The sequence below is a fragment of the Anarhichas minor genome, unplaced genomic scaffold, assembly GCF_050575085.1.
Source record: "Anarhichas minor isolate MPS153535 unplaced genomic scaffold, ASM5057508v1 ptg000003l, whole genome shotgun sequence".
Classification (NCBI taxonomy): domain Eukaryota; kingdom Metazoa; phylum Chordata; class Actinopteri; order Perciformes; family Anarhichadidae; genus Anarhichas; species Anarhichas minor.
Genome location: NW_027466449.1, coordinates 7,523,325 through 7,644,723, shown reverse-complemented (window position 1 = coordinate 7,644,723; position 121,399 = coordinate 7,523,325). Strand labels below are relative to the sequence as shown.

At 41.5% G+C, this 121,399-nt stretch overlaps 8 protein-coding genes across 9 annotated transcripts; 3 read left to right on the top strand and 5 right to left on the bottom strand.

Annotated features, from left to right (window-relative positions):
* Nucleotides 1-2,545: 2,545 nt before the first annotated feature.
* acvrl1 (activin A receptor like type 1) lies at nt 2,546-8,390 on the bottom strand. Its single transcript, XM_076095798.1, has 9 exons — nt 8,297-8,390; nt 7,200-7,436; nt 6,619-6,824; nt 6,418-6,517; nt 6,184-6,330; nt 5,780-6,055; nt 5,409-5,606; nt 3,936-4,066; nt 2,546-3,628 (listed from the first exon to the last, which is right to left on the bottom strand). The coding sequence occupies exons 1-9, from the start codon at nt 8,364-8,366 to the stop codon at nt 3,482-3,484; spliced, it is 1,512 nt and encodes a 503-aa protein (XP_075951913.1). The 5' UTR covers nt 8,367-8,390; the 3' UTR covers nt 2,546-3,481.
* Nucleotides 8,391-18,391: 10,001 nt separating this feature from the next.
* On the bottom strand, nt 18,392-20,707 carry ankrd33aa (ankyrin repeat domain 33Aa). Its single transcript, XM_076090999.1, has 4 exons — nt 20,450-20,707; nt 20,206-20,335; nt 19,973-20,113; nt 18,392-19,215 (listed from the first exon to the last, which is right to left on the bottom strand). The coding sequence occupies exons 1-4, from the start codon at nt 20,705-20,707 to the stop codon at nt 18,392-18,394; spliced, it is 1,353 nt and encodes a 450-aa protein (XP_075947114.1).
* Nucleotides 20,708-28,161: 7,454 nt separating this feature from the next.
* arhgef25a (Rho guanine nucleotide exchange factor (GEF) 25a) lies at nt 28,162-69,127 on the top strand. Its single transcript, XM_076090974.1, has 17 exons — nt 28,162-28,257; nt 29,367-29,505; nt 56,407-56,714; nt 57,260-57,370; nt 60,679-60,803; nt 61,263-61,329; nt 62,049-62,152; nt 62,356-62,425; nt 65,171-65,260; nt 65,857-65,949; nt 66,328-66,378; nt 66,490-66,567; nt 66,693-66,884; nt 67,111-67,291; nt 67,594-67,823; nt 68,052-68,186; nt 68,936-69,127. The coding sequence occupies exons 1-17, from the start codon at nt 28,162-28,164 to the stop codon at nt 69,059-69,061; spliced, it is 2,196 nt and encodes a 731-aa protein (XP_075947089.1). The 3' UTR covers nt 69,062-69,127.
* Nucleotides 69,128-72,660: 3,533 nt separating this feature from the next.
* On the bottom strand, nt 72,661-74,089 carry sp5l (Sp5 transcription factor-like). Its single transcript, XM_076090988.1, has 2 exons — nt 74,036-74,089; nt 72,661-73,698 (listed from the first exon to the last, which is right to left on the bottom strand). The coding sequence occupies exons 1-2, from the start codon at nt 74,087-74,089 to the stop codon at nt 72,661-72,663; spliced, it is 1,092 nt and encodes a 363-aa protein (XP_075947103.1).
* Nucleotides 74,090-93,954: 19,865 nt separating this feature from the next.
* Nucleotides 93,955-99,543, top strand: slc26a10 (solute carrier family 26 member 10). The gene is made up of 18 exons (XM_076090964.1): nt 93,955-94,219; nt 94,905-95,015; nt 95,156-95,313; nt 95,459-95,623; nt 95,726-95,878; nt 95,974-96,056; nt 96,146-96,293; nt 96,387-96,500; nt 97,000-97,077; nt 97,171-97,266; nt 97,922-98,028; nt 98,170-98,239; nt 98,425-98,607; nt 98,718-98,772; nt 98,943-99,031; nt 99,140-99,194; nt 99,298-99,404; nt 99,505-99,543. Exons 1-18 carry the CDS (start codon nt 93,955-93,957, stop codon nt 99,541-99,543), a joined length of 2,076 nt encoding a protein of 691 aa, XP_075947079.1.
* Nucleotides 99,544-101,332: 1,789 nt separating this feature from the next.
* Nucleotides 101,333-110,836, bottom strand: b4galnt1a (beta-1,4-N-acetyl-galactosaminyl transferase 1a). Of its 2 annotated transcripts, XM_076095752.1 has the most exons (11): nt 110,568-110,836; nt 106,894-107,096; nt 106,626-106,805; nt 105,498-105,604; nt 105,329-105,366; nt 105,033-105,213; nt 104,596-104,688; nt 104,310-104,497; nt 104,072-104,212; nt 103,258-103,495; nt 101,333-103,065 (listed from the first exon to the last, which is right to left on the bottom strand). In XM_076095752.1, exons 2-11 carry the CDS (start codon nt 107,094-107,096, stop codon nt 102,854-102,856), a joined length of 1,581 nt encoding a protein of 526 aa, XP_075951867.1. In that variant the 5' UTR covers nt 110,568-110,836; the 3' UTR covers nt 101,333-102,853. The 2 variants fall into 2 exon arrangements, with proteins under 2 accessions (XP_075951867.1, XP_075951874.1); XM_076095759.1 differs by lacking the exons at nt 106,894-107,096; nt 110,568-110,836 and having other exon boundaries at nt 105,498-106,434; nt 106,626-106,748.
* A 3,264-nt stretch (nt 110,837-114,100) lies between these two features.
* On the top strand, nt 114,101-117,838 carry c1galt1la (core 1 synthase, glycoprotein-N-acetylgalactosamine 3-beta-galactosyltransferase 1, like a). Its single transcript, XM_076095783.1, has 3 exons — nt 114,101-114,350; nt 114,585-115,249; nt 116,486-117,838. The coding sequence occupies exons 1-3, from the start codon at nt 114,140-114,142 to the stop codon at nt 116,825-116,827; spliced, it is 1,218 nt and encodes a 405-aa protein (XP_075951898.1). The 5' UTR covers nt 114,101-114,139; the 3' UTR covers nt 116,828-117,838.
* On the bottom strand, nt 117,515-119,182 carry tac3a (tachykinin precursor 3a). Its single transcript, XM_076095770.1, has 6 exons — nt 119,077-119,182; nt 118,890-118,989; nt 118,653-118,682; nt 118,509-118,562; nt 118,309-118,375; nt 117,515-118,063 (listed from the first exon to the last, which is right to left on the bottom strand). The coding sequence occupies exons 1-6, from the start codon at nt 119,176-119,178 to the stop codon at nt 118,048-118,050; spliced, it is 369 nt and encodes a 122-aa protein (XP_075951885.1). The 5' UTR covers nt 119,179-119,182; the 3' UTR covers nt 117,515-118,047.
* Nucleotides 119,183-121,399: the final 2,217 nt, after the last annotated feature.

The window sequence follows — 121,399 nt, the reverse complement described above, 5'->3', positions numbered from 1 at the left end:
CTTAAAGATTATACCAAACATGTTGCATGAATTCATTTTTTCTCCCCAATCTGTTCACTGGTTTGATGGCTTGAAATGAACAGCAACATTTAACTTGGTTATGCTTAGTTTATGTATTCCTGATTGAGGTTATTACTCAAGACAGGACTCTGGGTGACTGGTCCATTTGAAACTAATTCACTCAAAGCACCATCTGGATCTAACTGGCCTACTTGGCCACTTGGTATTATTACTGAAAAAGTAAAATAATGAAATTACTCTTCCCATGACATAAAAACATGGTCTTAAAAAAGACATTAAAACAAAAAGCCAGAAGTAGTTAACATATCGGATGACTGATAACATCTTGTTCCTTCAAAATGTGTGCACATGGTCAGTCACTGAACTTATGATTCATTTAAACTAGGCTACTCCCCCATTTTAATTTAGAAATTTAAAGCCACGCACGACATAGTCATCTAAAGGCAAATAAAAGAGGAAATCAATGTAACTGTGGATGACTACGACAAGGCAGCATGCAGGAGAGAGCTGATAGGCCTTATATGCACAGCAGGGGACTATGGGACTTCCTGTATTTTTCCTGGCAGCACCAGTATTAGGTTTTTCAGACCATGACACGTGTGTCTATCCATCCATACGTAAAGACAAATCAATTATCTAACAAATCCTTTATTGCTATTATAGCTTTGGAGCACTGCAGCTGTCTAATCTATACTTCAATCAGCTGTTTCCTGATCAAAAGCTGGAAGACCAATTTGGTTTGCAGAAAAAAAAAAAAAAGCCTGCCACATTTCATTCCTTACTGTTCCAGTTTATCTCAGATCACATATCAGCTGCTAAAAAAAGATTTTTGCAAAAGTTACAGCCGCTTGCAGTTTGTAGTGAGAGAGTGTAAAGTAATCCTGGACATAAAGATCACGAAAGTTCCTCTTGTCCAGTTTAGAGACCCGACATGTCTACTACGCCCCAATAACACACCCGGCTGCCACTGCTTGAGAATCTAGCTCAAGAAGAGGGGAATCAGGCTGGAACCAGGTACATCTGGGACTTTATCTGTGCCTGATTTTATCACCTGTCCTCTTGCTAGCACATTCCTCAAGCCTAATTGTGTCTGCTGCATAGTGTCCTCTGTGACTTTATATCAGCCCCGTCCAATTTATCTCAGCATTTCTTCAGTGTTCGTTGTCTGCCGGACAAATCCCTCTGTCTCTTTCCGAGCCAGTTGGAGTGACCCCACCGTGGAAAAGAATACACAGAAGTGAGATGGGCTCCTACACTCACAGAGGGGGAGTTTGGCCTCTCTGATACTTGAACAACCCCCCCTGCAGTGTTAAAAATAACCAGCTCTTCATCTGACTGACCAGACAGACTGGGGCTTTGAGGGAGTATTATCCCTCTGCAGTTTGTTCAACAACCAGGCAGACAGAAAACACACACGCACACGCACACACACACACGCACACACACACACACACACACACACACACACACACACACACACACACACACACACACACACACACACACACACACACACACACACACACACACACACACACACCAACAGATAAGGGGAAAGCAAGCACAACAGATAGAAAAAGAAAACGGCGCATACAATTGTTTCCACTGCGCTGTTTAGACTCTTGTTGGACATTTTGTATTCTTTTTGACAGTGTGGCATTTTGCACATCAAACTTGTTGCTTTTATGCTTCACTTTGACCGCATTCTCCCACCAGATAGTTTGTAAAGCAAAAAATACTTTTGTTATCGACGTGTTTATGAAACGAGATGAATCGGACAGCTGATTGTACACTACGGCTGCTAGGGCTGAAGCTAAAACCAAATGGCGGTGGCTAGATTTGTGACCCATCTGAAGAGTAAACAAAAATGTTTACAAGTAGTTTTGATTTTGAGAACAGATATTTCTGTTTTATAAATATGTCACATTTATATTTTCCTTTTTAAACAGGATCTATAAATGAGTTTGAAATGAAACTCCTCAGATTGGATGGGTGTTGCATTCTTCCTTTCAGTATTTCCAATGCATACAGAATACCACATCAATAAGAATAGTGCAGACAAATAAATATATAATAAAAATAAATGCTTATTCATGAAGTCCCAATTCAGTCAGGCTTGTCTTACATTAATCTGTTTAGATTTTCTGGTTCGGCATCTCAGTATATGAGGCTAGAGAGACGAAGAGAAATGATGAGCACTTCATCTCATCTTAACGACATTTCATGCACGTGACACGTACGCTGTTATGTCTGATCGAATATGATGATAAGCCGTATAAAATAACCCCCTGACATTGATAACTGTTAATTATACTGAAGTGTTGTGATTAAATAGTGCTCTCAACTTTTTGTTTAAAAAGATTTACAAAAATAAAAACATGATCGCAAAACAGATACAGTAAATCTCCCAAAGTAAGCGCACTACTGTCAGCAACATAGATACACGTTTGTCTGTTATCTGAGGACCTCTACTGGTCAATGAGAGAATTAACATCAGTGGTACAAAAGAGTATCTACAGCGCAATCTGTTGAAAAATACAATCCTTTATTCAACATACACAAAGTTACATGTCTGTTTGTGAGTTCCTTTACTGAGCATAGTAATAGGGATGGTACATTATTGGCCTACAGAAATGTAAAAAAAAAAATACTTTGAAAATGTTGTGTAGAAAAGTTGTATATAAAATGTGTCTCATCGTTGAATAATAGACAATAATAGCCCTTTCAAAATATATTTACAATAAACTAAATGGTGAAACAAGTCAACAGCTTCAATGCTGTTAGAATATGTACAACTAAATAGCTCAATGGGCCCGTGTGCAGATAATAAATGCTCATTTTATATAAGTTAAATATACTTACGCAAAAAAGTAATTTGGTATGAGCATGTTATCCCTTACATATTTCCTCTTTTCATAGCAAACCCTCCCCCATCAAGTTATCTGTAACTTTGGTCATTTTTGGGAAAACCCATTGTGCAATTTAACTGTATTTCAGAGAAAGTCCAAAATGACGTGCTCTTCCTCTTCTCGATTAAAATGATGAGTAATTGGGCCATGCCAGATTTTCCTCTCTGTCATGACGATGGGGGAATTTATAATAAAACTAAAAAAATGTGTGTTGAACAGCCTATGAATTGTTCGGTGTTAATTATTGTGCTTTGGACATGTCCTTTAGCTGAACATTAAAAAAATAAATATACATCATTTTATTTGGTCTTAATAGTTTTCTTTTGGAGCCTTTTGGTCTGAGGCCCCAGAAAAATGGCAGATAAAAATAAGGCTACGCCTTGGGAGCCAGTCTAGACACTACTGCTATAGTCATGTGGTTTTAATATAATGCAGTGACTGTGAGAGTCATTAGCCTTAAACATGCTAATGATATGCACTTTGTGCTTTTGGTGCATAATCCCTCTTGGCGTTTTCAGTCTTTTGTCCCTGTTTCATCCCGGTGCTGTGGTCTAGATGTCCCGCTTGAGTTTTTCAATGTTGAAGTCACTGTCATGGTCCAGTTTGGAGAGTGTCTTCCTCACCCGCAGGGCAGTGAGGCGCGCTGGTGGGCTCTGGTACCAACACTCCTTCATGATCTTCACAATGGCCGACAGAATCTGGACACACAGAGACACATGTAATATAACATCTGGCCATCCCGGTAGAATGAAACACGTGTGGCACCGTTATTGTGTACCCTGCAGAGTATGTGCTCTACACTCCATCATCAGGTGTCTATGTTGACGTGTTTTCTTGCATGCCTGTTTATCTAGCGGAACTGTAAATTCAAAAATATGTTTGTGCTAAAGGTTGGAAGTGGTGATAACCTGTACCGAGATTATGCCTGGAAATTATGCCCTGGAAAATATAATTGCACTTGTCTGAGTGTGTGTGTGTGTGTGTGTGTGTCATCCGATGGCCTACAGGGTGGGAATGGAGCCTGTTGTGCAGACTGGGCCTCTGCTGGTCCACACACACCACCTTCTTCATCTCCTCAAAGCTGGGATCTACGGGCACCAGGTCAAAGAAGGGAGGGCGGTACTCTTCCACGATCGCTAAAATAATCCAAAAGAGAAAAAAAAGATTCAGTGTGCCGTTTCTTCTCCAGTTGAGCATAAGTATAACGACCAACTACCTTGGTTGTGGGACTCAGTGGGCGGCTGTAATAATATTGAAACCCATTATCAACCTCATGAGTAGATAACTACCTCAAATTTAACTCCTCAAACATTATCAGAACATACATTCCTCTTCTTGCAAGGCTTGAAATAGAACATGATAGTCCGTTGTGGGAGTTTTGTAAAGTATGTTTGACTAAACAAGACAGCAGGGAAAGATATCATTCCCTGGCGAATACACTGGGATGGAAATCTGCAAGGCCTGCTGAGTGAGTGTGTGTGTGTGTGTGTGTGTGTGTGTGTCAAAGTTATGAATGTCTATCCATCTGGACTAAGTACGTCTGTGCCTGTGTGTGTGCGTGGTCGTTTGAACATGGGTGTGTGCTTGCATCTGGACTATGTACAAGACCGTGCTGACACCAGATAAGACTGTTTATAATTACTGCAGTGCTAATCATGAGAGAGGATAGTAGAGACAGACACAGACTAGGAAAACACTGGAGTGCTGAGAGACATGGGACTGACTGCCTCTTATGTAAACAGAGCCAGACAGAAATGACAGCGCAAACACATTTCATTATGATGTGCAGTACATCAGCTTTTTTTTTTTTTTTAAAGCATTTAAGCATTTAAGCATTTAGTGATCGTGGAGGGAGACAGAAAATGACTGGAAACAATGATGGGGGCTCGCCGCTCAGGGCATTTGTACCCATGTGGTATGCGCCTCAACCACCCAGCTATTGCATTTGCCCAATACATCAACTTTTAAAAGATAGATTGATATATAAATTAAGGTGACCAGAGGTTTTGACTTGGCTGGGTGTCCCAAGTCTCAACAAAGATGTGTAAATTACTAAAATGTCCACATTTTCAACAAAAAAATACCAAATTGTCCCGGTTTTCACCACAATTAAAATAATAATTACAATATTGTTTTCAGCGCTTGCATAGACGTTTATCATGCTCTGTCCCATTCATTATCACTGAACCCAATATAAAGACAAACAATGGTCCTTCCACAATAAAAGATCATGTTGAGACGGCCAGATAGCAATATACAGCCAGGCTATGGTGCGTGCATTAGCGCATACATGTGCACATGCATAAATGTGCGGTACACTTAAGGGTTCTGGTTTGGGTATTATTATAGTCGCCTTAATAAAAATACACAAAGTACCATTTTCTTCCTGTAATTTCAACAAGTAAAAGCTCAAATCTCCAAATCTCTCTGCAAATGATTGTAAAGGCAAAATATTCTCATTGGCTGTTGTCCCCTTACCATTGACTATGGTCCTGCGGCTAATTTCCCAGAAGACTAGGCCCAAGGCCCAGATGTCAGTTTGCTTGTAGGACTCAAAGACGTCCATACGAATAGTCTCATCCAGCACTTCAGGAGCCATGTAGCGCTTGGTCCCCACGCGAGGATTGTTGCCCACATCCAGGTAGTCGTGAGACTGAGAGTGTATCACAGCCAAACCTGACGAGAGTAGGCACAGCGAACAGATGCAACCTTTTAATTTGTCGTGAATTACAAAACTATCAAAGTCAGCATGAATCAGCTGTTTTGTCTCAATACAATCAATTATAACTAATTAATCAACTACAAGTCGAATAGATTAATTGTGTCCTTTGCTCCTGCACAACCCTCACCTAGGTCAGCGATGCAGCACTGCCCGTTCCGCTTTACCAGGATGTTTCGGCTTTTCAGATCTCGGTGGGCGATAGCTGGCTTTTCCTGGGAGCTGACAATCTCAGTGTGAAGGTGGACCAGGCCACAGGCCACAGACAGGCACATCTTCAGGCAGCTCTCCGGCTCCAAGCTGCTGTACTGCAGGAAGTCGTAGAGGGAACCCAGCTCATGAAAGTGTGTGACGAGCCACAGCTGGGTGCTGGAATTCTTGGATGTCATGTCAGAGGCTATGAAACCTAAAGCCAGAATAGGAGATTGCTATTTCAACGTCTGTCTTTTGATTGATGCTTTTAAAAATGACATTGCAACTTTCTTTGCACAGAAAACGTATCACAAGAAAAAAATCTTTTATCTGCTGCCTTACCCAGTATGTTATCGTGTCGCAGCTGTACAGTATTGTAGATCTCGGTCTCTCTGAACCAGGACTGCTCGTCCCTTGAGGAAAATATCTTGACAGCCACACTCTCCCCCATCCAAGTTCCCCTCCACACCTCCCCATACCTGCCTTTACCTGGAAACCGAGTGACAATTACTTTACTGCAAAGTAATAAACAAAACAGGACAAAGAAGAGCAGCAGCGGTGAGGAAGAAAACTGACCGACACACTGGACAAGTGAGATTTGTCTGGCCATCGTCCTTTGGACCAGATAGGGCAGCCCTGTCCCACTCCCTGATGTGCAAAACTCATCAAAGATATCCTGAGACAGAGACACAGAAATAATCCAAATGTGCAAACTCAAAAAACGTGAACATATTTTGATGGTGTTGTGTCTCATGTCAAACATGAAATGCCTCTTACGCCGTAGGTGGGGTCATCTCCATTGGGGACCTTGAGCACGGTGGCATCATGCTCTTCGACGTTTGTCAGCCTGCTATGTGCACGACGGAAGCGCAGGAAAAGCACCAGGCCAAACACGCTGGCAGTAATGATGAACAGCAGCAAAGACAACGTGATCCACAGCTGTGGACGACTGTGCTCTGGGGGCGTTGTGGTCGGCTCTTCATCAGGATACACATACCAATTCAGGCACACACACACACACACACACACACACACACACGCACACGTTTAAGTTTGAGGAACCAGTTGAGAACATTTCAGTACATTGAGTAGGAAAAGTTTGGAATTCATATTTTGATTAAAGGAAACACTAAACTGGTAACATGACATTGCATCGTCATCCAAAAAAAGCCACACAGTTTCAATTTGCTCTAACTGACCACAAGGGGGAACCAGTTACTATCTAGAGCGAAGCTTTGAATCCCTTCAGTACAACGTACTGCAGGATGTGCTCTGAACTGTGTGACTGAGAGGGTCAGTTCCACAGATTCATAAATGTGTTGTTAAAATATAGTAGAGCAAAGGCGGCGAATACTGACTTATGTTTGGAGGTGTTGTGGTGAAGGCGTTGCACAGATTCTCTCTGCAGCAGTGGACAAAGAAGCCCTCGAAGGAGGTGGAGCACTGCTCCAAGCGGTTAGCTGATGAAAAACAGCCCTTCTCCTCTTTGCCGCGCATCCACATGTAGAAGCAGATGTCTCCTTTGCAAGTTCCGTTCCTGCATGTGCCTTTTTCATTCTCGCATGTGCAATTCAGCTTCCCATCGTCTTCAGAATCTTAAGCACAAGGAAGTACACACAGCCAGTGTTGATAGAAAGGCAGGTCTTACATCACACACATCACTATTCACGGATTACTAGCAACACTCTACTGCTGAAGAGATGTGGCTTCCTCAAGGGGGAACCCTATTGGTAATAGAAATAAATATGTTTATGACATTTCCTGGCAGCCACAAGACATCACACAGATCACAAAGGCTGTGTAGTTAACCAGGAGGGGTATTTGGATAAGATAGAACAATAGAAAGTTAAAATTCTGAATGGCGAATGAAGAGGTGTGATTTTCATGGTGATTATGGTACTTTTTATACCCTTTTCATGCACACAGTAGCATACAAGTTCAAATGACTGTGTGTGCATGGAAAGGCACAAAGACATGCAGCAAAGGCATTCTCATAACTAAATGTCTGCCTTAAATAAAGAAGACAACCCACAAAATTAGTGAAAAAGCCAGGACCCCCTCATAACCAATTCTTAAAACAGACTATTTGGTTTGGGCCACCATTACCTAAGTTGATATTTGATATTTGTCTTCACCAGCCACTTATTTACTTTGACTCTGCATTTCATGCAGGGAAGGTAGTGTGCACTCTGCCTGCCCGAGCTTGTCTGCCTTTTGTTTTACAGTGGAGGATTGGTGAGAATCGTGGGACTAAACACGACTGTCCATGTTTTGATTCTCCAGCTCGCACAAAGAACTAAAAGCTGCATACTCCGTGCGTTCTGTCGCGCTAGTGACCCCGTCATGTAATAGTAATGTCATTCATTGTCAGAAATCTTTAATGGAGCTTTCAATGAATGTAGCAAAGTGGATGCTCTTAACCACACTGCTTTTCTACATCTAACCATTAACCTACCTGCATGGACAGCAGAGATCCACAGACACGCCACGACGAGCACCACTGTGAGCAGAGCAGAGCTTCCCATCTCTGTGAAACAGGAACAAAATAATTAATAACACTTAATATGATCAAATCACGATAATAGAATTAGTGTTGTCTCTTTATTAGGAACTGTCATAATGAGAAACCAGAAATTTGATTTGGGGTATTATGGAAAAAAACACGGCCCAGACATTTCAACTGCTATGTGATTGGAATTTACCGACTGCGAGTTAATAGCGTCTATGAGGAGTCGATGGTTAAAGACCGGACTCTTTGGCAGAGGAAGCTATGAGGTCAGCAACAGTCCGAGGGCCCAGCCTGTCTGCCTGTGTTGTAATTGCATTGGGTGGGAAAAGGAGGCTTAGGGAAAAGAGGCTGTAACAGCACTCCAAAATGTTTGTGTATGTGTGCCGAGACTGCGTGTGGCACTGTGCTGCCCAGGCTCCAGGCCTCTCGACTCCTCGACTACCCTGCTCGCAAAGTAAATATTGATGGCTACGCTTCCTGCCATTGAGTGGCCCCACCCGGCTGGCCCGGCGAGACTCGGGTCTGCTCATTGTTTTGGACTGCACTGCTGAGGGTCACGCAAGCAGGAGGGCCGTCATACAAGACTCAGCCTCTGACTGCTGAAGCACACTCTAGTCTGTAACCTGACTCCCAGGTAGCTTATGCTACATTTAAATACAATTATTAGTAAATAAAATGTAGTTTAAAACACTATAAATATCTACTCTAACAGATCTTATGCACGTTTCCTAAAAGCTTCATGGTTTTTTATGTTCTGTGCACAATTTAGATTATTTATTCCTTGTCATCAAGGAATAATAAAAAACATAGAAATGGTGATTAATTCACCATACTGTCCGTCTAAAAAAACACACAAAAAAGCACCCAAACCCTGAGGTCTTTTAAGGTCTTTCTTTGCCATTATTTAGCAACAGTATTCCTATCACCTAAAAAGCACGTCATTTGGAAATGCCGTTGTTTGAAAGGCAGTGAGTTCGGAGCAGTTTAGCTGGCTAATGTGGTTCGGCACTATTTGCTCAGACTCTGGATCTACTAGGGCCTGCTGGCAGCTTCTTTAATCATCAGAGTAAGAGGAGAAAATGATGCTCGCAATCTGTATTATATGCAACACCTGAGGTCTGTCTGGTAACCTCAGGTGTGCAATGGCCAATTGGGCTGTGTGCATTCAGATACACGAGAGCGATGCCAAAAAGGATACAAGGTGTTTCCCGATGGCGAACATCTATAACTGGCACTTTTGAGTCTTTTCCCTGTGTCACTAGCCAAAGAACAATACAGGATAACATGTGGCGACAAAGTTTTACAGGTCTAGTTTTCTCTTAAACTCTCAATCGAAATACATTTTGGATGGACTTTGAGCATCTTCTAAGATCACTCTTGCAAACCATGTTTCAAAGAAAACCACAGGTCTTTGATTACCTAAACATGTTTCCTGCTCTGAAGGCAGACATTCATGTTGTGAAAAATAAGATGCCTAACACCTGCTTGAGAAAAGTCATACATTACAAAACGAACCGGATGTTGGCAATTAAGAGCAGGGACTGTTCAGAAAACCGTTGAGGTTGAGGAAAGGTCGGCGAAAATGATTCATCCCTCTCGGGTAGTAATGTGTCATTCATTGGATCAGTTATAAGTAGTGCCAATGTAACTACATCAGTCTAGTAAAAAATCAATCAATTGAAATCATTGTTATATATGCCACTTTAACTGTTGTGTTGCTTAAAGCTAATGCAGCTATTGGTTAATGATTCAAAACCAAATTTACAAATCTGACAAGAACTGAGTTGTGAACTGAATTGAATCCCTGTTAGGCCTAAAGGCTACATCTCTAGTATGTAAAACGTCACCAGTTAGACAGTCTGTTCCCACAACTTACAGGCTTAAAAATAATGTAGAACACTGAATCAGAATGAACTTAGAAAATGAAGGCACAGACAAAACAGCTTTACCTCTTTAACCTGTTTGGCCATACTGCATACATTATTATTAGACAGACTGATCACTGAACCGTTTGAAAACTACACGTTTATTTAAATAGATTCCTGCTCTAGTCTGTAATTTAAAATGGAAGTCTGCTTTCTAAAATAGGCACATTTTCTGGATTAGCCATTGCTAACTGTGAGTGAACAGCACTGTATGTTTATTTGTCAAATACTCCTATAGAAATCCTACTTCACACACAGCTAATAACCCTTGACCTGCACACATCTGGCAGAGGAACTTGCACATGTCAGCAGCACAATACTACGGATATCCTCCTTTAGTTTTGATGCAGCTAGATATATTTAATAAACTACAGGAAGCCATCACATTACCTTCGTCATTTCATTAGTGTCAAGTGTCACTGAGAAGAAACCAGAGGAGTGAAAGTGTTTAGCATGAATATCTGTGTTTTTACTTTTTACTGATCTCTCACTCTCTGTGCCTGCTTATTTTTATTTGTTTATTTCAATAATGTTGACCTTTTGTCTTTAAAATGCACCTATTGTATACTCATAGCTGGCTGTTTTGAAAATGAGAACATGTTTGAATGGAGTTTCCCATCAAAGTGTCAAATCAAGTGTCAAATCTCTGCTAGATAGAAATGATCAAAAATGCTATCTTTAGACTTTCCTCCTATGTGGGTTAGCTGTGAGGCTCCAGCTCAGCAAACGAGAACTCAATGCACGGTGCTCTGACTCGCTAAAACCACAAGCCATATTTCAAAAAAAAAAAAAAGAAGCACTTCCTGTATCATGCAAACTCCATGTCAGTGGTCGTTAAGCTGTGGGTCCAGTGGAGGAATAGTGTAAACACTATACTTCACCCGCACAATGAATTTATTCCCAGAGGAGGAGCAGCATGACTGTGTCTTATTTCCTCCAGCTATCACTTTTATCATCCTAACATAGGAGAGAGCAGTAATCCTGTCCTCCATCGTAGGAAGCCTGACTTTAGATTCCAGCACACTTCCTCTCTGAGCTCTCCCCTGTCCAACGTTACACCCTCCTGACCCAAGGGAAAAAGATCCATTGTCATCTCTTCCCCTCATCTACATTGCGTTAACTCTGGGAGGCAGATCTCTCATTCCATCTGGATGACTCTGTGTGGTTATAGTGGTGGATGGTGGGGGCATGGCACAGCGCAGCAGCATCCAACAGCCCCTCAACTGGGCCTCATCATACCAAAAGAGTCCTATAACTCTGGAAAGTTACTCTAAGCACTGTTACCGTAAAAGCTTATATTATGTGTTTTATATGGCGAGACAACATCAAATTATGTTCTTTTAAATAACATAGCCACACATGTAACACACTTGTGTTCTATCTGTGTGTTAAAAACCTTTTGTGACTGTCTGCTAGTCCCAGCGACAGACTGATTGTATCTCCATTTCACAGACAAAGCTAGGCTTGGCAGGCTTTATGGCTCAGTCACCATCTGGATGCTCTCACATGCATACCTACGATGAATGCAGGTCTGTGGAAGAAAGGGACGTTTATTCCCTGTGTGTGTGGGTGTGTGTGTGTGTGTGTGTGTGATGGGTGAAGCAGAGTGACGAGAAAACAATATGCAGGAAGGAGAAATGCAGCTTTGAATCATGGCCTAGGCTATAGTCCAACACCTCCAGCAAATATGTCAATTCTGCACATGAGAGGAAAGAGGTATGAACTTTTGCTACTAAGCAATAGGCCATTTGTGTAGGAAGTATTTAACTGATTTACTTAAGCAGAAGTAGCCATGAAACCATGTAATCTTACTTTAAAGAGTACCTGCACACTTAAATGTGTCTTTTAAGATATGAACTAAATGGGATGACTATTGTGATGAAACACATCAAGCCTGGTTTTAATATTGAAATTTCTTTCCAAATTTCTAAAAATCTGCATTTTATGATTGAAAATGGCTCAAAACGACCATTTGGGACTAATCACCAATCATCATAAGTCATGACATAAAATCAGCAACCCCAACCCCACGGCTTCCCACTGTGCATTACAATCACAGCACAGCGGATTTAGCATCTGGCTGGTTAGCTAGCTAACGTTATCTTGCTAATTCCTCCATGTTGTCACGCTAATGTTACACTGGTTACAGAAAATGAGCAGAACAGCAGGCTGGTGGCCAGCTGGGTCCCTGCTCACTGCCGCTAGGAGCCGTTACAGCCAGGAGGAAAGGCGGCCTCTCCGGAGACGGAGACGCTTGGGTCCATGTTCAAAGCTGGCGTTCGCTCTCCTCCCGGCAAAGCAGCCTCCCAGTGGTGGGGAGTAAGGCCAAGGGACTGCGTTTACTTCTTGTCACATTTGTGGTCTGATGTAAATCCATCAAATTCAGCATGCATTATTGCTATTTTCCAAGCTACTGTAGCTAGCTGTCATCAGCTCTGGCTTTCGTATTTGTCGATGCTGCGTCACGGCTTATTTCATCAAAACGAAGTGGGCGTGGTTTCATCGCTCAGCCCCCTGCAAACTTTTTACATTTTTCTAAATGATGCAGTGGGTGGACTTAGGCCCATACTTAAAGTAAAAAAAAACTATTATGCAGCAGAATGATCCCGGAGCATTACATTATCATGTATTATATAATGTGATCATTATTACTTCTGCATTCTTATTCAAGCAGCAGTTTAATTATGTAACCGGTTGAGGGGGAGGTACTTTTACCTGTTTCAAATTTGTTTGGGTTGTTTAATAACAAGTCATATTTATCAGATGGTAATACATTTTAATCTGTGAAAGTATCTTGTAATTATAGCCTGACCGATACAGGACACGTTTTGATGTCGATACCAATGTATGATAGTTTAAGAAATATGCTAGGATTATGTGAGCCAATAGCCTTTTCTTTTTACACCAACACATAAATAAAAATAAAAGAGACAGATATGTGACATATGACATTTTATGGGTAATCAATAAACTTGTCAGTGCTCTCTGGTGGACAAACTACTGTATGTGATGGCAACACTGCTACCTCAAACGAATATTTTGCATTTCTGTACGCTATGTCTCTATATTTCGGCTGCAATAAGCTAATATTGCCATTCTATCGACTTCATTGATTTATCGGTCTAGTAGTTGTACGTGTAACTATAGGTAGCTTGAAGATACATTTTGTGGAGTCGAAATTAAGCAAACCACTTCATTAATTGAGTGGGAAATGTAGTGGAGCCGGTGTTAGCAGAATCCAAGTGAAGTAAAACTACCTCCACATTGTGCTTGAGAAGGCCTATAGGCTACAGTTCAAGGAGATGGTTTCAAGAACATCCTTCACTGCTGTTATTTTATCTTTAGGTCAAGGAGGCCACTTTTTGACACCTGTTGGTGCACATCTGTAAACACGTGGAGTGAAGTCAAAGGTGACTTAAGTGTAAGCTGTATTTACATCTTAAGCACAGCATCAAACACACGCACACACACACACACACACACACACACACACACACACAGAAAGAGAAAACCATTGTGTTCCCCATCAGCCTAACTTACCTGTTTTATACTCGCCTTTTAACCTGACAGACTCAAACGTCGCACCTCTCCCATATCACAGCCAGCTCGAAGTATCCCTCCCTCCGGGGCCAAAGCGTTTCAAATCAAAAGTAGGAGATGCGTTTAAAACGCAACTGGCTCCATTCCGCGAGTGGAGTAAATCGTTGTACTTTTCGGCTCAATTGCAGATGTTCACATCCTTTCCTGCTTCGCTGACGGCCGACCGCCGTCTCTGGGAAAAGTTCGTCCGCAGTTTTCCCTTATTGCTCCAAAAAATTAAAACTGCCCACTTTGTTTTAACAAAAAAAAAAAAAGCGATGCCTCTACTTGTGGAAGAAGTGGAAAATGAGAAGAACTTGTCAGCTGTTTGCTGGCAGGACGACAAAACAGCGCGCTGAAGGCAGCTATCTCATCTGAGTCCAAATCTGCGCTGATAAACCGACAACACCGTCGTCGGTTTGGAACCAGACTCCTTCCGCGTTGAGAACCTCACAATTGAAGGCGCTCTGCAAGTCCTAAGTATGAACGTTTTTGTTGTTGTCTACAGTCCCGATCTAAAGGCGAGATTACAGCTTTTAAAATAGTATACAGCTTTGTCCCACCCTTTATTGTCCCGCACAGTCTGCTCTGCCTGGAATGTGTTCTCACAGCGGTTTTCCTGTTGCTTGCCTAAACCTCTCATTTTCCTCTTTCCCCTGTGGACTGCTGTCTTCACTGCACTGAAAGGAATGTGCTTCAAAGACCCCACCATATAATAACATCCATGTGTTCAAAAACAAGAAGTACTCAGTACCTTTCCCAGTTTGCATCCTCCATTTTTAACCATAATCCTTTTAAAGATATATATATAAATTCAGGAGCCAGTGGAGCCTTTATTATGTAGCCTTTTTTTTTTAACAACAATGACCCCCTCCAGACATTTTCTAACTTTCATATGACATTTTTTTTGCATCTGATACGTTTATGTAGCCTATACTCTTCTCATTGAAAAATCCAGAATGATTATGCAAAACTGCAATAACGGAAACAATTGACAGTTGACATAGTGGGTTCATAGCAAACAGTTGCTTATTTACACATCCAACTTCTGGAGTCGTGTTGCTCTCCACCGAAAGAATGTTAGTCAAATATTCAGTGTCTATTAGCGCTGCTTCTTGTTTCAACCAACTCCTGATGGGAATAAGGCTCTTTAGATGCTAAATGCTCCACCATGTTCACCAGCTTGTACAGTGGGGTTTTCGGAGCTATTTCACTGAAAACAGCTGCCTGCTGTGGCCAAAAACGCTGCTGTGAGAGCAGTGAAGTGGGCCATACAACTTAGCACTGAAACGTGCTATAAAGCTGCGTAAAGCTGAAGGGAGATCCTCTCCATCTCCTCCTTTAATTGATGGTTATAAAAGGGCACACAAGTCCTGAGCTGTCTTCCAGGCTCATGACCCCACAAGCGAACGGTGCCGCAGATTCAGGTGATATTTCTCTGCAGGTTAGTCTCTACAAACATTTGCCAGTGTTTTCACGTTGTCATGGGGTACATTGTTATTCTAAACTTTCCACCTTAAATCAGTTAAATGTGAAAACGGCCTTCATGTCAAACTCTGCACATGCATAATTCTGCACAGTAAAGGTAAAACATCCATTTGCAGTAATAATAAGCAAGTGTGACGTGGGACTTTAAGATGATTTTTGTTTTTGTCTAAATAAACTTCACTTTGCTAAACAAATTGAGGATAACACAATGATGCTCAAGTGCCTTTCTGTTATTGCAGTTGTGGCCGTCAAAGTGTCTCTTGGATGCCAGACAGACCCGGCTGTGTGAAAACACTTCACTCAGCAGAGCCTGAGAAAGATGTCTTCATGTCTGTAATATAAATCCCCCCCCCTTGTTCTCAGGCGCTGTAATCTTTCACTCTTTGGCTTACGACTGAAGAAACAGCTGGAAGCTCTCACATCAGCTGTCACGTAGAAAAAAAGAGCAAATTGTTGTTCTTTTTTTAATCAGCACTTACTTTTCTTTTCTACCAATCTCTGTGATTCAAACAGCCACACTGTCTCATTCCCTTAACATTTTTTCTGATCGCTTATATTTGTTGCATAATCTGCTAGAGTCGAGGAAATGGGATTTTGCTTTAGCAGACAAGTTTTCATACTGTGAGTTTTTCATGAGCAAATTCCTGATAAAGGGAAGACATGTTTTGCTCCCAGTTGGTTAAAAGTAAATTGTCAATATTTTAGCTGACACACAGCTCGTATTTGTGCTTCACAGTGTGGTGCCTCATTTTCAGAGGGCACAATCTGGTCCAGCCTATGTGTTCTAACTGTATGATGTTATATGTTTACAGACGTAGACGGGTTTTAAGTCTAATGCGTTCCTTCATAGAAGTCTAGAGAGGGTTTTATTTTAGAGTTGACCTCAAGTCACCAAGTTCCCCCCCCGAGAAGAGGAAGTGAGCCAGAATACTAAAAATATAATAAGAAAATGTTGAAGTTGCTATGTTGATGTAAAGAATTTAAAATCAAAACGTGAAATTTAACTGTTTTCAAAGAAATAATTCCATCAAATATTTTTGAGCACATCAAAGCAGCCATATAGATTTTATGTTACTGCCAATAAAAGCTAATTGTTATGTAATGATACCGCACATTGGATTAAAAGATTACTGATCAGAGTTCAAAAGCCACCTCGTGCCACTGCAGAGAGCGCATTATAGGCTTCCTTTCCTGCATTATAGGCTTCCTTAAGAAGCTCAAAGTAACTTTGGGAGAGAATTACCAAGACAAGAGGCTCATCCGTCACGCGCATGCCTGTTAAGTTAATGTTGAATTTCTAGCGTGTAAATACAATATATTCATGTCATAAAATAGGAAAATGTTTCGTGGAGTTGTGTGAGAGCCGTATCTTTAAAATTGTAAAAGTTTGTTTTTCAGTCACTGTACAACAAATGTGTATTACGTCCTGTGACCACACTAATATACAATATCGTGGTTCTTTTAGATCACCGACTCACTCCGAGGTGGAGTGCAGAAAAACAAATTCACTTAAAAAGGTCAGTAAATTTATTCCAAGCTTGCATACAAACACACGTTTTCATCTGTCTCACACTTTCTCTCACTGAGTTTATTGTGTCTCCTGTTTCCACTTTAAAATCAATAACCCCAGAAATTATGCTCTATTTGTTCGTAAGAACAGTATCTAAATACATTATTTTAATAAAAAATATTTAAATATATTTAGCTGTAATCAGAACAGGTATTGCAATTAAAGCTTCATAAGTTAGTTATGATTTGGTCAATTACCAAGTTGATCTATACACAGACTATTTTTAAATGCACCAATGAAAGCTGGACCCCAAAAGAGATTCTCTTGCCTTGACAGATTTTTTAAGGTATAATGCCCGACGTATCACAAAAGATTTCCTGAGTAACATTATGTGCAAATAGTACATACATGCATACATATACATACATATGCAAAGGTAACTCTCCACGTGTGAGGTCTGCTGTTGGTGCCAAAACATTTTTGCAATCAGCATTAATGTTGTCCAGTTAAAAGCCAATCAAACATGGTACATTAAGCTCATAATCATGATCCGACAAAATTTTAAAATATTTTTTTTCTGCATCTTCACTGCTAACATCATTCACATGCCACAGCCTAACAGTTTGAAGTATTACAATTCATAATAAAAGGCATCCGGTATATGCTACATATTGCATACAGTGAAGATTGAATAACCCTTGAAAAATAAGAGTGTTGACTAGATCTCATAATGGGGACCGATTTCATTTATATAATGCTGTAAAATGGACTTTAACTTGCCCTGGTGGTCGCATTTGAGGGATTGCAGGAAACACTCAAGTATATTGAAATTGTGTCAGCTGACTGAGCAGTTCTGATGTCAATCGGACAATGTATGATAGCTACAGTTCACTTCCTGTTTCTGAAACATTTCCAACAGCATTACTTAGAACCATAGTTTATACATCTTATAGTAGTTGTGTGCTGACAGATCTTCATTTCTTGGTCGTAAAAAGCAACCACTGTCACTTAGAGCGTGTGGAGTAGAGGAGCAAAGCACATAGTTTCAAGATTTGTTGTCTCTTTTCCCTCCGTTTCACATCGCAATCGTTCATTTGCTGAAGGCCATTGCTCACATGTACTGTGTAAACAGTATTTGCTATTGCTTTGGTTGTCTTGCAGTTAAATTCCATCATTGAAAATACACAGACTTGTAAAATCCTCACAAATGTACAGTGTTCTCCAAATGAAATAATGTCATTGCAGGTGTTTGTGGTCAGTGAGAGTTAATCTACCAATCCTCGAAGGAAGAAGTCAGTCATACTAAGACATGTCAGCGTACGTCTTCAAAACCAAATCATATTTGGTTCACAATTTTCAGTTTTCCAAAGTTCAAATCCATCAATCGTTAATTGCTCACTTCCAAAATTGTTTTGCAATTTCTTAGTTTTCTGTTGAAACAGGCCTCACTGTAATCACATATGCTCATTCCTCACGCATGACTTCATCACAGTGACATTTTCTGAGGAAAAGAGAAAAACGATTTTCAATCAATAATCCTCATTTTTGGCTTGATGAATGTTTGGACCCCTTCTGTTTTTTCTCTTGTTCTTTTTCCTTTTCCTGCTGCTCCTTCTCTCTCTTTTTCTCCTCCTTGGCCTCCTTGTACTTCCAGACAGGAGGCTCCAGGTAGCCCTTCTGCCTTTTCTTCTTTTTCTCTTTCTTTGGAGTGGGCTCCCCAGATTTTGTTACTTCAATCTTGGGAATATATCCTGAGGGGAAGATGCTGTTCTGGTATGCCATGCTGCGGGGAATGAAGCTTTTCATGACACCTGACCTGCTATCCCTGCGCTCTGTGTCCTGGCAGCAGGAGGTCAGAGATACAGAGGTGGCTGACACAGCATCCAGAGAAGCTGAGGTGGTGATGGAGCCTTTACTGTGGGACACTGTGCTCTCCTCTAACTCCTTGCTGCTGTGCTTTTCAAGCAGCTCAGGGACGGCAAACCGTCGCCTGCCAATCGCTGGGGGGCTGGAGGGACAGAGTGGACGGCAACCAGTGGCTATCAGGGGGCTGTGGATGCCTGTAGTCATCCGCACCATATGGTCCATGACCCCATTGTCTTGGGGGTCATGAGGGAAGGTGAAAGAAAGACTGTCTTTTAAGCACTGCTGCAGCTTTTGACTGTTTGTTTTGATGGCTGTGGCCTTTGCTACCAGTTGCTTCAGCTCAGGCCACTCAGGAATGTAGCTGTCACAGAACTGCTCAGCGACAGAATGAGCCTGCAGGCGGTGGATTCTGTTAAGAGTCTCAAACCCTCCAGTCCTAAGGACCCAATCCTTTAGACCTCTATCTTGGACCAGATCCAGTGCATTCATATCTGCACCTGCACATGAAAAGGGGAGAAAAATAGCAAAAAAACCCCAGTAAAAACAAGGAAACAAGTTAAAAATCATTGGATGCTGAGAGATGTGAGGAAATCAGTAAAATGACCCCACCATGTGGTCACTTTTGGAGCACAGTTTATTGAGTAGATGTGCACACTTCCAGAAGGGAATCAGGCCATTTCACAGCATGGTGAAATAGGATATAGATTGATATTCGGTGAAAACAATGTACTAAAATTAGGCCAGAATTCTGCGGATTTTCTCTAAAGCTATCTGGTTCTAATAATTCAGTTTCTCATTATTGGAGGAATATGATAACACGCTTAATGAATAATCAAGGCGTTAAAACAAAACCAAGAGTACCAGACATATATTTCTATTTTAAACATGACTCTGTTTGCCTGTAAAATGATCTGTCTCTGACATAATTGAAACTTTGAGTAGAACGTGGTTGGAGAGAAAAAAAGACCAGATTAGTTTACTGATCACATATCCTGGTTTACCCTCTAAATCACATGCGTATAACATCTATAGTTTTTGGTATACATTTCCCTGGGCTGCACACATTAGTTGTCATACTTTCATCCTTACTGTAAATTGAGTTTTCCCCTAAGCCATTAAATATATGGTGATGGTCTGCACCAATGTAGGAACCTGGGCTTATTGCCTCTGAATAAATCTATTTCCCATGTGTGCACACACACCAGATGTTCCTCCTGCAACGTTTACAGGAGGTCTTATGTACCATGAACGTACCATGCATTAACAGGGCAGACACACACTCTTCTCGGCCCTGTAGGCCTGCCTTTATGAGAGCTGTGAAGCCACGGGGATCCCTGACTTCGGTGTCCACGCCAGAGTAGAAGTTAAGGATATAGTTTAAAATAGTCACAAAACCTGGGGAAAAAACAAACATAATGTCAATATGGTAGGTTGATGAATTGAGACTAGATGTTGAGGTTATGTGGTGTATATGTCATGAGACATACCTGCCTGAGCAGCAATCATGAGGGCGGTGTTGCCATCATTGTCTTGGTGGTTGATGTCTATTATTGGACATGTGTGCAGCATGGTGACTATGTCTATGAATCCCTTGCCCACAGCCAACATCAGTCCATTCTGAGGGGGAACAATGTAGAGATAAATGCACCTTCATGACTATCAAACCCTTTTTGTTGTAGAAATATAGATTTATAAATATAGTTATAAAAAGAGAAATGAAATCCAACTCACCCTGCCATTGATGTCCAGGTCATTGGCCTCGTCTTTAGTGACTCCTCTCTCCAGGATCCTGCGCATGGACGTGGGATCATTCCGAGCGCAGGCCTCATACAACGTTTTAGCCGGCTCTCTGTGTTTTTCCTCACTTTCATAGTCGGGAAGCACCGAGTCGTCAGAGAGCACACTCCCTGAGTCAGAATCATCCAGGAGGTTCTCCGAGTCCTCAGATGGACCTGCGCCCAGGTGGGGGTCATACTTTGAGGTGGCCATTGGTCCCCCTTCTGCCTGGGATCACACCTGGGTGTCAGGTCTGCTGCTCACCATCTCCATCTTGAATAGGAAAACATGAATAGTTGTCATTGTGGACACAAACACATGCTGTGCTCGGTGGCCACATGCTGCTGATATAAACATCTAAAAGACAGTAACAACTTGAACCGATGCATCTCATGTTCCAATTCAGGTACTGTCAAAACTGTGTGCTTATCCTAATGAGAAAGGCGTTGGTGACTGCAAAATATTTGTGTGCAAAAGGCATATCGGTTCTGCAATTTTTATTAGTGCCATCTAGGATTGTGTATGATTTCTTCCCCTCAAAATAAGCATCTAATGCAAGTCTGAACGCACGAATGACATCAATACATTGGCAGCTTTTGAAGTTAGCGTGTGTATAAGGCACGGTGCCTAGAAGAGGATGATGAGCTTCACCTCACCTCCGCCCTCCTGTTAGAGCGGCTGATCTGTTTGCAAGATGTGTAAGCTGACTGTGCAACATGCTTCACTCGCTTAGCCCATTATAGAATAGAAGAATAGAGTGAGTACTTATAACTCAGAGTAATATTTTCCCTATTATATACTTCAAGATAATGAATACTCAAATGTATAAAAATGTGCAATACGTGCACATATATACATATCTACAAATAAATAACAGGTATACGGTTAATGGTCAAGAAACATTGTACAACTGCAGAAGCTTGGTCTGTGAAAAGTCATGTGAATGAAGGCATAGTAGGAGGAATGTACTGGGTTGAGAAAGGCCATATGGCGCCGGAAGCAATGGGAGGCCAGGCGAGTGACAGCATCTGTCATGGTGTCTTACCCGTGCCACACTGCTGAGCATTAGAACTGCACTTTGCTATCCAGTGTTTTCTTTTTTTTGGTATAAATCTATAAAATATAAATGTTATGTTTGTATGAAGGATATTTTGAATCCAGGGATGACATTGTTTCTCAAGGCTCAGGCTTAGGTTGGGATAGACGTAGTCGTTCTTAATGTTTTGAGCATGAGAAAGAGCTCGATTGCTCTCCAGTGAGGGATTGAGGGTTTCAGTCTTCAAGCTGCCCTGCACACATCGCTACATCATATCCAAATTAGGCACAAATTAACACAGATTGCACTGAAGCAGTTTTGCACCTGCTGACAATGTTCTAGAGTAATGGCATATTTTGGATAAGCTCTCACTTAATGCCAGATAGAACTGCACACCTTCTTTTAATACCACAAACACATGGTCCTATTTCCACATTGTGCCATGCAGAAGAATGAAGATTACAATCACATCAACCTTTCTCTCTCTTCCTCCTTCTGCACAAATATAGAACGCTCCTATTTTAACTCTGCCATTGTGCCTTACACTTCCTGCTGAGCAGCACCTTGTTATCTGATCAAGCTTCTTCCTCTGGATCCTAAATATGAGCTGTGGAGTGTAAAAATATGTGCAACAAATTGAGCCAAAGCAAAGTGAAAGATTTCTTGGAGCAAATAGTAAATGCAAATTCTCACCCTAACGGATCCACGGATAAGTCCTCTTCTCTTTCTTCTTTGAAAAAAAAAATAGCTCTCAGTGGTTAAACCATACTCATTAATTGGACTTCCCTTCTTCCTGTTGACTCTTGGTAGAAACTGGTTAAGTTCACATTCCCAAACTGTCTCTAGCTGAATGCCAGATGGAATCCCTCCATCTTTGCTACTGGTCAGTTAGGATGCCTCTCCAGCCTGCAATCCGTCCAGGTACCAACATAGACTCTGCTGTCCTAGGTCAGGCAACATGCTCTCTCCCTCTCATCCTGATTACAGAAGATTTAAGGATTAAGAGAAAGAAACAGACAACAGCCAACCTTGCTCCCCTTACAGTCTGTTGAGCTATAGTCGGCTCACTTTTTCGCCTCTCTCTCTCTCTCACTTGTCTCCTCAGCTCTCTCTGAATCTGTCCATCCACAGCTCTCGGCTGCCCGTCTGTTGTGTCAGAGAAAACCTCTCTTAACTGTCCAAATAAGTGCTGTGACTGAATCATGGAGGCTATGGCTCCTAAATCTGCTGTGCGGCTGAGGACCCCTGTCTGTGTGAGTGGAGACAGCCTTTTGGGCCTGTTTTCTCATGTAAATCCATTTGCAGGGACAACAAACTAGCCCTGCTGTTACTTTGAGCCAGGGGGCCTAGCCGGTAATTATTCCCATGACAGGGATGACACACACAGACATGCATGGGAACACATGGACATTCTGTGATGCGTGCAAACAAATGCTCAAATACAAGAGGCCTACACACAAACACAGCTCATTGAACACAAACTCATGCCGCCAAAGTTTGAAGCAACTGATTTGCAAAATCTGCGTGCTTAAGGCATTTAAAAAACACAGCAAAACATATGTTTATTATCTGCTGCTTCAGAACCCACATTTTCATCTAATTGTCTTCTTAACTTTGTTACTCAGGTATCTTTGTGTCAACAAAAATATCACAAGTTTGAATATCCCAATATTCCAGTTATAAAAAGATAAATTAAGACGCTTTAATTAACTTTTTTACCAGTTCCACATTCCTTCTGTTTGAACTGTAACCACAACCCTTTTGTTTTGATGGTCGAACCCCATATGTGGACGGGAATATCGCGTCAACAGGTTTATTCACAGCATCGCAGACTTAATCACGTGGCATTAAAGGGTTCATGCAAATAGATTTAACCCGATAGGGAATTGGAGTAAGACCAATCTGTGACTTTGTGCATGTGAATGTAGCCTGCCTTATGCAACTACTCCTCTCTGTTAGCAGGGTGCACTGGCCTCTTCTGATCAAACTGGGTAATGCAGTGTTGCCCTGAGACATGAGCCCTGTTTATGTAGTTCATCAAGATGTTTAGATAGCTCAAGTTTATAAAATGAATCCTCACTGAAGGTTCCAGCTGTCTATATCACCTCCAAATATATCCACCAACTTACAACAAGGCACATCTTGTTTGCTCTGAACTTACATGTTGCCCATTGCACTTTGTGAAGGAACATACCATTAAGAAGTCAAATGACTCATGCCAGCACTGTTACGAGCAACACTATTTCAATATCAGTTGTCGATCATCGTAGAGCCCTGTGTTGGCCGAGGAAAGCCACTGTGACAAATTGTGAGTCATTCAAAAGCATTTTGATCCTGAGAATTATAGTCGCTGATCTGCTCTGAGGAGTTAACTAATAAAGACATGTTGTTAATACCAGCCATCTGAAGCGGACACACCTCCAACAACATAATCTCACTAAATCCCATCAAATGCCCCAACCAATTACTTTTTAGAAGCTGCCTTTTCGGCTGTGAACCACCAAATCAGACCTATAGCATCACACTAACCTGATCCATTACTCAAACGTTGCTATGTTTAGACACAGGAGCCTGAGGTGGGTCTTGACTTCTTACTGATATGAAACTCAGGAAGAGGAAGAAAGGGCATGCTCGGGGGTGAGGATTTATAGCTTGTGAAAGGCCAAAACAGAAATTAAGTTGATAAATGCAGAGGAAAGGGATGTTAGTTTGGCACAACAGGGTGGGGTAGCTGTGTGTGTGTGTGTGTGTGTGTGTGTGTGTGTGTGTGTTTTCCTTTATCCTGTTTGATACACAAGAATGATCCAGCAGCTTTACCAGACGAGGGCAGCACAGCACACGTAGCACACAGCAGCAGTTTGTGTTTATCTCAAAAGAAAATCCAACAGATTTTTACAAACTATTACTAATCCGATGAGTATGAGTTAAGTTAAAGAACATTTTGTTCTGACTCCCACCTCCTGATATACTAACACTTTCCTTTTAGGGTCAGAGTTATTTTACTCCTATTCTGCAAATTCCAAGCAGAGTCATTCACTCATCACTGCAAAAGGCTGTCCAACTTTTCCCCAGACACCAAAGTACCCAGGAGAGGTCAGTGGTAGAGCAATAGAACTTGGAAAGAGGCTTGGGAAGCAATTAACTAAGTTTAGCCAGCTTAGTGACTGATTCTAAAGACAGCCATGTGCTCAGCTAATATTAGACGTTTGGCAGTCTCTTCAAGACCAGTCTTACTAGCACTTTGCTCAGACTTTGTGAGCATCTGCTATATTATTTCCAGCTATGTGGTTAAAAGACAGAACCCCCCTAAGCTATACTTGTTCTAAAGAGTCTAAACGCCTGCAGGGATCATATAAATGGAAGGAAGCAGGGTGGAACAGAGCTAAACGTGTTCATGTACGACAAGAAGGAGATTCTGGGTCATTTGGCAGAAATTATTTCAATGAGAAGTGGAAGTGTGGCGTGTTCGTGCTTTGACTCAAGGGTGGGTGAATAAGGTATGAGCAACAACTACTAGCCAGAATTACACCTGCTATACCGTTACGTGACTATAAAAAAAATATGCAAATCACCATAAAATCTCACAGATTGTTTTAAAATTGGAAAGAAAGATGTGTTTGGTATTTGAATGGCTTCATACAGAAGTTCTGGCTTGTTGTTTCATTCTGTCCCCAACATGGTAAGCTTGCTTTTCAGAAGTTCCTCACCCTTGTGTAAGATCACATGCGATTTAGTGACCTTTCAGTCCTTCGACCATGTCTAGTGCACCTTCATGCCCTGGTTCTCCTCAGGTGCTTCCCCAGTATACGTACACCTGCATATTCCAGGCATAGCTGGACTTTGCATCACATGCTGCCTTTATTTCGATACCCTATTTGTACGGGTTTGTTTGCTATATATTGTCTGAAGGGATAGTGCCCACGGAATGCAACCAGATATTTATCCACAGTTACGTGGGGGCCTGGATTGTAAAGAAAGGAAATTGCTGGACCTAATGGTCCCATGAATCCTGTTTGTTGTTTGTCACAATGCATATGACACAGAAGAAAACATGGAATTTCTGGAAGGTAAATGCCAAGAGAGACAGACAACAGAATCTGCTGGCGTGACTGACGTGCCTATTTTTATGTAGAACCCAAAGTTAAATTGATTTCAGGCTTCTAACCAAAAATCCATTCAAAAAAACCCATTGACTTTGAAATGAGGGAACCAGAAGTGAAAAACTATGAACTCAATTGCCTGTTGTTGTTTTTTGCAGCAGCTCAAAATACCATTCTGCCAAAGCTCTGCCTCATCAAGCCGCCAACTCTCTTGACTCCTTTCTTGGTTATATTGTTCATAACTGTGCAGTCACAGTGTGCATATCAATAATACAATCTGCCAAGTGACATATTCCAATTTGTCTCATGTTTGTGAATTTATTCACTCAATTATATAAAATTATTTTTCAAGTATAGCCACAAACAAACACTACTGGTTTGCAGTAGCTGGTGGAACATTTTCTAGGTAGGGCTGTGCCACATCCAATCAATTTCAGCAAACATCCCAGTATGATTTCATGCAAAACAATTAAGGTATCAAACACACATTACTACTTTGCAGTTCAATATTTAACATTTATTCCAACAGGAAAAAAAGCAGTAAATAACACTTTGATAAACACGTCAGGACATCTTATTTGTATCACCCTCACAGTATAATATAATAATATATATATCATATAATAATATTCAGTATAATATAAAACACACATATAGAATATAATAGAACATGTTTATTTATTGAGATGCCCCTATGAACCTTGTTATAGGAGGTAAAGATCAGGAGAAGTAAACATGAAGTGTAATTATGAATACTGATGTTAAATTAAGCTATGATGAGTTTTCACTGTTAATCTACCATCTCAATTAAATGTTGATGCCTCCATGACCAAGTTAAGCGGATGAGACTGAGGACAACTATGTAGAAGAACAGATGTTCACGTTGCCTAATATGTAGCTTGACAGCGTTCTCCATGTGTGCCCTGGTGTTCTCATGTTTCCTTACTTCCTCATCCCTCACTCCCTAACTGTCCGTGCTGGATCTGTCCCCGTTGTTTTAAAAAGCGAAATAAGTTATTAGCATGACTGTATCCAGCTAGCCCAACCTGTCTGGTGTACAGCTACTAGAGACGTTTCGCATGTACTGCTTCCCTTCAGGTCAGGTTGATCTGGGATCAGCTCTTATAGCTGTAGTTTCTCCGCCAAAGTTCTCCTCTCAAACGGGTCTTGGAGGAGTAGTGCTCGCGCTGGCCTGTAGAGACTAGTGACGAGGACGCGCAATTTGGGGCAAAACCGATTCTGCCCCTGGCTGAATCTATTTGAGGACGCTGATTGGCTAAATTGTATGTCACATATTTATGTCTTTAATCAGCAATTGGCTAAACTGCTTCACAGACCCGCCTCCTGTGGGCCCCAGCGCTGCTGAGATGAGCAGACAGGCGGAGAGGACGTGCAGGAAAAGCATATATTTTGCGCAGATATCATATTTGACACATATTACTGGGTGCATTCCATATTTCAAAAACAAAAATATTGACAATTTGTATCATTTATTATTATTTAAATTTTTTATTTTTTGTGGCTCAAGGGGGGGGGGGGGGGGGGGGGGGCGCCCTAGCGCCCTCTATTGACCAGCCGCCACTGCTGGTTTGACTGATCAGTACTTGAGCAGCTAAAGAAGTTGTGTAATGAGTGTGTCCGTGTGCGTGTGTGCAATTGGTGACAGTCTCTTAAATAGTTGAGCTTCATGGACTGTGTATTTATACCTTATTTGGGGCTGCCCCGCTGCTCAAGAGTTCACACAATCCATGTCTCACTGCCTGAGACTTGGGTAAAGATGAAGAGCGACTGCAGGGTGCCAGGATAGTTCAAAGAAAGATTGGAAGAAAGATATATAGAAAAGATTGAGATAGTATAAGATTGGGGAAAAAAATTAGGTAGTGAGGTCAAGGAGGAAAAAACGTTTTGGGAATGGGGGTGGTGATCCTCTATAGCCAATGAAGAACAAGAAAGGAGGATTTCAGGGTGGGTGATGTGCTCAGTTTGGAAGTCATGGCTCACCGTTTCAGCATTTGGACAGGACGACAGGAGAAGACCAACCTCACAGAGAAATACCTCCACACTGTCTGGACTCCTCATTTAGAGCGACGGCAAAGAAGAGGACAGTTCACTCTGCTGAAGAAGGCCCAAGAAAATCTTCAATCTGAGTTTCCAGGGGAAGCATATATTTAGAGCACAAGCTGGATATTTTCACTGGACTAAGCCAGAGTTCGAGACACCTCCAGTCAGCTTACCTGTGTCTGAATTGGGGGAGTTGAGAGAGGGCTAAGGAAGAAAGAGCTCTGAGGCTCCTGTCCAGACGGAAACATGCCTCCCTCTTCCAGGATCAATTATTCATATGCATGAGGTTTCCTGTGTATCAGGCTAGAACAAGGCGGGCTGCGGCGGCTGCGGCTCCACAGTGTGCCCTCAGACAAGAGCTGAACGAGCAGAAAACAGGGGAACAAGAGAGATAGAGGACCTAGAGAGCCAAAGGGTCACAACAGCAGGGAATCATTTGAGGACAGTTTTTTGTTTGCCGTTTGGGGAGAATGAAGGCTCTACCAAAGAATCAGGGACGCACTGACCAGATGTTGGGAGCCATGGCTGACGTGCTTACTTCCGTGGCCATGCCCAATCAACAGTGGGTGAGTTGTGGATCCCACTGTGTGTTTACTGGCTGTTGATATGAAAGCATAATGAGTCAAAAAGAAGACACGTATGGTTTTTTTTTTTTCAGGGCTTGCAGAGCATGACATCCAGCTTATCTCTGGCCAATATCATTTCATACCAAGTTTATTTTGTGTCATCTCTATAATTTGATCATAAACCTAAAATGTCAAGATGAACAAGCAGAGAAAGAGGAGAGAGAGAGAGAGAGAGAGAGAGAGAGAGGGGGATGAAAGGATTGCTTGTCTCTGTTCAGTGCTTAGGAGGAATCTTGGATGTTTCAGAGGAACAGGAAGCAGACTAGTGGTGATTAAACCATCTGACCATAAACAAACTCATGCAGGTCTAGTGCCTTACTGCAATCCAGCAAATGTCCAGCAATCCTTCCCTTAATCTGCCATTAAAACAGAAAAGGGTTTTCACATTACAAGTGAAGTGAAATAATGTGTTTTCTTGTTGGTTGAAGGAAACTGTGGCAGCCGAATCAATTTTCATTCTAAAATATAAATATAATTGCTATTATCATCCTCCTCAAATGCAGTTCTACGAGTCTGATGTTTGCATTTAATGAACTTGATTAAACTACAGCATGTAGGTTTTGACACAGCATCTGGAAACTCAAACATACAGAGGTCAGAGTGCACTAAAATATCTAAATGGGTTTCTTTTTGAAACTCTGCCTTCTCTTTAAAAAAAGGTTTATCTTGATGAATAATTTCCTCCCTGGGAGAGAGTGGTAAAAAACATAACGGTGATTATAATCTCCCTCCATCCCCGCAGAGGACTGATAACTGCCTCTATTAACCTCCACTCCGGTGCTGCTGAGTTTTTAAATAGATTGAAACTGCTGTCTGACAAACAGTTCTTATCCAAGCTCTATAACAAAAGTTGGACCTCAACAACTTCTATTGCATTCTTGCTCAGTGTGTAATGGAGAAAGGGATGAAAAAGATGCAGGGAATAGTGGAAAAACACAGCCACTGGTTTAATGTTTTGTGGTTATGTGACCATAAGCACTCTGTACAATCTTACCATCACTTCCTCCTTGAGAGGGCTCCACCGCTGACAAAGGCATCTCTGTGTGTAGCTCTCAGAGGGGGTTGAGGCGGACCTCCCATCAAGCGAGGAGGAGAAGGGGCCTGTGCAGGGCCAGTGGGAGCCAGAGGGGCTGGAGTGGGAGCAGCAGGCCACTACTACAGAAAACCCAGAGCAGAGAGAAAGAACAGGTAAGACCCGAAAGGGCTGCACTGAGCGTGACAGACCAGTTTGTGACCTCAAACCCAATAATGCTAGTCCAAACATTGGCCCTCACCAAACCAGTCAGCTTAGAGACTCACCGAAACACAAACTTCCAGACTCGGCTTTGATTCTTTGTGTGAAACGTCGCAGATTTCTGTGCAGTGACGAGGTCTGAAACAGAGCCTGCTCAGCCACTTAATCACTCATGGAAACTCCTTGCTGCAGTCAGTGTTAGTGTTAACATGTATGCAGTGATGATTTATTGATAAATAAACAACCTTGAATCTATTGGTGTGTACGTTCCACGTGAGCTGCTTCAGTTTCAGCTCAGCCTGCCCTTGCATGCTAACCATATGCGAATTCAGGATAAAAAACAAGCCTGAGTCCCGTCAGCCATATTTGATGGTGGTCATTAGGCGGTAATAACTTCAGGGAAAGTATCAGATTGGAGTCACTCGAGGGTTGGTAGTTTACTCTTATTAAACTCCACCCTCTATTACCACTGATAGCACTAAATTGCTTTGCTGCAATGTGCCATAAATAAGTATGTTTGAGAGAAAAAGAGTTCTTGTGTGTATACACATGCAACACTTTCCAGATGGGGCACGGAAACATGTTCAGCTGAACTCCCTTTCCCATCCTGCCCCAACCCTGTTGGTTGCACTGGATTTTGCTGGGAAAGGGTTGCGTACATTTCTATTCTCCTTGAGTGGAATTGAACAAAAGGATCTTTGTAGCTGGATCTGGGTTTGGGTTAGAGGGAGTGTGTGTGTGTATATATGGGGGGTTTGGTGGCGAGTACCATGTGGCTGGAACATCAAACTGTGGAGTATATGGCGTACAGAAGGGGCGTGAGTGAGGCCAGAGGAAGCTGTTAGTGATGGCTGTCTGTAATGGTCTTACTCAGATGGGGTGTGCTGTTGAAGTTTTTCCAAAATATTATTTTCATGCACAGCACAGCGCTCGGAAAAGCCAAAAAGTAAAGAAATGCATTATTCAGGGCCATGTGGAAGGATAGCGACCGAAGATTGTTTATTCCATTCACTGACAAGCTCCTTTGCTCAACTGTTTTTGCATAGCCCAATTTCCTCCGGATGGGAAATTGGATGGAAAAATCAAAGAAACACAAGGCAGAAAAAGATCTGAACCACATCAACAAGATACAGACGTTGTCGTAGCACAGAGTAAGGCTGGACGAGAACTATTTTAATTCATTGGCTGTCCGTTTAATCGAACCATGACCAAATTCCCAGAATGAAATATCATGGTTCATAATTTCATCGTCCAAAAGAACAGATTTAATTTCAAGCATTTGAAAATAATAGCTTTTCAAATGAGTTTTTTTACATGAAACATTCTTTGTAAATATCATAGTGTATCAATATGAATTACTGTCTGATTGCAATTTTACATTGCAATATATTATATACCCGATACACTATTCACAATCAAAATTCTAACGAGCCAATCGGCAGGCTTGGTAACCTAGAACATCAAAACATTAATGAGGTGGAGTGGAGTGTTTTTATACACTCTAAATTAACTTTTTCTCCAGAAGAAATTTTACACACTTTCCATTTAAATAGATTGTTTTATTATTACTTATTTAAATAAGATGATAGTTATTTAAAGTCCGTCTTAAACATGTGGAACATGTGAGGCATGTGATTACATTTAGCTGTGGTTTGACTGACAGAGGCCACGGTGTTGTTTCCATCCCGAGCTGTGGCAGTGAAAGAGAATGGAAAAGAGGAGAGGCCCCTGCTTTCTTTACAGACCGTGCTTCATGGGGCTATATGGGCCATCTGTTATATGTTAGACACAACATGCCTGCTCGTGGCTTTCTAAGAATCACAGGACAGTGCCAACCTCCATGAATTCAGATCCCCTTTCCCCATTTCTCAATTACTTTGCTCTTCTTCCCCCCCTCTCGAGAGTTCAACTTTTACAGTTTGGCCTTTTATTTTCCCCTGATCATCATGTTTCCCCTCTCTTATCCCTTTTGTTCTTCAATCTTTTATTTTTCCTTAAAGCCATGAAGTTAGCTGTGCTATTTTAAGCCTGGCTTCCCCTCCAAGTACACAGAGCCGCTGATCATATTTCTCTCAAGTCTGTCTCTTGGCTCTTCAGACTCCCAGCAGCCATATAGTTCATACTCTCACTCCCCCCAGACAATGTGTCTACAGCGTCTGTTTCGTAACACCGATCAGTGATGGATGGCTATGTTTGTCCAAATTTTTTTACGATGTTCTCTTTTTCAAGGTAAAATGCATGAAGCTACATCAACAGGAAACTGCACTGAACCAGTAGGAATAATACGTGTCGTATTTGACACATTTGCACACACTGGTCATGTGAAGAGACACATACACTATGCACTCTAATCAACACATACTTATTATGGGTGTCAGAAAAGTTATGCCATTGAATTGAGATACAGAAATAAATATGAACATTTGTAGGAAAATAATGAGGAACACTTACACCATACTCTCTGCGCTACAGTCTTTACAGTCAATGCACACAATTAGTGTTTTTTACTGTTACAGTTACATTCTTTTCTACAAATAAAATCCTGAAATGTTAAATGGATTTGAAATACTACAGATCAAAACATGAATTTGTAACTCCTACTTTAAAAAGTCAAAAGCCACTTTTCTGTCTCCTGACGAAAAGCAATACCCATGAAAACGTGCTCATGGTTATGAGCACGTCATTGCAGTGCAAATTAAATCGTCATTTATCATTCACCATATTCACGAGTGGATGTGAGTTAAACTATGTGGAAAATGCTTGTCCTTGTCCATATCGGGTTTCTTGAGAGGCTGGGAGAGTGTGCCATCCAAAGAGGAGTGCTGATCCCAGAGGACCCTGGGACTGAACGGTGTGTGTGTGTGACCTTAAATGGGCAGAGATCAACCTGAAGCTGCATCATATTGTGTATAAGGGCCAGAAACTAGACAGCATTACCTCACACCGGTGGACGGTGTAATTGTGTTTATTTACATGATTATAATATCTCACATGTCTTCTATTGTAATGCAAAATAGATGTACTCTGTCGGATGACTTCATAGAATCTGAATCACAAAATATAATTAGTCCTACCTGCATGTTTCCCATGTGTATAATAGCCTATAAATTATTAGACATGACCATGTTGTCAAACAATTGAAAAGCTCTCGGAGTACTGTGTGTGTTCCCTTGGGATGCCAAGACAGCTTGATATTCCATTTCTGTTTTGCAATGTACCCCTGATGTTGTTGTAAACATTGCACAGAGAACAGGCCTGATTCTGTTATCTGCACCTTTGACCTAAAGATCTGACCGTTTCTGAAAAGGATTCTTGTGAAATAATGGCCATTCACCTCACGTATATGTGTAGGCTTTCTGTTGACTCACAACAACTGACTTTTTGGCCACTTGGCAGGGGAAACAGCTGCTTAGTTACACATCCAGCAGTTACAGAGCAACGTTATCAATCATTTGGAGTCGTGTTTGTGAACAATTAGCAGATATGAGAACAATATTCACTCTGTTTTAGCTCTGTTCCTGGTCTCTACCAACTCCTGAGGGAAATATCTGGTACTTTAGTCGCGAGTCTCTAACCTTGTCTGTGTGCTGTTTGGTGCTGAGCAGCTGTGTGGGGTTTTTTAGAGCTCTTTGCTGAATACAGCTGCCTGTTGTGCCCTAAAACGACACTTTGAGAGTGGTCTTGACAGACTGGACAGATGAAGGAACTGCAGATTTGGGTGATAATTCTCAGCAGGTTCATCACTACAAGCAACCCCTTTCACATTGATGCATCTTTAAAGGGTTGAGGACCACAGGTTTATCATAAGCAAAACATGTGTGAGTGGCCTGCCCTCTGTGATATTAAAAACTAAAACATGTGAAGCATGTCCTTTTACATGAATAAGTGGGTTAAAATAATTTAATGTGTGTATTTTGTATGGTTAAATTCAAAGTGGGTCAGGCAGGGCCAGCTGGAAGGCTTAGGTCACCTCACAGGTCACTGCTCTGCAGCACAGCTGGCATTTGGCCTACAGACTGGCCTAAGTAAGGAAGGGGGCATAAACACAGTGTTACAGGCACATGCATGTGCACACATACATGTATCTATATACATTATTGTGCTCCCTTATGTGCAACATACACTTACAACACATTTCAGGAAAGCTGATTTGCAATTTTATCAGTTTTTAAGGGATTTACAGCATGATTCAGACTGTATTTCAATGTAGCAGAAACACCATCTCCAATTCTCTGTTTCCTACAGAAAATCTCTTTCCCTTGACAGAAAAACCTCTGGTCTCAGTAATTATTAATCCTAGATAAAGCAGCAGCAGTGTCTCTCCATGTGTGGTCCCTGGGTTTGCTTTTCTTTAATTAACAGTTTCTCCTGTGGGTGGTGTTTTGGCTCAGGCCTTGAACACGGTGAGCAGCAGTTCCAGAATCTCAGTGCTAGCATTGCTGCTTCTAGAACAAGGTTCACAGAGATAAAGAGAGGGAGGCAGGCTGGGGGTCAGGTAGGGAAGCAGAACTCTTGACAAGCTTCAGATTAAGTACCATCACCGTGGTTTGTTGTAAAAAGAGGAGCTGGAAGGGGAAAGGAGTATGTGTCTGTGTGAATGTACAAAGTGTGTCTCTGTGTGTATGCTTGTAATTGTGGGTGGTACGTGAGTATCGGGAATATTTTGAGACCCAAGTCTCCTCGGGTGGTTCACCTCCCCTTTGCGTAGTGCAGAGCTCCTGCTCACTGCATGGTGAGTTACGTGGTACTCAGTGGCGAGCCGTGCATTTTATACCTGGGCCTTCAGTGCTGTCCTGCAGCTGAAACACCACCTAATAATCTCATCATGACGCGCAAGCTACGGTTATTTGTTTCTAGGGGTGTAACAATACACGTATTCGTATTAAACCGTTCAGTACGAGGCTTACGAACCGAACAATACGTTTGAATAATACTAGTGCATTTGGAAAATGCAGAAGCTTAAATTGTGGGAAATATAATGTTTTCGGACTGCGCTCACGTAGGAGACAACGGGCTTTGTGACCTCTGAACCCAGGACAAAAACAAACAAAAATAAAGACAGCTGAGGCACCACACTTCTGGGAGGCTACGCTAAACTAGCTGAACAAACAATAACTCCGCGCATGACAGTATGCTTCGTAATTAACGGGCAATGCATATAGTCCAAATCTATATAATAAACACAATGACAACAACAAACTCACAAGAACCAGTCACATATATTCATATGACAACAAAACATGTCAAATCAATCCAGCAGACCTGCAGCGGAACACGCATTCTGTGACACACTCAAGGGCCATTCAGATATTAGATGTAAAAAAACAAATGCAGTTGACTTACCAAATGCTGTTCACTTAAAGACAAACTCCATCCTCCTTTCTTTGTTGACAAAGAGTTTAATCCCACGGTTAAATCCCAACTCACAAATCCGTTTCTCCTCCTTCAGCCATTGAGTGTTAAAAAAACAAAGCTAGGTAAAAAAAACAAAAACTCTACACCAAGCAAAATGCAAAAAATGTCATAATTTCTTCCATATCTTTCAATTTGAAGTCTCACTACGCCGACTAAGCCTTGATGGCTACTTTAAGTTTCGTTTCACAATAGTCGATTGCTCGCCCACTGACCAATAACACCTCACTGCAGAGCTGCGCCTGAAAACTGAGCTGCCCGTTAATGCTGACGTAGTTGTAGGCCAGCTAGAAGGCTCTGGCACGTCAAAGAATGCGCCCAACATGTCAAACTAAAGATCTGATTGGTTGAAGACTATGACAATCAACAATATCGTCCCCATTCACTTAAACTGCACATGGATTCACTTGTGAGTCTGCAGGCCTCTGGCCTCTCTTCTTACCTAGAGACACAGAGGTGAAATCTGATTGGATAAAAGCTCTACTTAAAACAAGCTGCACTGGAAGCAGAGCAACTGAGGAAGACAGTAGCATTAGTACTACCACTGGTGCTACTAATGGTAAAGTGCACACACACACAAAAGCATGCACACTTGTGAGTCTCCCTGGTGTATGCCAGTGCCAGCAGTGTTGTTTAGTCTAATTGGATAAAAACAGCAGCTCTCTGCAGACCAGCAGCACAGAAGAGAACAGGACAGTTTCAGTACTCTGTACTTCTGCTCCATGATGGGACCTCGGCCAAAAGGCAAAAACCTCCCCCTCACACCGACTTGTCCAGAATGCCAGTTTGCCTTAATTGGCGCTCAGCTGAGAGACGACAGGAGGAAGAAAGAGAGAGGAACTAAGGGAGGAAAAAGCGAGGGAGAGGGAGGAAGGAAAATCTAAGGGAAGCATATTTTGGCAGGATTTCAACTGGCTGATGGGTTGAGGAGAGGCTAATGTCAGAGGGGGGTTGGGGAACTAACTGCGAAAAAGCTGAACTAAGACTTGCTGTAGTTATTCCATGCTTATGTAATAAATGGTGTATTTGCCTGTTCCTTCTGCAGTTTAAGTGTGTGTGCATTAATAGTGTACGTTATGAATGAGTTTACTGTCCAGGATGTATTGTGTATGCAATATCTGTATTCCAGAAATGTCACTACAGAAAAACAGGACATGCATTGTGTTCGTTTACATGAGCTGACTAGCTGTTTCATGAATCATACTCAAGATTCCTCTCTGAACACGCCTCCTAAATGTGACTGACTGTCTCTCACACAGAGTGGAAAGACGATGCATTCTCCCTGTTTGGCTGGCTCGTCTCAGACAAAAACACACACATCCATCTACTGGCGAGCTAACCTTTAGCAATCTTTTAAATCCAGTCCGGTGTGATCGTACATGTATGGATTTTATTCATCCTATATCACCGTAGCAGTCTGGGTCTCTCTCTCCCAGTCTGCACAAGCCTACGTGTGCGGATGAATCATCTTTAGTGCGTCCCGTGTGGGAGATGGAGAGAGAGAGAGAGAGAAGGAAGGAAGGAGTGAGGGAGCAAAGATAAAAGGAGAGAGATGAATGGATGTTAATGCACGCCTCACCTCACATCCCCCGCTCCCCTCTGCAAGCCAGGGGAGGAACATTTTTTCAATATTTTTGATAACATTCAGGGCTTTGTACATGTCTCCTGGGCCAATTTGGGTGTTCACATATTCAAAGGTTTAATTTCATACTGAGAAAGGGAGCATTCAGTATATACTACATGTACATTTTTGTGTTTATCTGTGGAATATGTCATATTCCAAACATTTGTGTTGCTGTTATTGCAAAAAATATTGATCCATGAAAGTAGAGTAAAACAAAATGTTCACGTCTGTGGTGCTTTGAAGAGGCTCTGCCAAGTAAGTGAACCAACCATTCAACCTTATGCAACAAGTACAAATGCCCCCTACTGGGTGCCTTGTAGAAACACACTCTGGCATCCTTCAACTTAAGAGCACATGAAAAGATTTCCCTGCATTCACTTCATGAATTTTGAATGCATCTCAAGAGCAGTGTATTCTTCATCATCTCTCCGCTGGGTAGTCGACGTTTGTGTAAAGCACAGGCAGCGTTCACTCAATTTGTAATGCTTTGCCCTCCGATTCTTGTCTTGCTGCTTTTAAACCCTCTGTTCTGCTGTCAAATCCATTGTTTCTCAACCCTTTTTGAATTGTGCTCCTATTTCCTGGACAGTGTTTGGCAGCCATATCGGCATCAGACAAGTGGAGACATTCAGCAGTGCTGTTCAATATTCCTCTGGTGAATTGCCCCTGCAATCGCAGTCGCTTAAAGCATCCTTTGTAAGCAAAAGAAAGGGAGAGATGGAGGGAGGCCGGGAGGAGGAAGCGGGGGATTGTGATCTATCTATATCTATGCAGAGTGCAAGTGTTGCATGTGGAAACCCAGTGTGCTGTCTGAACCTTCGAATAGATGATATATCTATCACTGTCGGGTTCCTCTCACTTGTGAAAACCTTTTTCTTTTACATGGTATAGTTGCATTATTCAGCCCTGTGTGTTTGTGAGTGATGGTGAGAGAGTAAAGTCGAATGCAACTGATTGTGTGTGTACCTTACTTTTGTGGGTAATGGGTGAGGCAGCCAGGCTTCTCTGTTTACTCTCCTGGAGATGACAGAAACATCCTGACAGCAATCTGCCACCACCCTGTCACTGTGGAGATGGATAATGGACAGACATCACTGCCTACCGTTGAAGTACGTGACAGTGCACCTCAGGGGCGTGCGTCCGCCGATGCCACCAAAGAGGAACCTGAGTGGGTGCTCGTCTTTGTTGCAGTAACCAGGTGGTGATTTCCACGCAGTCGGATTGTAACTTGTGTGAAAGCAGCATGGCGTGATGAGTGCTGCAAAAGTGAGATGAGATCACAAACGTGAGTCATAAACTCAGCGGCTTCAGGCTGAAGAAAGGATGTGTCTTGGTCAGAAAATATTTGGTTGGGTCTCAGAATGTGCAGTATTTCAGAGTTGCATCATCACCAACCTCTTTCATCTTCCTGCCTCTGTGGGTTGTGTCTTGAGTTGTGTCCCACGCTGACAAGTCAACAGACTCATCTGTAAGAAAGGCTAATAGGTCATGTAATGTTGATTGAGATTAATGTGCTCTGATGTAAAGGACACATCTAAATGGTATATTGCTGTGTTAGCAATTACACAACTTCAGCAGCTTCCAGCTTCAACATAATCATGACCTGGATGATGAAAAGCTTTATGAAGAAGACAGATGTGTGTGTGTGTGTGTGTGTGTGTGTGGGCACAGATACAGTCCTGTGTTTTTACCTTGACTCACACAACCCCTTCATAAGATATACACACTCATGTCCCTCTGTCTGTCAACCTGAGCTTTCATTCAGTTTTAGACACACGCGCACACAGATGTGCTTCACAATTAATTGAATATTAATCATGAACACGATTTTGGCTTCCCACAATTAAATGAACATGGCCGACTGTGATAGTGACGTTTAAAAAGCCTGCTCCACTTAGAAAATTCTACTGCATATCAAATTAAGCATTTCGTAAACGAACAGCCAGCCACCAAGGGATAAGCGAGATGTTTTGGTTTCCTTTTGGGGAGCCGTCATGCCGCTGCCACTCACCCCACAGCGGCAGCCCGTGAAAAACTTTCCTAAATGCCTGCAGTCCAGAGTAGAAGAATAATATTCTGTATATTACTCGCTTGACAGAGAGCAGACTGCACTGAAATGCACTGAATTCAGGTGAAGAAGAACCTTATTGTTCGTCTTATTTTGATGGAATGATTTGTTAATTAGCTTTTTTGTTTAATTTGTTTAATTTTGGAGATGCACCGTGAATAAGGACCCATCTTAGTTTGCTGCAAATAACTGGACAAAAGCACAACATGGAAGTGAAAGCAGTGCTCTATTCATAAAATGTGAAAGTGCAATACAAATATTTTGTCCCTAAAATCAATAAATAATCGTGATTTCAATATTGATCATGATTGAATCAAAATACTTGTGATTATCATTTTGGTCCTAATCCTGCAGCACTATATCACACACACACACACACACACACACACACACACACACACACACACACACACACACACACACACACACACACAAATACATTATGTTCTGTAGAAAGAGAAAAGGTAAAAGAGTAAAATCAAGAAACCGTAAGTCCTACAGTGGACATCCGGCACTGATGAGTAAAACCTCTTAGAAACATGCTTATTTGCCGTATCTGATGGGAGTACAGCTGGAGAAATTTGTCAGAAACCTTCTTTTGTTACTGGTATACCATTAAACATGCCACATTGACCACAGTTGTATAAGAGCAGGCCTACGTTGTTGTAGTAATGGATTTACATCAATATGATAAAGTCCTTTGATTTTTTCAGATGTATGTTCCAAACCCAAAACTGATATTACCATACTGTTGTTTTAGCTATACGTGTTTAAAAAAATGTAATTTCCATAAATTTGACTATATTATGACATACTGTATATATATTATGACATATCGTGATTGAAGATTTTATCTCCCAGTAAACCTGGGATCTCTTAAGTCTATACGTTTGCCCACTATATACCATAATGAACTGTCAGGCTAAATGACGGCTAAATGTGTCATGTGATGGCTAAATGCACACGCACACATACACACACAAAGAATGCCAACACGCCAGCATTGGGAAATTTGAGCCTGCCTGCTCGCTCCATGGAAACAAAAAGAAAAAGAAAAACACCTGCTTTGCTGGCCCTGTGATCATAAATTAACACACAAGTCAATATTGCAGCTGCGTCCTAGTCAGGAAAGCCCTCTACGATCCATGAAGTGAACATTCACACTTAAACTGTCAGTTGAACACACTTATAGACGCCTTACTGGAAAATACATGACACCTTCAACCCAACATGGCCTCTCTGTAAATAGCATTATGTATCCTGACAGAGTTACTATTTCCAGGAGAGATTTCCACTAGAGAGTGAAGCATTGCGTCTGGTCTCGGAGTTGGATAGTTTGGGACAGCGGATACGCAGGGAGACAGAAGAAAAAACAGCGGAGAAAAAAAAAAAAAAAGAAGACAATAAGAGAGAAAATAAGGGGAGTGGGAACCTTATCCTGGAAGAGCAGCAACTAGAGCTGCAGACTCCACCCTTCTCACCCCTCCCCTTACTCTCTCTCTCTCTCCCTCTCTCTCTCTCCCTCTCTGAAGCAGTCTCCCAGCCTGTCATTTGACCAGGCAGTTCACAGAGGCAAGAGCTCAGCTCCAAAAAGAAAACAGAGAGAAAAAGAGAGACAGAGGGAAGGGAAGCACGTCCAACATAACGATAAGCTTGCTGGAATGTTTCCTTGGCTGTTTATCACCATCTGAAAAGCCCTGTGAGTGTGGATTTCTTCTTGGCTGCTGCTTTTGTGGACTCTTTCTCTTCTTCTCGGTCTGGATGTGGACTTTAAGTCTGTCTGCGTTCAACTGAGGAGGAACATCGACTGACAACTTTGGGGATTTACACTTTGAGGAGTAAACCTCTACTTGTGAGGGTGAGAGAGGAACACTTAAGAGACAGGGGTAAGGGGGGGGGGGGGGGGGGGGGAGGAGAGAGAGAGTGCCGGGCCATGCCCACCTCTGCTCATGGTTCAACAGCATGAAACGGGGCCACCATCACCATCGCCACCACCGAGGCTGTGGCTGCCAACACTTGTTCCGTAAAGTCCTGGTCAAGTGTGGCTGCTGCTATGCCCGAGTCAGAGGTCAGTGTCACACACTTACAAATGCAACCGACTCGTACAAAATGTTAATTTTGGCAGAGTTTGTCATAATCCGTCTAAGTTTCTTTGCCCTTTTTAAGCTGATGCTGTACTTTAAAAACGTGTCTGTGAGTCTGTTTTTCTTTGAGTTTTTTTACGTGTGTTTTTGTTGATCATACTGAACTGAAGTGACTCCTCTGCTGTTAATACCGCTACATTCACTCGCTGCTCTTTTCCTCACCATTTTCTGACATGTCCACCCACCTCTCCCTTATCTCGCCCTCCATTCCTGCGAGCGTATGCTAATGCTTTCAGTGTAAGCTTCAATCCTCTCGCCCTGCTCTCTCCGCCTCCAGCTAAAGCAACAGATGTGTGTCACATACACATCAGAGCAGAGGAGGAAGACTACACAGTGAGGAAAAGGAAAGAGGACATGCATCATACATTCTTCCATTAAAAATAGAGAGCAAGAGAGAGTGTGTGTGTGCGTGTGTGTGTGTGTGTGTGTGTGAGAGAGAGATTTGGATAGTGACCGTCCTCATTATGATGAGTGTGTGTCAGTCAGGTATGTGCAGCACATGGATGGATGAAACCCAAGAGGGGGGCTGAACAAAACAGCAGTGACCTCCCCTCTCTATCTTCTCTGTCTTATCTATCTTTTAGCAGCAGCCCGTAAGGATAGTAAAAGCAGCCGGTGGCATTATATGTTATTACAACATGGCTGGAGTTTATACAAAACTCAAGACCCATTGTAACATCTATCTGAGATCAGGAACATATTAGAAATCAAATCTTTTCTCTCCGTCCCTGTCGCTGGCACACACACACACACACACACACACACACGGCCTCTTACCACAGTGGCTCGGAAGCAAAGTTAAACCAACAACAGTGACCAATAGCACAATATGAGTTTGTGCTGCGGTACCACGCTGTGTGTTTGTTACCTTTTTACAAGCCTACATCAAAAGGATAAACAGTGGACCCACCCGCTGAGGCCCTGCACATGGGGTGGGGGGGGGGGGGGTCTTTTCATATTATTGGCCAGCGTTGTTGGATACATACCTCAGATTCCTTCGGTTTAATCTCTTATGTAATGGATATTCTCCCTTTCCATAGCCTGCAGCTCCCCACTGCACCTCTACCATGTTCTTATAGCAAATACACACACACGCTTAGATCATGATGTCTAAACATGTGGGGGATTGAAAGAATGAAACATTTCAGGCTATTAAAAGAAAATCTCAATAAACATACAGTAAGAGCATTATTCCAACAATCCAGTCGTCTTTGGATTTAATGTATCATTTGGTTGTTTTGGATCCAACATGTCAAGATGAGAAGTTTTACATTTCACACTGAGAAGCAGAAAACCTCTTGATCTGATTTTACAATCTGAGCAGGAGGAATATGAGAGCTCTCTGGAGAAACCACATTATACAACTACAGTCGTCTCTTAGACTCTTAACTATTTATGTGAAGCTATGAGCTCTATAAAACCTCCTCATAGAGCATGTAAAGTACATTTATATGTTGCTACCACTGGTTTGGTCCCACTAGGAGCTCACATACAGTCCTCTCCAGTACTGTAAAGCAGTTCTATAATTAACACGGTGTCAGGGGAAAAGGGTCAGCTATGGCGGATTTTTGTCTATAGTACTTTCTCTTCTTTATTATCTGATCTCTTCTCTGACTTTTTATTTGATACATTGACTTTTTGAACTCATTTTATGTGTCAAACTAAACTGACATCTAGGACCCTGTAAGTTCTGTTGTGGTGTTTACAGGAAAAACACTGAACAATGCAGGTTTGACCACTAGCCAAGGTCCTCAGCACAAGACAAAGTTCCTGCAAGTCAAGCACTTCACAGTATCAAATAATGTCTATTTTTGACTCTAGGGCAGTTATAAAAAAAAAAAAGAAGAAAAACACTAGCTGACTGCTTTTTCTGCGGAGATTATCAGTGTCAAAATACACTGCTTGGTGAGGGCTGCCAGATGTCTAATGTGACTCTAGCATCAACAACAAACAAAGTCTTTCCTCTCTATAGTCATTTCCATCTCAGTGACAGGCTGTCTTATTCTATGGTATCAGACAAAACTGTTTACGATGCATCGACACCATTCATTGATTCTAAAAAAAAGCCACTCCACTGACACAATAGGAAATGATAGTTTACTGCATGATTCATTCCCTACTTAGGCATAATAACACCTGCTTGTTGGCTGAATGATGACACAGTTCAGCATGCCATTTTGCCCCACCATATGTATATCTGGCATGCGCCTCCATTCACATGCACACTCAGATCAACACACTCACATGAAGATATCAGCGAATAAATGACTAAACTTGAAGTAATTCCAGCTGCTGTCACTCAGATTTAATGACTTGCCCACGATGACCATCACTTCTAGCCAATTCACTTCAATGCAGAGAAAGGGACTGCAGTGCGTCAGAAAAACAGGCAAATCAATGGCTTTCTGTGGCCTTATAAAGACTACCATGCCAACATATTTGTTTTTTTCACTTCCTAATCTGTAATGAAACAGGAAGAGCAGTATAGAGTCCGTAGCTAAGCATAATAATGTGTGAATGTGTGTAGCGGTTTGTTGTTGCAATGTGTGTGCTGCAGGTTTATTACATGAGAACATGAGTGCAGGGGGAAGGGGAGGGTTAGTGATCTGAGCAGCACTCAACGTGATAAAGAAGTCCAGAAAGATGGACAGGTGGAGAGATAATGAAAGAGAAAAGCATGTATCATTTTAGCTCTGATGTTAGCACTGCGCTGCAAGGCACATTCGAGGATTGGCTGCCAGAGGGCCATTAGTGAGGGCTGCTTCCCAGCAAATACTGTTGACAAACCATTTCAAAATAGATGGTGTGTCTTCAGACAATTGACTCCACTGGCCATACAACCTGTTGATTCGCCAAAATCAGATCTGATTTGTGCTTTGAGAAATGTGTGTAATGTGTGAAGGAAAGGTGGAATAAAGCAAGTATTATCTAATATCTTAAATATCATAATACATCAAGGCATTTAATAAATGTGCGTCGCTTTTTGAGGATCAAATAGCAAGTTTCAAATGAAGGAAGGAATTCACATAGAAAGTGTGTAGAAACTCCCAATGATGCTGACAATGTTGTCCTTATACGTACATGGTAATGTTAAACACTGCAGTCTAAGTCAACTTTATCATTTCTACATCACATCTTTGCTGCAGCACAGCCTCCCACACACTTAATGGTATTAAGGATGCACCTGTACGTCAATCTGACATCGACAGAGGAAACAAATGGAGGTAAGATCACGCTGATACAAGGCAGGTTCTTCAGAAGGCCTTTGAAAATGAGTATTTCTGAAATGTGGTCTAAAAAAAGCATACAACCTGAATGTGTCATGGAAAATATATTGATAATATATCAAATTTTTAAGCAGCTTATAAGGAAAATATACAACTGAATCAGACAATACATTTCTGAATTGCATTTCGAAGTGGTTCGGCATACACTTGCAACAGTTTTAAAATGCATTTGAAAGACATGGAGTTTCAATGAGAAACACCTGAATAGATTGGAAATGCGCTGGATTTGAAAACAAAATTACAATAATGCAATGTCAAAACATAAAGATACACTTTGAATGTAATTTTCTGTACAAAGTGTACTGTAAATGTACTGTAAATGCAAAAATATTTCTGGTTTCCCAGGGAATACAAATCCGGGGGGGAAATAAAAACTCCAGAGAGTTTTAGCTTTACAAGAAGGCTCTGAATAGCTGGTTACCAACAGTAACTTATCCAAGCCTTTTTGCACTCTGTCATTGTTTTCTCATACATTTACAGATCTCTCCAGTCATCTGATTATGTGTTTTTTATCAACATGGCCCTGACCTGCTCTATTTTCCCCAGTAAGCAGCTTCACCTCTGTCTGGGAGTTTATGTTCCGAATGACTTGACTGCAGCTGTAACCGTGGTATAGCAACTAAAGAAACCTTTCTATTTGTGGACCCAAAATATCCATCTCTCCTTCCATAGATATCTTTTTCTCCTTATACCACTTCCTTTCTCTGTATCTTTCTCTTATGTTCCTGTTGAAGTAAAAGGCTACGTGCCGCTTTGCACGTGCATTGTGCACCTGTGAGTGTGTTTATTTGTGAATGTTTAGGGCTGGTGTTGACTCATGCATGCAATGAGATAGGACAAGGATCCCCCCCAGCAATGACACACACACACACACACACACACACACACACACACACACAAGTACTGTATATTTGGTTGAATGGCAGAGACAGAGAAATACATGGAAAAGCGTAAAAAAAGAACAACTGCCTCGCAAACGTTTTTTCCCCCATTGCTTGTGTTCATCCACTGCATAGACCCACACATGCAAACAGAAATACATGTATCTGCATCAATGGCAACGTGCTACATCATTTCATCTGAAGTCATAATCAAAGTAACAAACCTCTATTTAATCCTTTAGACCTGTGATGAATTTGCTATCTTAAATTAGGGCTACAGCTAATAATTATTTTTATCATCGATTCTGCTACTTATTTCTTTGATTTATCGAGTAATCATTTCTTTGTATTAAACTGCATAACTTTTGAAGTGCTCCTGTTGTTTTGAACACCCCTTGTACTTTTTCAGCTACTTGGTAATGTTAAGCCCCTGGAGGTGGTAGGGCTCTGTGTCTCGCTCAGATGCAGGGATTTGATCCCCAGGTTTCCCTGAGACCCCTGAGACCCATGCATAATTTTGATAACAAGTCGAGTGAGCTCTTGACAGAAAGCAGCCCTGTTGGCAAACGCGAGGGAAAATTGCCGTGACAGAACCGGCGTGTCTTTTTATGTCTCAGCTGGAGAATCGTCTTTGTCATCAGCTTATAAGGCAGACTGCAGACATTATGGAAAAAGCAACAAAAATAGCTGAAATTGAAGGTATGCTGCTGGCCCGCTGCGGCCCAGCCTTGTGTTCGGCAGTCTGAGATATTTTTAAACTTCGCACTCCGGCCCACCCTCATCTTCGTCCTCGCCTCTTGCCCTCCCACCCAACCCCCTGTCTCCTCTCTGCTGTGCAACTGATCTCCTCCATATTGTTTCTCTCTCACACATGCAAAAGGTAAAATGAGAGAGAGAGGGAGAGAAATGGACTGAGAGAAAGGACAGAAAGGCGACTTGTATATCAAACCAGTGCTCCCAGTCTCCCAGCTAGATGAAGAAATTACTGAATTTTGGGCTGAATGTTGCATGATTTGCCGGCTTGGAATGTGAACACCAAGTGAAGCATTAGGATCATTCCTGGGGCATTTTCATTTCTCTCATTCTCCTCTTCTCTTCACTCTCTCCCCCAGCTCTGTCTCTCTCTCTCTCTCTCTCTCTCTCTGACTTGTCGGCATACAGCCAGTCTGCCAGTTATTAATTATGTCTTCCCCCCTTTCATTTCACCATCTCTTTTTCGCTCTAACGGCCTTGCCCTGACATATTTCCAGGTCTCCCATGCCCCTCTCCTCCTCTATCTCCCACTTTCTTTCCTTCTTTTTTTCCCTCTTCCTCTGGTCTCTGTTTGTAAACGTGCAGAGGAGAAGAATGAGGGAACAAATTAGGAAACACAGGAGTGCATTCCATACCTTGTTTAGAAAGAATTCTCCTACAGCGCAGAGGGGGGGAAGAGCTGCTTCCCCCATGCGATTCTACCCCCACTTTCAGCCCATATGGCGCTTTATATGTCTGCAAGTCTTCAGGGGTGTCATGACATTTGTTCGTACACTATTACAACTGTTATTACTGCTACTCCCTCTAATGTTCGTTCAAAGTTAACTGTGCTTTTCTGAAGTGAGATTGAGTACAGTGGGAAAAAAATGAGTTCACTTTCTACTCTGAACATCTTTTCATCCAGATTGAAGCATGCTTGCTGTAAGTCTTAGCAACACGTGAACTACAACGATTGCCTCGGTGACCCCTCAGGCTGTCAGAGTAGAGAAGTACTCTGATTCTGGCTGCTCTCCTCTGCAGTCCTCCCCAGAGAACGTTTGATAGAGGCCCCGCTGAGAAACTTTCCAAAACAGTGCACAAAGCAGAGCAAACAATGGAAAGTGACAATATTGAAAGCGATGTGGAGTTTTCTTGAATAAGTGGGCTTGAGTTTTGACTACAATTTAGAGGAGATGAGGATGCTGATTGTAGATTTACTGATCCTGAAAACAGCTGCTTGTTGTGTCTTCATGGCTACCTTGTTCTTAATCAAATTGACTGTTATGTTAAGTATGTGAAAGAGACTTGCTGTTGTGTTCTGACCTGAATTCTCCCATGTGTCTCTCTGTGACCAGACGTTAGTTGTACAAGTTAATTAGTTGCTCAAACGTGTCTAATTATCAAGTATCTTAAGTATTACTCAATCGCAAAATGAATTCTTGGTAAATCAAGACTAAAACCGAACTTATCTAACTTCTTTGCTCTGTTCACTCCAGCAGGCAACCTGTGTCTCGTGGAAGAATGTAAAAAGGACAAGAAGTTTTTAAATGGGAAATTCAGTGATTAAAGAACACATTTCCCGTCAGTCTTTGGTAAACTTCTCCTCTGGTTTCTGCCGGCTCCACTACGTTGTCAGCAAACAAGAATTGATCTGACCTTCTGTCCTTTGTCAGCAGGTACCATCGACACTCTCACGCTCTAGTTCAGAGATAGCCAGCAGCTAGTCTATTTCATCTCATACTTGAGGTTTTGGTCTAGGTTGGCCTAGTGGTTAAGACAGAAGCCTACAGGTAACCCTCCTCTCTCTCCTTATGCTTTCTGTCAGCATCTTCACTGTAAACTATCTAATGTTTCTGTAGCTTTGCTTCACTTTCACACATTAGATTGTCGTATTCAGAATCAATGTTCCATAAAGTAATCAACACTGTTCAATCCGTGGACTTAGCCCACAGATTTACAGGTGGACCTGAGCACCAGGTCTTCCTGTCACACTTGAATGGATTTTGTGTATTCATAAGACACCCTCTTAATGGCCAAATGGAACGCTCTTCATCCAAATGCAGGATTTGATCTGAAACAGACAAAAACTGACAGGTGCAGATGGTTTTCTTCAATTTGGAATTAGCTTTTCAAAGGCATCCTTTGTGTGCACGGCATTGTTTTATAAATAAGGCATGAAAACATTTAATACTGTATAAATAGTGATGCAAATCTATTGCTAATTATTACACTTTGTGTGCGTGTGTGTTTGCCACAGGCAGGCATGTGTACGTGTGTGTGTGCCCACATGTGTAGGTTGAGTTCATGATGTCTCCCACTCTGTCTCCCTTTTGGGTTTTGTTGCTATGGTGATTAGAGTGGGGAGAGGTCTCGAGCCATGGAAAGGAATGAGAATGTGTGCCTGCAAAGCCCATCAAGTCTGACTGAGATTAACTGTAACAGCACATCTACATCCACAGTGTGTCAGATCAGCATTAGAGCTAGACTTCTTGTGTCATTGTGGTTTCAACACGTGACCCTTTAATGCTTAGCTCGCATAAACAGTGTCTGAATGTGTACTATGCTAAAGACACAAATTATATGTGAAGCCATATTTGCAGAATTCAGTTCAGGGATTTCAAACGACCCTCATTTCACATCTGACTCGTTTAGGTATAGAGAGAAGTGACCTTTTCTACATGCAGCAACTGAAAAACAGCAAGAGGTGAGAGGACTAGAGCTGTGAGGCAGACTGGGGCCCAGAGGAGAGGCTCCCATGTCCCAGCAGGCACCACAACTCTGTCTCCTGCTCTCCTCGTAGGCATCCTGAGTGGCACTGCCACAGCTGCCGTATGGAATCTCAATCGCTTCTAATTTGCCTTGCGTTGACAGCCACCTCGGGCATTATGGCAGCCTTGTTTATCTCTAAATATAAGTGTGAGCCACCCTCTCCCTTTCCGTCTTTTAGAGTCTACGTGTGTGTCCAGATAATCATAGTAATGATGAACAGTACCCAGTGGGTGTGCACTGGTGCTGCCTGCTGCTAAAGAGGCTGAAAGGGTAGTGTAGATCACCACTATGATTATTAAACACACACGCGTGCGAAACCCACACTAGAACAGAGTGCCCTGTAGACGCTGCAAGGTCATGCAAGTGCTATGATGTGATAGCTCCACCTTCACAAGCTGCAACATTAAAATGATGTACACGTTAATGCATCAATAATTCTAATGAGCCATTCTGCACAATGAGTACTTTTACTTTTGGTACTTTAAAGGTTCTCTCTGACAGTGTTTGCCACTTTTGAAAAAAATAACAAACCATTGTGACCCAATTCACAATAGGCCTGATCTATAAAATCATGTGAAGAGCAGAATTTGTGCATAAATTAACATTTCTGATCATTTTACTGCCATTTCGGAACAATATGAACATTCAGGGTCCTTCGTGTGGCTGGAAGGTGTACTGCAGATATGAATGCTAAATAAAAGAAGAAATATATTCGGCCACTCTAATGAAAGAGATTCTAGCGTCAATAGGATCAATACAAACAGGGATCAGTTTCTCTCTTCTGCACCAATTTGTATTTCATCAGAGTAGGACTGTCTGTGCAACGTTAAGTTGCATTCTTTGCTTCTCACAGCTGTTGTTGTGTTGTGTCTTCACACAACACACGCTTCAGCGAGCACCCTGACTAGTTACTCCAGACGACAGATGATGGCGGAACAAAACAAAACGAGCAATTTCACAGCTGTGAATGATGGTTGATGGTATTTTTGTGCTTTTATTTGCATTTAAATAAATGTTTGCACTTTGTTTGATTTAAAAAAAGTACAATTATTATGTTTGCAGATTGAATTTACAATGATTTAAAAAAGTACATTTGTTATTTATTTTTAAAAGGTGTGCATCTGATTAAGCAATTTACAGTGTAAAGCAGCATGAAAGTATAGGCCTAAACTACTTATAATCTGTATCTATCGGAGATTATGTCCCTATATTACTTGGTATTGGATTTCAATTTTGCGATATCCCTTGCACTCCCCCTCAGGTAAACAAACAGGTCAAATCCGCTCGTTTAGCACTGTTGCCAATGTTAGCGCTTTTAGCACAGTTAGCTGCAAGCCACTAGCTCAGCCGTCACCATGTTGAGAGCCGCGCGGAAGCAATAGATTTACTCTGAGTTTCAAATTTAGCACCTTTTGTAATTTAACTTCAGTAAACTTTTGAAGGCATGGTTTTTACTGGTACTGCTACTTTTACAAAACCGTTGGAGTAGGCCTATTTCTTCTACCACTGTCAATCAGTGAACGATGGGAAGTGTTGCGTACAATTATGCATTGTAGATATAAAGTGGGTTCAGTATCATCTGTTATCCAGTCTACTTGACAGCACATGTGTCTTGCTAAAAGATCAAATATTTGCTCTTTTGCTGCTTCTGAAAGAGTTACAGAAGAATATATATATACCTGTATGTGATTTTCTTATCACTGTATATTTTGACGATGTAACATATCCCATATCATACCAACCTTTTAATCACTCCTTTGTTCGTTATCAAATCATGATTTGTGTTTATATTCTCCTGATGTGTTCTGAGAGTGAAATGGACCACACTGGAACCTGAAGAAGCTTCCCTAGAGTTGACATTAAGAGAAATAACGGCAGATGGTGCCAGGAACTTGGCAAATCTCTTTCTGAATAGAGTTTTCAGGCCAAACAACCACAAACATGGTTGCAGTTTCAGACTGCCACAAGCAGAGGAAAAAGTGTCTGTGGTGCGACTGCCACTGCATCCTTTTCTGTAAAGAAAAGTAAGCTTCAGATGCATGTAGGTTCTGGGGGATTGACTGAAACCTTGGTTGAGATGGAAGCAGCAGCTGTGACGTGTTACAGTTTAAAAAGGTCTCATCAGGCGAAGTGTCTGAATCACTCTTTCACAATGTTCCATAGACAACAGGATTAATACCAACGTCATCTAGTCATTCTATTGATATGGTGCTTTACTGTGATGCCACAGAAGATTGACCCTGATGACTTGTTTGTGTGTCACTTGACTGTGTCTGCTGCGTATTTTCTTCTGTGCTCCTGGAATCACAGCAGTGTGTGTGTGTGTGTGTGCATAAACTAGGTCAGTAGGAGGACAGGAAATCTCTGTTCACGTGTCTGTCTGACTGTAAATGTGTCTCTCCTTGCACGCAAATACACACACACACACACACACACACACACACACACACACACACACACACACACACACACACACACACACACTATAATGACAATGGTTGTGCTTCTGCATACATGTCCATGTTCCTAGATTGCTTATATGCTCTCAAGTATATATTTGTAAGGCAACATGTGCCCTAATCGCTCTCTTCAGTCACTGAGGGTTTTAGCTTATATCTGGCATATGTGCTTAAGCTTCATTTGCTGCTTGACTAAATCATGAATAATCCCTGCTCTCCACATCAGCCCATCTCGGCATTTCCCTCTTTCTGCTGCTCATTTACATACACGTTAATATTCACAGCCTGATCATTTCAGAGGATTTCAAATGTTGAAGGTTTAGTAGCTTAAGTCGTACCGTACGTAATCACCACTAGGGAAGAGAGGAGAGATTTTCTAAGTACTTTTTCCTTTACTCCTGTGTCACTGTCTTCTCTGCCAGGGGGTTCTGCATGTCGAGCTTGTGCTGGTGTCAGCAGCTTTGGTGCAGAGCAGGGCCTCGCATCAGAGAAGGGAGCTGTGTGTGCTGATCCCAGGACACACAGCTGAAAAAAAACCTGCAGTGCAGAGAGGGGAAGAGTGGGTTAGAGTGCAGAAGAGGTGGCAGAGTAAAACAAAAAGTGGGGGCATGTTGTAAAGGGGAAGGAGTCAAGATGAAGAAGGCAAGAGGGAGGACAGTATAAAGAGAGAACAGCCAAGTGCCAGGATTTATTAATCAGCAGCAGTACAAACAAAATACACATGAAACAGCCTGTGGCCAACAGGATGAAATATAATGAGAAAAAAAAGTGAAAGAGACAAAAGATCCAAAAATTCTCTTTTCATTGTGAAAATCACTGCTGACAAGTATACAATGAGATCTTAAATGTTGCCTTGTTGTTTCTGCAAAAGTTCATCAGAGGACAGTCAAAGGGTTTCCGGTCATACACATCTGGTACTAAGTGCCTCATTGTCTCACAGGTCTATCAGTCTACACATCTGAGTGCCTGGGTGCAGCCCAGGTCCTGCTAGTTGATGGGAAGAGTGTCCATTTCCTCTGAGTAGTTGAAATGTAATATACAAGCAGAGGCTGGGCTGAAGTGCATAAGGTGGGGAAGGCAATGAACGAGTGAAAAGAGAATAAAGAAGATAAGCATGATGTTCTGTTGAGTTGTTAGCGATGACCTAGGCAGGTGTCTGGTGCCTGTGTGTTGACCGCTGCACTCTCGTAACCCGTGTGATCTTTGAGGTGCTGGCATTGATTTTGCGCGAAGCTGGACATTTAACATGCTTGACACCGTGGTGACCAGCAGGTCGCCTGTCTCTGATTTGCTTTGTTTTGTTTACTGAGACAGACGTGACACTGGAAGCTCACATCACAAGTGAACAGACTGCAGTCACACATCTGGACAGCTACCCTGGAGAAAATGTGCATGTACCATTTTTGTGCACTGGCAAGTGTGTGGGCACCTGCATGTCTGTCTGTATTGGTGGAGTCCAGTGATGCCTAAATTGCCCATACAGTCCCAAGAGGCTGTAGGATTGACAGAGAGCTCCAGAGTGGAGCAGCTGTGAACAAGTTTGCTCCATTACAGCCAACGCTTTCAGCCTGATTTGTTGGCTCAGCAGCACTCACTTATCAACTGATCAATAAAGGGAAGTTGGACCAAACTTCTTCAGGGGGACCAACACTTAAAGCACATCTATCCACATCATCTACCTACAAACTGAAGGTTGCTTTGTCCTTATTTTTCTTTGCCCCTTAGTTTTCTGTTTCAAACATTAAATTGCTCGTAAATTAATCTTATATTCGATCAAATCCAAATCCAAACCTTTGTGACCTTCACAAGAATATTGCATCTGATGTTTTCCCTTCCCACATGAAAGTCTGAATGATTCAGGTAATCACTGGATAATTCAATCCAGCTACAATTGTATTCAAAACTTTACTGAGCAGCCATGGTTCACTGCAAACCTCATGAAAAAGACAGATGAACTATTTTTTGATAATCAATTAATTGTTTTATTCAATGCTGAACTTTCACCAGCCGCCAATTCTCTGTCTGAAAGGCAAATATGCAAAATATTTATTGGTTCGTGCTTTTTAAATTTGACCATTTACGCTTTCCCATGTCAGTAAATTGAATATTTTGGAGTGGTTGGACAGAACAAGACATTTTGATGAAATCCCCTCGCCCCCTGGTAATTTCGAGGCAGTTATCTGACGTTTTATACCAAACAACGTATCGCTTAATCAAGACGACAATCAGCAGATTTATTGATACTGAAAATAATCGTTAGTGGAAGCCCTAAAATGATTAGACCAGACATGAAGTCAAAAGCTTGATTTAGTGCAAGAAAAAGTGGTAATGGATAAATGAAGCATAGACTACCTACATTAGAGTCTTTAAAGTTGTCCTCTCAGTCGATGAGTTCTGTCAAACTTCACTATTGTGAGTGAACAGCATCAAGAGAATGTCTGGAGCTGCTTTGCAGCAGAAACCCACTCGGCTCTAAAGTTACATGGTACAGCAACTTTTTGGGCAAGCCTTCCACCCGGGCTCCGCTCAGCCTGTCAGACAGTGAGTGGGCGGCTGGTGAAAGCCCAGCATTAACTGATCACCACAGATCAGGCCAGCTTAATGCAGCCCTGCTGCCCTGTGCCTTCACCTGTTAATTATCACTAGCACATAAACAATAGTCAAGTTGCATTAACAAAATCAGCCTGGGTAATCTTGTTTTCGCTGCGCCATTATGAAGATGAATGTCACTGGGCACTATCAGCATCCAGCAAGACAGAGGGAAGGATTTTTTTTTCAACCTTTTTTTATCCCAATTTCCTCTGTGTAGGTGGCACACAGAGGACTCCTCTCATCTTGAAATGTGTAGGGAGAGCGGAGGCATGCGGCTCTGAGGGGAAGCTCATCATCTCCCTTTGCGTTTCACAGTTTCCTTGCTGCTACTGTGAAAATAAAAAAAAAGCTGTTAATGATGTCCCTGTAGTGGCCTAAGGTTTCATACTGAGATTCAGCTTTCCAGGGTCAACAGGGAAACTAACCCACACGCACGACGATTAGTAGGGGAACTGCAGAGTTGCCATGGTGACAGATGCAGATGTTGTGATCTTCATTATAAAACCGATAAATTATGTACACTCTGCACGTTGTAAATCTGTACATTTGACAGAGCCACTGTGTCATTCTGACGTCAAATCGTGGAGCTGCACCGCTGTCTCCACTCACTTTTAATTGCTTCCAGGCACAGAGAGGGTGTCAGTCTCTCTTCCCCCATTTTTTTGTTGTTGTCATGAGCTATCCCAGCCGATGTCTGGAGCTGGTTGGATGCTGTGTTACTGCGGTTGTGTCTCTACACTGTGACTCCTAAAGCCTGCCTGACTGAACCTGAGCAGGAAACAACACTGGAAAACACAATCCTCGAGGCCTGGTCTTTGTTAGAGGTCAGAGGAGCCGGGGGTTGGGGTTATCACATCAGAGTCATTTTCACATCCTCTCTGTTCTCTCAAGCTGGGGACCCTCAGAGATGGCCTATGCTTTGCCTCAGGCTTTTACAGCTCCAGCCACAAATACAATAGCTTTTTGATGTTTTTGTTATTGTATTGTCTTCTACAGCTAAGACACTTCACAACAGGCAGAGGCTTGAACTCAGACTGCTGTTCTTTATTATGTTGTCTTTTACTGTCGATGGACCCGTCCAGAGTTTGTTTAGAGCTTCTGTCTATTCCCCGCAGGGTTTAGTCGTCTCCCTTCTTTGTACCCCTCTCTGCTCCTTGCCTCTTCCCTCTGTTCAATCCTCCATTCTGCCAGGCTCAGATCTCCTTTTACTGTCTTAAGCCTTTCATGTGGATGGGGGTGTGGAAGGATAGGGAAATTGGCCACCCTGGGATCATACACACACACACACACACACACACACACACACACACACACACACACACACACACACACACACACATACGCATGATGCCTGTAAATTGTATGTAGAGAGGAGGAAGATTACAGAGGAAATGCTGTTTATGTGGTGAAAATACACATACAGATAAATTCGAGTTTTTTCACTGGATCCATAAACAATGTGTTTTACCTAGATATGTGTGGACTGGCATTGTAATGTCATGGGTTGGAGTTGTTTTGCTCTGAAGTTAGCCATCTCTCAAACATTTTGACTGAGGTTTGTGCACTGGAGAATTGGGGACAGTTTTTAGACAGCTCATTTTCATTGATCGGTACAGTGGCTACTATCGCATTTCTTAGGGAAAGCAATAATGAATAAATCGTGGACAAGCTCAATCTCTTTAAGTATGGAAACTGAGGGCAATTGTAAATTTATTTTGGTTTCGCCTTTGAAGACGATACACTCACAAAATGGGCCACGCTGTGTCAATGTTGCTCCTGCAGTCTGGGTCTGAGTCTTACTGCTGAGATTTGTGATAAGATCGTCCTCTGTGGCTCATATAAAGAACACTGAAATGAGGTCAGTGTTGTCTTTTAATGAACAAATGCATGAAAAAGTCACAAACTCAATTCAAGCTTCAGGAAAAGTGCTTTTTTTTAAAAACTAAAAGTCATTTAGTTTCCAGCTTTGTCACATTCAGTTGACAATTGGCATGAAATAGCAGCTGTATTCGAACAATATTAAGCCTTGGCAGAGAGTCTTAGCAAGAGAGACTGTTTCTCCATCTGTAAAAGAGTGTTGATCGAGGGTCAGAGGTCAGGTCGAGGCCAAGAAGATGAATGGGGAGGCATGACCGAACTGTGTTTGCACACAACAGATAAAACACTCAAGACACACAGTTTAGAGGAAGAGCTATCTCAGGACTGAGGAAGGGCGGTAGGGTAGGGTGGATGAGGCAGGATGGGAATGGGGGACAAGACAGAAAAAACAAACTGTCCCAAGCAAGGATCTCCCCTTCTACAAAGGCTTAAAGTGGATGTCCGGTCCCAGCTCGCCCCCCAAGCTCACTTCCCATGTCCTCCTGACATCCCTGTGCAGCAGCCGTTCTGGAGTATTTTTCACATCCACCATTCTGACCTCATCTGTCTGCCTTGCATCAGAGTGTGTGCTGGTCATGTGATTGGATGCACAGCTCAAGCATACAAAACATGGTCCGCGTGACACAAACATAATAGTGCATATTTTATGTTGCAGCTCACAGCTGCACAGCTGTGTTTGAAGAGGAAGGCTATTTATATATCCACCCTTTGTTTTATGTCTCCCTTAACTTCTTCTCTCCTGTGTTGTCGACTCCCACTGAGCAGCGCAGCTGCTTTCATTTAATTGTCAGTCACGAGTTCTATTGCCTCAAACAAAATGCTGTTTTTGCACATATATTAATTGATTTATTGACTGTGGAGGTCTGAATGAAGAGAGTTAGAATGTACTCTGCCCTTTGACCCATTAAACTCTTACATATCAGTTCTCTAACCTCCACTGTCTCCTCAGACACTCATTGTTTTACCAATAACCTTCTGCTCTATTTCTCTCCCTGTCTCTTGTCTCCAGACTCATACTCAGCAGCAGGCAGTGAGGGCAGCATCTCCACCTCCGTGGCGTCACTACCCCCACAGGCATCAGGCAGCTCGGCCCCGAGCTCCCCGGGCTCCAGACGCTCTGTGAGCACGCTGAAGAAGTGGCTCACGAACCCTGTCCGCAAACTCAGCGTCGGGGCCAGCGCCAAAGGGGAGCGCCAGGTCCGCAAACTTGAGGGAAAGCCTCCACCTCTTCCGTCCCACAGCCACAGCCAGGATCTGGGCAGCCCCCCGAGGCCTGATGAGACTTTTATCATCCTGCCTGTCACCCACAGAGAACTGGTGAGAAGTGAAAAGTTGTAACAAGGATGCATCTTTTTTTTTTTCTTCTTGGTCACATGAAACAAGGTCTTGCATGCCAGCTTTGTGCTTCAAGTTCCCTTTTACATGTTTGAGATGAACCACCTCATGAGTAAACTCATTTATTCCCACAGCGTCTTATCTCAAAGCCTTGGTATAAACTGGCTCTGAAGTAAACATGCAAAGCTTCGGTCTTGTATAAATACAAGCTAAAGCCAACATCTTGACAGTGTCTTGTTTACACTATAGCTCAAGACTATTAGTGGAGACACAGGTTTAATGTAGAGCTGAGCCATGAAGGACTAAGTATCATGGCAGGTGGCGATGCTGTTACATAAACAGCAGCACTGCTGGCTCATCCCTCAGGACCTCATGGCGCCATGTTCTATGATTCATGTGCTCTATGTTGCAGCTGTGCAACTGCCTGTGTGCCCGAATGCATGAGCATGCTACAGACATTTTGCATCATGTTGATATTGTGTTATTCTGACACTGTGGATGTGTGTGTGTGTGTGTGTTTGTTCCAGGAGTGGAAAGATGGCCTGGCAAGCCCTGAGGACCTGTCACCGGCTACGCTGCAGTCCCCCAGCTACTTAACTGACTCGCTGATTGGCTGCACGTCACTGCCAAACACCCAGGTCTGTCACCTGTCACCTAACCCGTTGTATCCGTCACCACATATTGTTTTTGTCACATAACATCTAGTAGAGCTGATGTTACTGGCTTTAATACAAGTAGTCATTTTTCGACAGGTTACCAGAATACTTGATTGTACCCCCAGCTTTATAGAATCAATGATTAGCTATGATAAGATTGAAACTTTGAGGAGTAAATCCACTTACAATTCATTTTAGCTGACAATTTACTGTAGTTAGTGGCAGTAATATTTTCAGTGAGGATCCAGCCTGGCGGGGAGGTGACATCAGTACTGTTTGTCTCCATGGCCTTCCAGCCAGATCTGAAAATGACTAACTCTGCTGCTGCAGGGCGGAGTTCAACTATCAGGCTCAACAAACTCAAAGATGGACACAGGAGTGCTGCTTTCTGCAACCACATACACACACACACACACACACACACACACACACACACACACACACACACACACACACACACACACACACACACACACAACCACAGATGCAAATATATAGATACTATATAGACCCATGCATATGGACACCCCACACATGTAAGGGAGTCTAAGTGAATACAAGGCCCTCTCAGAGTAGATCGATGCACCAGAGGGCAGAGCTTGACCGCGACCTGTGTGATGCATGACTCACATTCAACATGTTACAAAAGGACATGCCTGGAGATAAATAAGAGAGCACAAAACGGCAGATGTGATGAAGGATGACTCCACTTCTATGAGCTGACAAAGAACGCTGTGTGTGTGCACATACGCTTGCAGTTCTCCATCAACACTCAGTTGGAGTCAGTTGCTCGCGGCAAAGGAGCGTCTTAAGTCGAGTGTTCAGAGGGTCCCTTTTGTGTTGGAAGCATGGCAGGAACTGGGATTCGCTAGAGCAGCAGTAATATTGCAGGAATCACTAGAGCCTGAGCCCTATCAATACAAAGTAAAACAATAATGACATCTGAATATTTGAGCATTGTGGAGTGACTCTTGTTGGTGAATCAACACCATGGCATTTAAATCCTAATTTTTATCTCAACAACACATCAAAAGACATTGATGTGATTATATCAGGGGGATGAGGTTAGTGCTTGGTGTTTAGAGAGAGAGATGGAGGTGTAGAGAGATTAATGTAGTTATCTCTGAGCTGTGGTTTCTGTCTCTGTATTTCACCTTCAATGGCCTCATGTCCAGTGTTATATGCATTGCTGCTGTTTTTCCTCTTTTCTACACACTAACGTCTCTAATCTCACAACCACAGCAGAACATATAGTTTTTGGTGAAATGTTTTGTTGGCCAATGGAAAGTTCTGTTGATTGTCAGCAGTTAAACAAAATGTGGTGTCAAAAAGGAAGCCAGAACTGCAGATCACAATATTTAATAAATAGCTTGTCCTGAGGAACAGTTTGTACCAGTCTTCCATCTGGACCTACGAATGCGAATAGAGTTATTGTGAGGTGTCTTAAAAACCCAATCCCTTGTGATTAGCACCAATGCAAACAAATTGCAGTTTTCAGCACTTACAACTATGTAACTGTGTTCCTCCTGGGCTCAGGACCATACCTTTGTACTTGCATGTCTAAGTATTTGCGGTGTCTGCTCCATCCCAAAAAGAGAGAAATTGCTGATGCCACTGCTGGAAAAGTAAGAAAACATACCAGCTTCAAGCATCAGCCATTATTTCTGGGTATGATGAAAAACATCACATGTAAAGCCATGAAGAGTAGCATTTCTTTAAGTCAATCCATTTAATATCACTTTAATACTGCGGATTTGCAGCATTTTATGTGTTCCAACAGTAAGCGGTTTCTAAGTCCATAAAGTGGCAATGAGTGGCAATTTTTTTTTGAAGATCCAACACAAAAGCATGACCTCAGTTTGTATTAAAGCTGTTGTCAGTCTTCGTCCTGAGCTTCTGAGTAGAAAAACAAAACTTGTAACAGAGAGAGACGGGGTGAATTTTTCCTTTGGGCTTCACCGCAGCACATCTGGAGGTGATCAGGGAGCCAGGGAGACCTGTCAGCCAGGCTGGAACGCTCCTCGCTGGGCAGCGAGGGTCTTTATGGAGCCTCTCTGTCTCTCCCTACACCCATGCCTCTCTACTTAGCTACGCTTTGTCTCTTTCAATCTTTTTCTCTCTCTCACACATCACTGTGACAGAACAGAAAGCTCACAACTTGTAGACGCCAACTAGTTAATCATGGACATGGCAGGTGAACAAATTGAACTAGACCAGAGGGGAAACAGAGAAAGTTCCATAGCTTTATCCATTTCCTTATACGTCTATCTATCCGATCAATGTAGCCTATTTATTTCTCCATGGGGCAGCCGCCTGCCAGGGGATTAGCTGTATGTCTGTGTATGTGTTTAAGGTGGGGAGGTTCTGCTTGACTCGGACAATTGGACATGGGGATCTAGGTGAGGACAGACGGCTGCTCCTATAAGTTTACACAGTCAGCAGAGGGTGACTAGCATAAAAAGAAACCGCTGAGCAGCATGGCTAAAAATAGAGGGAAAGACTTTTGTACACATACAATTGAACAGAGGGATGCCTGTGAGCCATTGTACAACCATATGTGGCATAAGTGTGAGAAATAGGCCACACAAACATGTTGGTCTTGTGTATCTATTGACTTAGTGATGATTTTAATCTTCGCAGGCTTTGTTTCCACGTGCACAATGACTATATATTTGCACCAGGACCCCCACAGGAAATTATATCAATTCCAGGAAAAAGCATGAATAGGAGGCCATGTCCAGTATATAACGCATGAACAATCTATTAGATCACAGTAACCTTGGGTTTATCCTGCACGCATTTCTATCGGTTTTAGTAGATGCAGAAATAGAAAAAAAAGACAGTGTGATGTATTTACATATTGGTTTAAATCCTCAGGTGGCAAAATAGGAAATATAATTAACTTATTAATTCACACGTAAATCAGAAATGTAACTGCCAGCGGGCGATCAGTAATTGTACTCCATCAAGAACCTTCACAGCTTTGTTTGTCATCGAGCCTGTTGCTCCTCCAACTGTCTATCTTTTAATCTCTTTCTCTCCATCAATCTGTGGCTGCTGTGCACAGCACGGACCATTAACGGTGACAATCTGAATCTGATCTTCTTATCCTTCAATCTCTGCTCCTCGTGTCTCTCTGCTCTTTCTGGTCGCCTTGGGAACCTGCATCATTATCATCTCTCTCTCGCTCTTTATCTCCCTTTGCTTTCTTTTTTCCTGGCATGATCCCCATTACTGCCAATGGATCTTTGATAAACAGTTTCTCTATCCGTCTGTCTCTGTCTCCTCAGGACACTCAGTCCACCAGTGTTTTGCAAGATGACAGCGGCTCCGTCTTGATGGACGACACCTCCAGCCAATGGTCAGCTGCGGCTGACACTGAAGAGGAGAGGAGGAGTGCCTTAGAGAAAAGCATGTATGTTTTTTATCAATGTAAAGAACCAAACGCATCATTTATCTCCCATGATAATCGTCATGGCAGTCCTATGCTAGTCATCTTTATATATTTTTTTAACTAGGTGAGTGTAAACTTTCCCAATAAAATTAAGCATATTTGCGTGTTCAGTTGATCTGTTGCACTTAAAAGTATATAGGTACATGGGTATATAGGTACATGGGTACTACAGGTAAGTATATAGGTTACACTAATTAACTGAATATATTTAATGGAAAATCAACCAGTTGAAAACTGTCTCCATTTTCCCTTTGACTTTTCCAGGAAACTTTCTACAAAATTACAATGTCCTGTCCTTATTCGGAAAATTATTAGGAGACTGGGACGCATTAAAAGAAAGTGTTACCAAGATTTTAGCAGCGTGCAAAATACATTTGGTAGCATAACTAACACTAATCTGCCTTTTTTGTATCTTTACAGGTATGTACTGAAGGAGCTCATTGAGACAGAGAAGTACTACGTGGTGGACTTGGGGCTCATAGTGGAGGTAAACCTCAAAGTCTGCCAGCTAAGAACACACAATCTGCCCTGACAGAGAAGAGGGAATTTACTGTGCATCCCAATACCTATACTACCATACTATTATGTCCCAATACATAGTATGTGAAATGCAGTATGCCAAAATATAAATAAATGTCCTACTGCATCCGGTCACAGTGCGTTTCTGGCCATTTTGACCCACAATCCTCTGCACAGCAGATATATGAGCAAGAGGGTCAAAGTTCAAGGTGCAATGTTATGACAAAGAAGTCCCAATTGAATGCATACCGCATGTAACAGTACATACTCTGTAAAGGCAGCTGCAGTATGTACTAAAAGTAAAAACGTAAAAAAAGCATGTGATCTGGAGCTCAGAGTTTGTCATTCACCCAGTCTGTCAGAGACGGCCCTAAATCCTCATCACAATTCCTCCACTTTCCTCCATCCCGCTGTCTCCAGTTTTAAGCAGATTTTGTGAATTATTAGCTTGAAGGGTATTATGTTGCAAGGCAAGCCATCTTACAGGTGTCTTTAATAGATGGAGTTATTTTGGTTCAGAGAAGAATTCTTGCCATCTAAAAGTTAATAAAAACTCAGTATCAGCTGCTGTGTGATTGTTGCGGTGTGTGATAACAATCTAGGTGTATTTACTGGTGTTACTCAGAGCCAGGTGTTGGTTATTGTTGTTGCGAACAGACGTCAGCAGTTCTGTTATTTCCATTGCAGGGCTACATGGCCACAATGCACTCCAAAGGTATACCGGAGGACATGAAGGGAAAAGACAAGATTGTTTTTGGGAACATTCACCAAATATTTGAATGGCATAAAGAGTAAGTCCCTGATTTTTTAAGATAAACTACATTTGATTTGAAAAAAATGTGTTTGCAGCTGCATTCAAAGCGAAAGACAAACTGATTTGCAGAATATTGTGTTTGTGGCCTGAGTGGAGGACAAAGGAACAATGGGTCAGGAGACAAATCTGATCTTCCGTTTTGGGGATGATTGTGCTTGTGTGTGTGTTTTCTCTCTGTAGCTACTTCCTGGGAGAGCTGGAGAAGTGTATAGCAGAGCCAGAGAGGCTGGCTCAGCTCTTCATTAAACATGTGAGTATGCATAGACACACACACACACACACACACACACGCACACACACGTCAGTGGAAGTGTCTGGGTCTGCTTCCTTGTGCTGTTTGGCGTGAGGGTAAATAGAGCTAAGAAAACATGCAGAGCTCCTGTTTATCTTATGCTCTCCCTCTCTCTCTCAACTAACTGCCAGCGTCTCGTCTTCCACTTCCCTTTTACTGATACGTCTCAGTCCAGGCTGTGTTTTTACAACAGCGCACACGGCAACCCCTCACATACACACAAACGACACACTTTTCAGTCTGGGCTGAACTGGTCAGGAAACAGCAGGGAAAAAACAGCTCGAAAAGACAACATGAATGAGACGAGGAATAACAAAACCTCAGTTTTCGCTCTTTGATATGAAGGTTTTTTCCACCCAAAACGGCGACCGACGTCTTCCTACATACCCTGGCTCAAGAATGTAGCGAAGCGCTGCATGCATAGAAAGATGCACTGTTAAGTATATTGTTCTTAGAATAGAATAGAGCCTGAGCCGGGATAGGGGTCACACGGCTTATACGGGGGAGCAAAATTAGATTTATGTATATTGGTTAAGTGGTGACACATGCAGACTAAGCAGACATGATGGGTAATTTGACCAACTTGTCTTTTGCTTCTTGTCTGAAGATGATGAAGTTAAATGTCTGTGTCTCTCTTTTGCTATATTCACTCTCTCTGTCTGAAGCTCTTCAAACAATCCGATAAGGCTCAGCCCATTGGATGATTAACTTAAAAAGCCTGTGGGGGAATAAAGAAACTTGTAACTAGATCTAAGCATAGTGTCAAACTTTGAAAACAAGCAGACTGGGAACATGGCCCTAATGAAAAGCAGAAAGCCCAATCTGCTTTTAACAAGGGCTGTGTCACCAATATGCAACATGGGTGTGTGCTCACTCACGCACATGCAACATATAAACACCTGTAAACATGCAGCAACACTAGTATACTGAAAGCTGGTCGTCGGATGAGCTCATATTTCACATGCAGCCCTATTCTGCTGTGTTACACGATGTCCATATTCAGGTGAAGCAGCTCACTGGTCTCTAGGTTACAGAGCCATGCAGCTTGTTGCTAGGTACAGCCTTATATCGGCAGTCTCTGCAAGGCTCAGGTTTCCCTGAGTGTAACCTGGGTGAATTATATATAACCTGAAGCTCATCTACATGAAACTCCATTAAAACCTCTTAAACCCGGAGCCTATTTGTAGGTCTCTGCTCGAAAATGGCATAGCCCTACAAAACTGACCATAGTTCTGTAACTACAAGGTCGATTTTAATAATTTTTGTTGATATAATCAGATCACAACACTTGTGAGATTGTTCAGATGGGTAATATTGTGTATATGTTGCTGGTTAATATAGTAAATGAAGACATTACACAGCTCAAATTGAAAATAATCAGGTTCGCCTGCAAAAAAAGCACTTTTATTGATAAAAGGTTGTTGAAATAATGCAGATAGCTCCCTAAAACTCTCCCAAATCATAGCACAACTGATCAGTAGTTATTGAATAAAGGTTAAAGTGGAATAAAGTGAAGAATAAGAGGACATTGTACATTGTACTTTTATATACTATATAACTATATATTTCACTTTTTTATCACTCATATTATTCAATACATCCAAATACAGATGTTAGGAATCATTTTGAGATTCATAACATCATCAGAGCCTGTTTTGGCTGTCATCTATAGGATTTTCTCAGTTCATGTGTGTGTATGGCGCTGTATCTCAGCCTATCCTCGGTCGATTTCAGTAAATAAGCCCTCCTTCGACGCGTCAGAGTCTCAGGAAGGCCTCTGACGAATTTGGTGTTGATTGACAGAAGTTTCAACCAGTCAAGTTGCAAGAAGTGCCGCGTGTCCCCTGGCGTAAATTTCCGCTCTCAGGAAGTCTGACCACTCGCCCAAACCTGCTTGACCGCTCTTATTCTGGAAACAGCTCGGAAGTAAACAGTATGCAGTTGGCAACAATGACTCCAGCTTTGAAACGGATAATCTGCGACGTTATTGTCCTCATTTTTCATAAAACTTGGCCACATACCTACGATTTCTTTCGGCGGAGGGCAGCACGAAGGTACGTTTGACCACTCACAGCTGTCCAGTGCTCACACGGAGCGGAAAATCGAAGTTAGTTCCGTGTTCGGCCACGTGTGCTAATGCTATTAAATGCATTGCATGGCTTGGTAGCCGCTAGCATCAGGGTGCAAATATTGATTTGCGGTACTCATAACGCCGATTTCTGGCCAGGATTTCATGCTTTTATGCCACGATTTATATATGCTTATATGAGTAGCCTATAGTTGTGTTTGGAGTGTGTAAGAAGTGACTTATATGATGGTGTTGCCCATACGTTGCTGTTTCATCCGAAAAAATAACTGGGCCAATCCAACATACTGGCGAACAATCAGGCTAATTTCCGCACATGATTTTCAGGGGTCCTGAGCCCGAGAGCCCCCAAATTTGGGGGCGTCGGGCTAAAGAGGTTTTAAGACTCTCAGCCACATCTGCGCTCCCATGCCAATTAGTCACAGAAGAGTAAGCGCTAACCAGATAGGGTCAGCTTCAAAGGACCCGCACTCTGAGACAAATCATCATTGCTCTGCTCGGGGACACAGACGTTGATTGTTGTTTTTCATTTATCTGTGAATTTTTCATTGTGTGACTAATTTGTACCAAAAGTTCAACGGAATGGTTTTTCAATGAGATGTTTGTTTGGATTGTAGGAGAGGCGTCTGCATATGTACGTTGTGTACTGTCAGAACAAGCCCAAGTCGGAACATATCGTATCGGAGTATATTGAGACTTACTTTGAGGTGAGTACCTCAAATTATAATATTTAGTTTATTTTCAGTCGATGAATGTCAGAAAATAGGGAAAAATGTCCATCACAAGTTCCTGGAGTCAAAAATGACATCTTCAAATTGCCAAAAGCTAAAAATATCACATGTTCAAAGATGAAAACAAGCAAATTATCACACATGCTGCAGCCAGCAAATATTTGGGCTTTTACCTGATTGACTTAAATTATTATTTAATTATGAAAGTATTTTTTTCTATGTTTATGTTGAACTACTTATTGATACAGGACAAACACTTGCATACTAATGATAGAACAGTCACCTGCCACTCAGGCCTGTAGTTAGTAAGCCCTTCAGTATGCATGGGTGTCTAAGTGTCCCTATACAGTATATTATACATGGCCATGTGGGTGTCTTTTCAGATGCTATTTATTATTCAAATTTGAATCAGTTCCTTTTCATTGACAATAAATACAACACTAATAGACAAATGTTATGATCCCTGTGATAAACTGTTTTAGAGGGATGATATTGGTCATTAGCTGCTGTGTTTTGTGCTGTGGCTGTCACGTTGACTGGTTTCGTGTTGTTGTGTCCGTCTCCGCTGACAGGAGTTGCGGCAGCAGCTGGGCCACAGGCTGCAGCTCAACGACCTGCTGATCAAACCTGTCCAGAGGATCATGAAGTACCAGCTGCTGCTCAAGGTGAAAAGCAGGGCACTGCTTTGCTGTTGATCTCACACACACACACACACACACACACACACACACACACACACACACACACACACACACACACACTGCTTTGTACAAAAAACGGGCGCATCTGTTCAGGTTACTTTCCAGTCGAAGAGGAAGAGGCAAATTACATGATACGATTATTACCATAGGATTTAAACAATAATATGTGAAAGCCTTTGAAGATGATCATAAAATGACATCCGTGGTATAAAACTTTGCCCTTTGGCATTCAAATGAAAGATGGGTTCAACACCCATAAACACTCCTCCAGATGTCCTCGCCTTACTCTGAGCAGTAAACTCTCAGAATACTCTGGTGAACATGCTGTGTTTATTTGAGCAGGACTTCCTGAAGTATTACACCAAAGCTGGGATGGACACAGAGGAGCTGGAGGTGGGTGTCCTGATTCGTAAATATAAGGTTTAAAGTGATGATTTGTGTGTGCAAAGCACTACTTTTTTATTGGTATTCTTTGTAACAAACTCACTTTTGTCTTTTAAACAGAAAGCAGTAGAAGTGATGTGCTTTGTGCCAAAACGTTGCAATGACATGATGAATGTGGGCAGACTACAAGGCTTCGAGGTACGTCTCAGGAATTTAGACCTTCAAAATCTTCAACCTATTTCTCATGCCAACTATTCAGCCCAAGAAAATCAAACCGTAACCACTTCCTCGGTTTATTGTGTTTATCTTTGCTGTGGTACCAGGGGAAGATCACAGCCCAGGGAAAGCTGCTCCAGCAAGACACCTTTACTGTGACCGAGCAGGACAGCGGTTTCTTGTCCCGAGCCAAGGAACGACGGATCTTCCTGTTCGAGCAGCTGGTCATCTTCAGCGAGCCAATCGACAGGAAGAAAGGTTTCTCGCTCCCTGGATACATCTTTAAGAACAGCATCAAGGTGGGCTGAGCCTCAGAGAATTCAGATCAGCTACACAGGATGTTTTAGCAAAATGAAATACCACAAAATTAGAAAGTACATTTTACTCCCAGGCTATGAGTTACACAACAGATTCACACCACACGTTACATAATCCCAGAGCAGGGACTTGTCAGAGGCTTGCATTTAACAAGCAACCCGGCCGGATGGACTCCTACAAATGCTAATCAGATGCGATATGTTCCAGCTGAGCTGCCTAGGGGTGGAGCCCAGTTTGGACGGTGATGACGCCCGCTTTGCGGTGACAGCACGCAACCCTGATGGAAGTGTGGTGCGCTTCCAGTTGCTGGCCTCCTCCTCTGAGATCTGCAGGGCCTGGGTCAATGATGTGGTTCAGATCTTGGACAGCCAGCGCAACTTCCTCAATGGTCAGTCCCGGCTGAACTATGCCACATCACCCCTGATCTATAAAATATTTTTTTGATGAGATGATGTGTTTGTTTGACCATGCAGTCTTGGTCTTTCTGACAGGCATCCTTTACTGAATTATTTGTTCAACACGCACAAAACTAACGGTATCCAGAAGTGGAGGCTGATGTATAAATAGATAATGAACAACATTATAGTATAACACAGTTGTAATATGTAAAATGTGTCTTCATAGGAGAAGTTCATTCAAGAACCAGGTACAGAGTTTTATTAGAACTGTCTTTGTTCCTTTGTCTTTCAGCCTTACAGTCACCTATTGAGTACCAGCGACGAGAGAACAAGTCTAATAGCCTGGGCCGCAGCATGAGGCCCCCTTTGTCTGCTGCCAGTGCCCTGCGGCCACACTCTTCTGCCTCTATTGACCGTCATAAGCTGCCCTCCCTTCACTCTCACAACACCTCCCTGCCCTCGCTCTACCTGCCCAGCCAAGGCCAGGGCAGAGGAGCCAGCGAGGCATACTCACTGCGGGACGTAGGTTTCTTTAGCTGTCTCTTTCTCTGCCCTATAATGGGACATTGTTCTGCAATAACAATCCACTCAAACACAGTATTTCTATTTATGAGACACTGGCAGGCCTGCTTATCTTTTTTGGCCACGGTACTGGTCTGTTGCACAAATGGGATAACAAAAACCGCAAATGGTATTGTGTGCATGCACTACGGTGTTGGTGGGTGACCTACCTGTTGTTTGCATCTGCAGCCCACTGTGGTCCAGCCATGCCCTGCTGACTCCCACACTGTTTCTCCGTCACATGTCCAACTGCGCTTCACTGATCAACAAAACTGTCAAGCTGTGTCAAACGGGCTGTACACACCTACCACACAAAGCGCACAGGTAGAGTATATGCATGCATTTGGAGACTAAGCCGTCTATGTAGCAGCCTCAATGTTACATTTAAAATGTCATTATTTTGCACATAGCTGGACGTGGTGACAAGTAATTATTCATCACAGCGTTGGGAAAATGAATGACAAAACAAGCCACAGGAAGATCACCCCCGGGAAATAATGGGCCATTGTACAACGTCTAACAATTATTACAATGTGCTCATTAAGGGTAATTAAAAGATGAAAGACTTCAGTAAATGGTAACCATTTATTTAGACACATACAGTGAAGGGATTTGTCGAGTCATTAAAAGAGTTATTTCTCCCCCTATTGGATGAAAAAGGAATCAATAAAATATTTTCTTTTCTGAAGGAAATGGATAACAATGTACTTGTTTCAGTTAGTTGCATACAAAGAAGGGAAATTCTCACAGCTCAGTGTATTGCACAAAATATGCCATTTACCATTTCAGGCCTTTCTGCCCTTGCTCCCCTCAGGCTGACGAGGAAGTCAGAGAGAGATGCCGGATCAAAGCCAGATAATCGTTTCCCATACTTGTGCTGGGATGAATAGATGGAACCATGGCCAGTTCTTTTTAGACTGTGGCATTAAAATAATTCCAAGGTTTTATTAATACTGTTACTGTTTGGTGTTAAATTTAAAAAGAATATATATATATTATTTATTAGTAGATATGTGAGTGCAGTACATGGAAGTACTTTATATCTGTGTGATGACTGTTCCCTCCATCCCCAGCAGAGAGCAGGAGAGGGCTGCCGAAGGGGTCAGGCTGCCGATGCTGGAAGCCAGGCTTCACTGTCGGGCCCCTTAGCTGGACGACGCCCGAGCAATCTGGCTCAGCTAGCAGAGGATGATCTTTGAACTCTGTTGTCATCTGTCTCCTCGGTCAAGAGGACAGCAGCTAACGCCGCAGCTGTGTCTGTTAATGCCAGGCTGAACCCTCACCTGGTTCAGTGATGATTTCTGGAGGATACTTAAGGAACCTGAAGGAACATATGAAGGAATTATGGGCTGCAACTATAACATGACTTTGCACCTGTTTTTAGAGGGCCATTCAATGGGAGGTGACTAACCTTGGCCACCTCGCATGTACATGAACAGCACCCAGTGAGATGTTTCTGGGTTCAGAGTAAAAAAACTTAAAGGACACTCAGCGCTTTTTACCTTTTTGAGAGTTTGTACACCATACTCTTCTCTTTTTCAAAGGGCAAGGGGAATATGTTTTAAGACATATCCATTCCTAATTGGGGCGGTCACTGGAGTTACGCGTGTGCCTGAATGTATCTTTATGCAAAGATGGGTGAATGTGTTTGAGTGCATGAGAGTGTGCAAGTAGTGGCCGTGGCACCTCTTGTGTCCTCTGGTAAATTTCCTTGATCAAGTTTTGTTTTCCTGATTCCCCGTTGTGAAGACTAGTACAATTTGTCATTCCCCTGCTGACAACTGAGTTTGCTGTTTGTGTCGACAAGAATGGAAAAGGCAGAACACTTGATGTGAAAAAGCCACGAGGGCTTTGCTCACTTGAATTTCAAATGAAAGTGAAGAACTTTCTTTCTTGCCACAGTGTTGGGAGCCCCTGTGCGCTCTCTCATTCTGTTTGACCGGCCCTTGTTTGATCTGGACAAAAAAAAAAAGGTGTGAGGGAGCCCCCTGGAGGTTCTCTGCAAGTATGACGTCACTTCTGAATACTTCAGCTCTTTGGGCAACTCCAGAGGAGTTGCGAGATACAGCAGGCGCGTTCAAAGGGACTGCTGTGCTGACCCAAAAGTGTTGCATGCAACATCTCCTTGGTGGTTGACTTTCTTTACAGGCCGAAGAGTGCTTGTGGTTTGGGGGGCACATGTCCTTAAAAGTGCATTGGTTTAAAATAATACGAATTGTTTTATTAGTCCACTGTTGTCATGTCATGGCTGTGCACCATTTCTATAATAGCTTTTAGCTTTTGCCCTCATGGACTAAATACTGTACAGTGCATACCATGAAGGCAATCATACATTTCCACTTGTAAGATGAAGTACGGCCCAGATATGCCAAGCAGTGTTACCGTTTCAGTTGGTTAAAATGAAGGGTGATATGTTGCTTGATCAACAGAGTGATGCTGATGAATCTGCATGCTCCCTCTTCCTCAGACAACAGTGCCAAAAAAGCAGCTCACCACTCAAACGTTTCACGCTCTTACTAATTTCAGTTTGCCACAACTTACAAAACAATCATAGATATGTGTGTTACTATCTTGATGTTTAATGTCTAAGTGACAAAAAGAGGAGAGAGGAGTAGATGGAGACGGCTGTCCTGTCAATATCAGGTCAGTTCTGCTCTGTGGCCAGTAGAGGTCCCCACATGCTTTCACTTTCAGTTTAGTTAGATCATACAGCTGCACCAAAGATCTATAGGCCTCATATTTCAGTGCTCACAATGAAGCTAAAGCTGCTCAATAATCTGTCCGAAACACCATTAATTACACGAAATAAACTGAGATGTGAGTGGAGCCATCTCACAGAATCCATCTGCAGTTGATGTGAACTGGTGTGTTTTCATGGGAACGACTGATCAGACAGTGTTTCTTTAATACAAAATAATACCACTACAGAGAACCAAAAGCAAGGACATAAAACCAGGAGAGGGTTGGTTAATGCCATGTACGACTGACTAGAAACTGTTGTATAATATCAAATAAAAAGTGTCTTTTTGAAACTGTGCAGTGTTTTGTTTTTCTCTACTTAATCTGTTGATTAAAATAGATGTACATTTAATGTCTACAGAGACTTATCTCTGCTGTATAGAGGATTTTTTTTTTTAATACTGTAAGTTCTATGTAACCCCTCATGGCGACTAATGCTGTCATCCTTTTACATTCTCACAGTGTGCTCATTTCTTATGAATTTAATTAATAATGCAACTTCAGCATTATTTTTTGCTGTAGACCCAATGGAAGTCCTCAGACTCCACTTTTCGGGAGCCTCTGAAGAAGACAAAGGCAAAGCACTTTGCTGGCTGTGGCATCCCCCCTCGCCGAAAGTTCAAACAGGATTAAAAACAAAGAGAAGAAACCCCTGGATCTAGACATCTGGTTGGCTGGCGTTTGAATAAAGCCCCATTCTGGGCAGTAAAGCAGGGCCGATCGTAACACGGCTGTGATATATGGAGGCTGGGGACAGAGGGGGTGGGGGGGGAGGGGTATAAACTTTCACAAGGGTGCAAAATCAAAGGGAGTTCCTGTCACCACTGAGGGGGTCTCAGCAACAGGGGTCCCATTCACGGGGAATTCCTCTCCAGTGCCCTCTGTTGCATCTGTTGACTCAATCTTCCCCATTGAGAGAAAGAAAACACTAATTAAAAGCCACATGACTGTGAACTTGATTGCAGCAGGCGAGACAAACAGCCCCATCAATGGATTGAGTATTTACTTTGAGGTGTGAAAAATCTTTGAACAGCCCACCATGTTAGGGCTTCTTTAGGAGCTTCTTCCTTCACGCCAACAACACAATGAGCAGCATTTGTATTCTGAAAGCTAATCAAATTATCATTTCAATAAAATGTTGGATCTTAAGGAGCTCCGGGGCATTAGATATTCACACAATTACTGAATGAGCTAAGAGGGTTAAAACCATTGTCTCTCACAGTCGATCCTAGATATTTACTTCACAATCAGTCGCCAAGATGTAAGAAAATAACATTATTAGAAGCAGGGAAATTGTTTCAGCAAGGACAATGTTTATTCAAATTTACATGCGGCCGTAACCTCAATAAAATTGTTCATGATATTTGTACATAATTTACAAAGAATTGAAACATTTAGAATGTTTGCTGATCTGGAGCACCGGTGCTTCACATGACTGCTTAGACAAGATACATCTGTAGATCAAAGACTTACATTTCAAAAAAGATCCTTAAAGCTGACAAATGAGGGTGTTTTGGAATAAATCTAATTAACAGCGACCCGTAGCTGTATGTACTAAGGCATACATTTATTTTGAACATAATATGGACAACATATTAAGATAAACCTTGCGGGATTTCTCTCAATTCTGTCACATCCTTCTCAAAATATTTACAAAATGAATGCTGAAAATGTTTTGATTTTTCACATCAGTTGAAATTGTATGAATTTAAAATTCATTTGAATCTTAAATTGTTAAAGGCATAACATTTGTTTTGTTTCGGGGGGGGGAATCTGGTTGTGTGGCATTACACGGAATTCAGCAAAACACTCACAATACCACTGAAAAGGGCTTCAAGTATTCTTTAAAGGTGCCTCAACCAGCACACAATTACTTGTATTAAAAATGGTCTTCAAATATAATTTTATTGTACTACTTGAAGTCAAAAGTCGGGCTTTGACAAGAGGAGATTTCCGGGCAGCTCGATGCTCACCCTTGAGTGCAAACCTATGGCAGTAAGTGTAAGTCACACAGTCTGTTCATTGTTGATTATTATTTTTGAATGATGGATCGCAGAGATTACTCTCTCTTAATATTGGTGAGCAGAGGGTCCGTGCTCTGTGAAGGCTGCCCAGACCGGCTCTTCCTGGTCTGGTGGGTCTTGACGTGTTTGGAGAGGTGGTCACTCCTCATGAACCTCTTGCCGCACTGCTGGCACCCAAAGCGCTTCTCTCCGGTGTGTGTGCGGAGGTGCCGCTGTAGCTCGTCTGAACGGGTGAAGCTTTTACCACAAAAGAGCCAGTTGCAGATGAAGGGCCTCTCCCCGGCATGCCAGCGCAGATGTGCCTTGAGGTGAGAGGTCTTCTTGTACACTTTGCCACACTCTGGAATGTGGCAGATGTGCAGTCTCTTCTTTCCGAACTCTAACCCCCCACCATTCGCCTGACAGTTGGGGCATTTGCAGCGGCGGCAGCGGCGTGTGGAGCTCAGCAAGCCCTTGGAGGTGCCTTGGAGAAGAGCAGCTATCTGGGGCTGGTGGCCCAAAACCAGCTGTCTGCCTAGGGAGAAGGGATGGTTGGTGGTGGGGGCGTTGGTTTGGGGTAGGCTCCACCACTGCTGTCCTTCGTCCACATGGCCTCCAGCCAGGTGGTGCCTGGCTGAGGAGTTCTGGATGAAGCTGGGGAAGTTCTGTCCCATACTGTTGTGCTGAGGATAATAGGGGCCGGTGGCCTGCGGCTGCGAAGACAGCACTTTGACAGGGGAGAGTTCGAAGGAGTAAGAGGGAGGTTCAGCTGGAGGGGTGAGAGGCAGCTCATGGTGGTGGTGATGATGGGGGTGATGATGATGATGGTGACCCAGACCAGGCTGCATGTGTCCCGGGAACTGCACCTTAGGCACTGTGAAGGTCATCTGGTGTGTGCTGAGGGCTGTGCTGGGCGCAATGTCGTTGCTCCAGAGCTGGAACATTCCTGATGTGGAGCTGACGGTGCTTTCGTAGGGGAACTGGGAGCCTTCGGAGCCCATAGCGCCTCCAACCTGCCAGGCCTGGCTACAGGTGGTGGCCAGGAAGGAGAGGGCGTTGGGTGCTCCCTCTGGAGACGAGCTGGGCGTCCGGTCCTGAGTGGTGATACACAAAACATACATCATAAGTCACTTATTGGACAACTAAAAGTTTTAAATCTACATTCCTTTTAATAATAATTTAAAAAAATGACATTATATAAAAATATAATGTAAAATATATGTAACCCAAAGAGTTTCAAATGTACCTTTGTCTTGATATTGTTTATTCTAACTTGCCTCTTTTTCTATTATCTGTTGTGTTGTGTTCACACAGGTGAAGCAGGTGAAGCATATTCATTCATTACGCACAAGTTGCGGAGTTTTCTCTGCCAGAAAAGCAGATAAATACACTCCACGTGCAACGCGTCAGAAAGATAAATATACAACAAACCTGTAAAAAGGTGTGTAAAAAGTTGTCAGTCCTTTGTATCGCCAGCGCAGCCATCTGTCCTCGCGCTCCTCCACGCACCTGCAACACGAACTGCGCCGAGAGGCGAAGACGTACAAAGTCTCAACTACAGCTCGGAGCGCAGAAGAAAAGAGATGCTCACATTCGGGTCTCGGATGACTGAGACACTTTGGCAGAGTACACTGGGAAATCCCGCGTCATTCAAATGTCCCTCAGTCCACTACGTCAATACTTCTAGTGTGGTAGCGGTCCAGATCATTTAGTGTTGAAGCAGCCGAGGATGACCGTCCGAAGTTAGAAGCAGAGTGGCGCGCAGTAAATCCTTGCGATCATCTCAAAGGCGCCTGAGCTGCATCTTCTCTTTATAGAGAGAAAAGATCCTCTCAACGGGGTCTCCAATATGATGCAGGAGAGCGAGTCAATAGAGAGGCGATGAGTGGGAGGAAGGGGGGGGGGGGGGGTTGTTAGGTGAAGGGGTGGGCTACTCATAATTTCACTCACTTTCAACCAAATGCTGACCCCAAGAGCTGACTCCTCCTCCAATTGTTCTGTCTGAAAAAAAAAAGATGTTTCCTGTAATATCTACATTTGAGAGTATCTACCTCTTTGGACATCTCCTGTCATTTCATCCGACTTCTTTAAGTTTCAAATAAACCCACACAACTTTATGATTTGAGAAACATTTCAAAGTGTTCACAATTAGTGTTTCAGCAAATTTCAACTTCTACATTTAGGGCCGCATTGTGCACAAGAACAAAATGCTTAGTCTGTTAAAAGATCTAAGATTAATATAGCCAGCTTAGTCAAAAATATGTTTCACTCTGGGGGTATTTGCATACTGCTTCAACTCTGCTGTGGGATTTCAAGTGAAGACAGTAAATACAGGGATTTTATATTTTTGGCAAATCAGTGATGCAGTTTTGAATTACAAAAGGTGGCCAAACTATATGATATCAAGTCAAAAAATAATGAATTTATACTTACAGAAAAGTAGATTTCCTTGTTGTCATCATACATTTTGCATGATTTAATGCAACAAAGTATGGACACTTTAGGTCAGAGAGATTGATTTAAAAAAAAATGAAATTTCTGCTAACAATCCATCACACATGCACTTCAAGTCAAATTTTACAATGTGAAGCTATAGAGTTAATGTGCATAATTCTTCTTAAGTGATGTTTTAGTAGATGAGCATAAAACCTTTTTTTTGTACAGTGGTGAATAAATACTCAGACTGTAGTTTGGAGGGAATTTACTTCATTGTTTGATTGTTCGTTTTCTCCAGATGACACAAATCCTTTGTTTCTTAATGCTGCAGCAGGCAGCTCTCCGTCCCGGCATGGCGTGAGGCTCACTCACACTATGAAGACAGTAACAGTATTTTCCCTCACAAAGCTAATTGATAAAACTCAATCAAAGCCTCGGAGTTCTCACCAGTGGGTGACATGTCAAATAGGCTGCCCTGTGTGACATTCTCACATTTCAGAGTTCAAGTAGAGGCCGCTTCAGATCTGCTCCATTAAATGCAGATTGAGGCTTAATCTCATTCTGTAAGTCTGCTCACCATTACAATGTTAAGAGTTTAAATCCAGGCTGGGAACCTGTTTCTCATGCAAATGCCTAGTTCCTCACTTATCTACTGCTCCCACTTTCTGGATTCCTCTGTGATCCTTAAACAAACATACCTCAAGCAGGAGCCAGCTAAAATTAGAAATGAATTAACGAATACTTTATAATAAAATTTGAACAGAAATGAAACAGTTCCTGTATTCCACTTGGTTGTAATTGTTAGAATTTACAGCTTTAAAAAAATAAATAACATATCAAGGCAGTAAAGATAATCACTAAACTGTAGCATTGGGTTTAGACCTTTCTGAAGTTATTGGTATGAAAGCAGAGCAGACAGAGTGCAACTTTCTTTATGTCCTTGACAGAGACACCTCAGCTTGAAACAAAAGATTTCTCCAGACTCACAATGACGTGCAGACTTCAGCTGCAGCGTACTAATAGATCCCACAGATTGTGTTTATTTTAGGCGAGGGCAAAGCAGAGCAAATGTGTTGGAATTAAAACATGACAATAACATTTATCCATACAAATAACTGCGGGATGTTCAACTAGAATAATTAGCCCATTAGATTAAGCAAAAGCAAGAGATGCCTCTTGGTAAATTACAATTGTCCAAATGTTCTAATGCTTCTGGCTTGATATACAAATGTAACAAAAATCATTTCAGAAAGGTTGAACATATGCAGGCCCATACTGCAGTGAAAATAAGTTGAAATAAATAAAATGCATTGCTTTTGTAAGATTAATATGTGTGATGTAACTCCAACAGCATTGAGCTAAATAGTCTAATTCCTAATTAAAGTGAACATTTAGGATGAAAGAAAACAGTAGTAAAGGAAAAGAGAGTGGATGACTTGGAAATAGGAGTGTGTCTTGGAGGCAGAGGTATACTGTTATGTCTCTGGTTTATTACGGAGCAGAAGTTGTTAATTACCCTGATTCTTATTTCCTGTCCCCTCTCCCCCACACCACCCCACCCCCACTGTACTGCCTCCCAGATGAGTGGCTTTGAAGTGCAAAGTACCCTCTCCTCACTTTGAACTGTGAAAACAATGCTCATGTGGTGGTGCTTACCTTCCCCATGTTACCTCATTTAAATAGACCTGGATACGGCTTCCACAGTTTTCAAGGGAAAACTCATTCCAGAGAAAGAGGTCCCTGTGTTCATTAAACAGCTGGTGAGATTGCTGGTAATCAGGTCCGCTCCGTCATACATTGCATGGCTGCTCCGACTGGGTGGCTATACCAGCGGATTCAACTTCAAAACGAACGCAGGCTAAATCCCAACAAGGCGATGCAGACGCTCTCAAGCACCGATTTCTAAACAGAAAATACATCCAAGAAAAACAGAACACACGTTAAAACTCAACAGGGCTTTTAGTGTGATTTCATGTCATCGTGTGATGACATGAAATCTCTTGATCCTGAAGAGTTTTTAGTGCTTTTGCTCATTGTAAAAGAGAAATGGTGCTGTTTTTGTTGCAGACAAAATCTTACTCTTAAACTCAGAACGTAGAATATGCAAGTGGCTACTCAAGCTGTTTTTATCATGCCTGCGGGGCAGTTTAAAAGTCTCAGATCACTAAATTGTCCCAGCTGTCTTGACCATCTGCACTCGAATAGGGCGGCCACAGAGGAGAGCGGCTTTTGTACTGGTGGCCATGTCAAAAAGCCAATTTTACAGCACGGTGCTGACTCAATGGCTCTCGTGTGACAAATGTGGCCTAATGGACGAGACAGACAGCATGTAAAACACTGCTGCTAACTGTAGTGCTTCCCTCTTTAACCATTCAAATCCAAGACAGGACAAGATGGGGTGTGATTACCATGACACTTAGCTTCATTGGGATGAGGAGCAACACCAACAGCTGGACTTTACAGTGCTACAATCTGATACCCCATTCAGGAGTCTCTTTCCTGTTTCCTATTGAGTTCGAAGTGTACGGGTCTGTTTATGAGTGTTTGAGAGGGAGTGGCAGAGGGGTTGCTGTTTAGAATCAGGCATATTGATAAGGTTTACCTCATCTTATGCGCCTAGCTCGGTGATGCATTGGAGAATTTGCAAATCACATGGATCATGACGCGATGTTGAAACTTTTCACTTCAGTCACATTTTTTCAGTTGTGCCTCGTCATCTGTGCAGATATATGTCCTCCTCCATCAGTGAACATCGTGGATACGGAGAACTGTAAAAGCCCACTTGCACCCGCCTTGCTTCATGTCAGCCCATTCAGAAATTTTAACTAAAACTCAACTGACCTAAAAATGACTTCTAGTATCTTTCAACAAATATTATTTGGTTAACATTGTTTCTAAGAGGGTGATGGATAAAATAAACTTCTTTTGCTACTAATCACACAGGTATAATGCAATTATAAATGAGTCCTGTAAGACTACCTCAATTAAAATCAGTCAGTTATTCAAAACATATTTATTTTTTCTTGGAAAAAAACAAAAGCTCCCCAAAAAACTTTGAACATAAATCAATAATTAATTGATACATTTTGGATTGTAAGCATAGTAGCTTTTCTAGTTGCTTTAAATTATTCCATTTAAGGTTTCATATTTTTTTTAGCTTTTTTTATTTGCAAGGTAAATAAACTGGTACATTTTAACACGCTTAATCCGAATCTAACAAAAATTAAGCAACAAATCCCAGAATTGCAATGTTTTTGCGTTACTAGAGGAGCATCTTGATATCGCAGCAGGATTCCGTGATGATTCCCACCCCTGTACTACAGTTTACATTGCTAGGTGTGTGAGACGTAGAAATCTACAATAATTCCCTCATCTCTTGTCCATTAGCATGTACGAAAACCCCAAAATCTCCAGTCTTGGGCAGACAGCACACATCTCCACTTGTCAAAGAAAACTTTTATCAATACCAAGAGCACTTGAAGTTTGTTTGCATTTTGTTTTCCAGCACTCTTAACAACTTCAGAAGTCAGATCACAGGAGTATCTGATCAAAGCGCTTCGTGGTTAGTTCTGGAAACACAGGAGTGCTACGCCACGCTTTGATACTCCACATCAATATTTCAATTCAACAATCACTTGACATGCACCCATACTCCCAGAGACGAAAGACGGAAGGGGAGAGAGAGAGAGGAATCCAGGGAAGATGGAGGGGAAGCACATAAAAGAAATGGGTTGAAGAAATCGCTGCCTTCTTCACCTTTAGTGGCAATGCTACATAAAACTAACTGAGATGCCCTTTACACTATATATAATGTCGCCTAATCTAAATCTTGAGTATGGCAGTTAAGTCAATAAGTTTGATCATGAAACAGATTTTAGTCAACAAAATGTTGTGTTGCCCGTGTCACAAAAAGAAAACACAAAACTAGTATGAAATTTTGTTTAATAGACTCACAATAAACTCACTTATATCTATATATCAGTGCTGAAGCTGAAACACTTGTCACAGACTGGAAATCTGAGCATAGGATGTGTTTCATGTTTTATCAAAGGAAAGTCGTGCAGGAACTCTGTAGTGATAAAGATGGATACAGTCCATCTGCCAAATGTCACTTTCACAGCGCTTCATAATCATTTCATCATCTCGACAGGAAATGACAAGCTTTGAAGGTTTCATCCTATCAAATATGGCGTTTGATCTGAAAAAGAGACTTGTGGCATAAAAAGATGTGTAGTCAATCAAGAGATAATACGTGACACTGCTACTAGTGAAGCCTCAAGTATGGTTTACAGCACACTGTTACAGAGAACTAAATGGAGTCACTTACTGCTAAAGGAGCAGTTCAACATTTTTGGGAGATATACTATTTTGCTTTTCTTGCCGAGAGTTAGATGAGGGGATTCATACCCCTATTCCAGTCTATGTTATATATATTATATGTTTATACATTTTTCAACAATGTTATCTCCATATTTGTTGTTTATGTATGTGTCTGTATTTTATTGTATACCTGTACATAATACTTATTTGTGTGACTGCTTAGCTTTGTTGTCTTTGTTTGGTTTTATGTCTATGTTTCAGACAGATTCAAACTCCTTACACTCTTTAACACACTTGGCTATAATAATGTTGATTGCTGTTTAATAAAACACACTGACAGTGTGTCTGTCAGTTGTCTCACATCCTATCTGAATTTCCTGTTGGTGCTAAAGTATCCACTGTCACACCCTTGCTGAGCCCGATACGTTTATGTTAATACATATCCCCAACACAACATTTAAAATTAATGATAACTAATTTACCAGGAAAGAAAAGGATTGTTTATTCATAGGGTTTGCTTTGTAAACTCCCTTTAAAAGATGAATTCCCTACAATTGCCTGTCTGTACAATGCCACATAAAATGAATAATATAAAAGCAAACGCAGAGACAAAAGGAAAAAAAAAGAAACAATGGGATTATCAATCATGAAGCGTCTCCATACGCATTAACACAAAGATGAACAGAGGTAAATAATTAGCTGGAACACTTGACAATATCATTTAGAGCCATCAATTCAATGTGGGTATTGTAGCATGCAGGGACCCCTGCCAATTGATCTTATAGCCTTGTTCAGCGGCTGTGGGAGATGGGAGCACCTGTCACAGTGATACTAACGTCTGATCTAAACTACTGTAGTCAGATGGGACTGACTCCACAAGGAAATAGGAATAAAATCACACGAGTTATCAAAAGAATGGATTCTCTAATGTTCTGTATGCTCATGTTTAACATCACAGGAGAAAATTACTGTGCAGAATATTATTGTTGTGTGTGCACAAGGCCTAGTGGCATTAAGACAAGAAACCAAAGATAAAACGCTGTGGATCCCATTTCATAAATATTACCCATGAAGCCCCAACATGCCATCTGGGAAGAGGGACTCACATCAGTACGGTAACTGGATCTTATGGCAAGGCTCCAGCTGAAATCGGAAATTCAAAGCAGGAGCAGAGATACAAGGGCTACATGTGCAGAGGAGTGCCGCACAGCCAGAGCAGTAGATTTATTTGTAAACGTACGCTTGTGATGCCACTATCTGTTAAGCCCCTCCGTCAGCTCAGCCTGCGTAATGTGAGGGGAAGTGTCACCCTGTCACCGCCGTGCCAGGGATCAGCCTGCTGTTTGTGTGTACTGTGAGCCAAGCCAAGCTTTGAGAAGGAGGGGAGAAAGTGACACAGAGGCTCTTTCATCTAATCCGTGTGGTGTAATTTGCACCTCAGTAAATTTAATTGATGACTACTGATCAAATGCTTGCCTTTGAAAATGAAATCTTTGGGATTGTTATTTTCCCCTTCAACCTGCAAAAAGAATTCTTAATGCACTTGATGAGAGGTTTCTAACTGACGGATCAGTTCTTGAGAGTTTGAACTTCGGTACAGTATATTGAGCAGCTAACCACAACTTCTGCCAATATTCTGTATATTTCCTTTCATTCAATACATTAACTTTAGAACTGTACAAACTTCATCAAGCAAACTTGCATAGACTTTTCTTTCTACGGCACGCAGCGGTAGCATATGCACCTAGGTTCTGTGTGTGTACGGCTTCCTCCAGAGATCCAACCTGAGCATCAATGTCATTCAGACAAATGGATAGTGACAGGCCAAGCTTATCAGTGTCAACGTCAGGCTGCTCTCCGGGACTTTGATTCCGCACTTTTCCCACAGCTGAACAGAAGGCTGTGCTTTGCAAAACAAACCAACAAACAGGGAACCTGAAGAGTGTGATGAAAGAGTAAACAACACGGCCCGGTAACATGCCCCACAACCATGACACTTCCTAAGTAGGTTACCATGGAGGGTAACCCAATTTAACACGTGTGTCTGATTGTAGTCAGAACATGCTGAGCACTTCAGGAAGTTCACACCGCCTCACGCATCACGCACGGTGAGGATGATGAAGATTGATCCGTCTCAGGACCTTGGCCTTGAAAAATCAAATGGGCCCACCACTAATGCCCTTGCACGTGTACAAAGCAGTTCATTATCAAGAAAAATGATAGGGAGTCAATCTATTGATGTTGCCTAACTAATTGTAAAGCAGGGGATTCAAAAGCAGATGTTGCATTTCAAAGCAGTTGTGAGCAAGGAGACAGGTTATGATTTATGCTAAAATGTGTGGCTTCAAAGCGTCGAACGCGGCTTCTAAACAAATTGAACAAGTCAAGCGCTATTCACCCAGGACCAGGAGGGAGCCCAGCGCATGTAGATCAGAGGCGCACGGCTGCCGCTTGTAATATCACTCAGTGGAGGAGGGGTCCCACTGGGGGGAAGCAGCACAGAGAGGCTAACACTGAGCACTGCTCACACAGAGAGGAATTATGTACGAATGCAGCTGCAACACCTGCGCAGAAACGACTCCCCCCCCCTCCCTCTACCCTCCTGGAGCATCATCCACACAGGGGGAGTGGAGAGGGGTGGGCAGCACCTTGAGACTTGACATCCTTTCTGTGCATGGCACTATTATTTGGGAGGAGATTGCAGAGTTGGTGGAAGATACGGGGCCTATGTCAACATACTGATGCAATTTTAGTAAACATGGATAAATCCGGGTTACTCGTTGGGAAGATTGGTGAAAGGGGGTTTATTAAAATGTGTTTATCCCTGTTGTCTTCCAAATGAGGCAGGCTGTGTGAAATGTCTTTTGGAAACCAGATCCTGACTGACTGGACTCACCTCTGATCTTTCAGTAACATCATAGGCCAAAGTTACTGATTTGGAGAAATATAAATGAGATAATTCAAAGAGTAGAAATGATGGATTATAATCATAATTTAACATTTGATGAATTGATTTCTGTGTGTAAAATATACATTTACAAGATTGAATATAGTCATTAATGATACATCCTGTGTAAAGAATGGCAAAAAGAAGGCGTAGAGGATTGGTATATCATCCTGAATTTTACATTAGAGAAGTGTTCCTCCTTGTTGACGCTGCCATGCTTGTAAAAAGACAGACAGCACGGACTTCTCTCATAAGTCATTTTTCCGTCTGTTTTCTTCTATTTGATGCTGCCTAAATTGGGACGGGAGAAACGAATTGCTAAATTTTTAATTAACTTCATAACATCTGCACTTGTGCTTTGAGAGAGCAGCGAGATTTCCTTTTAACCTATTCCAGCACATTTGCACACCAAGGTAAATCTTGATGCTGGCACTCTTACAGAAAGGAGGAAAAAAAAAAGAAGAAAAAATCAAAAATGGAAATGAACTCTCACTTGTGTGTGCAGATCAAAGAGGCAGAATTATTCAACTTTTTGCCATTGCTTGATCTTCAAAAAAGAAGAGAGGAAAAAGTAGGGGAGATCTAGATGGATGAATCAGTTTGAGTTAGTGTTCATCAGTTGTTTTATGAGCTTTCCTTTTCTCCTCTGGTGTGTTTACTGTGTACATCCTCCTTTCCTGTGCTGTGCTGTTTCATTGTGCAGGTAAAACAGGCATGTGCTTATGTGCTGCGTTGACTACTCTCCAAAGCATTTCTTGAAAACATTGAATTCCCTCCCCTCTCTCTCTCATTCATTTTACTACGTTATTTATCAGTATTTAAGTTCTCCTGCCACTGATATTTCTCTGGAAAAAAAAACCACATTAAGAAATGCAACCAACAGTGTGAATGCATCAAAATAACTTATTTATTAGGTATTTGTGTATTGATGACTTTAACAACGTGCCAGTCACTATTCACCTTTAATACAGTAGCACTTGTATTAAATGCACCCAACGACTGTTAGATTCTGGACTCTGTTAATATTGTAAAGTGAAATGTCTTTACACTTTTCACTTTTTTTCACCTCCTCTCTTAGATATTGCTGCAATAACTTTGTGACCAATAGTTTTTGTCACCTCTCTGCTGTAAAATAAAGTGCAATGTAACTCAAGGAGAATATTATTGCTTCACTTTGCCAATGTGTAACTTGAATGTGAATTTAATCAATCACTTCTACAGATTTGATCCACTCCTCTCTCCATGTGTCACCCACATTATAACTACATCTGATTCACATGCTGTGTTGGAATACAGTTTGATGCCTCCCCACTAGAGAGGGCTGTTGACGAAGCAACACAAGTAACTGAAAGATACCGACAACTTTCTGTTACGGGATCATTCAGGATCACGTCCCTACAGAAGGTAAATATTTACAATTTTACATGTGAATTTTAAGGAAGGACGAGATTGCTCTATCATTTGCTTAAAGTCAGCTGCAATGTGACTTCTGCTAGTTGTGATATCTTCCCCTCTGATATTACAGTCTTTCAGGTCGAGTCAGGGGTCTATGAAATCGGAGCAGGTGAGTCCAGCCCTCCCTCATCCCCCCCCCCCCCCCCCCCCCCGGTCACAGGCATCTGCACGGGCAGCCCTGACTGATGTGGGTGATATCACAGCACACCAAAGCTCCTTTAACAAATCTCCCTTTGATACAGCACACACAATGGTGTCTCTATAGGAACTCCTTTGCCTCTGTGTGTGTGGGAGGCAGAGTCTCACACAGAAAAGAAAATGGCAGAGCAAAAAAACCAACAAAAAACGGCTGAACGAGACAAAGCTGGTCCTGGATTTAGAGGGAAATAATGTGGTGCATTTTCTTTTACCGTGTCCCCCCACAAGAGGACACTGCTTCCATATTGGATCTACTACATGCTGTAACCATTTCAGTCACTCCCGTTTCTTTATTTCTTGTCTTCTGCATGGTTGCAAAATGTACACATGTATTGGTCGATAAGTAGACCAGTTGCACTGGCCTGATCTGTATTTAGTCTAAATAATACATTTGTATAAAACTTTGTTGAAACAAGCAGGTCAAGGTCACACTTAACTACAAATGACATGCATGATATCAAAGCATCGCACTGGATAAGTCTGCAGGTTTGTTTCTTTTATGTAAAGGAAAATAAACAATGGAAATCAAGAAAGCAATAATTGATTATTAGGATTATATTATGGTATTTTTTTATACATGAAAAGAGTCATATGTGACTGAACTGTAGTAACTCTTTGGTTGACAAAATACATTTGACCTTTTCTCTTCCTGAGGTTTCTTCCTTTTTTTTGTTTCGTTTGTTTTTCTCTTTGATTCGATGGTAGAGAGTAAACCCTTTGAGTTGAATTTGTGATTTTTGGCTCTGGAAATATAATTGACTCAACAGAAATTTTACAGGTCTTGATGAAATCGGAGTACCTCACACTGATACAAAACTGCTCAGCAGCATTTCCTGAATATTTTTAAGGAAATCTCTTGAGTAATAAAGCTCCCACAAAACATTATTGCTCCTATCTATACTGTAAGGCCTGTCACAGTAAGAGTTTTTGTTATCCAGGTGTTTGAAAAATCAATACAACCGGCAGCTCTGGCGTTTCCAGTGTTCACATTTGACTCCTTGCAGTTTGTTTGCAGAGGATGAAGCTTGACCTTGCTGAGCTAAATGAGCACAACGGTCACACAAGGCTCAAGTTATAGAGATTTAATGTGCTTTACAATGTCATAAAGTTTGCTTGAAAAAAACCTTGCATATTTACCGGCCACATTTATGTCCCGGAATGGATTTAAGCTTTATTGTCAGATTTGTGAGATTGGAGGACAGTGTCTTTCAAGCTTCACTCATTGACTAGTTCACCCTGGCAATGTGTTTCCTCTCATATATTATTTACACAAAGCATCCGTCAAAGCAAATGTTACAAAACCACAACCTTAAACTGGGACCCAAATTAATCTTGTGTAAATGATATGCATCTGGATACAGTGCTTGACATCAATGTATGCTTCCAACCAAATGTGAAATTTATTTCTAAAAATACACAACAAAGCTTTTGAGGCCTGTTTTGGGAACATCTGGCCAGTGAGCTGACAAGCCTGTGTCTCTACATCTAAACTTGACATGCAACTGTTTAAGCTTTTCTTAATTGAATGTATTTTTGTTTGCCCTTGTAATTTTTCGAGCCTGTTGTATATTGCTCATCATGCCTGTGTGTGTAAGGCGAGGCAAGTTTATTTGTATAGCACAATTCAACAACAAGGCAATTCAAAGTGCTTCACATAAAACCATTGAAAGCATCAAAACATAAGGCAAAAGAAAAGGAGATTTAGAAACAATTAAGAACATTCATTAAAACACTAAAAAGCAGTGAAAGAAATACAATACAGTAGTAAAATGCAGAAATGCAGGAAATTGATTAATATCCTTGAATCCTGGTTCAATTAAAGGCAGCAGCAAACAGAAAAGCCTTCAATCTTGATTTAAAGGAGCTGAGGGTCTCAGCAGACCTGCAGCTTTCTGGGACTTTGTTCCAGATGTGTGGAGCAGAGAAACTGAACGCTGCTTCTCCATGTTTAGTTCTGACTCTGGGAACAGAAAGTAGACCGGTCCCAGACGACCTAAGGGGTCGGGATTTGACAAGACTCAAAGCAGAAAAAAAATCTTCATTTATTAATGTCCGTGGATTTACTTCTTTTTAAGAGAAATTGAAGTCTACCTTGGCTTGCCTTGATCATGTTCATCCACAACACTACTCCGATCATATCGGTGTGATCTAGCAGGCTATGAATTTCGTTTAAATGGCCAGAAAATGTGTTGTGCTTTTATGCATCTATCAGTGTTTGCAGAGATTCTTTCTTGAGCTATTGACATGTTTAAATAAAAAATAAAAAAAATCAGTAGATCCTTAACAGTGAGGTGCATGGGGCGGGGGCAGGCTCTTGGCTTTGTCTGCCTGTTGAGTGGGGCCATCAGATAACAGCCAGGACAATGGTGCTCCATTCTGAGGGCTCTCTTAAAATGAGCAGGAAGTGGCGGTGAGTGCCGAGCGCAGGCTTCTGGTGGACTCCCTGGGGTCCGCTCAGCCCTGACGGAGCACGCCACCGCTGAATGACTGGAGACCATGAGGGGAAATGAGAAGCTAGTGGCCACCCAGCTGGTGCCACGGGGGCCCTTTGATGCTGAATAAGTATGGATGGGTGCAAGGTTAAGGTGATGGAGAGGAAAATGAAGAATAGTGGCATAATACATTATAGAGGCTGATCTCATTGGTGTACAAGGAGTTGTACTTTGCAATAATATCTGAGCAGCATTCGTGTTCACTGTCATCAATGATGGTATGACCTGGGACATTTGTTGTTGTTGTATCATGACGTGAGGCTCACTCGGCCTTATATGTTGGGATCATGTGGCTAACAATAAGATGCATAATAAACTCAAATAATCCATCTTTCAACTATCTTTCTGGTCACCTAAGATTTTTGCAACACACTGTATGTTCTACCTCTGCTTTTACTGTTTGAATTTTCTGCATGTGACAATGGCTTAAGATAAGAGGGGATGCAGGAGGAAAAAGAAGGTTTCTCAGGGGCTAAAAAATAAAGAACTACTGCCTAACAATGCATCCACAATTTATTTATCCAGTATTTATTTTTATCTTTTGCACTGGTTCTTAATTCTAGCACAATGTAACAATACAAAACCCTTCTTTCTTGCATGGTGGGGCAGGAAGGTATAGTCTGGCAGTGGCCGCCAGTACAGTTCTGGGTCCACGTCTCCCTGCCCTCCACCCTGCTGCTTTCAGCTTGGTACGTGCTGTAGAGGGTGTCTGGTGATACAGCAGTCCTGTGAACGTGTAAAAAGACCACATGCAGGTCTTCATAATCAATGTGCACTTGGCCCGTGGGTGAGATACTTTTATTTAGTATTTAACTTTAGTTAAGCAAAGTATCTTCCACACAGGAAATTAAAAGCGCTGGCTCCTATTTAGTGCGGGAATACAAAAAAATGTATGTTGCAGTGTGGAACTGCTTTTTCGCCAATGTAACCTGTAACCCCACAACATCCTGTAATTAGCCAATGATATGCTCCTCTTCTGAAACAGGGATCTCTGTGCATCTTCCAGCAGCATGCAGCCTCTGCTTAAGAACAGCAAACTTTCAAGGGACAAGAAGGGACATGTGTGTCTTCATCAAAGTCAAAGTGGACAAAGGGCAAACACATAAAGTGTTAGAATGTTTGTGCAATTCTCATTGGATAATTGGTTGAACAGGCTTTCAAATCTATTGGATAGTGGATTTGAGGTTGGAACGTTGACAATGGCAACTCCCACTTTTGGATTGTCCAGTTAGCCAATCAGAGTTGTACACCTGTTCTAGATTGACTATATGGCCAAATCCCAATGTCCCCCCTTACGGACTCATGGACTTTGAGGCGCGCTCCCGCAACGTCCGTGAGGGTTTAGGGATGTCCCACTGTCAAATCGTAAAGTGTTTGAGGCTCTCTTGCAGACATTTTGAGCCCTTTATGAGCCCTTAGCGTAAAGCCTAAGGGAATTACCCACAAATCATTGCAATGTGACGTTAAACATGGGGTAACCAGTGGACGCATGGAGACGTAAAAAAAAAAGGTAAACAAAGAGGACGGATCACGTGTGTTCAGCCTGTCTTAATAAATTTACTTAGAAACATTAAGGGTTAAAGATGGAACAAAAAATAAACATGAAATCAGAAGATATTTATTTATTTATTCATCAAATATTTGATTTTGTCATTGAAGCTGTTTTGACAAAAACGAGTAAATAGATTATATGAAGTTACCTCTCATCTTGTGAGGAAAGAGCCTGAAGACATTCAAATCAGGGAGTACAAAGTATACAATAAATACACACAGTTATACATCATATTTATTGTCGTTTTCATGGTAACGTGATATGTTGCAGCAAAGTGCTGTCCCATTCATATTCACACCATCTCAAGCCCTCACAGCCTCTCACACTCACCCACTTACCAGGTGACGTCAGTAAGTCCTTGAGGGTTCAGGGTTTGAGGGTTTAGGGGGGACATTGGGATTGGGCCTATATGTGTCTGCCTTTTGTCTTTTTCCCTTTTGACTCTAACGAAGACACACTAGTGTTGAAATGTTGCTATATCTGCACAATTCTACAAATCAGTCTGCACCAGTCCCTTCGTTTCCCTTATGAGATATGCTCCTTTGCCTTAACTCCATGTTAGTGTTACTGCTGTAGGGAGTTAGCTCTTTAGCATGCTAACATTTGAAACTTAAATTTGAGCAGATAAACCCCCTGTATTATGCAGGCACAGACCTTGAGGATAACTGTGCTGGTGCACACAAATTCAAACTACTAAAAGTTGTTGAGTCAACATTTAGTAGTTTAGTAGTGCGATGAGCAGAATATACCTGGCCTGAACTCTGGTGAACCTGGCTGCACCGGTGATTCTCAAGGACCTACTCCATCAGAGTCTCACGCACAAGACAAAATACTAGAGTCACTACAGTGGATCAAAATCCCATTCCCTTCAACCCACATCACTGTGGCGGATATCACATTCTGAATATTTGGTTCTGTGTGCATCTTTACAGTTTTTTGCAGTTGCTAAAACACAATTTCTCGAACCTTCTTGTTTGAAACTCAAACAAGTTTGAAGTTTGTTTGAAAAAAACAAAATATCAACATACTAATTTATATACTATTTTATGTGTACATCTATTCTTTGTTGGTGTACATTCAGTTATGAAGAATTTACAGTAGGGTTTTGCCCGAGAGCTTTGAATGACAACACGTGGAACTGCTGTTTCTTCGTGGTGTTGAATGCTATAAGTGCTCTACAGCTGAAAGTGAATCTAGAGTTGACAGAAGTGTTACGGTGAAGCAGACAATGCAGCAGCCGGTCTTACAATGTGGTTCAAGGTTGTGTCGCCGTTGCGTACTTGAGCTGCACAATGCTTTGGCATGGGCTAGAAAGTGACACATCCAATAACCCAGGCACTCTGTGGGTCAAAACAGCTCCCCTACATGGTTAAGTAAATCGAATTGTTATTCTGGAAGTGAGTGGAAAAAACTGTGGCGCAAAACTGTTTTTGTACAAAGAATAACATATCTCTGCATTGACGGAGAGTGGAGATTGTAAGAGTGTAATTCAGCAAGAGGGACAGCTGTGACTGTCAGACAGAAATACCACAAATGAGACTAAACACAAGCAAGAGCTTTAGTTTTTTTACATGTGTGGCACAGACAGGGGGACAGACAGGACATAGACTTTCAGCAAGAAAAGGAAGGTCGGATGGGAATCCAGGTCTCACCTTTTGTTCTCTTCAGATAATGGACAGGCTTACGTTGACCTTTTAAATTGCCTCATGGAAGCAGAAAAGAGATTGTGCACTCCCATTACCAGCAGCACAGAAAATAGTTACTGTTCATAAGCCACCCTTTGCTTAATCAGATGGAAATGGCAAGACGACCATGTGCTTGAACCCAGGTTGAAATCCATGACATCCTGAAATCGTTATCTTTGTTACCTTAATGAGAACATAAAACTTAATTGTGGAGGACGCTTCGTGAGTGCACTCGGACACAGTTCCTTGGGGAGCCTGTGGATGTAGGCGGGTGCTGCCTTACCCGCCCAGAAGATGCATGACCCAGATGTTTGATGACTGGACATGACTGGTGGAGGTCAGGAGACATTCTTTAATAAGAGTGATCAGGAAATTAGCAACTCACACCCAAACCTAGGACGCATAGAAAAATAAAACTGTGTTAAAAGAGAAGGTACAAAAGAAACACTGAAAGCCTTCTCGCTTTACAAGCAAGATGTAGAAGAATCTGAGGGAAAGTGAGGGAAAGTCTTAACAGATCTTTGACAAAAGGTAATAAGATGTTAGTGTGTTGCCCTCGGAAATCAAGACATGGCGAATTACAGGTACAGCCATGAACAAAAGATTAAGCTGAGAAAATAGTGTTTGATATTGGTTTAACAATGTAATATTTGTTTGTATATTGTATTGCATGAATAAGAGCCCGGCAAGCCTCCATAAAATATCCACTTTTCAACACACATCAAAGGGCCGTTAGACAAATTCCTGGGTTGTGCTCGGCCCCTGCAGAAACTTTGTATGGCGTGAGTGACAAATAACAACAAATTCATGAGCTGGCAGGAAGAATTCTTCAGAGAGACATGATTCTTGGAGTCAAACAATGTAAATACCTGGACAACACGAGGAGAAGCACTAATAGATGGAGAGGAGAGGCAAACGGAAAGGGATGGGAGAGGTAGAGAGACAGGGACACAAGGAGCAGTTTGGCTGCCAGCAGTCTGCCTCATAGAAAAGGTAATTTCCAAGCTAGCATGCCATGGGGGGTCGGGACAAGCATCCCATGAAGCAGATAAAGAACAATAGCAGGAACTATAGTCTGGAGCCTCTCCCTGGACCAGAATAATAGAAAGACCCTGTAAGATTAAGACACACAGGACATATTTTTCTGATGTGATTAATGCTAATGCAACAAGCAGAATTGGATCATGAGGAATGCCAGACATAACTACAAGCCTCACAACACTCAATGAGTGCTTTTGATGAGTCGAGAACAATTTCTCGTTTTCCAGGAAAAGGCTGCACTTTAGTTAAGGAACATCAACAATGTTGAAAATGAAAAGAGACACAGTACAGAGTGACAGAAAATTATTCAAATTCAATTAATATCACACATGTAAAAACTTGAAGTGATCTTGCGTGACTTCACAATTAAAATATGCACTTTTTTTCAGTCAAAAATTGTATCATTAGACACATTTTGCGTCCACAGAGGTGTTAATACCCTGTTTGTTGGTAATGTTGTTAGTTGTGGTTAATTGAACGCACATTGGATCGCAAAAGTGGCACGAGTGTAGGCTGTACTTTGTGGACCTGTGTGCCACTCAGGTATTCCCATTTTCATTGTTTAAATATATAAAGAGCTGTCTGTGTTATGATAGAGCAGAAGGGTTTCGTCTAGTTTGGGGTTAACACTTCATATCCTTTTCTATTCAACACATTGTTCCTTTTACCACTGATAAATATCTTGTTTAAACAGCCCGCAGACACACCATGCCGTCTGTATGTTCATAAATCCTCTGGAGCTGATCAACACAATGGCCCACATTCCTGGCATTTAAAGGAAGTCCCTTATATCACTGCATCTCCTCTCCACCAGAGACATAGACATTCTAGGAATATGACACTGGAACAAAAACAACTCTCAATGCGTGTGTGTTTATTTCATTTAGTTTAAGACATTAGTGAGACAGGGACACATCACACTTTAAGGGGTGCACATCCAGTACTTTGCCTTTTGTAACACATCGCTGGACTTCTCACCTACATCCTGTTTGACTCCAGTTACGTCTTTAGCAATGTTTTCTCTAACATGGAATAACAGCATTTTCCTTCAACATTAGCCATTGTTTTCCTTTTTTAAATTTAGAATAAATAATGGTCATTCAAAAGAAATGGAGACATTTATCAGGGTTAAATCATTTGACCTGACTCTAGCATTGTCGCTGTATGTGGGATTACCAAACACCCCCTGCTTATTATGGCTTCTTCTGGGCTGATGAGGTGTGAAAGTAAAAATGACTTCATATCCATTAGATTAAAATTAATAAGAGCTATTGACGATTTTTTACTTTAAGAATGAGTCAGAGGTTTGTCGCAGTGATGAACTCAGTTATCATCCAACTCTGCAGCTCTACACAGCATTTTATCTCCTTTTTAGCTTGTCTTCTTCGATGCAAATGTATTGTTTGCTTCTGTCTTACCACGGTCATCAACCCCATCTCCAGCAGAAACCCCAACAGAAACTGAAAGTACGCTACGTGCCCAGGTTCAAACGACATGTCAGACAAAGTGAGCATCTAGCTCGTAAATAAAGTGCTCGGTCAAACTGACACACCGATAGCAGCGCACTCTGCACACAACAGGGAAGAGAGGCGTAGTGCTGTGGACATAAGAACACATTAGTGTCAAGGCGTGACAGCAGCGATATGGATATAAATGATGATTGAGAGGGATTACTTTAGTCTACACATTGTTTTTTTTTCAGAAAATACTGGATATTATACTTTTCTTTGTTGTTGTTGTTGTTGATATAACGTTGGGTTTACAAACCTGTGTACAGAAAGGTATTATGGGTAGCCGTGCACACCATCAAAATCTAAATCTGCACGTCAAGCAAGTTGATTGGTTGATTTAGCTCCTGTCGGTACGATCCGGAGATGAAACCATTACTGTGGCTTTACAGCTTTAACATAGAGCATCGCAGCTTTTGTACGACTATATTGTAATTTCATCAGTGTGGTGAATACCTACTCTGATTTGTGAAACATTGATCGTAATTGTTTGGTACTTATCAAGTTGACAATCTACACTGTATGCTTGTGTTCATGTTACCATGCTGGATAATTGATAACATTTTCTCCTCAAATAACAACAAGGTAAAAACAGCACCACAAATACAATGCTCAATGCTTTGTCATCTTTTGAACGGCTTTAAACTTTCCGCCCTTCTAGCCAAGGTCAGGGCCCATTCAATCTCAAACCCTTGGGTGTTGTCCTTTGCAAAAATAAAAACCCCAAAACAGTGGCACTGCCTGCACTTCCTCACGTAGCCCTATGAGATGGTAGAGGTTCACTCACAGCACCCAACACTGAGCTTGCACCGGAGAGGAATTTCCTTTTCTTTTATATCCACCAGTCAGACTGAACCTCTCTTGAGGTTGTGATTTCCTTTTCAAGAAGTAAAGTTATATTTTAGTCATATGATAGTTAGAAGCTATATTTTGCAATCAATTTGTTATCGCCTGTAGACACACATATTTTATCTTGTATTTATCCAAAGCTCCCTTGTAGTCACTCCTGTCTGACAAAGAACAACTTCTCACTCATCACACACAATCTCTGATCAGAGTCGATGTGTGGTTTGATCCATGAAGCCGGCTGCCATGTGTGATTGAGTTTCACAGGGGTCTCATGGATGCCAGACCCCTTTTCCTTGTGGCTACACGGTTTAAACGCCCACCCATTACAGACATCCATCCTTCTCGGAAATGAACTCCTCGCTAACAGATAAGGTTTGAGGTTACACTTCAGCTCCACCAACAATAAGACTTTGATCTCGTTGGGCGTTTCACAGTGGCATACATTGTATGACTTGATTGTGCCTCCTCTGAGTTTGTACCTCCCGTGTAGCTCTCTGGAGGACAGGATATATTGTGTATGGGGCAAAGAATAGTGTGTGTGTGTGTGTGTGTGTGTGTGTGTGTGTTTGAAGGGAGGGGTTGTGAGTGAAGCAAAAGCTTCCAGCAGTAGGACCCAGAGGATTTTTGTAGGAAAAAAAACTAGACCAGCACACCTTCATGATATCTGAGGCATGACAAAGATGTGGAAAAAAAGTTGTTCAACACCAACAAAAAAGCTTCGAGCCATGTCATTGGCTAAGAAGAGTCTGACAGGAAAATGCCATGGCTCTTGAGGTCAGCGCGGAGTCTGCTATAAATGTATTGCAACAGACCTTCACTGACACTGCAGCAGGGTGAACTATCATCGCTCATCTTATCAGAGACAATATGAGCGCTTCTGTGGCCGTGTACAGGAATATTTACACGGAGGACCGCTTTAAACAGGCCTACGGCTCCGATGATAACACGAGTGGAAGTTTGCGGCTCCGGGAAAAGCTCGCCGGGAAGTGCAGGTGTTCAAGGCGAGCCTGCCTTCACCTGTTGAGGGAGAGAGTGCCCATTTTTGACTGGCTGCCAAGATACAGACTAAAGAAATGGATGTTAGGAGATACTATAGGGGGACTGACAGTTGGTATTCTTCACATTCCGCAAGGTGAGTTATGTATTATCATGATCAACGGGCAAATAAGGCTTGTTTTGTCTTACATTACTTCAGTATTTTATATTGTTATAACAAGTAAATAATTTCATTTAGAATCAACTGAACCAGGATTCTATGATAATGATTATACCCTAACAATAATATCACACACAAATGATGATGATGATAGTAACCATAATAATAATAATCTGAAAAGTCAACAATGCACAGTTATTATTATTATGATTATATTCATATTGATAATTATCCAACGAATTTGAGCAAATATTGCTCGGTTAGAATACATCAACAACAACCATAAGGCTAAACTGTCAAAATTGACGAGGTCACAGGGTACATTACATTACATTACAGTCATTTAGCAGACGCTTTTATCCAAAGTGACTTACAATAAGTGTATTCAACATCGGTATTCAAGAGAACTACTAGTCACCAGAAGTCATAAGTGCATCTCCTTTTTTAAACAAGCATCTAAGAGCATAAACCAGGGTAGATACTACATACACTCTATATTTGTTGTAGGGTCAGTCACTTCTTTTATTTTTTTTGTACTCAGCTAACTTTACATACTTCAGCCATATAAACCTATTTAAGTACAGATTTTACATTCTGAACATAAATTTGAAAAATGTGTTTTCTGCTAAACCGTGTTTTTGAATCTCCTTCCCTTTAACAGGCATGGCCTTCGCGTTACTCACATCTGTAGCACCAATCTTTGGCCTTTACACCTCTTTCTTCCCCGTGGTTCTCTATATGTTTTTTGGCACCGGTCGCCATGTGTCCACAGGTAAGACTTCTGTCCACATATCATCTAGTGTATATTCTAGATGAGCTTCATTAATCAGCAGGGTCACATTATCTAATGCTTGCACCTAGAACTCGATGCTTTCCACTGTTACTGAGATGCAACTGTATGTCTGTTCTCAGGTACCTTCGCTGTGGTGAGTCTGATGACTGGTTCTGTGGTGGAGCAGCTGGTTCCCACTCCTCTGGAGATGAACTCAAGTTCGCCTGAAGCGGCCGACTTTGAGGCCCAGAGGATTGGAGTTGCGTCAGCTGTAGCGCTCCTCTCAGGAATTATCATGGTAAGACGGCTGCACAACCTCTATGGATTTAACACAAAATGAAAAAACAATGGAACTGTGACGGAAGACCTGTCTTTTTATGAACGCTAGCAGACTTGATTCCCCAACACAGCTCATAATTATGTGTCAATCTCTTGTGCCCCAGCTCTGTATGTTTGGTCTTCAGCTGGGCTTCCTCTCCACCTATCTGTCAGAGCCAATTGTTAAGGCTTTCACCAGTGCTGCTGCCTTCCATGTTACTGTCTCACAGCTGCAAAGCATGCTGGGGCTGCGGCTCCCTCGCCACACTGGGACTTTCTCCCTTTTCAAGGTAGGCAGCGTTTCTCGATGAAATCTCGATGGTCTAATCCACCATGTTGTTATTTGGGGGTTTTGTGCTTTCTGCTCACTGCTCACCTACTATTGTGTTCAGACTTTAGCGTCAGTGATGAAGAACCTGCCTCACACCAACATGGCTGAGCTGCTGATCTCCTTGGTGTGTTTGGCTGTTCTAGTGCCAATTAAGGAGATCAACATGCGTTACAGACAGCGCCTTCGTACGCCTATCCCTGTGGAGATCCTCACGGTTTGTCAACTGTATTTATGAATGTGCAGGGTACATTTGCTATTTACAATACAATCAACAGTTTATAAGTCATGGTTTTATACTTCATTCTTCAGGTGATTATTGCTACAGGTGTGGCCTATGCCTCCTCGCTGGACTCTACTTACAACATTGAGATAGTTGGTCACATCCCAGCTGGGTAATCTTTTTGGATTTGAAAAAAAAACAGACCTAAACACTGAGCTCAGTAGTTTTTAGGAGTTTGACTTTTAATTATCCTGTCCTCAGATTCCCAAAGCCACAGATGCCTACCTTGAGCACCTTCCCTGACATTGCTGGCGACACCATAGCAATAACATTTGTCGGTTATGCTGTGTCGGTCTCTCTGGCAATGATCTATGCCGATAAACATGGATATTCCATCAATCCCAACCAGGTGAAGTGTGAACAGTTCCCAGCTGCTTGTTGACATGTTCGACTTTCACCAATCTGTTAACTTTTTTTGTACGGAACCTGTGCTTTATTTCAGGAGCTCCTGGCTCACGGTATCTCCAACACGGTGTCTTCTTTTTTCACATGCTTCCCCAGCTCAGCCACTCTTGCTACCACTAATATACTTGAGAGTGCTGGAGGATACACACAGGTAGTGTACATGATATCCAGTAAGTTTCACTGTGTCACATTCATAAGCCACAAGGCTTTTTGTATTAATAAAGGTGCAATCCACAATTCAAATATCAACAGAGGGGTCACACCAAGGAAAGACAATGAAAACACTTCACTCTTAAATAGTTTGAAAGGTCCTTTTTATGTTACTGTGTTTACTGATGCAAAAATGGCTTGTATATTTAATCATGATCAACAGAAAAATATATATAAACTCTGTTCTTTTATGTATTTGAATGTACCTTCAATTTATGCTGCCAAAGATGTACAGATTGGGGTTTTACGAGTTCTAATCCACTTGAATGCAGTTGAAATGAGGAGAGTGAATTTACATCCAACTGTTTAAGGATTTTCTTGCATGTTGAGCTTCCATATTGTGGGATGCAGAAAATACTCCAAACAAGGAGCAACGCTACCGGGATTTCCAGTAAGGGATGTGTGTGTGTTGTGTGTGTTGTGTGTGTGTGTTCCTGCAGCTCTCCGGCTTGTTCACAAGTCTGGTTGTTCTGATTGTCCTGCTTCTGATTGGACCGCTGTTCTACTTCCTACCAAAGGTGTGTTCAATATGTGTCTATCTGTCTGTACAAAAATGAGAGAAAAAGAGAGGGAAAGTTTACTCCTCTCATCCTTTATCTCTCTCCCCCCAGGCAGTGTTGGCATGTATCAACGTCACCAGCCTCAGGCAAATGTTCCTCCAGTTCCAGGACTTACCTGATCTGTGGAGAATCAGCAAGATTGACTTCGTAAGGCAATAGATTAATACAACAATACAAGTATTCCTCGAAATGGTCTCCATGCATGACAATAAAGCACAACAGACTGAAAGGAAGAGGATTAATCAGCTCCCTATATTTACCATTAGGTCAACAACTGACCCATACATTAAAGCTAATTGGTTTTATCAGTATCTGCTCAGGCTGTGGTCCTTTTATAAAGCATTAAAGAATTCCTTAATTCACCACATCTGGACTTAAATGTGATGTGCCTTTAGCAACATATTACCTTTTTAATTTGGAATTTAAATGGAAGACAACCACTTGCAACTGGACTTCATTCTTGTGATTGTTTGTAACACAAGTGTTTACTGGTCATTTTAGCTGGAGCTGAGTGAGGTCACACAGGTTTTTATAGTCTGAATCAGCTGCAGTTTCACTGCCTGCTGATCAATTAATGACTCATGCGGCTTAAAATGTTAATGGCTACGTCACAGGTGCAAGGTTATTTGAAACACTCTTTCAACCAAAGAGAATCAGTTATCGACCAGGCCATGCTATCATGAGCTAGTAGAGCACAAGTTGCACACACTGATTGCTTGGCTGGAATATTATTTTCACTGACGTGCCTCCGTTGTTAATTGTTATATCCTGACATGACTAAATGTTATTTTGGCTTGTGTAGATGGTTTGGGTGGTAACCTGGCTCTCTGTAGTGGTCCTCAACGTGGATGTTGGCCTAGCTATCGGAGTGGTTTTCTCTATGATGACCGTCATCTGCCGCACACAAAGGTACATTTTCCATTGCCTTCCATTCCAAATATATAACATTCATCACAGAGAAGTAGAGGATCACTTTATATACTTGTCAAGCTATGTAGATCACAAGTTATAATGTGGTCAACTAAAGTTGATGACTGTTGGCTCCAACAGGGCTGGGTGTTCAGTGCTTGGTCGGGCCAGCAACACAGAAATTTACAGACCTCTGGAGAACCACAGCAAGGTGAGAGGACGCTCTTACTGTTAACCATTTATTATTATTATTATTATTATTATAAAAGATGACAAAACTTAAATTTTTTTGTACTTCAAACTGTAGTTTCTGATTCCAACAAGTGAAAATCATAATCTCAGAGACGATGCAGCCCATCCAAGAATAAAGTTGGGACGATCCTGTTTTCCTTTCAGTGCTATGAGATACCTGGAGTGAAGATCCTGACTTACAACGGGCCTATTTACTACGGCAACCGTAGCTTCTTCAGGGAGGAAATGAGCAGGCTGCTGGGCCTGACGCCAGAGAAGATCCGCAGCTGGGAGAAAGCCAGAAAGGCCCTGGAGAAAATGGAGAGAGAGGCTACTGTCAGCACTGTGGTACAGCTACTAGAACTACTAAATGAGCTGCATTATAAAAAATGTGAAGTTCACACTGTACAATTTGATTTCAGTGTCTTATTGTTTTTTCTCCCTCCATTGTTGTTTAGGAAGGAGGAATTGCAAACACATCATTTTCATCAGAAAATGAGTTCTTTAAATCTGGTAAATAATGAGCGTGGGACAACTATATATTTTAAATACGGATATCTACAATAGTTCTTTGGCCATTACAAATGACATTTTTTTTTAGATTGCTCTATTTACATTTTTGGTAGACATGTGCTGCAGATAATTTCAAGCTTTCCTTTCATTACCTTTTTTCTTTTCTGTAGAAAAATCTAAGAGTGATGTTCAGGCAGTGCTAATCGATTGTAGCAGTGTGACATTTGTTGATGTTGCTGGAGCAAGACTCTTTACACAGGTTAGTCTGCTAAAGCAAGACACTATGCTTCAAACTTCCCTGCATGGGGTTCTCTCCATTTCTTTGTGCATTGTGTCAACATGATTGATTGCTTTTGGCTTTTTGCAGATGTGTACTGAATGCCACAAAGTTGGAGTTCATGTATATTTGTCAAACTGCAATGGTAAGGCCTGTATCTAAGTGATTGCTTTCCTAATGGTATTCTATGTTTATAGTTTATTCACTTACATGCAGTGAATGCTTATCAATGATTTCTATCCCCCTAGAGAGCGTCTTAAAGATCCTAACATCAAGTGGTCTAATGACCTACATGAACCCTCAGCATATTTTTGTTACTGTTCATGATGCAGTGATGTACATTCAACAGCAGAAGGTAAGCTCGAGAGGAGACATTTTCACAAATATTCAAAAGACTTTCATTTCTAATTACTTAGATTGTCCTAAGCAAAAGCCACTTCTGTCGTCTGATGTAGGAAAAACCTACAGAGAACACCACGACTGTCTGGGTATGAGCCAGGAGGACAGTGACGAGTCATGCTCCCATCATCCAAGTGTCTTGGACTAAGAAGACAGAAGAGGGCAAATGGGTCTTATACATTTTGTTCTATAAGCAGAGACTATGTTTCTCTGCTGTATAGCAGTGCTCCATTATATACCAGTGTTTCAAAGAAACAGTAGCCTGTTGTAGCACATCATGAATTACAATAATTATCACATACAGTGTTACCACTTTTCTCACAAATTCTCTTCTGGTACACTTTAATCGGATTTTAGTACACGGTCACAAATTCAGAGGGTTTTAAATAAGATCAGGCATAAAAAAACCAGACATTCTCCTCGTATATTTAGTGTAAAAAAGAAAGAAAAATAAGTAATTTTGTCCTATGACTATAAAACTATATGACAGATGTTCTTTCTTTTATTGTTGTGTATTCTGTAATATTAGCATAATGGTATTTATTTAGTTTCTGTGTGTTGTTTGCAATACGGATTGAATATAAAGTGCACTGAATAGTTTGTTAAATACTTTATGTATTTATATGTTTTAAAAATATGTGCTTGAATATGCAACTATGTAAAGTAAATTCCAACTCATACGACCTTAAAATGTTCTCACTTTGAACTCCAGAGAGACTGCACAAAATATTTTATGAAATTACTTTTGTATTTGTCAGCAACTGTGCCATCCAGTGGCTGTTTTGACTATAAATATATATCAAAGAACAACTTCTTGGTGACTCCATTAAATTGAGTTAGGTTTCTACATCAATACTTGGTTTACCATGGTTATTAGGTGTGAATACATTTTAGGGGAAAACACAGTGTGGAATGTGAAGCACGCCACTCTGTCATATTTTGAAGGGAGAAGAAGAACAGTCTTTGTATTTGGTGAGGTACCGTAGACCGGCGTGTCTACACTGAGATATAATGAAAAATGAAAAATGCATTATTCAAATGACACAAAGACAAAGGTTTTCCTTTTCAACAGGGGGAAAGTAGGACCACAGGTCATTAGTTCTGCTGAATTCTGGTTTATTTAACATGCATCAGGCAAGCTACAGTGGTTGTCAATTCATGTATATTTTCTTTTAAACTTAAAATCACATTACATGCAACTTTTTGATCCAGCCTGTCTACCACTTTCTACAGAAAGAAAGATGTTCATATTATAAACCAAGTCTGACAAAACCTTCTGAAAGATGGACAATATATGTGTTACCAGTAGCTGTAAATGCCATTACATTGATTTGAAGTGATGTCTTAGCTCACAGCCATGTTGTCCTCTGCTGTCCAACAGTTAAAGGTTTTCCCCCGCTGCTACTGACGATAATCCTGTTACTTTGACCTGATAAAACTATATGCAGTGTGAGTTCAAAACCAGGATGAAAAAGGGAAAAAAAACTAATTATTTCCTTGCTTGATGTTGGATAGCCAAGTTATTAATTTTTTCCAGTGCATATTTCAAAGAGGCCTCTAGACACTGTACCCTTTGGGTTTTCCCTTTAAAGCTCAAGGAGTGTTTCACTAATTGGCAGGAAGTAGTCCACTTCAATTAGAACATGGTACACAAGGCTCTGGCCAAATGTTTACTAAGCCAGATTCTACCGGCAGACCTACTAACTGTACACAAACATAAAACCCGGCAAACTCCTCCGGGAAGGTCAGTGATTGAATGACAAAGCTTTGATTAATGAAAAAGTGCTTACAGGTATCGTGTACATGTTCTAACAGTTATGTTAATTGACTCACGCATAGCGGAGTGAAAAAAAACCCCAAACAAATGAAGAAAAAACAGGAGAAAACAGTGGAATAATATTTATGAAAGGATAAAACATAAAGTAATTTCTATTATTTCTATTATTTCTTATTAATGTAAGTACAGAAACAGCAGAAAACAGCAAGCGTTGAGATGTGTTGAGATGTGTTAAGATGTGTGCCTGGTAAACACAGGCACTGTAGTCCAACCATGTGTGCTCATAATTACTATGAAAATACTAATACTGCTTGTACTTATTCTACTGATACCACTACTACTAGTAGTAGTATACTACTTAAATGATAATCATGTTAGGGTTTTCAAAAACAAGGTAGAAAATCATTCAACTTGTGTGGCATTATTCTCTGATCTTTTGTTTCCATCTAGTGGTGAAACATTGGAATGACAGTCAGCTGTCACCATAGTGATACTACCTTAAACAAGAAGTTTATTAACTTCTTTATTTATCCGTGTTGGAAACAAATACGAGCACACATCAAGCAATCAGAAAGACATCTTATTACTGTGGTGGAAATTAATCTTTTTCACCTCCCTGTGAGATATAACCGTGATGAAAAAACTCTCAAATGTCTCAGTATTTATTGAACAGACACTTAGAATAATTCAGCTGAACGGATAGAGCTCTTTGTATGGTTCATTCATTGGGAAAGAGCTCTATTCATTCAAGGGTCCAGGCATAGGCCAAGGTCCCCGCCTTGGTATGTGCTTGGTATCCATGGAAGAGGGTTAAGTGGTGAGATCAGGATGACGCTACAGCAAGCCAGACATAAAATACCTTCGATATGATAACATTTATTCATTGGGTTTGGTGAGTTTGGATGGCCTCGTCTGCATATGTTCAGGTTTAAGTGATACAAGCTATACCTAAAGAACAACATGATAAATTGCCACAACAATTACCTGTAACTCTGTGGTGGAATAAGTACTTATTCATTACTTAAGTAAAAGTACCAAAACCACAATGTAAAAATACTCAATTATAATTAAAAATTCCTCTTTCAAAATACTACTTGAGCTAAAGAACAGAAATGAAAGGTCTATTGCCAGTATGAGTATCTTTAAATGGCCATAAAATAGTACAAAGGTACATTGTATCTGAGGTGAATTAATAATTAACAATTCAAGGATATTCATGCTATCTATTGAACAGTTAATTTAATGATTTACAGAACTTGAGCCCATCTGGCAGGGCACGGGGTGTTTGTTAGACGAAAAAGTTTGGGAACCACTGATTACATCACACTCGGCTTGATTAGTGAAGGTTGGTTGAACCTCTACAGATTGTGTCGTTTTATCTTTTTCAAATCACATTACATAGATATCAACACAGTGCATTAAAGATATCATGACACTTTGACCAAAGAATTGTAATCTGTTCATAGAAAAAAAATCAGTCCACACAATCTCAACAGCAAGTGCTAAGGTAGTAATCAAACTGTGAAATATAACAATATCATTTTCTGCAGTCTTCACTTCACTTGAAAACAATAATTTCCCATTTTCCCTCACATTTAGGGAGCAAACAGACATGTTCAGCACACGTTTCAATGACTGGTCATGCACTTGAACCTGTTCTTGAAGTAGAAGTCTTCCTTATGAACGTCATTATCAGCACTGGAAGATGAATAGCGGAATTTGTCATAAGCCTTTTGTGAGTCTGTTTTACTCCAGGGTAGAATGATCTTCGATGCGTGGCTTACAATGACGTCACTACAGGAGCCAATGTGGAGGGAGCCCAGAGCGTCGATGAAAAACTCTGCAGTGCCAGAAGAAAATTTAGTTTGAACAATCCTTCCTTGAATTTCCGTTGGTTTTGTTCCTTATACATCTTTCCAATCTGCAGCAACTCAACATTGTTATCACAGCTGTACCGCAGTGTCTAGAGAACATAGCTAATATAAACTGCTATGTTAATACATTTGATAGCCAATGTTACAGATAGACTCACCTAGATGACCGTGCCGGGCCAGACGGGGATTAAATCCCGCCTGCTGCACCTTGTCTGTCCTTCCTAGGAAGAAGTTGATGACTGCATCAGCTACCACACAGTTGGGAAATCCCTCGATGACATAGTGATAGCCATCTCTGATATGTAGACAGTCACCCTCCTCTCCCCCTTCTTCCACTGAAATGGTGTGACGGTAAGTTGCAGTGTAACCTGTCACCTCTCTCACTGCACCACCGACCTGAAGTCGTTAAGACAGCAAAAATGTAAAGACAATGAAATAAATGTGTGAAGATAGACACAGTCAAGTCACACGCTGGATGATGTAATACATCTATTATCTGTAACCGCTTATCCTTTCAGGGTACATTGACATTGAGACATTGGGTGAAGACAGGGTAGACAGATCGTCGGGTGAAGACAGGGTAGACACATAGAGACAGACAACCATGCGCGCTTACATTCACACCTACGGGCAATTCTACGAACAGGCTTCAACTAACCTCAGCTAAAATTAGTAGAATCGTGCCATGCAAGCTAAGCTGCACTTCTGTGGTCTGTGGGAGAAATCCCACGCTGACACGGGGAGAACTCACAAACTCTACAGCTAAACAGAATCTCAAAATGAATGTATTTCCTGCCTGCTGCACCTATGAAAACATGTTCTGTGTGGTATGAGCGTATATATGCAGAGTTGTGTGCAAATTCAAAAACGTTTAAGTTAGCAGAGGATTTATCCATACAACAATATGCAGTCACCATCAGAACAGCAGATATCGCCCACGCGCATTGCACTGTCTCTGGGCATGAAACTCACCAGATCCAGAGTAGTCTTTTCTAAGATGTCCACCATCATCTCCACCTTGGTGTTTGCAGTGAAGATGAAATCATCATCCACCCAGAGCACATATTTGGTTGTCACTTGAGACACTGCCAGGTTTCTTCCTGCAAACCAACCCTGTATATAGTAGATGAAGGTTGATCAACACATAGAAAACTGTGCTGGTTAATTACAATCCATGATACTTCATAGAGACATAGTAAAACTTTTTTACCTTTCCAAATGGCATGATGTAATGGTCAATGTGAGGCCCGGTCACTGACTCTGGGTGTTCATTATCATCTGCTATCACTATGGTGACGGTGGGATAATATTGCCGAATGCTGTCAATGAGGTCTTTGAGTTTGTCATAGCGTAGAAAGGTCTTGGTGGCGATGGTAACAAGAGCACTAATATTGTACTCTAAATAGAAGAAAAAAAAATGCAAAAAAACATTGCAATGGGGCATTTAAACACTTTGCATACAAATAAATTGATAATGAAAATAACTGCTCACAAACCTCCATGATATCCAGAGTTGTAAAGTTTAGGTATGGCTCCATGTCCAACTTTAATAGTGAAAAATGACTGGTGAACGTCAGTAGAAAACTCAACTGCAGAACAGAAATGGGATAAGAGATGAAGCAGTGCATATTTCTGTCATTGTTAACACAACTGTCATGTCTAGCTGTAATTGCCTACGCACTGCAGTCCTTGTCACTTCTTTAATAGTAATTATGAAATTGTATCTGAATATAATATATTTCACAGATGTAAAGAACCTTGTATTGATTAATACTCCCTTACTCCATTACCATGATGTCTATTGGTTCATTACTTATTGATTCAAAGTGTTGTCTATTACCTCTGATCATTAGGATGAAACTCTATAAGGTTGAACAGGTAAACATAACATTCTACTTTTAGTATCAAGATAGTATCCACATGATAACTTTACCTGTATCTGCTGTCTTGGGATGGAAAACAGTGTTTGTATAGGTGACGAACTGCAGCTGCCTGTTCAGCGTGGAGAGAAGAGGACTAGAAAGTGTCATGTGCTTCTCTCCTTCTCCTTTAATAGAGACACTGTCCACTGTAGCAGCAACATCAAAAGTCCCCAATGTTGCTGTCAAATAAACCTGGTGCACCAATTGCGTGGTTTTGAGGAAAAAAGAAACAAACAAGTTTAACATTTAGACAGAAAAAAAAGTGGGTTTGTTTATCCCAAAGAAAACCACAAAGTAAAGAAATTACCGTATGGCTGGATCCTGTTTCTTTTTTAAGACCCAAACCTACGGGAAGAAAGAAATTACTACTGGGAATATCAAGATGTCTGCATTTTAACTAACAGACCAAAAGTAGGTGAAGATGTAATGTATAAGCTTTGATATCATGTGTAGTGTAATGTTTGATATGCTTTTACCAGGAATGATGATCGTTTTGAGGGGTCGCACCTCCACGCCCTGGGTAGGATACTGGAGAGGATTGTTGGCCTCAGCTACAATAAGCAGATCTGCAGGATTGTAGGACCTTTACAAACAGAACATATTAGAGGGGAAAGCATCTGTATTTCTACACCATAGTCCCATTTGTTACTTTGATCACAGACTGCACACAGAGAAGACACATTGCGAATTTGATGTATGGTTCAAGTACATTAAAATCTGCATCACATAGCTCATAAGTTAAACTAATGAAATCCAGTTGCCTTTCAGTTAGATTCCCTATGTCCTGTACGTCTGAGAGTACCTTTTCCTCTTTCCTTTGCTTGATACAATTGTAAATTAAATATGTTTTACTTTGGACTGCTGGAAGACAAAACAAACAATTAAAATATGTACTTTTGGGCTCGGGGACATTGTGGTAGTTTTCACTATTCTTAACATAATCAAAATCATTATCAGCTATACTAATGCTGAGAATCTAGACATGCAGCAGGTATACATTACCCATGTGCATGGTACACAAAATAATGAGGTACAGTATATAAACCCGGCAGATTCCCCAGGCTACAGGACAGCTGTTTTCTCCAACACCCAGAGAGCATCGGCTAGAACAGCCAGTCTGATGATTTGAGGTTTGCACCTAAACTGTCTTCTTTTAAGTTAATATAAAGTTGTTTATATTATTCCATGGCTAAATAATACAAGCAGCAGACAAGGAGGAAGGCTGTTTGGCTGCAAGGACATTGGCAGGCTAATGACACTGTTTGATAACACACACTGACTGGAAACATTGCGAACTGGCATGGGATGTACACGGCCCATGACAAGAGGGCTCTGCAGCACGTGATTAAAAAGGCCCAGAACATCATTGGTAGCCATCAACCAAGAATCAGCGATATTGGTGACAAGAGGTGTCTGTGGAGAGCACAAAGAATATTAAAGGACAATAGCCACCACAGACACATCCTGTTCACCCTGAAAAAAGCATTGCACCTTGCACTGCCTTCTAAAACGGATGTGAATGCAAACGGCCAGTTACATGAGTGCACAAGAGTGTGTTCCGTCACTGAATCACTGAGTCGTATGGTTCATCAGCTGAACTTTACCTCTTCTGAAAGTGGCTGTACTCCTGAGCTCTGTGATGCATCACTCCCCTTGGGTCAGGATGGGACTCTAAGAACGCAAGCTCAATGTTGTGGGCCCACACACGTGGGAACAGCAGATTGGAGAACGGCAGATGAAATGTCTTATCAGCCTGGCACAGACATGTATTTTGAGCCAAATGACTGTCAGAAAAAAATGGCAATGAGTGAGTTTTTAAGGATAAAAATTAGTAATCAGAGCAGAATTTAGACATACTGACATACAACTAACCATGCCACATCATCCTTTATATGGTAGGAAATGTCATGATAGCCACTGATGGTGTCTTGGATTTTCCCTTCGAGGAGTTCTTGTATTTCACCGCCCCGTATGTCAACTCCTGAGCTGGTCCCAGGGCTCCAAGTACAAAACAGGAATAGCAATAGTCCACTGATCAAAAGCAGTCCAAGACACTTCTTATAGGTGGCACGCATCTAGAATGAAGATTAAAGGAAATGTCAAAATGGTGTACATAAAGACCTCACAGGATAAGGAAAACAAAGGGGCATGTAAAAGAGGCCCTGTCTTTCACATGCAAATTACTGGCTTTGATTGGATTGTTGACAATTTGACATGAGCCTGGGTTTTTCAGTTCTTCATAGCTGGTTTCAAATTTATTTGGAGCTGTTGTCAGAAGTCCTGAATTTGAAATTAGCTGGTTCATGTATTGTACATCATTAGACCATAAAAACACAACAACAGTTAAGTTAAGAAAAAACATCATGGTTTATGAATACGTAAACTAAGAAGAAGTTAAATCATTTAGCATACACACACTTAAGGGTGCCATGACAAAGCATCGGTGATGCCCTGGTAATGACAACGGGCTGTCTGTACAGCCAAAAAGTGCTGCAGTGAGAATGTGGTACGAGATCAAAACGAGGAAGCATGCTGATATGCTTAAGTGCTGTGTTAATCACACACATAATCCTTATTCAGTCAAATGTATGGCATATTTTATTTTAGCATCTTAACACTGCTTTTATGGTTTTACGGAGTTTCTATTTGGTCTTCTGCCTGAGATTGGAAAGTCCCTAATTCTAGAGCTAAATGTATTTCAATCTTGCTGTCTGTAAGATAGCAAACACTCAATTGGAAGGATGGAATTTCAAACAAAAATGACGCTCTGCTGAATATGCATGAACCACCTTTAAACCAACACACCATCAACTGCAGTCTCAAAATGGGTGGTACCTGACAAAAATATCAGCAGGCTTCATGATGAACACTGCAGACCGCAATGCTGCAGATAAAGCCCCCACATCCTGTAGAACTCATTAAGTTCCCATTGAATTATGAGCTTCAAGTTCTTTTATTTCATAAAAGGCAGGAGAAGTTATTGATGCTGATTTATGAACAATAAGCTTGATGGTGCATTGGCAGCATGATACATGATGCAGTTCAAGATTTGACAACCCAAATTTAGTTTAAATTCAGATGTCATAATTTCAAATGTTGTAGTTCAGTGATCTTAATGAGTTCTACAGGATGTGGGGGTTGCATCTGCAGCATTGCGGTCTGCAGTGTTCATCATGAAGCCTGCTCAGTATATATCAGCATGCTTCCTCATTTTGATCTCGTACCACATTCTCACTGCAGCACTTTTTGGCTGTACAGACAGCCCGTTGTCATTACCAGGGCATCACCGATGCTTTGTCATGGCACCCTTAAATGTGTGTATGCTAAATGATTTAACTTTTTCTTAGTTTACGTATTCATAAACCATGATGTTTTTTCTTAACTTAACTGTTGTTGTGTTTTTATTAGAATTCACATTAACTACGTGTTTACTGAGACCGTGCGCTGGGCTAACCAGTGCGTTAGAAAGGGGTTCGGCAAGTATGTGACCAGTATGTGACAAGTTGGAATGAGACCGTGTTGGTACAGGTATGGGGAAGGTAAGTAGGTGACACGGAGAGGGAAGTTCAGCAGTCGGAAGTAAGATTCCAACTGTGATACCAAATGCTTTGTCTTTTTTTTTGTGAAATCGACTGTACAGACCTGCTCACAGTGAAACACCTTAACAACAATTAACACCTGAATCTCTTCTGCTTTATCCTCCTTTCAGTTGACAAACAACAAAACTGCACATGCAGCCAACATCTGGCAAGGAGTGTGACAGACAGCCCGGCTGACCAAATTAATATTTCACGGTCATAATGTCGCCTGACAACATCTGCTCATTCCCCTCTTGCTCTCTGTGATCACTTACACTGCTATAATACTGTTGATTTATATGTTTTTCTGTTTCTCTGATCAGCCAACAGAATAATTATTGGTTTACCAGCACTCAGTCCCATGCTGCAGCAATAAAATCATTGTTTTATGCCCACAACAGTGTCTGACAAAATCCACCGGTTAATAACAACAGAGAGTTGAAATCAAAACGTTACTAGCACAAAGCCACTGACCGTCACTGGGCTGGCTTACGTCATAGTTTTTTTTAAAACTCCGCTTTCCCCGTACATTTAGGCAACTTTGGCCTAAAGCTTAGTTTAAGGGCCAGAAAAAGGCCGTTCTAGTCTGTATGGAGCACTGAAACTGAAAGAAATAAACTATGTGATCACAAATTTTGAGTATTTAGTGTGGACTTACATTCTCATGTGGGCTCATCCTACTGGTGCACTGGCTCAATGGGAATGATCATATCAGAGTGATCTGAGCCATGTTGAGAGGACCTTGTGGAGGGATGGCAGTGATAGACCTTGGAGGTAACTGTATTTCAAGGCTTCAGTCCCATGTACTGTGCAGCATCACAGGCTACGATACAGTGCTCTGAGCCATCATCAACAATGGTATAAGTCTCCAACGCTCTATTGTCTTGGTGAATGGTAACCTTGACGTCTATAAGGAACACTCTCCCGCCACAGTATAGTTAGGTAGTTTCCCTTACAGATGTTCAGATGTGTTAAGGCTTCTTTAAATCACTGTCCTTTGCTAGGTGAGGTCTGTGCTGGGACCTCGGTTTTCACAGGGTTTTGAGAATAAGGGTGTTTGTCGGGGTCTGGCCGCACCCTCCCAAGTCATCTTAGGACGTTACGCCAAGGTGGCTGCTGTTCGTGACTGGTCCTTAGCAGGACCTGCTCTAAGAGGTCTGTCTGATGGCTTGCAGTCACGCTGCTTTGCAGTTTCACTTTGCTGTTTGACCAGGTCAGCAATTGTCATGAAGAAAATCAAAATGACACCAAGATTTAGGCCTCCAAAATTTCAATAGGGCTGAAACCTCACTTATTCATCACGGTTTCAAGAAAGAAAAAAAATGCATTTAGACTTTGAGGTAATATAATCAAATTATATTCAATTTCTGTTCCTGAGTTTGCATACTCGGCTAAACAGTCTCCACAAGGTTTGACTTGTTTACCTCAATGTAACCACAAAGTAGCTACATAAGTAAAAAACACAAACACAAAAAACAGCCCACACAGTATAGTCACCCAACTGAAGAAGCCTCATGACTTTCCACAACTATCACAAAAGTACATAACTCAGGCCATTACAGGCAAATGTTCAACATGCATTCAAAAAACAAAAGTGTATATACAAAAATACTGTTTAAACAAGTCTCACACAAGAAAGAGTGTGTAAGATATTTTTGTGGGGCTATTTAAACTTTGTATAGTTACAAACATTTTATAGTTGTGTCAAATATATTTTTAATATATTATTTGTACATGTTAATGATTACGCAAGACAAATGTAAAGGATATCTATGGTCACACATGGACGGTTTTATGTGCCAGCACTAACGATCCATGATAGCTGGAAGTAAAAAATAAATAATAATAATAATCTTGCCAAAGCCTCCCATACCCCATTTGTCAAGCGATGAAAGCAGTAATCCAATGCGATATGCCAAACAGTCCAGAAAGAAGAGATATGGACATTTTTCTTAATGTTGTTTTTACCGTAGGATCAATATTTCCAGCGCCTTGACGTCAAGTCCTGTTCGGGTCGTGGGAAAGCTGTCTGTGGCGTGTTCCAGTGCGTTCTGGGTCCCGTGAGCTCCAGCTGTTTGGAGCCACTCCTCTTGGGCCGCGCGTTATTACCGTGGAACTAAATGCTTTGCATAGACACGTTTGTCTGGCTTCGTAGTTAAGCCAGTTTTACCGGTTGAATCGTGGAGGCTTCTCATTATCCTGTCAACACTTGGACTCCGTAGCGCCACGTTGTCATGCTACGGAAAGTGAGAAACGTTTAGAAGTGTTTGGATATTTAAGGCTCCAAGAACTGCACACGTTAAAAGTCCAACCAATCCAACTCCTCCCACACAGTCATGGATTCTGTACTTTAATTAAAATGAGAGAGGGAGCAAGTTTTAACTCGCCAATTGAACTTGTGTGTAAGAAAACAAACAAGAAAACTAATCGGACACAAGTTATTATCCCAATCAGAGTATGTTTTATACCTTTAGATATAATATATAATTACAAATATTATAGTTAACTATAGTTAGAATCCCATTGATATTAAATTATAGACACAGTGGCTTTTAAACAACAAGAAAAGATAATCTAATTTACAAATTCAACCCAACTGAGCATTTGTTCTAATTCCCACTTTAACTGATAGGCGTTTATGTTGCACATGTGCGGTTGTTTCGATTGCTTCCATTTCAAAATGACACTCTCATAAAAAGTATTTTATGAGATGCAACTTTCAAAAATACGAATCTTACTTCTGTAGCAGTATTTAGTACCTTACTGTGGTTGGGAAATTATCACATCTGGTGCTTCACGTGATGCAATTGTTCTGGTTTGGGCCTTTTTTAAATTTATCCCATGTCTAGCTTTGTGCCTTCAGGGATATAGTTACACTTCTCTATACCACAGTTTTGGTGTCTCTCTAGCCTGTAGCTTCCTGAATATTTGACCACTTCTCTCTGACCAGATCCACAATGCAACTCCATTGCTTAATGCTGAGTTTTTTCAGTATTTTGTGTCAGTGGTGTCTTTTTTTCATTCATTTTGTGGCTGGTGTTGAGGTTATATGAGCCATTTCAATTATTGTGTTGTTTTGCCGTTTCTTTTCCGGCTCACTTCTGTGGTTTGTCATGGACTTAATAAATATGAATCCTGTCTTTAGATGACTGGGCACAAGGCTTGGAGTGTCTTTGTGTTCCATGATTAATTACAATATATAAATCCTGCATGCTGTGTATGTTTAACCACCCAATTATTGTATATACAGTATTCTATTACATTACCCATTCAATATGCCGGTTATTGTCACGATAGGCTTTGCCTCCTGGCTCCCTCCTGATTACATTAATTCACCTCACGTGCCCAGTCAACCCAGCTGCTTTGCATCTACTCATCACCCAAGAGTATATCTACCCTGGTTCCAAATCTACTGGTCGCCAGATCATTGTTTCAACCTGTGTGTTCTGTTTGCTCTCGGCCGCCCAGTGTAATCGTATTCCGAGTTCTGTTTCCCTTGTTCTTGCATTTGTCTTCCTGTCTACAGTTTGGATCACCCTGCGAGCTCCTCAGTCTGTCTGCCCTGCCTTCCTGCAGGGTTCTCGCCCTCTTGTCCTTCCCCCTGCTGTCCCCTGACAAGTTTCCATTTGTGTCCACCTTGCATTAAACTCTTTCGTTTTCTGTATTCCCTGCTCATGTCTGCTTTTGTGTCTGCCCCGTGACAGTTATTGTTGCTTTACAGACAATTTTTAATCTACTTCTATACATAATAGTGCTATGTTTATTTTTCAGTTATCATTGCTCGGCTTTGTTGTCCTTGTTTATACTTCATGTCTATTTCTGTCTTCCTGTAGATTGTTCTTGGAACTCTGCCTAAGTAACAATTTAAAACCTCAGTCAAATCTCCTGGGTGTGAAGGCATCTTGCAAATATTAAACTGAATCTGAATGGTGTGTTGTGCTTAGTACTTGTTCTATACAGTTGCTCTTACAGGTCAGATGCTTCTAGTCAACCTATACAATATATATCTCGATCACATCTCTCATGCATTGTAAACAGAATTGATGTTTTACAGCTATAATAAAGTCTTATGGTAGATCTTAAATGCTTAGGCTTTGTTAGGGTGAAACCTAGTGGCCAAGCTTAAACTGAACAAAAGCTTTACCCCTCTTCCTTTCTTTTTCTTTTTTTCTTTTTATCTCTCAGCATCTTCAAATCACACATTTAATTAATAATAAATACATCTAGAAATAAATCAAACTCTGTTAATTTTCGTTACTGCATTTCAGGACGTGAAAGGCGGCTTCCTCCATACGTCACCGGCAGCCAGCCAATGAGAGGCCACATTTTCAGAGCTTAGCTCTTGATGCCGAATAATGAAAATCTGCCCAGTGGCTTTTTCTCATCACTAATCATTTCATTTGGCGACGCAAAATAGGGACGACTTCAATCAAAAACAACACATCGGATCATGTGAGCATGTGATGACACGACTGACAGGTGTAGCAGGTTTGTGCCGATTTTCGGTAACGGGCAATGTTTCGCTGTTTATGGGTTAAACCATGTCGTGCACATTAATTACTGATAACCCAGCAAAGGTAAATAACACACGCAGGCCTACGCGTGTAGATCACGTTGTTGCTGACTGCATATACACATTGCTGCTGCTGTGTATAATAACAATATTTCAGCAAATTTACAGTTATAGTCATGGATACCACATGGCTTTATTCCGCTATCGCAGCACTCTCAGTCATGTGTTTTGGGTATAAACTGATGTAATGCCTAGACTGGCTTATCGCCGACTTTATTTATCGTTAGGATAATGAAGGGAAGCATGATATATGGAGAGTTCTTCTTTTTTTTTTTTTTGAATAAACAACTCCTGTTAATCGTTAACATCAGTCTACGGTTTGCAACAGATACAATCAAATACAATGTAGCAGTGAGACACAAAGTCTGTGGTAAAGTTAGAAAGATATTGACAGATTCGGACTTCCCGGTTCAATAAATCATTCAATCAAATACAAACGATACCTCCCTGTAACCGTATCGTTTGTATTTTAGCAACGTTTCGTTAAAGATTTATTGATCCGGGAAGTCCGAATCTGTCAATATCTTTCAAACTTTACCTAACCAACGCTGTGTTAAGTGCGAAGTCCATGTCCACAAAGGACTCTATAAAAGTCTTCATGCCAAAATTAAAAACCGAATTGAGGTGTTATATTATAGCCTTTAAATGTATGTGTATAAAATCATTCTGTCTTGAAGAGAAGCAGAAATGTAGTGATGTTGTAATGCTGTCTGGGCCTGAAAAGTGCATCCAATATAATATAAAGCTAGCAGAGTGTACTCAAATCACATTGCATCTTTTCATTTTTTTATGCACACATCACAAACATGTCTCGCCATGCAAATACCATTTTCCGACACAGTGATTTGCAAAATAATTTTTAATAACATTTCAGGTTTGTCAGTCCATCAAACTGACCCTGGTGTGTTGTACTCAGATGTAGACATGCTGTAACTGGGACATTTCAGTGCTGGGGGTCGGTCTCACTATGAAGGGCTCCAGCTCCAGATGGGCCTTCTCCCTGGGCTTCTTGGTGGGGGCCTGCAGTGTCTACTTCTTCCTGCGCCAGGTGTGGTTTGAGAGGAGCTACCCCGTGCTGTCAGAGGCTCAGGAAAAAGCCACAGCGGTGACTGAGAGACCAACCAGCTGGAGGAAGGAGGGCGCTGCTCTCATCAACCTGCAACACTCTCACAAAGAAGGTGATTTACAGTCTTCCACACTGGCCCAGATAAAACCATTTACTATGTGTAGGGGGATAAATGGAGTTTATTTATTTCACAAAAAGAAATAAAGTAGAAATAAAGTGATCGGACATGGAGCACTCATGCTCATGTGTGGAGTGCCATTGAAGTGTGGCGTTCCCGATTGAACCACACGTACGATTGCTCATTGCGTGCACATTGTGCATCATACTGTTTGCTGTGCCCCTCTAGATGACGACAGCCGGGTGGCAGATGTGTTGTACCAGAAGGTTCGTGTTCTCTGTTGGGTGATGACCGGACCTTATAACCTGCAGAGCAGGGCCCGCCATGTCAGGGCCACCTGGAGTCGCCACTGCAACGTGGTGGTGTTCATGAGCTCTGAGGAGGACCCAGACTTCCCCACTGTCGGCCTGGGCACTAAGGAGGGCCGTGACCAGCTCTACTGGAAGACCATTCGAGCCTTCCATTATGTCTACGAGCACCATGCGAGTGAAGCAGATTGGTTCCTTAAAGCTGATGATGACACCTATGTGGTGGTGGACAACCTGCGCTGGATTCTGTCCAACCACACGCCTGAAGAGCCCATCTACTTCGGCAAACGTTTCAAGCCTTACACCAAGCAAGGCTACATGAGCGGAGGGGCAGGCTATGTGCTTAGCAAAGAGGCGCTCAAGAGATTCGTTGAAGGTTTTCGAACCAAAGTTTGCTCACACACCACGCCCGTAGAGGACTTGGCGCTGGGGCAGTGTTTGGAGAAGATGGGCGTTCTGGCGGGGGACTCCAGAGATACTTTGCATCGAGAAACTTTCCACCCATTTGTGCCAGAGCACCATCTAACTAGCAAGTTCTCCAAGAGCTTCTGGTACTGGAGCTATTGCTACTACCCAATTGTTGAGGCAAGTCCATTCACTTATGTTTTATTTGTGAGCTCGTGCAGTGAAAATGTACATTAGTACAAGTTGGCAGATATGTTAAAAGCAAACAAATATAATGCATACCGATGCTGAAAATGCTTTAGAATAGGGTGTCCAGTGTAATAATGGTGAGACGCATACCATATCACCCCAACATCCCCAGTTTGCATCATGTCATACCACCCTCTATCCCCATGTTTCTTGTCTAAATGTATTCTACAAGCTGTCCAAAAGTGCATACAATGTCCCCATTAAAGCACAAGGCGGTTTACAGATAGCTCAGAGAGAAGACAGACATTCAGTGGAGTGGATTAGCCTTATTAGAAAGGGGCAAGTCAGGTTAGTAGACATGTTGTTGAGGGGGTGAACCTGTTAGTTGAAAATCCTTTAATATCATTAGTGTGCATCTGCACTTCAAGTGAAAGAATTATTCTTTCATTTGTAATGTACAGTAGGGACCTATTCTCTAACTGAGAGTAAGTCGTGTGCAATAGTTTCTTTTTCTTTTGATGAATAAAACAAAATGCAATTGTTGCTATAACTAAATAAATGAATATGTAATTATCTAGCACATTCAAATGCCGTTCTTGACCCCTGAGTGAATTGAAATAGAAATGAGTTAATTTTGAAGTAGATGATTGCAACAGAGATCGTGTCCTGTCAACAAAGGGAAAATTGGTCAATTTGGTGCAAATGATAGAACTACTTTGCAATTAAAATTAGAAAATGCGTGTGAAAGCTGAAATTAATTGCAAAGCATTGCTGAAAATGCAGATACTCAAAAAAGCATTGAACTGCACAGCTGAAAATCCTGGTAGTTTAAATGTAAAACTGGCCGAGTTGGAAGCTGAACTGCATTATCTAAAGAAGCTAAGAACTTAAAAACATTGTGAAGAAAAGCTAGAGGTTAAACTTGGATGTTGTAGTAGTAGTAGTAGTAGTAGTAGTTGCAGCAGCAGCAAAAAAAGTTGTTGCAAATTAGTATTCAGGATAATTAGTGGTCAATTTCTCTTTTTTGCAGAGTGATGGATGATAGAGACTGCCACCGTTTGTTTATATGTGTCATAATTATTAATCCTCAAATACATTGCAATGTAGCATATTTCCAGTGTGTTCTAATGTCCTAACTTTTAGTATCTGTACATGTGTGTTTTTTGTGCAATCCTATGTGCTAACGTGTGTGTGTTTTCTGTATGTCTGCGTTCTATTCTTCCTCAGGGTCCACAGTGCTGCTCTGACTTGGCAGTGTCTTTCCATTATGTAGAGGCAGAGCTTATGTACGCACTGGAGTACTACACCTATCACCTGAGAGCGTACGGCTACAGGCCACGCTACCGGCCCTCCTTACGCCAGGGTCTGAGCCTCGGCCCACTGTCGCAGACAGCCGTGACGGAGGAACTTAAAGGGGTTCAGCAGGTGACAGATGGAAGGAGTCGCACAACTTCAGCTCTTTCTGTTAGTGGAAACCAAACTAAAGCAGAGATGGAGTCAGAGAAAGGGGGGAAAGACAATCGTGTTACTGAGAACAGGACTGCAGTCACTCAAGGCAGGCACCGCTGATTCTGTGTTTCAGGTTGATTTCCCTGCACAGTATGTCGGCTGATGATCTCTTCTGACGGGCTTTCTTCGATCCAATCGCAGTATAATTCCAGCCAGTATTACACTGTAAGCACTCGCAGTGAGAGTGGTTAAAATCTGAATATGATTCAATGGCAGCTTTGTATGGCTTGGCTATTTTTAATCAAGATAAAGTTTTGGTTTAGTTTGACATAGTCATCATGTACAGTTGTGAATTAAATAGACATGCACAGTCCCAGATATGTGTTTGGAGAAATACAGGAAGAGAGAAGAGGCACATAGAGTATTATTTTGAAGTACCTGTTGTGAGCCAATAAGGTAGCAGCAGATGTATGAAAAGATTGTCTCATTTGTAATTTATTTTATTTCTTTCTTGAAATGGAGCGCATCAGTAAATTGCTGTGTGTGTGTGTGTATCACAACTTCTCTTTTATTTATGGCCTCTTTGTTTTTCTGGTGTTGAATCCGATGTTCTGGTTTTACTTTTCTGAAGTTAAATTTCAGTTATATCTAATTATTTTATTTTGACTTTCTGAAACCTTTGCGTCTGCATTGTTTGTCTTTGCTTTTCTTTTAAACCCTGTGGTTAGATAGTAAAAGCAGACTCTAAAGCTGTCAGCAGCGATACGATGTTTGTTTCAGTAAGGACAACAACTGTGCTGTTAAAAATGTATTTTATTTTTATCTTTGTGTGATATGAGATGCTCGGATGCAAGTGTGTACTTGAAACCTCCTGTACTTCTTTTTGAAAACACTAGCTTCTGATGAAAACAGTAAATCCAAAACGGTAATGAATCCCTCACGTCATTTTTTATAACCCAACAGAAAACATTGTAGCAGGTGTGATTGAACAGGTGTGATTGTTCAGGCTTGAATAATCACTCATAAACAGCTTAAAGGAAAATGCACTTATGTTTTTAAATGAATAAATGTTGTTTAAAAAATGATGTTTATTTTCAACTTTTGAAGAACAAAGAATAACATGATGAAGAAATAGAATGTATCGGCTCTCACTACTAATCATGTTTTGTCTTAAAACAAATACAATCTGTGTATGTTATGGTCACTTTCAAAAGCCAGCTGGCAGGTTTACAGTGTGAATCACGGCATTTAATTGTTTCCATTAGACGTTTAGTTCGTTGTTTGTGTTCTCTGTGATCTTCTGTCATTGTTGCCAGATGCGGGAGTTTCTTCGTGAATGTCTACAGCCCTAGAAACCTGTAACAAAACACGGACACACACACGCACATTATTCATGCATTTGAGATTTACTTCGTAGAAACAAAAAGCATACAGAGGAAATGTCAAAAAGTAATTTGAGTCAGCAGTGTTATTAAGACAGCAGAAATCTTCAAAACCTCCTCTCTCCTATATGGTTTTATTTATTAGCCAGGTTAAGTGTTTACTTTGTTTTTTTAGCAGTGAAGATGTTCCATCTATAGTAAAAAAGAAAAGGCACTCACCTCAGCCTGCACTTGTTGAGAAAAATGCCTCTCCTCTCTGGATGCTCTCTCCTCCAGGGACCATTATCTGTGAGAGCAGACATTACAATATAGTATCATAATGATATGTTATCTGCATGATGAACACCTTAAATCTGAATGCACACAAAAGCCAAGGGGGCTTTAACAGATATTTGACGCTTGTGAGTTGCCACACTCACCAGGCTCTGAGTTTCTCCTTCCCATAAGACCAACAAAAATGTCATGCATTTCCCCTAAAAAGAAGAATGACAACCATTCAATTTGGATGTTTTGAAAGAATTTAAAGACCGCAAGCATATGATTACTAATCTCAAAGGTCTTACTTTTTTGTGGTGACTGTACAGCGTTTGCATCTGATAAAAATGAAATCGAAAAGGAAAAAAAACATTGTGAACATTTGAGAACATAAAATCCAAACTCAAATTTAAGAAAGGGACATTGTTTACACCACAAAGCCTATATTTCCATTTTGTCTTTTTTTCAATTTATTATCATTAGCATTAATACTGTTATTATTATTATTACTATACACATTTGAATACAATCAGTGAGATACTCACCGGCATCTCTTCTTCCCATCAGTCCCACAAAGCTATCATAATCCACATCGCTAAACCTCTTCAGACTTTTCTGCTTTAGGCTGTTCAAGCCTGTGGTCTGCTGGAATTATGAGAAACCAAAAATAATCAGTCTATGTTAAAAGATGGTCTGGTAATCAGCTTTTTCATTGCGTGCTGGGAAACCTACATCTGGAGTTACTCTGCGCGATCCGGGTTCCTCGCATCTGGACTGGCTGTGTCGAAGTTTCATGATGAGAAACAGTGTCACCAGCAGCAAACCTCTTCTCATTTTGTCAGCACCACCTGTGCGACAGAATGTACAGTTATCCTGTCTTATTAAGTTGTTTCATTATAGGTAAAAATATAGCTTATAATCAGGAACCAATTATACCTGTTGTGTATAACCCGTTACGTAATTGGTGCGTAAAAGCGCGCATAGATATTCAGAGATTTTGATCATGATACGTATTGTTGGTGTAGTTAGTAAGTGATTATTTTGATTATCTTGTAATTATCCAGAAATAACAAAAAAAAAGACGACAATAATGTCACGTAGACCCGTTTTGTTTCCTCTCCAAAAAGTCATGGTAAACCCTTCCACTTCTTCGTGACAGAAAAAAGACAACTGTTGAAAATAGAATACATAAACGATAAACAATAATAAACATTTTACTTGTAGCATTTAATAAGAGTAACCTTTTTCATTACCTGTTTTCTGTAGAGCAGATAGGTATAGGGTTACAAGAGTCAGCTGCGTGCGCCCTGGTGCAGAGTATAGTAGGAACGGATAGGTCCTGCAGTGAGATACAGTCGGGATAAATGAAGAATCCGCGCTTTCGGCTAATAAATAATAGGAGGATACCTGCGTAACGCCAATCAGCAACTGGAGCGTAGGTGGAGTAGCAGGACTTACATCACGCTGTGCTGAAGGCTATGAATAATCATTGATGGTCATGATGGTGCTGGGAGCTGTTGCCTCCCCACAACACGTACTAACTCCCCCTTTGCTAACAAAAAAAAAGTATCGGCAACGTCACGAGGACATAGGTTTGAGCACTCAAGTCCTTCCATGAACATATTTGGGATTTTTCTTAAAGTTTACTCTCCAATCGCAGTTGGCTTAAACATCACACTTTTTTAAAATTGCAGCTGATACTTTTGTCTGAGATAAAATCTGAACTTGTATGTTGAAAGTGCAGCAGTCTCATTTATCCACCTCTTAGTCACCACCATCATCCTCACATGCTCCTCTGTGCCTTTCCACTCCATTGACCAGTGGACATGCATGTTACTGACAAGATACTAATCTTTTTAGGAAGTAATTAGACAGCAGCTGCCTCTGCATGTCACTGTAGAAGATGGAGATGTATGTGACGGGCTACACAGTTGAGAATTTACAGAAAATTTGAAATGAAAACAAACATGCCCACCTATCTCCGTGGGTTTTGGTTAGTTAAGCGATTAACGGATTAATTTCTAACCATACTATATGAATTTAATTGAATTTAGAAGAAAATGAAAATAGGTTTTTGACAATGCTCAAAAGAACTATGCATATTCTTATTACATACAAAAGAAAACACTAGCTCACTGAGTTATGAACACAAATCAAGAAGTGAATATCATCAGTACAGATAGACAGGCTGAGTTGTCATGAATAAAATCTAGACATCTGTTGATTGGACAGACACATCATCATCATAACAGCATTGACACAATGAGTACCACGTGATTCAGAGGATCACTTGAAATTGTTTCCAGGGCTGCCAAATTCTCTCTTAAATGGCTCTGACAGGTGGTAAGATAAAATGTCCGTCTTGTAACTTGTATAACACAGCCTGTGTGACACTTTAAAATAAAAATAACTTTATCTCCAAGCAGCAAAACACGATTTAGTTGTTCTGGCATTGTTGTAAAGACACAGTATAATTTCCTATAAAATTAAACACAAGCTGGACAATACTATTTGCCATTCATGTAAATCCTGAAAAGATATTTACGTGTATCATGAAAAAAACATTTTCCCTTCATCATCAGCAGCTGAAAACAACTCAAATTACACCAAACCTATAATTCTTCTTGCAATTACTGTGTTAGTGTTTGCACACACATTCAGAATGCAAAGAGGCATGAATATTTGAGCAAAGCAAAGTTTAACAGGCACGGGGAACTAATGCAGCTATCAATGGCTGGGACCTCTGGAGACTGAGCCCTGATAGAAGAACGTATGACACAACAAAGCACCAGGCAAGAATCCAAATAGTGCATTGCACAAAAGGTTAACGCTCCTATGTTTTAATAATGACTTCCCACTTCCATATTTGTCCTGTTCCTGTATGTAGTAGTGTGGGGATTGCAGCAGTGCAGGGGTTCGGGGTGGCGGATCTGACAGAGGTGTGGGAAGTCATTAATTGCATTTGTACATTATTGATGAGTGCTTTTTTATCCTCCATGGTAATCAAAGCGACCCTGTTTTTGGACTAACAGTGAGCACAGTGAGAGAGTGCCAG

Coding starts and splice junctions, on each gene's coding strand:
- b4galnt1a (XM_076095752.1), bottom strand. CDS start 107,096: ATGCGTGCCACCTATAAGAAGTGTCTTGGACTGCTTTTGATCAGTGGA. Junction 105,605..106,625: donor TACAGCCACTTTCAGAAGAG/GTAAAGTTCAGC, acceptor CTGTTTGTAAAG/GTCCTACAATCCTGCAGATC. Junction 104,498..104,595: donor CAACTCTGGATATCATGGAG/GTTTGTGAGCAG, acceptor TCTTCTATTTAG/AGTACAATATTAGTGCTCTT.
- ankrd33aa (XM_076090999.1), bottom strand. CDS start 20,707: ATGGCCACCTCAAAGTATGACCCCCACCTGGGCGCAGGTCCATCTGAG. Junction 20,114..20,205: donor CATGATTGCTGCTCAGGCAG/GTATGTCTCATG, acceptor TTTTTTCCCCAG/GTTTTGTGACTATTTTAAAC. Junction 19,216..19,972: donor GTCTGCCCTGTTAATGCATG/GTACGTTCATGG, acceptor TTTCATGTGCAG/GTGCAGATATGAATGCACTG.
- sp5l (XM_076090988.1), bottom strand. CDS start 74,089: ATGGCTGCGCTGGCGATACAAAGGACTGACAACTTTTTACACACCTTT. Junction 73,699..74,035: donor TTTTACACACCTTTTTACAG/GTTTGTTGTATA, acceptor ATCACCACTCAG/GACCGGACGCCCAGCTCGTC.
- acvrl1 (XM_076095798.1), bottom strand. CDS start 8,366: ATGGGAAGCTCTGCTCTGCTCACAGTGGTGCTCGTCGTGGCGTGTCTG. Junction 7,437..8,296: donor GATCTCTGCTGTCCATGCAG/GTAGGTTAATGG, acceptor CTTGTGCTTAAG/ATTCTGAAGACGATGGGAAG. Junction 3,629..3,935: donor ACAGGCTCCATTCCCACCCT/GTAGGCCATCGG, acceptor CTGTGTGTCCAG/ATTCTGTCGGCCATTGTGAA.
- tac3a (XM_076095770.1), bottom strand. CDS start 119,178: ATGAGAAGAGGTTTGCTGCTGGTGACACTGTTTCTCATCATGAAACTT. Junction 118,683..118,889: donor GATGGGAAGAAGAGATGCCG/GTGAGTATCTCA, acceptor CATTTTTATCAG/ATGCAAACGCTGTACAGTCA. Junction 118,563..118,652: donor TGTACAGTCACCACAAAAAA/GTAAGACCTTTG, acceptor TCTTCTTTTTAG/GGGAAATGCATGACATTTTT.
- arhgef25a (XM_076090974.1), top strand. CDS start 28,162: ATGAAGGCTCTACCAAAGAATCAGGGACGCACTGACCAGATGTTGGGA. Junction 65,261..65,856: donor ATATTGAGACTTACTTTGAG/GTGAGTACCTCA, acceptor CTCCGCTGACAG/GAGTTGCGGCAGCAGCTGGG. Junction 65,950..66,327: donor AGTACCAGCTGCTGCTCAAG/GTGAAAAGCAGG, acceptor TTATTTGAGCAG/GACTTCCTGAAGTATTACAC.
- c1galt1la (XM_076095783.1), top strand. CDS start 114,140: ATGAAGGGCTCCAGCTCCAGATGGGCCTTCTCCCTGGGCTTCTTGGTG. Junction 114,351..114,584: donor GCAACACTCTCACAAAGAAG/GTGATTTACAGT, acceptor GTGCCCCTCTAG/ATGACGACAGCCGGGTGGCA. Junction 115,250..116,485: donor GCTACTACCCAATTGTTGAG/GCAAGTCCATTC, acceptor ATTCTTCCTCAG/GGTCCACAGTGCTGCTCTGA.
- slc26a10 (XM_076090964.1), top strand. CDS start 93,955: ATGAGCGCTTCTGTGGCCGTGTACAGGAATATTTACACGGAGGACCGC. Junction 95,016..95,155: donor CGGTCGCCATGTGTCCACAG/GTAAGACTTCTG, acceptor GTCTGTTCTCAG/GTACCTTCGCTGTGGTGAGT. Junction 98,240..98,424: donor CTCTGGAGAACCACAGCAAG/GTGAGAGGACGC, acceptor TTTTCCTTTCAG/TGCTATGAGATACCTGGAGT.